Genomic DNA, 144,179 nt, shown 5'->3' on the forward strand with positions numbered 1-144,179 from the left:
AGATTACAGATAATTAAACAAACATTACCAAAAATTAAAAAAAAACACATTAAAAAAAGGAAACTAAATTAAACAATAGGTCATTTTTTGGTGATTGCTTCCCTTTAACCTTGCCATTCCAAGCCATCATCTACATTGGCTAAGTGCACACTGATTTTATGCACTGCACTTTAACATACAGAGAACCATTGCAAAGAAACTCATTTTTAAAAAAAATTATGGGTACTGATCGTGATCATGGATGGAAGCTTAGGCATCCATCCTGAGTGTGACCACTGTCGACTACGTATGTCCTGAGTGTATATGCCTGACAGTAGGCACAAATACAGTGCATACATACCATTATTCTATCCAGAGTAGAGTGGCTTCTCGGTTTCTTCTGGGCCACCAGCTGGGGATTATAGTTCTCCTGACTTCCTCTCCCAAGAGAATACTCTAGGATAAAGCATCTCTCATAGTGAGACAAGAACCAGGGGTAGGTAGTAGGTAGGTAATCTCTCCCTCTCCTCTGGCATTTTCCCCTCCTCCTTCAAACACTCTATCATTACTCCATTACTAAAGAAACCCACCCTCGACCCATCCTGCACAAACAACTACAGACCAGTCTCCAATCTCCCCTTCATCTCTAAACTCTTGGAGCGCCTGATATACTCACGCCTTACCCGTTACCTCTCCACTCACTCCCTCCTAGACCCTTCACAGTCCGGTTTCCGCCCCCTACATTTGACAGAAACTGCACTCATCAAAGTGACCAATGACCTTCTGACAGCAAAACGTAATGGTGACCACTCTCTGCTCATTCTTCTCGACCTTTCTGCAGCTTTCGACACTGTTGACCATCCTCTCCTACTCTCTAGGCTCCAGTCACTAGGCATTAAGGACACTGCTCTTTCCTGGTTCTCCTCCTATCTTTCCGACCGCTCCTTCAGTGTTCTGTTTTCTGGCTCCACTTCATCTCCTCTTCCTCTCACTGTTGGGGTACCTCAGGGCTCAGTCCTTGGCCCCCTTCTCTTCTCTCTCTATACGGCCCCAATTGGACAGACCATCAGCAGATTTGGCTTTCAGTACCATATTTATGCTGATGACACACAACTGTACACATCATCCCCTGACCTTACCTCCGCTGTACTACAGAACGCCACTGACTGTCTGTCTGCAGTCTCCAACATCATGTCTGCTCTCTATCTGAAACTCAACCTCTCCAAAACTGAACTTCTTCTGCTCCCACCATCTACTAACCTCCCTAAATCTGACATTTCCCTCTCTGTGGGTGGCACCATAATAACACCCCGACAGCAGACGCGCTGTCTGGGTGTTATGTTCGACTCCGATCTCTCCTTCACCTCCCATATACAATCTCTTGCCCGCTCATGCCGCTTACACCTAAAGAACATCTCTAGAATCCGCCCTTTTCTCACCATGGAAACAACAAAAACTCTCACTGTCGCCCTGATCCACTCCCACCTGGACTACTGTAATGCTCTATTAATTGGCCTCCCTCTCACTCGACTCTCCCCTCTCCAGTCTATCCTTAATGCAGCAGCCAGGGTTGTCCATCTGGCTAATCGTTACTCAGACGCGTCCGCTCTTCGCCAGTCGTTACACTGGCTGCCAATTCATTACAGGGTACAATTCAAAGTACTTGTTCTCACCCACAAAGCTCTCCACAGTGCAGCACCCCCTTACATCTCCTCCCTCATTTCTGTCTATCGGCCTAACCGACCGCTGCGCTCTGCAAATGACTTTCGACTAACCTCTGCCCTAATCCGTACCTCCCACTCCCGACTCCAAGACTTCTCCCGTGCTGCGCCAATCCTCTGGAATGCTCTACCCCAAGATATTAGGACCATCCACAATTTGCATAGTTTTAGGCGCTCGCTCAAAACACATTTGTTCAGAGCGGCCTATCACATTCAGTAATCAAAGTCATGTTTGTGTGTGTGTAGCCCATTCACTATCTCCATCTAACCCCCACCCCCTGAAGATGGCTGGACCGTCATTGTAAATACATCATTGTAAATACAAACCTGTGCTTTGTATCTCCCCCACCTCATTGTAGATTGTAAGCTCCACGAGCAGGGTCGTCTTATTTCGCTTTAATTATTGTATTGTTAAAGTTGTTACTTATGACTGTTGTGTTTGAAACTGTTCAACTGTAAAGCGCTGCGGAATATGTTGGCGCTATATAAATAAAGATTATTATTATTATTATTACTGGAGGGTCATAGTGGCAGAGAATGGGAGATGTGTGGACAAGGAGGAACTGATCTCTGAGGAGATAGAGAGGTGTAGTCACCAATGGGAGATGACTGACTGCTGCCTAAATAAGGCTAGTTTCACATGTGCGGATGGAGGGCAGCTGTTAAGTGCAAAGACCAGGTGAGGCGTTTGAGACACGGGAACTGTACATGAACGTTGTGTCACTTCAGGGAGGAGGACCTGAGGTGAGAGAGAACGATGCCAAAGGGCTTTGAGTAAGTGAAAAACTGTCTAAACTGTGGACAAAAGCAAGGAGGGTCTGGAGTGGAGCCTGAGGAAGAGAGGGGCCTGTGTAAAGAGAGAGGGAGAGAACATAAAAGAGCTGCTGCTGAAACATTTAAAAGGATCATTCCTCATAAAACAAAGCAAATTTGCTACTTGTGTCCCTGATTCTGTGTCATCCTGAGAGGATAATCCCCAGCCAGGGCTGTCGCCATACTGTAAGTTAGGACTCATTCAGATGTCCAATTTTTGCATACAATTGCTCTCTGTGATTTTCATGGCTAGCACTCATACCTGTGACAATTTAAGGGGGTATACACATGTCTGCGGTCCGTGGAAAATCGCGGAGACATGTCCGATTTTGATCCGAGGGTTGGATCAAAATTAGTAATGCAAGTCAAAAGGGGTGTAAGAAAATATGTTTCTACTTGGATAACATCTGAGTGTGGTCTGATTTTCACAAGGAGAAGGCAGAGACATTTATTATTTTAAATTACTCCACGTATGAGAAAATCGGCTGATACTCGTACCACACTCTGATCAAACTCTCATCAGAGTCTGATCAGAATGATGGGGCCGATTTTCTCGTACATGGAAAAATCCGACATCTCAATGAGCCCTTATACTGAGGTTATGGCCTATAGTTTGACGCACCTCTAAATGTATATTAGAAAGAAATTCTCTGTATAAAGTTTCAGACTTTGGATTTACACAAGTCTGTTCTCAATCACCAGCATAGAGCAGTAATCTCAAAATTAGCAATGATTTGAAACAGAAACTATGTTAGAAAGTATATTAATAGTTCACACATAAAAATTATTACTACCATTTATTACACTATATAAATGCGGAAATCATTACCGATACATATGAGATTGGTAATGGAGTAAACATCCTACTTAAGGGCGTAGCAACTAAGGGATTCGGGGGGTCACTAGTTACAGTGTAAGAAATTTACATCATGTGCAGTATATGTGTTATACTGATCCCATCTATAAATTGGTTACTGCTCAGTGTAAAGTAAAGCAGTGAATAGTACAGGCCATTGGGAAAGGAATAGGGACAACCACAAACCTCACAGGACCGGAGGAGCTAATTATATCTTCAAGTGAAGTGTAACCCATTAAATAGATGGCATCTCTGGACTATTGATTGCAGTTCACAGGGAAATCTCAGCTTGTCGTGTCGAAAGGTTAATGTAATTACATGGTCGGGTGGTGGGACTGGCTTATGCTGGGGAAATGAGGCGGAGGAGCACTTCATTCACAACATATAAAGTTGTCAAGATATAAATAATAAAATAAATAATTCATGGTGGCTATCTGTAGACGATCTCTCCTGGCATTTAATCCTTTCCACTTTGTAGCACCTGTTTCAGCTTAGCACGTGCCCTATTAGTGCAGACAAGCACCAGTCTTATGGCTTCTTGACAAATATTTTAATTATTTTTCTAGTATAACTGCATCAATGACCTTGTTGTATATAGCACAAAATCAAAACCAGAAACATTATCTAAAATCTTAGTCAGTAGCATTAATTTGCCAATGACTCAAATTTTTGAATAACTAATAATGATAAGGTATTAGTTGAAGGTCTGAAATATAAAAATAAAATATAAAAATGACTCTAGGACAATATATATTTTGGTTTGTGATGCATTTGTGACACACATGAGTGAGTAAAATTAAGAATGCTGCTAAGGCTATGTTTTGTGTGTGTTTATATGCATACTGTACATCAATAAAATGTTATTTTGGTATATCCTTTTGGTACTAGTCTTGTACACTTTCTACAGAGAGGAGCACTGTAAAAAAATGCTTATTAGACATATTGTTTTCCAATGGGAGCTATGGATGGCATTTCACACTTAATGACTATACAGTAGTATATCCAACCAAATTACATCGAACGAACGCCTCTAACGTGGGCTCAAACAAGATGGGATCTCAGTCTAAAGATGACATAAAGAATGTATCAGACTACAGAAAGTTTATACGAATATTTTATATGCAACAGAAACAATAATTGGCCTCTCCATTACAATTGGTCAGTTCTTAGTAGAATCAGAGCCCTCTTAGTTTCCATCCATGGCCCTTCATCTATTTATTGACCTCCACATTTGCTGACCATTACAGGGAATTATGCTGGGGAGACCAGGGATATGATTAACGTGTACAAATACATAAGTGGCCCATAGAAAAAATGTGATAAAAAGCTGTTTCATGTACAACCCCCTCAAAAAGCAAGCGGGTACTCCATCCATCTGGAGAAAGAGAGTTTCAGTCTCCAGAAGACATTCAATCTCCAGAGGAGGCAAGGCTTTTTTACCATAAGAACTATTCATCTGTTGAAATGTCTACCTTGCTAATATTATTATTATTATTACACTTACTACATATTGGGATATGAACTTGGAGATGGGAATACACTTTTAAGTCCAAATGGATGTTTTCACTGAGGGCATGTACTTCTCCCTGTATGTTCGACAATGTTCATAGTTTCAGTGTTTGGTCAGGGCCAAGAAATGAAGGTCTTGGACAACAACCCTTTATTAACTCAGAATTCCAGAATCATATGTATGAAAATGGATTTTCATAAGCCATCCAACCTCTTTAACCCCTTACTGGCATTGGATGGAATAGTATGTCTAATGGCAGTACCGGTCTCTCATATAATATTAGAAAGGGTCAAATGTAATCTCATGTATATATATCCCTTAAAAAAGATACTTTATTCATTAAAAACCACAAATGTGGTAAACACCAACGAAGTGACAAAAATAGAAAAAAAGAAAAGTGTTCAAACATGAAACCACTCTAAGGTGACACCTAAGAGTCCCTGATATAACCCTGAGCTGAAGTCTACCTGTCTGCGGAGGTTGGCACCCTAGGGGGGAACGTTGTGGCGCCCCCGCTCAATGATGGCTGTCCCTAGGGGCCCTGGTATACCCTACAGCCGCTAGTGGTCACCTCTACCCATTGATAAAAGGGAACCTCTACTGCTAGACAGAGAGCAATCTGCTCTACAGAGGGCCCTGTGTCCCAAAGAGAAGAAGTTAAAAAATAGAGAACACATATGGCATAAGGTGGTGTGATCAAATACTCAATTGCATAATTATGTCACCAATATTCACAATGGGGCATCATAAATACGCTAATGGGAGTCATAGACGGGACACTTTAGATGCACTCCTTATTGCCACAATCTCACAACTGCACAGTCTCTTCACATAAAGAGAAAAGATATATATGATGCTGGCAATTTGACCAGTGTAGCGCAAAATAAGGATAGTGTCCCTTTATGAAATCACATGACATCCCAATAGAAAAATAAATAAACACAGAGCTGCCATAGCGATACTCATCTGTGTTCATCACCACCAGCCATCAAATGGTTAACGCCTCAACGCGTTTCGCCTGAGTAGGCTCATCAGGAGGCCCGATACTACAATGTCTTGTGTCCCATAACGGTGCAGAAGCCAACCGATACTCATCACAGTTCCTCCTTTTAAACCCGCCGCTAAGACCGCAAATGCTCCGCCCACTCGCGTGACATCACAGCGCTAAGCGCCTATTGCGGTGTCCCTACTTTGTTATCAAACACCACTAGACAGACCTAGATGTTCCGATTGGCTGTTAGGACCCACATGCAGCGTCGCTCAGAGACAACCAATCGGGTTTCTTCATGCATCCCGGCACCATCCAATCGCTGGAGCCGAGACACAATACATGGTCTGACATGCGCAGTGTCACTTCTAGAGGACCAATAGGCAGTCTTGCATCTCTCTCCAACTGCTGCGGACGAAACATCCTGCCTGATATGACGTGCAGCGCACGCACATGTGATTCACAGGGAATGTTAAACTCCCCCATCTTAAACGGATGCGCCACAAATGATACCTCAGTTCACCATTGTGTATATATATAATTTAAATGACCAAATTGCATTCATCACTAGCTTAACCGCTGTGTCTTATATATACACCGTGCATTAGTAGATACAAAATACACATGATGATAAACCGCAACTGATGCTACTAGTGTGAACAAGCGTCAACATGCATCTTTCTTATCAGATACATATAATCTTTTTATTGTACTTATCAACTGGTATTATAGACTGCTCAAAGTCCAATGGGGAGTGAGTTAGCGTAGGGCAATAAAAGGGGGAACATTTATATATATATAATGATCCATGACAATACATGGGAATCCCAAATAAATGGGAAACAACAAACAAAATCTGGAAGGTCAATATCCTCAAAAGAGGAAATCACATTATTCTATTATGGCTTATAAGAAACAGGCAAACGACAATTGGTCATTCAGTCCCCTCGGCTCCAAGGACTCCATCCTGAATATCCATTCACACTCTCTCCTCAGAATATTCTTATCCACATTCCCTCCTCTGGGGTTCACATTCACAACTTCTATAATACAAAATTTGATTTCACCGGGGTCCCCTCTATGATATGTCCACATGTGTTTAGCAAGTGGGGTGTCTCTTTGATTTCTAATATCCCCCATATGTTCTCCTACTCTCCTTCTGAATTCTCTCCTTGTCTTCCCTATATAATTTTTTGGGCAGGAGTACATGGCCATATAGACAACCCCCATGGTCTTGCAGTTCGAAAAATCTCGTTGATAAAAGGTCTTGCCAGTGCTTGCACTACAAAATATATAAGACACAGCGGTTAAGCTAGTGATGAATGCAATTTGGTCATTTAAATTATATATATACACAATGGTGAACTGAGGTATTATTTGTGGCGCATCCGTTTAAGATGGGGGAGTTTAACATTCCCTGTGAATCACATGTGCGTGCACTGCACGTCATATCAGGCAGGATGTTTCGTCCGCAGCGGTTGGAGAGAGATGCGAGACTGCCTATTGGTCCTCTAGAAGTGACACTGCGCATGTCAGACCATGTATTGTGTCTCGGCTCCAGCGATTGGATGGTGCCGGGATGCATGAAGAAACCCGATTGGTTGTCTCTGAGCGACGCTGCATGTGGGTCCTAACAGCCAATCGGAACATCTAGGTCTGTCTAGTGGTGTTTGATAACAAAGTAGGGACACCGCAATAGGCGCTTAGCGCTGTGATGTCACGCGAGTGGGCGGAGCATTTGCGGTCTTAGCGGCGGGTTTAAAAGGAGGAACTGTGATGAGTATCGGTTGGCTTCTGCACCGTTATGGGACACAAGACATTGTAGTATCGGGCCTCCTGATGAGCCTACTCAGGCGAAACGCGTTGAGGCGTTAACCATTTGATGGCTGGTGGTGATGAACACAGATGAGTATCGCTATGGCAGCTCTGTGTTTATTTATTTTTCTATTGGGATGTCATGTGATTTCATAAAGGGACACTATCCTTATTTTGCGCTACACTGGTCAAATTGCCAGCATCATATATATCTTTTCTCTTTATGTGAAGAGACTGTGCAATTGTGAGATTGTGGCAATAAGGAGTGCATCTAAAGTGTCCCGTCTATGACTCCCATTAGCGTATTTATGATGCCCCATTGTGAATATTGGTGACATAATTATGCAATTGAGTATTTGATCACACCACCTTATGCCATATGTGTTCTCTATTTTTTAACTTCTTCTCTTTGGGACACAGGGCCCTCTGTAGAGCAGATTGGTCTCTGTCTAGCAGTAGAGGTTCCCTTTTATCAATGGGTAGAGGTGACCACTAGCGGCTGTAGGGTATACCAGGGCCCCTAGGGACAGCCATCGTTGAGCGGGGGCGCCACAACGTTCCCCCCTAGGGTGCCAACCTCCGCAGACAGGTAGACTTCAGCTCAGGGTTATATCAGGGACTCTTAGGTGTCACCTTAGAGTGGTTTCATGTTTGAACACTTTTCTTTTTTTCTATTTTTGTCACTTCGTTGGTGTTTACCACATTTGTGGTTTTTAATGAATAAAGTATCTTTTTTAAGGGATATACAGTGGGGAAAAAAAGTATTTAGTCAGTCAGCAATAGTGCAAGTTCCACCACTTAAAAATATGAGAGGCGTCTGTAATTTACATCATAGGTAGACCTCAACTATGGGAGACAAACTGAGAAAAAAAAATCCAGAAAATCACATTGTCTGTTTTTTTTTCATTTTATTTGCATATTATGGTGGAAAATAAGTATTTGGTCAGAAACAAAATTTCATCTCAATACTTTGTGATATATCCTTTGTTGGCAATGACAGAGGTCAAACGTTTACTGTAAGTCTTCACAAGGTTGCCACACACTGTTGTTGGTATGTTGGCCCATTCCTCCATGCAGATCTCCTCTAGAGCAGTGATGTTTGGCTTTTCGCTTGGCAACACGGACTTTCAACTCCCTCCAAAGGTTTTCTATAGGGTTGAGATCTGGAGACTGGCTAGGCCACTCCAGGACCTTGAAATGCTTCTTACGAAGCCACTCCTTCGGTGCTCTGGCGGTGTGCTTTGGATCATTGTCATGTTGAAAGACCCAGCCACGTTTCATCTTCAATGCCCTTGCTGATGGAAGGAGGTTTGCACTCAAAATCTCACGATACATGGCCCCATTCATTCTTTCATGTACCCGGATCAGTCGTCCTGGCCCCTTTGCAGAGAAACAGCCCCAAAGCATGATGTTTCCACCACCATGTTTTACAGTAGGTATGGTGTTTGATGGATGCAACTCAGTATTCTTTTTCCTCCAAACACAACAAGTTGTGTTTCTACCAAACAGTTCCAGTTTGGTTTCATCAGACCATAGGACATTCTCCCAAAACTCCTCTGGATCATCCAAATGCTCTCTAGCAAACTTCAGACGGGCCCGGACATGTACAGGCTTAAGCAGTGGGACACGTCTGGCACTGCAGGATCTGAGTCCATGGTGGCGTAGTGTGTTACTTATGGTAGGCCTTGTTACATTGGTCCCAGCTCTCTGCAGTTCATTCACTAGGTCCTCCCGCGTGGTTCTGGGATTTTTGCTCACCGTTCTTGTGATCATTCTGACCCCACGGGGTGGGATTTTGCGTGGAGCACCAGATCGAGGGAGATTATCAGTGGTCTTGTATGTCTTCCATTTTCTAATTATTGCTCCCACAGTTGATTTCTTCACTCCAAGCTGTTTGGCTATTGCAGATTCAGTCTTCCCAGCCTGGTGCAGGGCTACAATTTTGTTTCTGGTGTCCTTTGACAGCTCTTTGGTCTTCACCATAGTGGAGTTTGGAGTCAGACTGTTTGAGGGTGTGCACAGGTGTCTTTTTATACTGATAACAAGTTTAAACAGGTGCCATTACTACAGGTAATGAGTGGAGGAAAGAGGAGACTCTTAAAGAAGAAGTTACAGGTCTGTGAGAGCCAGAAATCTTGATTGCTTGTTTCTGACCAAATACTTATTTTCCACCATAATATGCAAATAAAATGAAAAAAAAGCAGACAATGTGATTTTCTGGATTTTTTTTTCTCAGTTTGTCTCCCATAGTTGAGGTCTACCTATGATGTAAATTACAGACGCCTCTCATCTTTTTAAGTGGTGGAACTTACACTATTGCTGACTGACTAAATACTTTTTTTCCCCACTGTATATACATGAGATTACATTTGACCCTTTCTAATATTATATGAGAGACTGTTGTTATTCGAATCTGGAATGGCTAGTTTCCTCGCAGGCCCCATTAATTCAGATTTATGGCTAGAAGATGCAAATCAGGCATTCAATATAGCAGGGCCATCTGAGAATGGTACTGGCCCTTTGGCTCTTAAGAATTTGTTTAATGAGGTGTATGGGGGATATAAAGAATTTTTGAAATCTTGGTGGGAGATCAGGACATTGGAGAATTATCTCAAAAATCGGATCATCCCAAGGGGTTTGAGGATAAATATTAATCCCTCCCCCAGAATTGCCTCATCAGACTTTATGAGTGTGTGGATTAAGGAATCTATTGAGTCGTCCCTTAGATTCATGCAAATTTTGCTGATAGAGGAAAAGAAGGTATTTGAGAAGGCTACTGGTGAGTTGAATAAACTGATTGAACGAGTCCTGAAATTTAAAGGGGATCCCGACTCCAATAGAAGGGAGGGGTTATTACAAACCTCCGTTGAGAGATATCAGGCTCTGTTGAAAGAACGTAAGCATCTTCAATTTCATAGGGACTTGAGAGACTTTAATGAAAACCAGGTGTTCAATTATCAGAAAGAAAGACAGTCTGAAGTCTCGTCCTCTGATATTGACACTTCTGATACAGAAAGGACGGAGAGAGCACCAGGTGGTCTATATCAGTATAGAGAGACAGTGCCGAAACAGAGATGGCAGAGGGGGAGGGGAAGATCTGGGAGAAAGGGAAGAGGACAATACAGGGGAGGAACGCAAACACCCACCCCGTTTATAAGTTCCAGTTTGGCATCTGGTCCTATTCAATCCTCTGCCTTGGCTCCCTCCTCTTCCTCTTTTTTGGAACAAGGTGCGAGGACGGGCTAACAATTAAGAACCCGGTTCAACCAATAAGGGGGCAGATTGTAAATCTTTCCTCGCACATTCTTACTAGGGACGAGCAGAGTGTCCTCTCGAGAGGCCTCAATTTTGTGCCAACAAACAAGTTCAATTGTTTTGAGTGGGTCAAGGATTTAAACCTGTTCTGCAGGAAATTAAAGTGGAAGAAGTTTTTTAGACACAATAGCCGGGAGGCTTGTAAACAACAAGGCCTCAGTGAGGAAGACATTGAAGGGTATGAGGCGCTCCTTGGACTTTTGAATGAAAATAATAGAATCCCTGTTGCTGGAAAGGGTCCCTTTTCCACTTTAAGAAATAAAACTGAAAAGATGCCACCTCAAGGTGACATGGGGAATATTGATATATTCGCCCGGTTGGTGGAGAGGGACCTTAAGAGATTAACAGCACCAGACTGGGAAAATAATGATAACTTAATGACAAGTGAGCGCTCAGCACTTGAGGCCCTAAAGAGGAATGAGCAAATAGTTGTGAAGCCCTCCGACAAAGGGGGAAATTTGATTATTTTGAATCATAATGAATATCGTAAAATGTCTTATGCTATTTGCAAGATGATTCCACTTATGAGGTGCTAAGGGTCAATCCTATGACCACTTATAAGGAAGAACTGACAATTCTGTTGGATACGGCCCTGGGGGATGGTCTAATCTCGAAAGTAGAGTTTGATTTTATTCTTCCTAAGTTTCCATTAATAGCCACGTTTTATACATTACCAAAGATACATAAAGGCCTGAACCCTCTAAAGGGGAGACCGATTGTATCAGGGGTGGATTCATTGACACAAAACAGTGGTCTCTATATTGATCAGTTATTACGCCCCTTTGTGGTGTCTATTCCATCATATTTAAGGGACACCTCAGATCTACTACTTAAGCTAGAGGGCGTACATTTGGAAGGAAATACTTGGCTGGCTTCCATCGATATAGAAGCCCTCTACAGCAATATACCACACGAAGCGGGTATCCGGGGTGATGGACACTTCCTCAACCAGAGATCAATAGCATGTAGGGGACACAATAATAATTTTTTAACATCTCTCCTACGGTTCATTTTGACCCACAATGCATTTTACTTTGATGGTAGGTTCTACCACCAGCTCAGGGGCACTGCGATGGGGTGCCCCTGTGCCCCGTCGTATGCTAATCTGTTCCTGGGCTGGTGGGAGGAGACTATCGTGTTCAGAGGGGAAGAAAAGTGGTGGCATGGAATGATCTCCATGTGGTATAGGTTTATAGATGATGTCTTTGTAATATGGACAGGGGAAAAGAATCAATTTGAAGAATTCGTAAAAGAATTGAACCAAAATGATGTGAATCTCAGGTTCACCTCAGAAATTCACAAAACCGAAATACCATTTTTGGATATTAGAATCAAAAAAGATCTGATGGGAGGGATCTCCACAAGCATTTTTCGTAAACCGACGAGCACAAATAGTTTATTACATTGGCAGAGCCACCATCCAGTCCCTCTTAAGAGAGGAATTCCGAAGGGACAATTCCTCCGACTCAGGAGGAATTGCTCGAGGAATGATCTCTTCCAGAAACAAGCTGGGGATATGTTTTGCCGCTTCAAGGACAAGGGCTACCCTAAACACATTTTAGATACAGCATATGAATTTGCAAATAAAGCAGACAGACAAAAACTGCTGCAGAAACATGAGATAGGGGACTCTAAGGAACAAATAAGGGTCATTGGGACTTTTGATGTCAAACATCAGGAGGTTAGAAAGGTCCTGTCTAAACATTGGGACGTTCTAAGATTGGATCCGGATCTGAAGGATGTGATCGGTGAGCGCCCCAATATCACGTTCAGAAAGGGTAAATCCATTAGAGATATGCTGGTCCATAGTCAGTACAGGAGACCAGTGGCAAGTGGCACGTGGTTGGATAGGAGACCTTGTGGCTTCTTCAAATGTGGGGATTGTAGTTACTGTAAATATATGAGACCGGGGAAGTCCTTTTGTAGTGCAAGCACTGGCAAGACCTTTTATCAACGAGATTTTTCGAACTGCAAGACCATGGGGGTTGTCTATATGGCCATGTGTTCCTGCCCAAAAAATTATATAGGGAAGACAAGGAGAGAATTCAGAAGGAGAGTAGGAGAACATATGGGGGATATTAGAAATCAAAGAGACACCCCACTTGCTAAACACATGTGGACATATCATAGAGGGGACCCCGGTGAAATCAAATTTTGTATTATAGAAGTTGTGAATGTGAACCCCAGAGGAGGGAATGTGGATAAGAATATTCTGAGGAGAGAGTGTGAATGGATATTCAGGATGGAGTCCTTGGAGCCGAGGGGACTGAATGACCAATTGTCGTTTGCCTGTTTCTTATAAGCCATAATAGAATAATGTGATTTCCTCTTTTGAGGATATTGACCTTCCAGATTTTGTTTGTTGTTTCCCATTTATTTGGGATTCCCATGTATTGTCATGGATCATTATATATATATATATAAATGTTCCCCCTTTTATTGCCCTACGCTAACTCACTCCCCATTGGACTTTGAGCAATCTATAATACCAGTTGATATGTACAATAAAATGATTATATGTATCTGATAAGAAAGATGCATGTTGACGCTTGTTCACACTAGTAGCATCAGTTGCGGTTTATCATCATGTGTATTTTGTATCTACTAATGCACGGTGTATATATAAGACACAGCGGTTAAGCTAGTGATGAATGCAATTTGGTCATTTAAATTATATATATACACAATGGTGAACTGAGGTATTATTTGTGGCGCATCCGTTTAAGATGGGGGAGTTTAACATTCCCTGTGAATCACATGTGCGTGCGCTGCACGTCATATCAGGCAGGATGTTTCGTCCGCAGCGGTTGGAGAGAGATGCGAGACTGCCTATTGGTCCTCTAGAAGTGACACTGCGCATGTCAGACCATGTATTGTGTCTCGGCTCCAGCGATTGGATGGTGCCGGGATGCATGAAGAAACCCGATTGGTTGTCTCTGAGCGACGCTGCATGTGGGTCCTAACAGCCAATCGGAACATCTAGGTCTGTCTAGTGGTGTTTGATAACAAAGTAGGGACACCGCAATAGGCGCTTAGCGCTGTGATGTCACGCGAGTGGGCGGAGCATTTGCGGTCTTAGCGGCGGGTTTAAAAGGAGGAACTGTGATGAGTATCGGTTGGCTTCTGCACCGTTATGGGACACAAGACATTGTAGTATCGGGCCTCCTGATGAGCCTACTCAGGCGAAACGCGTTGAGGCGTTAACCATTTGATGGCTGGTGGTGATGAACACAGATGAGTATCGCTATGGCAGCTCTGTGTTTATTTATTTTTCTATTGGGATGTCATGTGATTTCATAAAGGGACACTATCCTTATTTTGCGCTACACTGGTCAAATTGCCAGCATCATATATATCTTTTCTCTTTATGTGAAGAGACTGTGCAGTTGTGAGATTGTGGCAATAAGGAGTGCATCTAAAGTGTCCCGTCTATGACTCCCATTAGCGTATTTATGATGCCCCATTGTGAATATTGGTGACATAATTATGCAATTGAGTATTTGATCACACCACCTTATGCCATATGTGTTCTCTATTTTTTAACTTCTTCTCTTTGGGACACAGGGCCCTCTGTAGAGCAGATTGCTCTCTGTCTAGCAGTAGAGGTTCCCTTTTATCAATGGGTAGAGGTGACCACTAGCGGCTGTAGGGTATACCAGGGCCCCTAGGGACAGCCATCGTTGAGCGGGGGCGCCACAACGTTCCCCCCTAGGGTGCCAACCTCCGCAGACAGGTAGACTTCAGCTCAGGGTTATATCAGGGACTCTTAGGTGTCACCTTAGAGTGGTTTCATGTTTGAACACTTTTCTTTTTTTCTATTTTTGTCACTTCGTTGGTGTTTACCACATTTGTGGTTTTTAATGAATAAAGTATCTTTTTTAAGGGATATATATACATGAGATTACTAATGGCAGTAACCCCGCTTTGATGAGGGCTCCGGTGGTGAGCCTGCATCAAAGCCGGGACATGTCAGCTGTTTTCAACAGCTGACATGTGCCAGCAATAGGCTCAGGTGGAATCGCGATCCACCCGTGCCTATTAACTAGTTAAATCCCGCTTTCAAAGCTGACAGCAGCATTTAACCAGCGCTTTCGGCCGCCGGGCCGGAAATACGCGCATCGCCGACCCTGTCACGTGATCAGGGGTCAACGATGCGTTGCCATCACAACCAGAGGTCTCCTCGAGACCTCTATGGTTGTTGATGAGGCATTGCTATGAGCACCACCAGGTGGTTGGTGCTCCTAGCAATGCTGCAATTCTGCTACATATAGGCAAACTGCTCATTACCTATATGTAGCAGAGTTGATCAAGTAGTGGATGCTTCTAGCCTCCCATGGAGGCTATTGAAGCATGCCAAAATTTAAAAAAAAATGTTTTAAAAAATATGAAAGAAAAAAAAAAGTTTAAATCACCCCCCTTTTGCCCCAGTCAAAATAAGACAATTAAAAAAACATACATACACATATTAGGCATCGCCACATTCAGAATTGCCCGATCTATCAATAAAAAAAGGATTAACCTGATCGCTAAACGGCACAGCGAGAAAAAATTCATAACGCCAGAATTATGTTTTTTTGGTCGCCGCGACATTGCATTAAACTGCAATAACGGGCGATTAAAAGATTGTATTTGCACATAAATAGTATCCTTGAAAACATCAGCTCGGTGCACAAAAAATAAGCCCTCACTCAACTCCAGATCATGAAAAATGGAGACGCTATGGGTATCGGAAAATGGCACAATTTTTTTTTTTTTTTTTAGCAAATTTTGGAATTTTTTTTCACCACTGAAAAGGAACCTAGACATGTTTGGTGTCTATGAACTCATAATGACCTGGAGAATCATAATGGCAGGTCAGTTTTAGCATTTAGTAAACCTAGCAAAAAAGCCAAACAAAAAGCAAGTGTGGGATTGCACTTTTTTTGCAATTTCACCGCACTTGGAATTTTTTTCCCGTTTTCGAGTACACAACATGCTAAAACCAATGGTGTCGTTCAAAAGTACAACTCATCTAGGAAAAAATAAGCCCTCACATGGCCATATTGATGGAAAAATAAAACAGATATGGCTCTGGGAAGAAAGGGAACGAAAAATGAAAACGCAAAACCGAAAAAAGCTTTGGTCATTAAGGGGTTAATATATTCCATTCATTTATATTCTGACTATATAAAAGATTTGCTGTTCCTTTGATCTACATAGCTAGTGCACAAACATGACAAGGAGGGGAGCAGTCCGCACACGATCTATTACATTCATTTTATTCTTCTAGCTTCTTCATTTATCTGAGTATTTAACCCTTCATACAAATTTCATTGATAGCACAGCAAGCTGCTGGTGGGGGGTCCTCCATGCTGTGCTCAGGCTGAAGCGGAGGATTAGACAAATTGCATGATTATTTCTCTGTGTTATCTTCATTTCAATTTCAGAAATAATTCTCCTCTACAAGAGCATCTTACAATTTCCCTATTTCTGTGAGTGTTGATAGCAATGTTCCATGTGATTGAGTTTCATGTACAGCATGTTTACTGTGTGTGGTGTTTGTATACTGTTAATATTGCAAACTGTGGTGTAACAGATGGTGATCTATGAAATGCATGTTAATTAAATGGTAACCGCTGCCTCATTCTTAAAGAGCTTTTAGTGTAGAATAAACATATACGGATCTTCAGAAATTTGACTTCGCCAACTCAGCCAAATTTTCCTCAAAAATACTGCAAAACCTCTAATTGCCAGGATAATATGTGAATAAGGACTCATTCATACGAGTGGATTGTAAGAACAAATGCTGTATAGAGTAAAAATCAGACAGCACGCTGACCAATGTAATTCATAGGGCTGGTCAGATGACAGATTTTTCACACGAACCGAGAGTCCATGGGAAAAAATCGCAGCATGCATTATTCCCTTCTGTATCTTAGATGAGACTCACCTATACAATTCTGTTGGTGCGCAAAAAAATCAAATCCCAAATATATCATCGGAATGGCATCAAGTTTTTAACTATGCATTTGATCACGTACATTTTTAAATGTTGATGTATAAAAACGAATGTCACATGGACATAAAATAGGTACAAATGGATGACAGACAGATGACAATACTTCTGAGTTTTCAGGATGAAAATCGGATAATTTTTCCTACACTAGTCTGACCTCAGCTTAACACTTGGAAGTCTACAAGAACTGTACTGAGACCCTTTTGAACTGTTTAGCCCCTTCACCGCCTACCTGTTTTCACCTTCCTAACCAGACACCTTCCTAACCAGGGCAAATTTTAAATTCAGACCAGTTTCACTAGTCAGAATTGTAAAATTCTGTGTGGTAATAACTCTAGAATGCTTCAACATATCCTAGTGATTCTGAGTTTGTTTTTTCGTGATACATTGTACTTCATGTTAGCAGTAAATATAGGTCAATATGATTTGCATTTATGAAAATATCAAAAAAAATTTAAAAAAAATTGAAAATGTCTCAGCTTTCAAACTTTGAATTTTTATGCCCTTGACCCCTTTACCCCCAAGGGTGTTTTGCACGTTAATGACCAGGCCAATTTTTACAATTCTGACCACTGTCCCTTTATGAGATAATAACTCTAGAACGCTCCAACGGATCCCGGTGACTAGGACATTGTTTTATGATGACATATTGTACTTCATGATAGTGGTAAAATTTCTTTGATATGACTTGTGTTTATTTGTGAAAAAAAATGGAAATTTGGTGAAAATTTTGAAAATTTCACAATTTTCCAACTTTGAATTTTCACGCCCTTAAATCACAAAGATATGGCACACAAAATACTTAATAAGTAACGTTTCCCACGTTTACTTTACATCAGCACAATTTGGGAACCCAAATTTTTTTTCGTTAGGAAGTTATAAGGGTTAAAAGTTAAACAGCGATTTCTCATTTTTACAACACCATTTTTTTAGGGACCACATCACATTTGAAGTCACTTTGAGGGGTCTATATGTTAGAAAATACCCAAAAGTGGCACCATTCTAAAAATTGCACCCCTCAAGGTGCTCAAAATCACATTCAAGAAGTTTATTAACCCTTCAGGTGCCTCACAGGAACTTTTGGAATGATTTTAAAAAATGAACATTTAACTTTTAACTTTTTTCACAAAAAAATTACTTCAGATCCAATTTTTTATATTTTCCCAAGGGTAATGGGAGAATTTGGACCGCAAACGTAGTTGTACAATTTGTCCTGAGTATGCTGATACCCCATATATGCAGGTAAACCACTGTTTGGGCGCGCATGTCAGTGCTCGGAAGAGAAGGAGCGCCGTTTGACTTTTCAATGCAAAATTGGCAGGAATTGAGGTCGGACGCCATGTCATGTTTGGAGAGCACCTGATGTGCCTAAACAGTGTAAACCCCCCACAAGTGACACCATTTTGGAAAGTAGACCCCCTAAGGAACTTACCTAGATATGTGGTGAGCACTTTGAACCCCCAAGGACTTCACAGAAGTTTATAAGTTTATAAAAACCTACCCGAATCATGTTCACTGGGGTATTGGCTACCCCTGGCAACTGAGACCCCAGAGAAATTCCGATGCTGGGGAGCGCTATAATCTTAAATCTCACCGTCATTAAAAAGCGGCGCTGTGGCTTAAGTACCTGTAACTGCCGCCGTTAAAAGGCGTATCAGAGGTCATTAAGGGGTTAAATGTAACTCTCATCATTCACCCCTGCTTGCGCCGATCGCCGGCAGAGCAGGGGAGAATGATGAGAGCTGTGTTCGCTTACTGTAACAGCGCTTACTGTAAAGCTTCTTCCCTGGCGCCCGTCTGTGTGGTACTGATGGGGCACACACATGCCACATGTGTGCCGCAAGTATTACACACATGGACACTGACATCTCTGGTACCGGAATTATCAGGACGTGTGAAAGAGGCATTATAGCGGGTTTTTATGTTTGGCAGCTGTCACACGCTAAAAGACACTTTTTATTGCAAAAAGTAGTTTTTGCATCACATTTTGAAAGCTATAATTTTTCCTTATTTTGGCCCACAGAGTCATGTGAGGTCTTGTTTTTTGTGGGACAAGCTGACGTTTTTATTGTTATAGTTTTCTGGCACATGCCATTTTTGATCACTTTCTATTCCGTTTTTTGGGAGAAATAATGAGCAAAAACCAGCAATTCATGAATTTCTTTTGGGGATGGGGCGTTTACACCGTTCCGTGTGTGGTAAAATTGATAAAGCAGTTTTATTCTTCGGGTCAGTATGATTACAGCGATACCTCATTTATATTTTTTTATGTTTTGGCGCTTTTATATGATAAAAACTATTTTATTGAAAAATAATTGTTTTTGCATCACTTTACAGCTGATAATGCTGTATGGCAGCTCTTTTTTGCCGGGCAAGATGATGTTTTCAGCGGTACAATGTTTATTTGTTATCCTTCTTTTTGATCACGTGTTATTCCACTTTTTTTTGGCGGTATGATGATAAAGCATTGTTTTTTGCCTTTTTTATGGTGTTTACTAAAGAGGTTAACTAGTGGGACAGTTTTATAGGTTGGGTTGTTAAGGACACGGGGATACCAAATATGTGTACTACTTTTATTGTTTATATTTTTTTCATTCAAATATTTATTTAGTGATATAATAAATATTGAGTTTTTTATTTATTTATTTATTTTTTAAATATTTTTACAATTATTGAAAAATATTTTTTTACTTCAGGCAAATTTTTTCACTTTGTCAGTCTATGTGACAATCATTTTTTGCAGGCTGATCACTTCTATAGCATGAAGATGAAGCAGCATCTGCATGCCATATAAGCTGTCAGCACTGCACTCAGTGCACACTAACCTGAGAGACTTCCTGACATGCACTGTGCATGACAGGAAGTTTCTCAGCTCTGGTAACCCGGATGTCATCATGACGACATCGGGTTACCGTGGCAGCGATCTGGACCCTCATCACGCCACGGGGTCTCCGATCCAAAGGCAGAGGGGCTGTCAGCCCTCTGCCTGCTCCCAGAATGCTGCGATCGTGCTCGATCACAGAATTCCAGGGGTTAAAGTGCATGACACTTAGTGTCGGGTGTCACCTGTGAGAATCAGCTGACACCAGGCCACGATCGGCCACACAACACCCATGTGCGTGACTGATCGCTAAGACGTACTATACCAACTATGGTCATACGGGCCCAGGGCACATGGACGGTATAGTACGTCTAATGTCAGAAAGGGGTTAAATCAGATAGCTATACCACATAAAATAGATAATAAAAATCAAAAGCTTTTTAAAACATAATTTTTTTGTTGCAAAGTTAGAAAGGTTAAAATTTTATTAGCAATTTTTCATTTTTCCAACAAAATTTACAAAGCAGATTTTTTTAGGGACCACAACACATTTGTAAGGACTTTGAGGGGCTTATATAACAGAAAATGCCCAAACGCGACATCATTTGTAAAACTACACCTCTCAAACTGATCAAAACCACATTCAAGAAGTTTTTTAACCCTTTAGGTGCTTCACAGGAATTAAGGCAATGTGGAAGGAAAAAATGAACAATTTAATTTTTCCCACAAAAATGTTTCCTGTTGAGAGCTATAAGTTCCATATTTTTTGCTGACAGAGTCATGTGAGGTCTTGTTTTTTGCGAGATGAATTGATGTTTTTATTGGTACCATCGCTTTCTAGTCCGATTTATGGGAAGCAGAATAAACAAAAACCAGCAATTCAGGAATATTTTTTTAATGCCATTCACTGTGTGGTAAAAGTGATAAGGCAGCTTTATTTATTCTTCGGGTCAGTACAAATACAGCGATAACTCGTTTAAATAATTTTTTATGTCTTGTTGCTTCTACAGAATAAAAACTAATTTATAGAAAAATAATTGTTTTTGCATCACTTCATTCTGAGAGATATACAGTAACTTTTTTATTTCTCCATTGATGGAGCTGCATGGTGACTTGTTTTGTGGGCAACAAAATGACATTTTCAGTTTTACCATTTTTATTTACAATTTACTTTTTGGCCACGCTTTATTCCATATTGGCGATATGATGAAAAAGTATACTTTTTTTACCATGATTTTAATTTTTTTTACGTTGTTTACTAAAGGGGCTAAATAGTTTAACAGTTTTATAGATCTGGTCCTTCAGGGCACAGACATAGTAAATATGTGTACTTTTTTTGCATAAAAATACGTAGTTATTGGTACAATGCTTTTTTCATATTTCATATTTTTTTACTTTTTTTTTTTTTTACTTAGTCTCTCCATGGGACATTTATTACTCTGATCACTTGCATAATGCATTGCAATGTACCAACACTGCAATGCATTATACCCGTCAATGTTACACTGACAGAACGCCTTTTAGACCAGGGTTCCCCAACTCCAGTCCTCAAGGCCCATCAACAGATCATGTTTTCACGATTTCCTTAGTATTGCTCAGGTGATAATTGCTTCACCTGTGCAATACAAAGGAAATCCTGAAAAATGATCTGTTGGTGGGCCTTGAGGACTGGAGTTGGGGAACCCTGTTTTAGACGATGCTACTGGCCACCGTAACTGGCAGACCCGGAGATTGTCATTCGATCTCCGGTTGCTATGACTTCCATTCAGCCCCGTGATCACGATGTGGGGTGGCGGTAGCTACTGATTGCAGCATTTAGGGGACTAAATTGACTGGACAGTGCAAGCATCACCCCTAACTGTGACAGCTGAAGCTCAGCTATCACCTAAGCCTAGCTTTCGTGCGGGCACAGTTACAGTGCCTGCATGATCGCCATGATGTAAGTTTACGGTTTTTTTGCAGGAACCCATTCCTGATCTTAATATAAACTTAAATCAAATGTCATGGAGGAGTTAATGCAAACACAGCCTTAGGTTGAGGTCACTTGGACATTACTATCGGAATAAGGGAAACAGTGGTAACCAGCCTATTTAACAACACACTGCAGTATCACACTTTCTAGACTACTTTAATTTTAGAAACAATCCAAAAATTATCCCAAAAAAGTGAAAAACAAACAATTATACACACAGGTGCTCCTTCTAAGAATGCACCTATTGGAGAAGCTGCAGGTGAAGACAGGCACTGTGCAAGTCCTGTTGCATAAACTGCAAGTAAAAAATCCAAAATAAAATTCACTGCGCTTACTGTCTAAAAATTACCATGAATATGTAGCAAGAAAAACATTGTGCCAAAAAGATGCTCTAGATAGACCTTTCACTCCCACTGCAAGATAGGAATTAGTTAAATAGCAGACAGTAGCTGTGCCGTGAAAGCACTATAGAGATTAGCCTCACACCGCTAGCAGCAGAGTGGTAGGATGTGACCTCCACTGATGAGGCTATGAAATATGGTTGTTAGGTTCTGCTGATTGATCAATAAAGTGTCACAAAGGTGGTGTGTGGATTAACAGCCTGCCACTGTTAGTAGACAGTGGCGGACTGAGGCACTTACTTGTTGAATTGTGTGGCATGATAGCCAAGTGGTCAATCAGAATGCCATATAGCGTGAGGACATAAGCTTCCAATGTGCCGCTGAGGTTTAACGTGCTGCTGGCACGTGAGGAGTGCAGGCGGGGAGCTTGGAAGAAGCAGAGGCTGAAGGCGGACTCCGGCCGAAGTACCGCCGCCAACACACTGCAAAGCACCGAAGGCCGGGGGCGTGACGTCACGTGACCAGCCGCTGTGCTGGACGGATGGTGCTCAGGGTCAATCCGAACGACGCGTTTCGAGGGACACAGTCCCTCTTCATCAAGGTCACAGGTGTTGGTCCCAGTCCATCCTAATAAACCCCCTACCATCTGGAATCAGTAAGATTACTGGAGGACACGATCACTTACCGTAAATTATCAGGTGACCCCACTACTGCCTTTGTTAAACAACTGAATGAACTGGCTCTATCAGGCAGAACCTTAGGAATCCTTACTAAGAAGGAGTATTCATTCATCATCAATAAAACACCCACATTGGCAGTCTTTTTTCATATCCCGAAAATTCATAAAAACCTAACCAATCCTCCTGGTAGACCAATAATATCTGGTATCAATTGTTTAACAGCCAATCTGTCCAAATATGTGGATACACATCTACAAAAATCTATGTGTCTTCTGCCAGCATATCTAAAGGATGCCACCCACATACTCCAATATGCCAATTTTTTCTAATTGCTGCTCGTATCTGACGATCCATGGGACTATATCGAAAACAGAAGGTAAATCTCTTTTCATTTTCGACTCTTATTTTTTAGAGGCACAACTCCTCTAACTTTGTTACTGTACTGAGATTTTACTTTTTCAAGTGTGGTATCTAATAGAGCCTTAGGATATCCCCGTTGTCTGAACCTATTATATAACTCTCTAGATTGTGTTTCAAAGCCCTCCAAGGTATTATTTAGACGGTGGACTCTCAAAAATTGACCATATGGCAATGAATTGATGGTATGTGATGGATGGAAACTATCATAACGCAGTATGGAATTGGTAGCCAAAGGTTTCCTGTAAACTGACGTACAGATTTCATTATCCTTAACTTCCAACAAGACATCAAGAAATTCCAGCCGTGTCCCTCCAAAATTGTGTGTAAACAGCATGTTCATCTGGTTCACCTCATTTAGGTGACTGACAAACTTGCTCGAGCAGCGCAAAACGGCCGTTGTCAGCCTTTCTTGCACTCCTTATGTCACTCCCCCGACTTGACATGTTCATGATATGTCAATAAATCAGTGAAACTTTCATCTCGATGAGTGCGACCTCTTCTCTTTGCATGGATATTCATGGTAATTTTTAGAGAGTAAGCGCAGTGAATTTTATTTTGGATTTTTTACTTACAAAAATTATCCTGTTTTAGGTGCAGATGCCTGTCTTGCTGTTAAGAGTGTACCTAAGAGCAATCTAATCTAATTGTACTATGTGAATCTAATATTAGACTATTACAACAAGGAAAAGTGCAAAAAATATATATTTTTTACATGGACACTTTTTGAGGTAATACAGTTGCGTCTGAATTACTGAAATGTGGAGTTTTTTTCTCTCTTTTAAAAAAATAAAGTATGGCTTGCCTGTGTCATAAGCCAGTAAGCACACTTTGTGACTCAGAAGAGGGGTATTAAATTGCCCTCCTTGTTTGCAGTGTGTGAAGAACACAAAAAATGCCGTCAATAAGGTGCAGAAACTGCAGATTATCACATATCAATTTACAGTCACACTGACTATGCAGGTCAGGAACTTCCCTATCACTTGAATCTTTCACCTACCTCAGCACTGCAGTCGTACACCACAATCAGAGTAGGCCTTTTTCTATCCATATGTGTAATGAGCTGTGCGCTCAGACTTCCTGTCCCTAGGCTATAAAATTCTTAAGTGTCGCTGTTTGTCTGTCCCTCATCTTTTATTGTGGCTATGATAGTCTTCCCTGATTAGCTTTGCTAGACTATGTGATATAATAGCGGCAATTGTGAGAAGCCCACTAGACTGAGCCTACTGTCCCTGGCCCGCTCTCCATGTCTTCAGCAGTGTGCGAATTGGCGGCAGCCTTTTTTTCTGGAATTCGAACAAATCAAATCACAAATTGTTCGAATTTGAGGGGACCTGTGAATTTGAGAATTTTAGACTCAAAGTCAATAGGCAGAGGATTGATCCACTAATCTTTATTATAAAGTAATAAAATGTATCTAGCTGTGACTTGCAGTTTTCACAGAAGGTAACTTGCTTTACCATAGTACTGAACTGTAATTTTCCGAAACATGCAGGGTATGAGACCAGAGACAAGTTATAAGGAAGGTAAAAAGGTCACTTGCCTTGGGTTCTCCTCCACTACATATACAGTGGGTACGGAAAGTATTCAGACCCCTTTAAATTTTTCACTCTTTGTTTCATTGCAGCAATTTGGTAAATTCAAAAAAGTTCATTTTTTTCTCATTAATGCACACTCTGCACCCCATCTTGACTGAAAAAAAGAGAAATGTAGAAATTTTTGCAAATTTATTAAAAAAGAAAAACTGAAATATCACATGGTCATAATAAGTATTCAGACCTTTTGCTCAGTATTGAGTAAAGCACCCTTTTGAGCTAGTACAACCGTGAGTCTTCTTGGGAATGATGCAACAAGTTTTTAACACCTGGATTTGGGGATCCTCTGCCATTCTTCCTTGCAGATCCTCTCCAGTTCTGTCAGGTTGATGGTGAACGTTGGTGGATAGCCATTTTCAGGTCTCTCCAGAGATGCTCAATTGGGTTTAGATCAGGGCTCTGGCTGGGTCAGTCAAGAATGGTCACAGAGTTGTTCTGAAGCCACTCCTTTGTTATTTTAGCTGTGTGCTAAGGGTCATTGTTTTGTTGGAAGGTGAACCTTCGGCCAAGTCTGAGGTCCAGAACACTCTGGAAGAGGTTTTCATCCAGGATATCTCTGTACTTGGCCGCATTCATGTTTCCTTCAATTGCAACTAGTAGTCCTGTCACTGCAGCTGAAAAACACCCCCATAGCATGATGCTGCCACCACGTTTCACTTTTGGGATTATATTGGGCAGGTAATGAGCAGTGCCTGGTTTTCTCCACACATACCGCTTAGAATTATCACCAAAAAGTTCTATGTTCGCCTCATCAGACAAATCTTATTTCTCATAGTCTGGGAGTCCTTTGTGGTTTTTTTAGCAAACTCTATGCAGGCTTTCATATGTCTGGCACTGAGGAGAGGCTTCCGATGGGCCACTCTGCCATAAAGGCCTGACTGGTGGAGGGCTGCAGTGATAGTTGACTTTGTGGAACTTTCTCCCATCTCCCTACTGCATCTGTGGTGCTCAGCCACAGTGATATTGGGGTACTTCTTTACCTCTCTCACCAAGGCTCTTCTCCAACGATTGCTCAGTTTGACTGGCTGGCCGGCCGGGTCTAGGAAGACTTCTGGTGGTCCCAAACTTCTTCCATTTAAGGATTATGGAGGCCACTGTGCTCTTAGGAATCTTGAGTACTGCAGAAATTATTTGTAACCTTAGCTAGATGTGTGCCTTGCCACAATTCTGTCTCTGAGCTCCTTGGCCAGTTCCTTTGACCTCATGATTCTCATTTGGTCTGACATGCACTGTGAGGTCTTATATAGACAGGTGTGTGCCTTTACAAATCAAGTCCTATTAGTGTAATTAAACACAGCTGGACTCCAATGAAGGAGTAGAACCATCTCAAGAAGGATCACAAGGAAATGGACAGCATGTGACTTAAATATGAGTGTCTGAGAAAAGGGTCTGAATACTTATGACCATCTCATATTTCAGTTTTTCTTTTTTAATAAATTTGCAAAAATTTCTACCTTTCTGTTTTTTTCAGTCAAGATGTGGTGCAGAGTGTACAATAATGAGGAAAAAATGAACTTTTTTGAATTTACCAAATGGCTACAATGAAACAAAGAGCGAAAAATTTAAAAGGGTCTGAATAATTTTCACACCCACTGTATGAAAGAAAAGGAGTCGGAAAAGAGTTAAAAAAAACACCTCCAATCTGTTCACTTTGCTTGGGGTTTCAATACCTCATCTATTTAAGAAATCGACTGCAGCACATAGGGAAAGGGCAATACAGATGTCAGGGCCAAGGATTGTGTCACTGTCAAAAGAGCAGTCTAGCTGCAGTAATAAACATTACATAGTTGTAGGGTCTTGTCGACATTGCAATATCTGCTGTTATGAAAGGTTTATGTTCAGCTTTCATTAGCGTGCGCTGTATGACACTGTCACTGGGGAGGGAGTCATCTCTAAATTTTTTCCTCAAAGCCATTTTACCTAAAAGGAACTTCCCCAACATTGCAAGTTATCACCTAAGCACTGGAATCCTAAGTAAGAGAGGATCTCTGAAATGTCCTGTTGGAATTGAAAAGAGGTTGCTAATACATGGCTCAGCTACATTCACTGTCTAGGGGACTGCTGGAAAAAGCCAAGCATTGTCACATAGAAAATAAATGAAGCAGCATGTTTATGGAGCATTGTAGAAGTCTGTTCTTGGTATTGGTGGAGGTTACAGCTGTCGGATCCCCACCTATAGCATGTTATAACATGCTTTGTTGGCAATAACCCTTTAAGCCAATGCTTGTTTGGCCTTCTTACCTCCGCATACACATGTGCGCTCAGTTCATACAAGCATTCTTGTGTACTTAATGGGGAAAGCGGAGTGAGCCTTTACCAGACAAGTCTGACGGCAGCTTATCTACACTGAGGATAAAAGAATAGGGCATTGAAATCCAACTATCTGATCCTCCTGTGCCCCGACATCTTGTAATAACAAAGAATTGGGCAGCTGGGTTGGGTCAACTCAACTCTTAAGGCCCCTTTACATTTAGCGATGCACCAGCGATCCGACAATGATACGACCCGGTCAGGATCGCTGGTGCATCGCTAAGTGGTCGCTAGTGAGCTGCCAAACAGGCAGATCTCACCAGCGATGTAGCGATGCAGCAGCGGTCGTTACTTACCTTTCACACGCAGCGATGCTGACGTCCTCCTCCCGCGTCCACACCCGGCCGATCTCGCGCGATCAGCAACAGACAGCGGGGGAGCCGGTCAGAGGTAAGTATCACACATAGCGATATCGCTAGCAATATCGCTGCTGTGTCACAAAATTGGTGACGCTTTAGCGATACTGCTAGCGATATCGCTATGTGTAACACCTCCTTTAGTTTTGTCCACATCTGCTAAAGTCAAGCAGTGGTACATCATGTGCTTCCACATGGAGCTAGATTAAAGTGGAGCATACACTTAAAAGGGTTGTTCACTATTGGACCGAGGGGAGAAAAATAACACAAAATACCTCCAGGACCATTGACATGCTTCCATACTCAGCTTTTCTTCCTCTTGACGTTAACACCCAAGTAATTCTGTAGTTGCTGATCAGCTGCAACATTAACGCTCTGTCCTAGATGTTTTTTTCACCGCTGCAATTTTTTGATGGAGGCAACTTAGTACACAGAGGAGGGGATGGTTCTGAAAATGGGTATACATAGTTTTCACCTCTCTGGTTCCATTAGGTAGGAGTTGAGCGGTAGTAGAAAGCCCATTTAAGACCAGATTTAATCTAGCTCTGTGTTGAAGTGATATACCAATGTATAATGAAGCTGATTTATTGGCCGTTTGCTTGATGACAAGTTTCAGTGAATTGCATATGAAATTGAGATAAATCCGTGTCCCCTTAAACGTCTCTCCAAATAGTAGAAATGCACTTGTTTCCTATGTGTTACATTTGCAGTTGTAGGTGCAACCTACTTAATCACTGTTTATGATGAAAAGATGAGTTATACACACACACGTATTCAGTAACTACTTTATTTTTTGTTTTATTTTGTCCAGAATGCAAACATTTGCATTAACTTTGCTATTTTACAATTTTACAAACTAGGTATAAAAAGACCATAAATAAAGAAGATAAGTTATGCGTACCTAAGTTCCAGGGAAGAGGAACCAGTTACTCTCCCCTTTGCCAAAACAAAGGCAAAAAAAAAATTACAAATGAAACAAAATTGGAAACATAACAAGTCTAAACAATGTGTGAACCAAGAAAAAATATGCTCTGTTAGAATATTTTTTTTGTATTTTTTTTTTCATTTTTTAGTAGAAGCTAAATTAATTTTCCTCATTTGCAGTGACAAAAAAAATCATAAATGTCCCTTTTTGCTTTTTTTTTTATTTTCAGGTTAATGTTTGTTGGGTTAGGTACAAGTGAAAAATACTGCTAATAATTAACTGGATCTTTCCATAATATTTTCTATCATAACTGGGCCTGAAGCATCATAGGGCTCAATTACAAGCATGGAAGTTACAAAAAAATCCCATTAGAATTTGGGTATTGCTAAACTCTTGAAATTACATATAGTTTTTGGCAGTAACACAAAATACTGATTCTTATGCATATCACTCCTCACTTGCAGCAATGCCACAAAGTGCCATCCAAGGAGCTGCGAGGGGGTTAAAGCACTGAGCATCATTCCGTTGAGATATCGGACTACTGCTAATGCCCTCCGATGATTCTCCAAGCCAGCGATAAATCTCAATGTTTTAGACTTAACCACACGTGTTGCAAGGACTATTTAATGTTGATGTTACAGAATGGAAGAAACCCCTTATGGCTGATGGCACCTTCTTTAGTAGCATCACTGCCGATAATGCTCTTAACGTCATTGGTTTTAGGAGCTCACATATGGAGGAAGAAGGAGATCTCTGTAGGGAATAGAATAGGATTTGGTGATAAAACTCACTAAAGATGTTAGCAGGCCCCTGGACTGCCTGACATTCCTAGTTCTCCATTGTGGCCAGTCTGTACAGCATTTAGGTGAAGGACGAAGACAATGGGTTAAGAACAAAAAAACATAAGTTTATATATATAAAATTGATTTTGGCCTATTATATATATAAACTTAATTGGCAGCTCTGTCTGGTTGTCACTGGTACCAGTATGATGCTGACACAGATAAATTGCATATTTTTTATGTAGAAAGTAAAGTCATATTACATTACAGAGGCTGTTACAGATGAGTAGCAGGCCTTGACCGGAGTACACCATCCTTCATTACCTTATGGGAGAACCCATAATGCAAAATTGGCCCATAGCCCATCCCAAGCTGGGTCCTTTGTTAAGGTTAGTTTGGCTTATAATCTGCTCCAAGTCGACCTGCTGCTTGTCCGGGAAGCTTTATTCCACAAATGATCCTCATATTCTTTGCTTTGCAGTGTAAGAAAATCTCATCTGAAGTGCCTCCATTCCCTTTTACTGAAGAAAATAAAATGGATAATTCTGAGTGGCCTCAGTAATACCATTAGCTAAGGCAAGTACAATGAACACATGGCATCCTTAGGAAACATCAGCTGGCCTCCGTCGTTAAGAGGCTGACCATAGCTGGGCACGGAGAGCACAGGAAGACCTGTCGGACGGTTTGGAAATTTATCTTGCTGGAGAAAAAGCAGCTGATAAGATGGAAAATCCACAGACTCATCTACAGCGTGTAGCCACATTCGGTCTTCACTGGAACGGTGACTCCAGACCTTGCCGTGGACAAATGAAGGACGTTGAGTTCGGTTTTCTAATAAAAAAAACAGCAAATGGTGAGTGTCTTCCATTTACAGCAGTGAATTCTGAATAAATTCCTCCACATAATTCAATTATGCTTACAAATGTTATCTAGGACCATAATCAGACTACTGATGTTTGAGAATTCGATGATTTATATCACCCTCTACCAACTTTCCCAAATGACTGTTGCGATAAGATAAAAGCCTTCCCTGGAAAATAAAAAACATCCGTGATATCTGAGGGAAACATGATACAGCTGGAGAGAGAAATCAGATTCCTTGTGCTCCCTGCAAACTAAATCCTTGGAGCAAGATGGTGCTTTCAGTAGTTCATACATAACAGCCATGGTGCAGATGGTCCAGCAATACTACACCACAGGAATTGAAAACATACCTTTATATGCTTCTCTACATTGCTGCCATTAGGTAGTAGAAACACACTTCCATCCTCAACAGGGAACCCGGCTATATCCTCTGAGTTAGCAGATGACCAAAAAGCCACAGAATCAATAAGATTGTCAATGACACCCAGGCTGTAGCTTCCAAAAGAGGTCTGCATCTCCAGCAAACAATCACGTAGCAATTCCAGTTGTCCACTCAAGACAGAAAATAAAAAAAAAATGTTTGCACCCATTCCGAAAAGATGTCCATGTGACACGCAAAAACAATCCACGGAAATAAGTCTCGTCTAACGTATGTATCAAGTGCCCAGTCCACTTTCAATGGTTGTCTGTAGCTTCCTGATGTATGATCTACTGTAAGTGTGGCACAAATGACTAAATTTTTGTGTTGTTGTTTTTTTTTTTTGTTTTTTTTTAATGGGTTTCACCTCACGCCTTTGATAATTAAAGTCTCTGTCCAACGGGGTGAGGCTAATAAAAAAAAGTGCAGTTCTTTAATTAAAGTGCATGGATGAGGTAAACTAATTTTTTCAAGAGTTCTGAGAGAATCTTTGCCCTGATGCACCAATAATTCAGACAGGAACCATCCTGCCTTGCATCTGTTGCATCTGGGTCCTCATTCCTTGAACACTGCTCAATATCTTGTTCTGGTGTGCGGGAGAAGTGATCCCAATCCGAGTTAGGTCACTAGACAAAAAAAATATATATATATTATATTAATAAAAATAATAATAATAATAGTATTATTCTCATCCATACAATACTGCAAACCCCAACAATACCTAAATACTACTCAACCCACATAGATCACATAAAAATCACTGAAACACTTACTCTTGGTTGACATGGACAACTGAATCCAGGTTGTTGTACCCCGCTGCTGTAAAGTTATCTTTGTATCTGTCCATTTTAATAGCTTGCAGCCAATCCACCACAGAGACCACCTGGGACCATTCAGGCGAGCTGGGGTCCAGAAGAGCTGTGGTTGTTCTGCCAGTAGAAATAAAAAGTATTAATCAAGTGTAGTAAACATATTCTATGCAGATTGTGTAGAAATAATGTCGCCACATCACTGCTACAGACGCAATATCAAACTACCTAAAATCTCCCTCTGCTGATAACCAAGTTTTTGACCCATCTTAGTTTGGATTTCTAGATCTTTTTTTTTTTATTCATCACTTTTATATCGATTCTGTATTTCGCACTGACTTGCACTATCCACAGATTGTTGGCAAGAAATGTATCAAAATATAAAAAAATAATAAAAAACCTAGCGCTGATGACTTGCCGACCATGCGCGCTGTAGCTAATCACTGTCCTCAGAAGTCTTGCGCTAACCATGCTATCGTTAGCACTGACAGTGTGATTGGTAGCAGCGGTCATATGCACATGAGCATCAAGTCATAACTGCAGGACAAGCAGACGAGCGGTGAGGATCACCAGTGCGGTGAGGCTGTAAAGACAGAGAAACCAGCAAGCAAGTATTACATTTTTTTTAAAAAAATTCACATTTCTACTTTCCATTTTTTTTTAGATCCTAGACAACCCTTTTAAGAATCACGTTTTCCCCCTGATGTCAAAACACACAGACAGACTATATCTTTTCATTTCATTGAAAGCCATTATGAGTAGCTACTATATATATATAGCGTATATGTGTGAAATGACGATGTATGGGTGGATGGTGCACACTACAGGTGATCACTATGTGATATATAATGGAAGCCCCAATGGGTGGTTTATGGTCAGTGATTTACTGTCTATGGACCACTGCTGCTGTCATGCGTCTGGCGTCTTCTATAAAATTTCCAATCTGCATTTCCTATATGAATTATGCTCTAATCAGCCATCGTCTACATACATTACTTATATTGAAACTGCCCAATCATCAAGATCCTCAACGAGTTCTCTAAGAGCACACAAAGCCTTAGCTTGCAGGGGAGATAATCCGCTCTTTAATCAAAATGTTCCTGAACAGGCTATATGATGGAATTGGGTAGAATAAGGGGGTCTTTGATGTTGGGTTTGAGGAATGTAATTCTCCCCAGTTCCCTCTGTGCTGGATCTTTGGGGTAATTGCTTTAGCAGATTCCCTGGCCTGATTAGTAACATATCCTGAGGTTGACGGGCTATAAGGTTAGGCAACTGCTGTGGGTTTTTTCCTCATACCAAGAGAGAAAAGAAAGTTTTCATTTTTTTTTTACTTAAGACCAGGAATAACGAAAATTCAGAACTCATCATATTGTGAAAAATCACAAGTCACACAGGCAACTCTCTCAGTTTTCATCAGTAGCATAGTAAGGAACCATCCCTGACTGTCGAGCACAGCGCTGATTGCTCACGTTAAGGTAAGACCTTGCTATGCTCCAATTAGTGGATCGGGTTTCGGAAATGCTTTTACCAAAAACACTGTTTATCCTTTTTTTTTTCCTTCCCCTATAGTTAACAACTGTAAATCTGTACAGAGCTGCAGGCAGATGATAGACGCTAAAAGCAACACGGAATTGCTTTGTTTTAACCGAAAGCTCCAATAAATTTTTTTAGCCTGAGCTTCTTCTTTGCAGCCCAAGGGAATCAGCCGGCTTTCTAAAGTATCCGATCAATATCCATAAACACAGATACTTAAAAATCTGATCATTGCAATTACAAATGTAAACTGATCGGAGACTGATTCAGGGTCGTGAGGAGGGGGATTCACTCCTGTTAACTAATAATCTAACAGATTGCTGGATATTGATTCACCCCATGGGGACATTTAACCAATTAATACTGCATCGGGTCATCAAAGGTTAAGTTATTTTAATTACAGGATCTTTACTAACCTTGAACCTTCCAGTCCGGTCCTTTTTAAACTATTTGGGTTTCGGATGAGTTTGTCAAGCATGCTGACTATCTGTCCAAATTTGGGCCGGTCACTGCGTTCCTTCTGCCAGCAGTCCAGCATGAGCTGATGGAGGGGAATGGGGCAGTCCATGGGAGGAGGGAGGCGATATCCTTCTTCTATGGCTTTGATGACCTTCAAAAAGAAAATTGACAAAAATCGAAAATAAAAATTAATAATTATCTTAGCTATCAGTAAATTTATCTGTAAAATGATTAGATGACGGAAAGCTGATGTCAAAAAGTACATTTGATGATAAAAAAAAAGTATCAGTCTAGGAGAAAGGCTTAAACTATCTGGAGAATATCACTTTCTAGCTTACGTTTCAGGACGGGCTGACCAGATGACCCCCTTATTATATATCCTTGGCTACCTCCCCTGCTGGGAGACGTGAGCGCATCATATTTCCAGATGCACCTGGACAGTGTCTGAAGGGTCTACCAAGAAGACAACGTCATGATATGAGTGAATGGGATATAAATAACTGCAGAATAGAGGGAAATTGTACACAATGCAGATTCCACATATATACACTATGGGATCGCACAATGAATGCAATACTCAAGGAAACATCAGGGGAAAAAAACAACAGTCTTCTTCCTTGTTATTGTGTATGAGAACATACAATGTTGGCTATTTCCATGTCCCTATTCTTAGGTTTCAGTGGGTCATCCAGAGACAGCTGTCTGAATATGATCCGTATGAGGCTTTACAGATGGTACACTTAAAAAAGATATGCATAATTTAAGAAAGGCCATTTAAAGAATTATTTTTTTTAATGTTCCTTAGAGACAGTCATTTAATTGGCTCAAGAGATAATGACATTAAGCTGGTTGTGCTTTACAAGCCGCTTCTCCCAGTGGTGAGTGAGTAATGACACATACACCAGTGCTGTTATGTCTATAGCCCAGGATTTATACATTGATGTCAGATTACTAAATAACCGGGATCCTGCTGTGACACCACCACTGGGAATGGCTAATTATAAGAGAAGGACTCATTCTTATACAAAGTACCAAAGAATCAACATAGAAAATAGTGATAACTGTAGACTATTGTGAGCAATGCTGCTTACATCTTGATTTGACATATCCCAGTAAGGTCTCTCTCCGTAAGACATGACCTCCCACATGACGATTCCATAACTCCACACATCACTAGAAGATGTAAATTTCCTATAGGCAATGGCTTCAGGTGCTGTCCATCGGATTGGGATCTTGCCTCCCTGCAAAATACACAAAATACCAAATTTAGTCCATAGTTCCATCATTTTGACTTTTTGTGCAAAGTCCATCATCACCATATGCATGTTTTATGGCCCAAACTTGCTAGTTTCGTGTTACTACAGTAGGTCTATATAAAACATATTAAATATGAAATACAGATGTACAGTTTAAATATATAATTCGCATGATCACAATACTACAATATCCAGACTTTTTGAAAGCTTACCTACCTTGTAGGGTTTAACTATCTAACTATGCATATACAGTATATGTATATACATATGTATAAACTATACACTCCTCAGCATTAAAATTGCAACACCAAGGAAAATTGGATAAACATGCTGATGATATGCAAATGATGGAAAAATGGAAGCAATATTTTCAAAACATGCAGAATTATACACACATCCAGAATTACATGCACAACACACCGTGGCTGCTATCAGCTGTACATTAGTACAGCCATTTCTCCAAAGTATCCTAGAAGCTGTTTTTCAACATAGAAACTCTAATCCATATGTTGCTTGTGCTACGGAGAACAGCTTGTGTGGCCTCAACGTGCCACCATGGCTTGCAGCATCTCCGGACTTGTCTCCCACGCAGCACATCTGGGACATCATCGTTCGGCAATTGTAAAGGGAGCTGCCAAAAGTGGATCTTGATGATTTGCTGCCTAAGTGCATTCACTGTAGCAGAACATTCCTCAGATAACCATTAATAACCTTAATGATAGCAACCAAGGTGTGTAAATATGGGTATTTCTGTGTGTGGCACTCAAGCTCAATACTGAATACATCTAGATGTTTTGAAAATGTTGTTTCTATTTTTTTTTTAAATTATTTGCACATCATTAACAAAAGTCTATAGATTCTGCGATTTTCATAATTCCACGAAAATCTTTACAGCTTTTTCTTCCTTGTTGTGTAATTATTGCTGTGTTGTGGAGTACAGTATGTATATATACATACGGTACATTTCTTATACATTCGGCCCAGATCATAGTACATTCACTTGACAAACTGTTAATACTTCCAGACCTCTATCACATTTTTCCATCCTCTTAAAATGGACTAATGAAGTTATAAATGTCTTGTAATGTATTTCTTACCTGAACCCATACTGTCAGCAGCAGCCTTAATCAATAGCTGATCCTGTCTGTCTTACAGCAAGGTGACTGCAAGTGACAGATATGGCCTGTGGTCATCGAGCTGTCACCCTGCCATTCATTAACAGAATATATTCAAGCCAGGCAGCAGCGGACTGTGATTTATCTGACGCACCAGCAGTGAAGGTGTTACACATCATCTGCAACAAGAGCCGTGCTGGTATGACTTCAATTAATGGAAAAGCCAACAAGGGCTTGGCTTCCGCAGCTGGCCTCAGTACTTGGATAAATCTGTAAAGAAACTTCTTGATTTTAATCTCTCCTCGATTCACTTGGCTCAGATCCTGCCACTGATACACCTAATTGTTGTGGTAATGCACAAAGCGTGTTCCCATCCCGTATCCCCCTCCTGCTTGGATACTTTCATTGTTAGGCTCCAAGCTGTTTATATAAACTGTAAGACATGGAGACTCAGGAATGCAGCGCAGTAACAAGGCTTTGCACATTGAGATATGTGAGGTTAGATGCCTTGCCAGTAATTATACAGAGATCTGCTCACTCCAGCTTTGGTGGCAAGTGAAAGTAATACATAAGACTCCGCTTCTTCTGTTTCTGCCCACAGCCTCCAACTGTGACCATATGCTAAGTCAGATTGTACAGTGCGACGCAATAAAGGCCTAATCTGCTTCTCGTTTTCTGACTTACCCTGGTGGTATAGGCGGCTTCTGGATCATCCTCCAAAACACGGGACATTCCGAAGTCCGAGACCTTACACACTAGGTTGCTGTTGACAAGGATGTTGCGAGCAGCCAGGTCCCTGTGTACATAGCTCATATCTGAGAGATACTTCATGCCAGAACCAATACCACGGAGCATTCCTACCAGCTGGATCACTGTGAACCTGCCATCATTCTTCTGAAAGAAAAAAAAAATCATTACTGAAAGATCACCCACATAAGAGCACATAGTTTTTATACCATTACTTATACAGGTCTTAAAGGGAACCTGTCACGTGAAAAAAAATGCTATTAACCTGCAGATATGGAGTCAATCTGCAGGTAAATTGCGTTATTAACCTGCCCGGCACTGGCACTTAGACCCCTGCTGCCGTGAGGAAATTAACTCTATTCCTCCTGGCAGGGTTCGATGTTCAGTCACAGGGGCAGCACAGGCCTGGGTTCAGTCATCATTCTGCGTGCCCTGTACTGACTGACAGCCAATTCTAGTGATGATGATGCTGTCAGTCAATGTCAGGGGTGGGGCTACAGCTGCCGCTCTCTACACACAGGGCAATGACTGAACCCCCACCAGTGCCGTTCCAATGACTGAAACCCGAATGCTGCCGGGAGCAATAAAGTTAATTTTCTCCCCACAGCGTGGCTCTAAGTGTCGGCACCACGGAGGTTCCAAACACTATTAACCTGCAGATTAATGTCATATCTGTATTTTAACAAGATTTTTTTTCTTATGTGACCGTTTCCCTTTAAGGCCCCTATACACATTAAAGTGGATCACATACATTAATTTTAAACATTTGATGTGTAAGGGGTCCTTCTCTCTCATGACAAAGGATGTTGGGGAAAAGTAGGATTGGGAAATTTGTACTTAGATGCCTGATCCTTTTATTCTCAGGACGGTGTTGGGAAACAACCGATTGTCCTTAAAGAGAGAAGCTGAATATGAAGTCTGACAAGTAATACTTCATCGGAGAAAAGTATGCAAATTAGCTCTCTCAGCGTAAAAGAAGCTAACTCATAAGTTTGACTTAGGGGAGGTGGCTACCCTACAAGCCTTGTATCATGACCAGGAATGAATGAGAAGCCAGGAACTGATCTACAAGGCAGCCTGTTCCTGGCTTTATGCCTCTCATCAGTGTAGAGTAGAGTCTGGTTCAATGTGACACCTTTGAGGCAACGTGGAGAAGTCAAGTTAATGGATAAGTCAATGTCAATACTTTCTTACATTGACACAAGGATGTCGCACTCAACAAGCCAAAGCTCCTGTCACCCAGTGAGAGTTCTCAGGGAAGAAAAGCCGCCCCACGAATGGTCTTTCAGTGATTATCTCCCCTCTACCTATTAAAATTCATGAACACATGGCTAAGAAAATCCTTCATGTGTATGAAGGAATCGAGAACGATAGCTTTGGGCGTCCGAGCAGCTCAAGTATTGGTACCATAAGAGGCTATCAGCGTACATCTGTATAGGAAGCTATGCACAATATTCAGAGTTATTGTTAATAATGGACTTTTATTACATGTGTATATTACATAGAACTGTAGACACAACAGCGAATATGGACTCAATGCCATTTTCTTGTAAAAGGCCAAGGTATTTAGTGATTGGTTTTCTCATAAATGGCGGGTTAAAACCTCATGGGGTGTAACTATTTGAAGTGGAGACTTTAATGGGAGGTTAATCACATGCTTGTGAGTTTCTTGCCATTAATTCAGTGCTGAGCTGGAGCCAAAGCCTTGCCACTCTCAAGGAGTCTTAGTCGAGGTCAGTCTTGAGCCAAGATTTGGCAAGTAGTAACAAGAAAAAAAAACAGGTCCCTAAAAAACAATGACTTTTACCAGAATGTGTCATAAAAATTGTCTGGTTTGTGAGGAGCTCAATGTAATTAAACACAGGTTATAGTCTTCTTGGACCTTAATTACAGATGCTACTAGATCCTAAAATACAGTAAACTGGTGATGTGGCCTTTGATGTAACGAATATAGGTGATGTGCCAAATGCAGCACTGGTATGTACCAGTATCACCCATGCCAGAAGGTAAAGTCAACCCCCTTTGTAAACTTCTGCAAGCTTCTCCAACTTACCCGAAGGAAGGCATCCAAGGAGCCATTCTCCATGTATTCTGTGATGATCATGACCGGTTTGCCTAAAACACAAATATAACTCTAATTATCATATAAATAATCTATAATGAACGTCCTACATACAAGGACATTCAGGTGAATTATTCCTCCATCAGTAGTAGTCTTATTTCATAGCATTTCTGACCTAGTCCATGAAGCATGAATCTGGTGGCAGGTTCATAGTGGGTGTCTGTTTCTTTGCATAATTACCATCTAAATGTGTATGGAAATGTAAGCACTTTTCAGTCTGAGAACTATTTTTCACGCAGCACACTTATTTTTTTTCTCCCCTCTTGCAGCTATTAGAGCAGCAGCATATTTTAATGCTGCGCATGTGAGGGCTTTATTCAGATTTTATGGTTTCATAAGTCACAGAGATGATAATAAGACACTGCTGGAATCTAAATCAGGAGCTTGGAACGTACGGGAAAAGCTAGGACTGGCATCGCACAACATTCACACCTCGCAATGAATAATACTAAAATTAGACACTCAATTTGTTATTCGGGCACATAACTACAACATGCCGCCATCCCACCGAAGCCAAAGCACTGGTATTAGGGATAAAGCAAGGTGGAAACAACAGATGGGAAGCATAAAAACTCCATACAACCCATTAGCAGCTAGGAAGAATTGGGTTGTACCGTCTGCATTACACAGTTATTGGGCTGGACATTAAAAAGGCATTTCATAGCGGTGCTGAGCACTTTCAAAGGGTTTTGCCACAGCAGAAGACTGTAATGAGATTTAATGAAAGCTGCTTTCCCTTAGATGTGCCGTCCATTGCCACTGATGGGATCAGTGTTACAGTAAGTGGTGCCAAGGAAGGTTAAGCTACAGATAATGTTTTCGTTCTTCTATCCAAAAATGAGAAGAGCTGCAGCCATCTGCCTATACATTGACCAGTCAGAATCTACATGCCCCTCTACCTGCACCACTCTCTGTATCACTTCCAAAGCCTGATTATTCTTCTAGCATTAAGATGGATAGCCAAATCCTTCTTCTTTAGGTAACGCTGTAGCAGTGCCATCTGTCATTTCACAGCAAGATTTTATATCCATGGTGGGATGATCTATTACTCTTATGAATATATGAATATTTATGAAAAATTGAAAAGAAGATCTGCAGGACACATATCCATTAATATTGGAGAAGACAACTGCATGGCAATTTAAAGAATATATCATCCCTGCTGTATTACCTGCAGGAAAAACAGTGATCCCGATCACGTCTCCTGTCTACAATGAATGCTATCTGCTCTCTAAAACTCGGCACTGACCGGAGACTCAATCTCAGAAGCTTGTTGTGTATTCTCACATCAAGCATCCCATCATCTTTTATCTGTGTAATTAACACCTCATTCAGAAGTCCATTTTTTGTGTATGTATCTGCAATTTGGAGATAGTCTGTGGGGTCATTCACAAGTGCAATTTTTGCCTTGGACCAAGTGGTTAGCAGAAAATATCAGAGACATGTCCGATTTTGAACCGGATTGCGTCGGATCAAAATCGTCAATGCAAGTGAATAGTGAATAGGTCAGTGAAAATATTGTGTGGTCCTATTTTCACTAACTGTCAGAATGGAGAAGGTGAAGAAAGTGTATTTTTTTTTACTTTTCCAAGTACGAAAAAAATCAGATGACACTCTTTCCAGACTCTGATCGAACTCTGAGCAAAGTCATCGATCCAATTTTCTCATATGCAAAAAAAGGATGTCTGAATGAGGCTAAAAGGAAATAGTGAGGTTACACAACACTTACATTTGGTGACGACACCTTCGAGATGAATGATGTTTGGATGATCAAACTGGCCCATTATACTGGCCTCACTGAGGAAGTCTCGCCTTTGCTTATCAGTGTAGCCAGCTTTCAATGTCTTGATGGCCACATAGATTTCCCTTTTTCCTGGAACTTTAAGACGACCACTGCAAACTTCCCCAAACTCGCCTGTAGGCAAGAAAAGGGGGGGGTTTACATTTACCATATGGAGATCATAGTTGACAGTCTTGACAACAAAGGGTTTGATGTGTGTACTCACCTACACCAATTACTTTCTCAATCTTGATACAAGAAGCATCAATTTCTTTAGCAAATTCCCGCACTGCCTGGTTGGGGTCTTCATATGTAAATGGGTCTACGTAGGTCTTCACTCCTGGAAAGTAACTCAGAAGGTCAATTCCATATTCTGAATGAAACAAAGCAAAAAAAAATGTAATGAAACAAGAAAACATACTGTAAACAGTCATGCCGTACATTATATGTCATATATGATACTGCAATTTGTTCCATATAACAACCATTACCTTGATTTAAATGCTTCTCCTCATCAGCTTCTTGTTTAGCTTTGCTGTATTTGCTCCGCCTGAGGGTATAAAGAAGGAAACCATCAGGACCATGTACATAATGCTGTTACAACAACATGTATCAATATAGCCTTACTTTTTATAGTTGAAATTATCTGTATTTTACTTGTATCAATATAGCCCGATTAAAAGTGCAGATAGAACTTTATTAAAGTGGATGTCCACCTCCTGGACTACCCCTATATAAAATTAGAACTCCCACCTTGTAAAGTAAGCCCTGCAACCAATCAGCCAAATAGTGTCCACTGATTGGCTGCAGTGCTCACATGGCATAACAAGGTCAGCGATCCCCAGGAGACCTGGTGCTGACATGGCTGGAACAACGCCGATGTGGGAGGCGAGTATATGTTATTTATCATTTTACAAGGAGGTCTAATTAATTTAAAAAGAGGTTGTCTGGGTAGTGGGAACACCCATAACTGTAAGAACACAAATTATTTGTATTTTTCTTTTTTAAAAATTTCCTTTCAGAATCAAAAGTTTTTTGGGGGATCCTGTACTACAAAATACTCTCACAAATATAGGCCACTGATTTGCTATTTTGCACACATACAAATTGCACTTGTTGTACAGGTATAAACACACTGAAAGAAACTGTTGGAGAAAATACATGGATTTATATACTAGACTACTTGTCTAATATTCTGCACTGGCTACATCTGTGAGGATAACATTTAGATAAAAATGTAGGTAGAACAGGGATTATATGAAAACAGGTAATTATGGCAATCACTGGTTAGATTGTATCTATGGAGGCTTTGTCTAAAGAACACAGGATTACTGATAAATACTAATTGGAGGCTTTGAGCATCTAATGATAGCTTTGCCATAAAATCTCTCCCCACGCATATCTGGTCACTTGTGCGACCTTTCATTCCCTATGTACTATCGGGGACACTGATGGATAGCATTGTCCCTTCTTGGCAAAGTCTAATATAGGTCTCCATCAGAAAAAAAATTAAGCAATTCATGGGAAAAGCTAAGGTTACGTGGTCAGTGTTAAATGAAATGAAAAAAACAAAAGTCATGGTGAGAAGGGATGATAGGATTTCAAGTCCACAATGGTGGAGAGATGGTCAGTTCTTCCCCTCCTCCACAAATCACTACAGCTGAGAGGGTCAAACAAGAGGTAACTTTTCCCATAGGATTTCTCCAGAGACTGGACAGCGCCTGCATTGTGGAACTGCAACCTAGTGTGAGATGTCTTCCTCAAATATCAGATATGTGGACAATGAGAATAGGTGTCTGTATCAGCCAGGTCAGCCCAGATCAGACCTTCAGTGACTGATATTGATGGCACAGAGTCAACGGAGATAAAACAAATGCAAATATGATATCCAATTCTGTCCATATCAAGATAGAAGATATCCACACCCTACTGATACATCATACGATGCTGCGGGAAGAATAGTCGTTTTGGAGACTGATTAAACAAGTATTACTTTTCAGCAGATATTTGGTTAAAGGCAGAAAATGTAAGGCATAAAACAGGCTGACTCACTTCCAACTTAATGGAAGCCTGCTCGATGAAAGCCGCTTCCAAAAACACCCTTCAAAAAGCAGCATTGGAAATGAAGAGACTGAAGCCATGTACAGAGGTGCCAAGCTGCTCTGAAACTACAGAGACACCATCTGCCTTCCTCGCTGTCAATTGCTTACATAACCTCATTAAAGTGCACGGAATATCAGAACAGTCCAGCTTGGTAAGGACGCGGCAATAGAAACTTGCTTAGAGACATGCCGAAAGTTCCAGTATCTTCCAGTTTAAGGAATTGGGCCCAGAAATCAGCAATAGCCAAAGATGCTTAGAAAGACAGAAAGACAGGCCCCTTGAATGCATATTTCTCTAACTATGTGACTATGGCAGACCGCGAGCTCAGTGGGACAGAAAGGATCCTATGAATAGTCCGTTCTAGTCCACACTAGGTCGCATTCCCAGCCGTTTCCTCCATTATACCACGAATGTCATTGGTATGCTTCTCGTGCATTCAGATGTACATTCCTGTCATTTCACTATGACATCTGCAATTGAGGATGGGATTCAGGATCTGCCCCTTTGTTTATAGGCTTGCATTTAACAGATCAGATCATATAGCTAAAAAAATGCATCCTTGATAAGCTTGATGACTTCCGACAAAGAAAAGAAGGCATTTGAACATTTTTCAACCCACATAGCCAACACATCTTTCTATTTGTTCAATTGTAAAAGGGAAAAAAGCTGTTTGAATCCCCATTAGGAGCTGTTAGCCTGTCAGCTTCAAGTTTCCTTTGCTGCGTACCCTAAGACAGCTTTATGGCTGACACTACAGAAGAATCAATGAAAGTCCAAAGGTTCGGCGTTTCATTTTTCTAAAAAGTGATCAATTGAGAGCCAATCACCGATGGCCTTGTATCGACCCGAGCCCACCCTCTCCACAGACATTAATAGTGGCTGTACTGACAGCCACGGAGAATGATAAACCGCGGGAGACCTGATGAAGTACAACCTAGGTAGAGGCTCTCCGAATGATTTTCTGATTACACGGCATCAGTAGCTTTTTGTCGCCTTGCAGCCCTCAAACACAGACGTGCCACCTACACATCCCTTTTAAAAAAAAAAAAAACATTTGGATAGAGTGGTGGCATACTGGTAGGTAGATGCTCAAATAACATAAAATCGAGATCTCTGGAATTAGTGGAATTAATTTTCCATTTGAAGCGGGACTCCTGCTGCAGACATCATGTTTAAACTGCAGGGTGCTTTTGCTGATGCTCTCGTGCTGGGGAGATCAAAGATCTTGGTAGGGGTTTGTACCGAGAATGCTATGTTTAGATGCTAATCACAGAATATGTCTTTGTTTCAGGTCTGAACTCCACCCAGAAAAGGAAAGTACTGACAAAAGAGAAAGACAAAAGCAAAAATAGGCATTCTCCGAACCCTAAAAATGCCTAACATACTTTCTGAAAAAAACTTCCTTTCCCTATGAATCAAAAATATGAATACAATAAACAGTTTAAATTAAAAGGTGAGTTCTCGTCCAACCGGTTCGCCTACCAGACTGTAATACTACTATGCTAATATCTGTTGCTTTCCTTAATTATCTAATTTTTCTTCTCTAATTGTTGCTCTGACTCTCTAGCACATCCGGATCCCAATAGAGAGGAGTAATGTTGTTTTCATTGGGAAAAGCAAAAAAAAGTAATGGCGTTTTCATTGGGAAAGCAAACAAGCAAATAGAATAAAAAATGAAGCAGAAGATGGTTTTGTTATAGTTTTGTGACTTACTGTTTTCATCACAATCTCTGAAGATTTTCCCAACACAGCATCCTATGAATAATTTAGCGGTGGTTTACAATGTTTTGATTTTACTATTCATTTTAAAGGCTGAAATTGGCAAATCCGACCCCATACCTTCTGCTGATGACAAAGGCAGCGATGAGAATGACCACAAGGACAATGCTGCCTGCCACGGACACCAGCAGCACAGTAGGACTGGTTCCTTCACCGATCATTGGAGATGGCACTAAAAATAGAGAAGGAAACACAATGCATTAGAATGAATTCAAAGCCGCAGAGGCGAGAGCTGCTAAAATTCATGCCGAGGATAGAGTTTATCCTTTAATTATGGATCCAATATATTTTGTTTGTATGGACACTACGTCTATGTATAGTAAGCTGGCAAAAGAATATAATCTGAATTCATACTGGCCAACACGCGGCATTAAAATATAGCTGACATACCAATCGGCGGCTGTATAATAGCGTCTTTAAACAGTCCGATTTCACATGCATGATCTTCTATGAGCACTAAATGGAGGTAATTACGATTGTGCTGGGTACACAGAATATCACTGATCTCAGCAGTGCATGTCTTGTTTACACAAGATGATGTGCTGTTGAGAACAATGATTATTAAAGCAGTTGTCCGGCCTTAGGGTACAAGTCTGCAGTCACAGTATGTGACTGCAGATTTGCAAATCCTCACAGAGCGAGCACTGTGCACAGTGAGGATTCTCCAGTGCCGCTGCCAGGAGCGGGAGGTCATGTGACCGCAAATATGCGATTTGTGTGCACACAATGTGAGGATTGACAGGTCTGCAATCACGAAGAGTGACTGCAGAGTGGTGGCCTAAGGCCAGACAAACCCATTAAGTAAACTTTACCCAAACTACGAGCAAACTACTCATTAAAATAGGGCAATTATTTGGAGACAAGTATTCCTAGGATTCGGACAGCTCATTTCCAATAATCGGCCAGTGTAAATGCACCCTAATAGATGGCATTTCACTATATCTCAAAGATGATAAAGAAATTTCACCTGTATTTGTGGTGAATTCGAATGGTCCACTGAACTCGCCATAACCTGCCGCAGTTCTGGCTCGGACATGGAATACATATGCAGTGAGTGGGTTAAGGCCTTTAATGTCTGCACTACGGGACCCAGTCTTTACAATGCGATAACTGCGATCATTTTGGTCCTGTGGGTAAACACAAGTTTTAAATAAAGTGAATGGTCCATATACTTAGTCTAAATAAAACAGGCATTGATGACACAAAGACATGCATATATAACCCTCTGACCTACTGTCTCCTTCCCCATTACCCTATAGATTGTCCACCCATGAGGGCAGGGGACTCTGCCCTTCTGAACCAATTGGTCAGTTTGATTACTTTACTTTATGCATGTAATATGTATTAATTTTATTTTATTTTACTCACTTATATAGCGCCATTAATTTCACAGTGAATGACATACATCATCATCACTGTCCCCATCGGGCTCACAATCTAGATTCCCTAGAAGAACCCAGAGGAAACCCATGCAAAAACGGGGAGAACATACAAACTCCTTGCTGATGTCCTTGGTGGGATTTGAACCAAGGACTACAGTGCTAAAAGGCTGAAGTGCTAACCACTGAGCCACCGTGCTGCCTGTGCATGAAATATGTATTTGATATACATGTAACCTTCTTCACATGTACAGCACCATGAAATAAATGGTGTTTTTAAAAAAAATAAGAATAATAATAAATAATTAAATGGTTATATTACCTTCTCATAGTACTTGACTTCATACTCTAATATGACCCCATTGGCCCGATCCGGTTCCGGCCAGGTTAGGGCCACACTGTGTCTGGTTATCTCCCTCGGCTGAATCTGGGTCACAGTCGAAGGAGCTAAAAAAAAAGCAAACATCAGATTTTTTATTAAAACCATTTCTATTAAACGGCTGGTTGCAGGAATCAGATAGTTATAGAAGGGCACTAATTACGTATATCCAATTATGTGCCACCCTGTTACTAAAATACAACCGCAATCCCTGTTTCTGAAAATAACCATCCAGATTTACACTATAGGCAGGATGATATTAATTAAGAAAGCTTATCCTTGCATGCTCACTGGGTTCCTCCCTTGTGAAATTATGGATGCGGTCTACTCTATTTTTTTTTAAATTGGCACGTACAGGAGGCTGGGAACCTATAAGAAGCTAAATTAGTTTTTGTGAATTCACAAGTTTTAATAAAAAGTAAAGATTAAGAATAGGCGTGTGACATCAGGGCTGACTCAATAGTTACAAGGTCTCCTGAATCGGCAGCTAATCCCGACACCCAGGTGACATCAGCAACGTGAGGCCTAATAAATAAGATCCTAACGCAAATTAATGGTCGGTATTAGCAACAGAGCATTTTATTGTTATATGCCTCTTATACTAAGCCTGTAGTATGACAATAGGTCACTGCCCATGACAAATTAGGCTATTATTTGTGATGAGGTGCAGGAAGTTAAAGTGACACCCTCAAGGACACCAAGAAGACTTGGCCAATGAATCCATCAACCAGTTTTATGTTCAATGGAAATTCAAGGCACACAAACACCAACCCTATTCACCTCCTAGGAGGATCCTGTATTTCTGTCACCTACGTCACACAGAAAAGCCATTATTTATGACTGGATGCATTTACCTTTGTATGAAGCTAATCAATTACATCCTATGACAGAATACTTTTATCTTCATTTCTTCTGTGTAGAGCTATCACTCAGCACCTCGTAATGAGATTTTTTTATATCTGTCAAGTCTCAAACACAGAAAATAGCTTGTAGGCAAACTGCAAATAACAAATCTAAAGTGGTCTCCATTCTGGAGTCTTTGAAGAGCTCAGAATAGCAGGTCTGCGCCTTTTATTTGGGTAACTCAGCTGTTGAGCCATTTACCCTGCAGTAAAGGTTTAGGGTCTGCAGTGATAGCACCAAACATATATGATGGAGTTCAAAGCTCCGGTTTGTGTGTTTCACTAGGATTTCACATCCAAGTCTGACATTGACTTCCGTAGACAGGATGATTAAACACTTAATTCCAGTTTTACTGGTAGCACCCATGTGCCGGTTAAAATCCCCACTGGCAGTACAACTACACATGACCCCTACCCTTCTCCCAGGTGTCCTAAAATGTTTCCAAAGGACTGTGTGTTACAACAGGCCCGGGCTCAGCACTGAAGTCACAAATGAGGACAAGAAATACTTAGAAGGAAGCAAACAGCTACAATAAACCTTCTACAGCCTCAAGGCAACTACAAGAGGAACAGCTTTACTGACAGGAACTGGTAACCTGACCTAGAATTACAAGGCAGGCTATCAACGGTGACTTCAAACCAAACAACGTTCCACATGTGACATGTCTGAGCATCAATATTAGCCAGACACTTCAAAGTATATGATCAGGCCAAACACATTAGTGTAGTGTTGGCCAAACCTGAGGATACTTGGCACAACTGGTCCACAATGTAATGTATATAGGGCCCTACAGATGTCAGGGGCAAAGGTGAACTTCGACATGTCCACTTTTTTGTTTTCAGGGGAGATAAATCATTGCCGAAAGATGTCTGGCAGCAGCTTTCTCCTCTCCCCAATCAGAATACCTGCATTCCCAGCAAAACGTGCATCCATTTTAATGGGAGTTTAGTAATAATATCTCACAGGAAAATAACCTTCTGCTGACAGCAGAAAGACTTTAAGGGAATAACCCTATAATGTAAATTTACTGATTGTCACCGTGGCTTTAGTAGAAACTTGGACAACTTAGAGGCATGTTTCTTACGGCCCTGAATTGCTTTTTTTGCTTACTGTACACTTTAACATGCTAAACTCAAAAAAAGTGGTAAAACCGTAAAATCAGAAGATTCTACAAGAGGCCGTCCTAGCTGTTTCTGGCCCAGGAGAAAACATGGTAACTGCTGCCTCCTTCTACTGGAAATTCCTAGTGCTAATGAAGCATGCCTTTCATCCATTCAGGTGTATCTCAGGTTTGTCCAGACTAGGTTTTTCATTATTTCTTAATAAAAAGGACAAATCCATAACCAAACACGTAATCGCACACGCTCTGTGCCACCTATGTTTATGCTGCGGCCTGTGCTACTGTGTCTACATGTCTGTACCACATTATGTAATCCTTTCCTAAGCGCCTTCACTCTCCATTTCACTGGTAGATTTAGTTTGGTTTTTCAGCCACATTCCTGAAAGTAAAGTTTGTGCAGTCACTTCTTTTTTTGCATTGTTATTTTTGACTCCTAATGACCTTTCTACAATACAAATTTCCTTTGAGGTGTCTTTAACCCTTAATATCCTTCTATTTCATTCAAAAAACAAGGTTGTGATCTAATTTCACTGTGAAGTATTATTGTACAATACATTGCTGTGCATGGAACTTGAAGCACCACTACAGAGTTTATTTTTATAGCAGCACCAGAGTGGTGCCACTAATCAACGTTTACTGTCCCTGGTCTTATACCCACCAGCCTCCATCTTCATCAGTTATCAGCGCCGCTCTGATCGGTCTCCAACAGTTTGTGATCTGCCGAATCGCTCCAATGTTTGCTGGGCAAATGAAAGTCCCAACTCAATGTAAGTCTATGTGAGCCAGAACGAGGCCTCATAGCCTTACATTGAGAGTTTGCGACCATTACCTCTGACATCTGGTCGGTCAGAAGTACAACTCAAAAGATGGCAGTGCGGGACAGGGCGCCACCGGGAAGAGTTGATCCTTTGCTAGGTAAAGAGAATGGGGCATCAGACTGCGCTGCTCGCCTGTCAGGATAATATACCAGAGAAGTCCAAGTAGATGTAATAGAGAACAGGCTATATTTCTGTGCGTTTCATGGTGATCACACCACTTCCTCAGGACAGTCTATCAGATAGAGTCTATGATTGTGCAACAGACTCCATACAAAAATGGGGGTCGAGTTTAGCATTTCCAGCCTTCCTTCCCCGATTTCCTTTCCACTTTTCTCTTTTTCACAATCTGATATTCTGTCTTAATGATGGGTTATCATGAATCTTATCTTGCTGACTAACTATATTCTTTTGGACGATATAAGTTTTGACGTCATATTTTAATATCCCCTTTTGAGCTGCTATTACAAAAATGAGAAAAAATATTAAAACTCAAAAAAAAAAAGTTTATTCAAAGTGACCGCTAAGGATATTTCTAAAATTTCTACTGTTAAGAAATATATTTTTATCGTTCCCTGAAAAGTTTGTAGATAACCGCAAGGCATGTATTTTTTAAACACGTGCAGGAGGAAGCAATTAATTAAAGTAAAGGGAATAGTTACACATTGTAGTGTAGCCCTTGAAAAAAAAAGTTATTAAAGTAAAGTAGATGTTGAGGAGCAGGACAGGAAAACACAGAAGTGCAATCCATCATCTTGTTAAAACACAAGCCCAGCCTGTGTGTTTGATTAGTCTTGTGTCCTCCTGATTTCTTAACATTACTCAAACACCAGCTCTGTGCCCCCTCTGTTTCCCCAATCAATCATGTGGCATCGCAAGAACAGATTTGTCTCCAGGGAGGGAAAAGAAAGTTTCTGGAGAGTGAAAAGAGGCAGAGCATATTGGGAAATAGGAGTTAAGTGCTGTGTTAAGCACTGGTACTCGGCAAGTTAAAGGGCTTGGTGACAAACATCTGAAGACATTATGGCTGCTGGTGGGATAGATCTTCAGCAATGATCAGGCACATGGCATGACCCTTCCAAAAAACATTAGTAAACCATTGGTTTCTTAAACTATTACATAAGCTAAAATAATGTCTCCTTTAACAAACTAAACTAAAAAAATAGCCAATTTAATAGGAAAAAGTATAAGTAAGCTATAAAATAATAAAATAGGTAATACTCACCTTACCAATCACTTACCTTACCGTTACTCCCATCCTGACACTACCAGGGTCCCTCTCCTGGTCTTCATAGCTTCTGCTCAGGCCAGATAGACAAGAGCTGGCGGCAGCCAGTCACTGACTACAGAGGTGACCAGCCCCTCACTATTACAGCCAGTGATTGGCTCCAGAGGTCACATGTTTGTCCAGACTGAGCAGGAAGCACAGAGGCCAGCAAGGAACCTAGGAAGTGCAGTTCTGGGATCGGTAAGGGGAGAATTAATTGTTTTAATATTTTACAGCATTTTCAATACTTTTTTCTGTTAAAGTAACTGGACAACCCTTTAAGAATAGTTATGATGATTGTGTTCAATTTCTTTCGAGCCAGAAATATAAAAAATTGCCTCCACTAGATATTTCTGGAATGTGGCCATGCACCATAATAACTGCTGAAAGACTAAATTACCACTTATACGTTAAACTGAAACATAATTCTTTTCTCTAACCTTCCTCCCCTGAAACCCCCAATTCTCCTCTTGTTACCAAGGACAAATGTGGGAGGACAGCTGCAATTTTCTAGCTCCATAGCCCAAAATATTGAGACGCTAACTTCAGGGACACTGCAAACTGCAGGGGTCAGGGCTATTTCTCCTGCCGTACAAAACGTCTCTTTCCCTTCTGAGCCGAGCAGGTGATATCCTTTGCTTTTGACAAGCCGACAATGGTGGTCTGGCTAATACCATCATTAATATTAGAGCCGGAAGTATCCCCACTACTGAATACCTCCTCACGGGGTACGTGAAGTCCGCAGCCATTTGCAGCATATGTCTTCACTACACCAGTTTTCATTTTGAAGAAGCCCCACTGAACAAACCAGTCACAGATAATAGTAAGCCAATGCAATTACTGGGAAGCTCCGGGAATGTTGCTGGTTAACCCCGTGCTTGCCAATACACTGTAAACGCCATCAGCTGCAAGTTATTAGCAACAAAACTAGGACACTAGGAAAAAAAAGTGTAATGTATTGTGAAAGATACGTCTCGCTACTTCAAAAGCAGCCAATAAAGTACAATTATGAAAAGCAAATGTTTCTTGGCGCTGGAGGAAAACTGGTAAGCTTCGTCTATGTCACTAAATAGAGCGGGGCAGATGTCCTATATTCTGGAGCCTTTCTGTATCATGTCTTACTCATTAGCGGTGCAGACTGTTTATAACACGGGCAGCAGCGATCACAGCAGCCACCGATTACATCTTCAGCACATCACCCCCAACATGGCAGTGTTGGTAAACAATAAGCGAGCGGGAGCCACGGTTCAACCATTGGGGCAATATCTCCATCCAGACGACGGGATGCTGGGGTTCATCCTTGTAGGTGTTACTATTAACCAGATAATGGCTTCTACAGAGAAGGGAGCTTACACAGTGATTGTAGACAGTCTGACTATTGCACATTAGGTTCACATGGTATTGTATAGAAGGCTATTTAATAGAGATGAGCAAAAATATTTGCATTAACTTGGTTTGGCAGACATAACGGTGGTCACTTGTAGAATGGTAAGCTATACGGTCAGGTGTAACTTAAGGTTCAGTGATAGGGTCTTGGGTTCAAATCCCACCAAGGACAATGCCTGCAAGGAGTTTGTATGTTCTCCCCGTGTTTGCGTGGGTTTCCTCTACGTTCTCCAGTTTCCTCCTACATTCCAAAGACATACTGATAGGGAATTTAGATTGTGAGCCCTAATGGGGACAGAGATTATTATGTCTGTGTAGTGATGTTGAATTAAAGGGGCTGTTCGGCTTTAGGGTATGTGACTACAGACTTGTCCATTCTCACATCTCGCACACTGTGCACTGTGAGAATTCTCCAGTGCTGGCAGTGGGAGCAGTGGGCTAGTAACTGTACATATATGATTTGCATACATGCGGTAACGTGCGACTAGACTGGGGCAGCTTCGCTCAATGCAAGTTTATTGAGTGAGGCCGGACAGAGACTAGTCAGAATGTGACCAGAAGACAGCAAATTACATACAACATGCTTCCTGCGTGGCCACCAGAGAAGCCATATAGATGTGAGGAATCACAAGTCTGCAGTCACATAGAGTGACTGCAGACTTGTGGCCTAAGGCTGGACAAGCCTTTGATTAAAAGAAAGTAAAATAAAAATAGTAGGAATTGGATCATTGTATGATTTTTGGAGGTGCATTCCACTCTCTTTTTTCAGCATATTGCATGATCTGTCATTTTTTCTTTGGATGTACACTCCTCCTATTTGGCACAGGTGATTTTAATTAGCAGGAGACTGCAAAGTAAGTGGTCTAGCCCATTTCTGCTCTCAATGAAGGGCTTGATGGAGGTGAGTTTCATTGCTCCTCACATTTGGTGTTGGCGCTGTGTGGTGGCCATTGTTGCTGTGGTTTTGTGCGGTGGGGCAGTGCGGTCTGGATTCATGGGGACTCTGTCTTGCAGCATGGGTGCTGTGAGACACCAGGCCATCTGCTCTGCCGCGGCATTGCCGCCGTGGCGGTGGCCGACACGCGGCTCTGCTCCGTGGGGGCGATGTGGACGCCTTCCACTTGGTGCTGATGCCATGTGGCAGCCATTGTTGCTGTGGGTTTGTGCAGGTGGGGCCCTGCCGGTGCATTGCCACTGTGGCGGTGGTTGGTGCGCGGCTCCGCTCCGTTAGGGCAGTAGGGATCCACTACGAGGTTTGCCTTGACCTGGCAGTGGGCTTCATACTGTTAGATCAAAATGTTAAACTAAGAACCTCATGTTCAGTTATGTATATTTTTCCCTAGCGGCATTAGATCATTGTATGATTTTTGGAAGTGCTGTCCACTCTCTTTTTTCAGCAAATAAATAGTAGAGTTAAGCAAAAAGATTTGCATGACCCTGAAACAGCAGCTACATCGGTAGTCTTTGGCCAACGAACAATAGCATTGTGAACCCCTTACCATCTGCAACGTTCCCTTCGCCTCTTCTGATTAGTAGGCCTCTGTGACATCATTACGTTGCAGTGCAATGCATGCATGACATTGTGGCAGATTACTAATCAGAAAGAGGTGCCAGGAATGTTGCAGGGGGTAAGAGGTTCGCAGTGTTCTGGTCTGGCAGCCACAGACTGCTGACATGGCTGCTGGACCAGGGTCCTGCAAATTTTTTCTCTCAGATCTTCAATTTATAAATAGCAAGTATTCCTATTGATATAAGTTATACCTGGCCATGCAACTATAAGTGCAGATTCCCTACGGCACATGCAGACCCCGGCCTACCGGAACGTGCATGCGTTCTTAATAGAAAATGGGAATAAGTCTCTTGTAGTGGCTTATTTCACATGAGAACAAAAGAATCTGTCATATTAAAACCCAACATGCTAATAACATAAGGGGGAGAGTCGGGACACCCTATAAAGGACCTGTCACACTAAACGATATCGCTAGCAATATCGCTGTAACGTCACTGGTAAATACTTGATATCATGAGAAGATCACACAATTAGGAAGTTAGCTTCTGTCAGAGAATATGTCTGTAATTAGGTCTAGTACTGGGCTATTATTCTGCAGCACACTGCGTGATCATGGAAGCCATGGAGATTCTGCATGCCGCCATGCTCCTTGGGCACAAGCATTCAACTACAGTTTCATATAAATAAAGCAAATGACATAACTTGGGAAATACATTTTTGTACATCTGTTATAACATTCATTTCCTATCGGTAGGTCTTGCCGATAGCGGTGATACCGCATCATTACGCACAATGCAGCAGCTGAACCGAGGCCCGGCGCCAGTGAAAGCACACCATTGGGTGCATGTGGGGATGCTAAAATGTGCTCTGGAAAGGCTGGCAATTAGCGCGGTGATTGTCTGTGTCATTATACAGTTTTGTAATTTCACAAGACACCATAGAAACAATGCAAAGATCACTGTGTTTGGCATATTTCTTAAGAAGGTCTCGCATTGAGCAGCCGACAGCTGTTTAAAACTATCTGTCGCCTCTCTAAGGAAAAAGGCTTGTTCAATTTATTTACACACTTTCGGTGCTAATTGGCGTATCCTGTGTCCAGCAAGCTGTGATGTGATGGAGCGAAAGAGCAAGAGGTGACTCGTTTGGGTAACTGATCCCAAACGTGTTTTGTTTATGTCTGTTGGCAAAGCCAAGACTGCGGAGACCTGAAAAAGAAATAGTATTCAGCAGAGAGGCCCCCCTCGTAAACTGAGGGGCGCAACAGAGAGTCTTTCTTTGCCGTCCTCATCTGGTTTACTTTCCTACATTTCATGGGTGATGGATTGTGATCACAATCCACTATTTCACTCCACTATTTGTGCAGGCCGACTCCCCAGCCCTATCTAAACACACAAATCATCTTTATGGAAACGCATAGTTTAACTTTGTAATTGTATTGTCATTAAACCGACGGCGACTTTCACTACTGCATAACCAAAATATCGACTGTCATTGTAATCAGGGGCGGAATAGCAGGGGGTGCAGAAACACCTGGGACTTAATACAAGAGGGGGGTCCTAGAGGATATAGAGCTATAAGTGTCTTGTGAGAGTTGGGGGCACAGATTTGCAATCACTCCCTATAAACAATCAAGGTTAATCCAACTTTAATTGGAAACAATGTTAAATGGAAGCTCTCAGAACCAGCTGCAGTTGAGCTTTGCTAACATGCAGAGTAAGGGCTCGTTCACACATCCGTATTTTTGGCTATCGCAGCATGCACGATTTTTTCCGGAAGGTCGGAGATTCATCCATTTGGGTTCGCTCACACCAGCGTATCACTCGGTATCTGATAAAAAAGGGATTGCACTTGGACTAATGTTATTCAATGAGGCAGTGTGGATCTGCGGGTTTTCTTTTCAGCTGTTTTTGTTGCAGCATGCTAATTCACTCCGAAATCTGATAGGTGTGAAAATAAAAACTGATGCCATACGGACCATCTCTGAATTAATTTTATACTGTCGTGTGAACCTAGCCCGAGAGAACAGGCCTAAGATTAGTCCAACGTTCTAGCTCGGCAACGTTGGGCATCACATAATTGTATATAGTGACAAAATGCCACTGCACATGCACAGCAAAGCAGAATGTACTGTCTTCTGCTTTATCTGCATAATGCGCATGTGCCTGTTGGCCCTGGATGGGGGAGACTTGGACTCATCTCATTGGAATTTATAAGTTCTTTTTGCAACTAGTGCCGAAACGGTTGATTTTGACATAGGCATATTTGGAGAGCAAAACCCCAGCAGCATAATGCCAGGCAAGTGTTTAGTGGCCAAACATCAAGCGACAAGTTCCCTTTTAAAAAATGTATTCAGGGACAGCATTGTGATCTCCCATACTGTTACATGAATGGAATCCCCCCCGCACTGCCCTTCCCTGCGGAGTTACTGTCAGAGAGCAACACCATTCAGGCTTTGAAGCTGTCACAATTTGATCAAGAAAAATAAGATTCCTGATGATTAAATGCACTGTCCATGGAAATAAAAAAAACAATGAATTATGAAATATTTGCATATTCAAATCAGCATGCTTCTTTTGCATATTAAAATTTAAAGCTACTGCAGACTTTCGCATGGTGCAAGCTGGTGACTGCCTAATGTTCCAGCTTCTTCACATGGCATCTATGACAATAGGACAGTGAGAATATCTAAATCGCCTTGTTTAATGATCGGGTGGAGGGGTGAATGTTATACACCAGGCCCATTAGTAGAGCACATACTAAGCTCTGAACCGTTCCATCCTACTGTCAATATATTAATCACTGGTTGATTCACACATACAATTTGTTATTACACTGCTTACTTATCAAATGTATTTACATAGGGCAATCGCTTACCGGCTTGGTTGGTCGTAACGGTAACAGACACCGCCTGGTCCGGGCTAGGGTTTTGTTTGGAGACGCCATTCACAGCCCATATTTCAAATGTATAATTAGTGTGAGCCTGAAGGTCAGTGATGGAGACTTTGGATGTCTTCAAACCATTCTGCTGCGGGCTATAGTGAACTCCACTACCACACGGCCGACATCGAGTAAGGTCAGCACCGCATCTTTTACAGACTACATTGAAGGAGACATCATGCCGTCCACCTGTATTCTGGGGAGCCGTCCACTCCAAATTTACTGAGGTCTCATTGACATTTGAAATGAGGTTTTGAGGAGCGGATGGTGGTCCTAAAATAAGAAAAACAGATGTCAAACATCCCAAAGATTAGGCATGGTGCATATAACAGGAACCACCTACACACACAGAAAGTATAAGCCTAAAACAACACATGCCTCATTCAATGCTCCAAAACAAACTATTATACTGCATAGAGTTAAAATGAAGACACATAATCTCTAACACTACTGCACTACTTTCCTAATTTTTAATTTTTAACACCAAAGGGCACCTTTCCAAAAGGCCATGTCCACTTTCACGTGGGAAAATGTGCCACATTGAATCAAGATCCTCAGAAAGCAAAAAGTCAGTAATTGGTATGTGGGACGAGGCCCAGGCAGCTTCTGAACACAGGGTCAGCCAAGCGGAAAACTAGGCACGCAGATGCTGGCAGGTCTGAAGAGAGAGATGGGTCAGAAAGAGACCCCCACCCTCTCCTTCCAACATGAATGGAGATGGTCTGTGTAGAGGAGGGGTGACAGTTCAGCAGAACATCAAGGAGGAGACAGGCAAATGGAGAATAAAACCTTGACGTTATCCATGAAAATGAGTAAAAACAGAAGTGCCTTTCCTGGCAGGGTGATTTCAGGCAATCTACAAAGATGATATTTTTTTACACTTGTTTTCCAAAAAAAAAAATGTCGGAGGCTCATATTTTCCATCTACATACAACGCAGCAGAGGAGGCTTTATTAATATACATGTTTAGAATATGTTTGGAATCTTATATTAGAAAAACCTATACTAGAAGCCAGGGCTGTGGAGTTGGAGTCACAGGTTTAGCTTACCGACTCCACAGCCCTAGAAGCTTCCAGTTGACTTGTTTTCTACAGCCGTTCTCATTACAGACATATACGCTATGTCCATTCACTTTTTAACAATGATCATTTTTGTTTTTATGTCACACCAAATTAGTCGTAGATTCTTTTCACATTGGAATGAACCTATTAGATGGTTGAGACCATACAAAATGTTGGCCTTGGATAATTAAAACTAATTTCCCTAGATCTATGGTTTCCTAATCCCCTTAGACTTTTATCTTCATACTAATCACGCCAAGACCAGGCTGACCTTTCCATTTTTCAGCAAGTGACCTTGAAGTCTTTCAATGAGACAAGTGGAATCGCTGGTATTAAGTCTACTCCTCCTAAATTTATTTCTATCGTTCAGTTTCTGTTTACAGTCAATTCTAAAGCTGAATTTTGTTTTTGTAGAGCTTGTCAATTTCCTCATAAAGACTCTGACACAGTCCTGTAAATTACAGTTTTTTGTTTCTGTCTGTGCTAGGCGAGTTTGGACTAGAGAGGGTGTGTGTTGTGGGCTCAGATTAGGTGTTAGAAAAGGCAATGACAAAGAGAAGCCAAGCTCAGTTTTTCAGTGTTATTGTTTTCTTTCCCTTGATGGCAACGGACTGTCATTCAGGATCCAAATATGCCCAGAGCGAAATAATTAATTTATTGCTCAAAATAATGTGTAATGATGAACATTGATTAGAAAGAACTGTTTAGGTTGAAGAGATTACAACCATTTAAAATCACTTCCTTAGGGAAGTATCGAAGCAAAATTGTGAAAATTATAGCACCAGCTAATGAGCTTGGAGCAAATGCAAGAAGAGCAATTGCAACTTTGCACTTTTACAGCCAAATACTCTGGATTAAGCGGAGGGCAGAAATCCCTCAAGCCCAGATATAGTCAATAGTAATGTGCATTAATGGAAATTGTTTACGAGTCTCCGGACAACCTGGGGTGTGTATAAAACACTTTAAATTATCCAAGTAAGATTTACAGGCTGGTAAATTAACATTTGGACACGGGCGATTGGAAAGGATTCATCGCTCAGTGCAGAAGGCAATCAGAAGACTTTCAGTATTAGTTTTAAGAAGGCAGGAAAGTGGTTGTGGATTGATAAGTAAAGTAGCAGCATGTGACAGATGTAAAAACAAGATCCCAGCTCTCTTTCTTCAGATAATATAACCTGAGATGCAATGTCCCAAGCCTAGGAAGTGATTAATGACCCCAAATGGAAGACCGTGGAACCAGTCTGGCTATGTTTAAAGAAAGAAAGAACCAAGGTGGAACCTTTAGCTTATGTTATATAATACAATGCAATGCAATGTCAAGCTTAATTACCTGTGAACAAATGTTGATTTTATCCCCATGATCAATCTCTTTACTAGACGCTTCAAATTTTGGACAAATACCAGGAGCTAAATGACCAAAGTGCTTAGAAGTTCACTATTGGCACCAATTTGTGGCTGCTTTCCAGTGATGACAAGCTGATGATTAAATGTGTCTGACTGGCTACCAACACCTAGATAACGTGTACTGTTATGGACTTACTTGTCAGCTTCAATGAGGTCTTTCAACCAAAAAAATACTACTTGGTGGACATCAACAAAAAGAACATTTTGAAAATAGATGCCATTTAATTGATATTTTTTTAGTTTCCTCTACATCTCATGGCCAATGAAACTTTGCTAGTTTACACCATCCTCAGATATCTAGTGGCAGAAACAAAAGAGCGTATTTTGGAATATTTCAAAGACGCTATACAAAGAATCTATGAAGCACTGGTATGTGTTTCAAGACATTTCAACCTGCAATTAATCCAGTGTTCCCTAGAGGCTAGCAGAGCTCTCAAGTAGGGCTGGAGTGGAGCATCTAATACAATTGTGGAGTCTAAACTTTTACAAAAGAGATTCCTATTAAACCAATGACACCATAAACTCCCTTAAGGTCAGCGTCGATCACAATGAAGCAGCTGGTTCTCTCGGACTAAATTGCGCTGTGTTGCTTGTACTTTTGGGAACACGGGAACCTCAGACAGATGTGCCACTAGTAGTCTGCCAAGCTAATTAATTGTGTTCATCCATTCAAGTGTTGTACTCATAGTGATGACAGAAAAGGAACTACTGTGCCGGATTTCCAATAATAATCAAACCGAGAAAGACACAACTGCTGTCCCTCATTAGCCTTGTCAAGGAGTCATCTAGACGTATCCTTCTACCTGTTCCTCAAACGTGGCATTAGGGCAAAGATGACCATACTATTAACAATTCTCTTCCAGATTAGCAAGTCATAAAAAATATGAATGATTTCTTATTCCTGGCAAACATATATAAGAATTCATACTTAGGATTTGATCTTTATAATCTTGCACAAACACAAAGCTTTTCATCTGGTGGCTTGCTGCAGACCATCCAACGATATGAGCAGAACAACCCTCAGTGCTTTGTCAAGGCAAACCATCACTCTTGCTAGAATTTTGCTGCAGCGCTCTCTGAATCCGTTATGCCAGCACCCCTGGAGAAAATACCAGGCACTGCAGATTCCCCAATAATTGCTTTTGTGCTGTTCCGTATGTGCTTTGGAGCCAGCGAAAAGATCAAATTCAGATGAAGGTTAAAAACTAAAAATGGAGATAAGCTTATAGGATAACAGCTTTAACTCTTCTGTTGCTGAGGAATGCTGAAAACGCTGCACTGCAGATACTTACAGCAAGTGGAAAAAAAAATACACTCAGCGTGAATAAACCCCGCTGAGAGATGTTCACCATGCACAACCCAGTGAAGAAATGCTACGCTTTCATCCTTGACCTTGGGAGCGAGCGAAGGTTGGTCGGGCTTCTCATTCTGCCCTTACATTTCAACAAGCCAGCTCCCGGCGGCAGCGGTGGAATTCACAGGCAGGTTCCACCAGTCATTTCATTAGGGTTCATTACGCGGATAACTGTCAAGATGCATTAGAGGAAGCGACCGAGATTAATAGGGCTGCAATGGCCATTTAAAAACAATATAGTTACTTGAGGAAATAACAGCCCAAGCAGCAAATCTGATTATTTAAAGGAAAAAAAAGATATGAATGAAAGACTGCGGAAGCGTGCTGGTGGAAACCTAGAGGGCATGGATTTTATGATGGAGTCATACGCTTCATTTCAGGCAAATAATTGACTGCAAGTGATTGTGTACTGTAGTTTTTTTCAATGTAAATTAAACAGGAACAGTCAAAAATGTATGGGGTTCTCTGAAAATCTGCAAAAGGTGTCTTTATGGTACTGGCTTAGAATATGGTGTGAACAGGTTCACTGTATCTCTCCATATCAACAGCCGAGTATGACTCGACAGGATCATTTTCTTTGTTCATTCTGGTCTGAGCTATCGGGTAGTTGCCAGAAATTGGACAAAATGCAGCTACTTTTAGCAGTCTAATAAAAAAATGGAATTTTTAAGCTTGTGTGGACTGACAGGCTTTATAAATAGTTGTCCTCTGCTTTTCATTTATTTAGAAGGATTTTTCAGAGATTGCTACACTCTAATACAATGCCGACATTCTAGAAAGCGTCCTAGAGTGCACCAATCTAAGCAAAAAATACTCTAACTAAGCACCCTATTTAGCAAAGTTTTTAATTCATATATTAAAGTGAATAACGGAAAAGACCCTAATATTAAAAACACATACAATCATGATAGGGGTAACCTCAGCTATGTGTATACTTTAACTTTTGATAGGTTCATCAATAAATGCTGATTGTAATGGATTTAGTGCAGTATTTATCGCAATTGTATTGCACTACTCTATCCTACTTATCATATTATCCTCTCTTTTTTTCTGGTATATGTTGTTAAAATTATGCAGCTAGTGTGACGCCTCTGGCAATACGTCCAAGAGTGGACCCCCTGGATCGCGGATCCGGAGCCCCTGGGCCGAGCGCACCTGGTGAAGACCGACCCCTGTACAGGGATCGTTAGGGGCAGGACCACAGGGGGCGGAACCGCGACAGCCGGAGCCAGCAGGGACGACTCGGAGGACTGGCAGACAGAGCAGGAGTAGCGGGGAGGAAGGCAGAAGGTGATGGCAGGAAGACTACAGGAAAGGTACAGGGAGGACCACGGAAGGAGACAGGCTGACGGACAAGGACCAGGAACAGGGCAGACAACGGAGCAACAAGGATAGGCAGGGAACACTGAAAAAGGTGAGGCCGATGGGTGCTGCGAGTCACAAACAATCATCAGGCGCCCTCAGAATGGAGCGGGCGCCTGATATATGCGGAGACCGGAAGTGCGCCCTACAGACCCTCCCCTAGCGACGCCCCCTGCCAACAGAGGCCGGAGGAACGCGCGCGCGCGGCCTAAGGCCGGCGCGGTTACCCGCAGCAGAGCGGCAAGCAGCGCGGAAGGACGCGCGAGCAGGGGGAGGCAGGTGAGAGGAAGCTGCGGCGGGCACCGCCGCTAAAGGGGCATCGGCGGGTACGGCCGCCGATGTCACAGTACCCCCTCCCATATGCCCTCTCCTTCTGAGGCTGGTCAGAAATCTTTTCATGATAAGGGGGGCATCGACATTTTCTCGGGGCTCCCAGGACCTCTCCTCTGGGCCAAAACCCTTCCAGTCGATAAGAAAAAGAGTTTTACCCTTGACCCTTTTCATAGCCAGGATGTCCTTTACTTCAAAGACATTGTTAGAACAAATGGGCGAGGGAGAAGACATGGAGGTTGGTTGGAACCGATTCAAGACCACAGGTTTGAGGAGCGAGATATGGAAGGCGTTAGGGACCCGGAGTGACGCCGGCAACCTCAATTTGTAGGCTACCTTGTTAATGCGCCCAAGTATTTCAAAAGGCCCGATGTACCGAGGACTTAATTTGTAAGCAGGGGCCTTCAGGCGGATATGTTTGGTAGAAAGCCAGACTTTGTCCCCGGGCTGGTACGGGGGTAGATCCCTTCGTCTTTTGTCCGCGTGTCTCTTAATTCGGACGTTGGCCAGCTCGAGCGCCTCTCTGGTCTCCTTCCAAATTTGTGAAAACTCCTTGGCGAGAGTGTCTGCTGCAGGAACTCCGGATGATGCGGAAAAGGGCAATGGAACCCCAGGATTTAGCCCAGTTACCACAAAGAACGGTGTCTTGGACGTTGATTCGCTGGAATGATTATTATGAGCGAATTCCGCCCAAGGAAGAAGAGAGACCCAATTATCTTGATGGGCGTTAGAAAAGTGGCGTAGGTAGGTGGTCAGAATTTGGTTAATCCGTTCCACTTGGCCGTTGGTTTGAGGATGATACGCTGAGGAGAAGTCGAGAGACGTGCCCAGGAGCCGACAGAGGGCCCTCCAGAATCGGGAAGTAAACTGGACCCCACGATCGGTCACGATTCGCAGAGGGAGACCATGTAGCCGGAACACGTGGTGGATAAAGATTTCGGCCAACTTTGGAGCAGATGGCAGTCCGACCAGGGGAATAAAATGGGCCATTTTGGAAAAGCGGTCAGCGACGACCAAGATGGTAGTGCATCCTGCAGAGCGGGGCAGATCAGTCACGAAGTCCATGGCGATTTGCTGCCAAGGAGCCTCTGGCACAGGCAACGGATGAAGGAGGCCGGAGGGCAGAGTCCTTGGAATCTTGTTCTGAGCACAAGTCCTGCAGGAGGCTACAAAGTCCTTTGCATCCTGGTGGAGAGAGGACCACCAGTAATACCGGGACAGAAGCAAAAGAGTCTTCTTAATCCCAACGTGCCCAGCAACCTTGGAAGAATGACCCCAGCGCAGTACTTCCAGACGTTTGTTTGGAGGAACGAAGGTCTTGCCAGGCGGAGGGTCAGAGAACCTCACGGGAGCCACGGAGATAACTTTAGCCGGCTCGATGATATAAGATGGGTCCTCCTCCTTCTCTGGTGGCTGCAAAGACCTGGAAAGCGCGTCAGCTTTGATGTTCTTACTGCCGGGCCGGAAATGGAGCTTAAACTCAAAACGGGAAAAATACAGAGCCCACCTGGCTTGTCTGGAGTTGAGTCTCTGGGCAGATTGCAAGTAGGCCAGGTTTTTGTGGTCCGTGAAGATAGTAAAGGGGTGCACTGCCCCCTCGAGCAGATATCGCCATTCCTCCAGCGCCATCTTAATGGCCAATAATTCCCGGTCCCCAATGGAGTAGTTGCACTCCGCGGGAGAAAAGGATTTGGAGAAGAACCCGCAGGGGACAAGACGTCCAGATGGAGCCTGTTGGGAGAGAACTGCCCCAGCTCCAGTGGAGGAGGCGTCAACTTCCAGGATGAAGGGCCTACTAGCCACTGGACGGTGTAAGATCGGAGCAGAGGCAAACGAGCGCTTCAGGGTCAGAAAGGCGTCCTCGGCTTCAGAAGGCCAGACGTTAGGCTTCGTCCCCTTACGGGTCAGGATCGTAATGGGCTTGGTGACTGTAGAGAAGTGGGGTACAAACTGCCGGTAATAATTAGCGAAGCCGAGGAAACGCTGGATGGCCTTTATGCCAACTGGACGAGGCCACTGGAGTACCGCGGACAGCTTCTCCGGATCCATCCTAAGACCGGACTCCGTGATGATATACCCCAAGAAGGGTAAGGCTGTTTGCTCAAAAAGGCACTTCTCGATCTTGGCGTAAAGACGATTTTCTCGAAGGCGCTGCAGGACCATGCGTACACTTCTCCGATGGGAGGAGAGGTCGGTCGAGAAAACGAGGATATCGTCCAAATACACCACCACGCAGGAATAGAGTAGGTCTCGGAACACCTCATTTACGAATTCCTGAAACACCGCTGGAGCATTGCAGAGACCGAACGGCATGACCAAGTATTCATAATGGCCGTCCCGGGTATTGAAGGCCGTCTTCCACTCGTCCCCCGCTCGGATTCGGACTAAGTTGTAAGCTCCCCGCAGATCCAACTTCGTGAAGATTCTGGCCCCCCTCAGCCGGTCGAAGAGTTCAGGAATCAGCGGGAGCGGGTACCGGTTTTTAACCGTGATGTTGTTCAGGCCCCGGTAATCAATACAAGGTCGCAGGGACCCATCTTTCTTCCGGACGAAGAAGAAGCCTGCGCCCGCAGGGGACGAGGACTTCCGGATGAACCCCTTGGCCAGATTTTCCTGTATATATTCCGACATAGCCGAGGTCTCTGCTGGGGACAAAGGATAAGTTCTCCCTCTGGGAGGAGTGGCACCAGGAACTAGGTCGATAGGGCAGTCATAGGAGCGATGAGGGGGTAAGGAATCCGCCTCCTTCTTGCTAAACACGTCGGCAAACGTGTGATAGGGTGCGGGTAGACCCGGGAGGTCGGCAGGCTTCAAGCATGGACGGGGACGCGTGAGAGCCCGTAGGCAGTGCTCCTGGCAGGAGTGCCCCCAACGGAGAACTTCCCCAGAGCGCCAGTCAATCACAGGCTCGTGCCGTCTGAGCCAGGGAAGCCCTAGGAGAACAGCATGGGCTAGTTGTGGCAAGACATAGAAGGCAATCTTCTCGAGGTGGAGAGCTCCGATTTGAAGGTCTACTTCGGCGGTAACCATGGTGATGAGTCCGGGTAAAGGTTTACCGTCAACGGAGGAAATAGCGCGAGGGTTCTTCAATACCAACACCGGAATCTGGAGTTTATCAACCTCCTCCTGGCGGATGAAATTACCGGCAGCACCCGAGTCCACATACGCCTCCACAGATCCACGCCCCCGACCTGTAATTAGCAAAGCAGAAAGGGTAAGGGGAAGAGAGGAATTTTGATCACCTAGGGGGTCCTCTCTTACCTGACCTAGGTGGAGGCATTTCCCGATCTCTCTGGCTTCTCCGGACAAGTACGCACAAAATGGTTGGCACCCCCACAGTACAGGCAGAGACCCTTGGTCATCCTCTCCCTGCGGCGTTGCTCGGACAGCCTGACACGATCGACCTGCATAGGCTCAGGAGCGGTGCTAACGGGAGATACCGGGAAACGGGGGACAGGGGCCTGATACAGCCTAAAGGACCTCCTCTCTCCGACTGCCTCTCGAGCGCGCTCCTGAAAGCGGAGGTCTATGCGAGTGGCTAGCGAAATAAGGTCCTCCAGAGTGGTGGGAGTGTCACGCCCGGCAAGCTCATCCTTGATCTTACTGGAGAGGCCTCTCCAAAAGGCTCCTACCAGAGCCTCATTGTTCCACCCCAACTCAGAAGCGAGGGTCCGGAAGCGGATGGCATATTGCCCCACTGTGAGGGAACCCTGGCGGAGGTTAAAAAGGGCCTCAGTGGAGGACGCTAAGCGACCCGGTTCATCGAATACCTTGCGAAAGGTTTCTAAGAAGGTCTGTATGCTTAACACGACGGGATCATCTCTCTCCCATAAGGGGTTTACCCAGGACAGGGCCTCACCCTCGAGATGGGACACAACGAACGCCACCTTGGCGCGGTCAGTGGGGTACTGAAGGGGGGCAAGCTCAAAATGTAGCCTGCATTGATTTAAAAAGCCCCGGCATAACTTGGGATCTCCACTGTACCTGGGGGGTTTGCCCAGACGGGGAGCCGGGGTAGAGGCTACATCCGGGGAGGAAGTTGCAGCGGCAGCAGAGGATTGCAGGGCCTGTAATCGGTCATCCACGGATGCCATGTAACCCAAGATGTGGGATTGGGCGTCGCGCTGCTGCGCGAGCTCCTGCTGAAGGCTGACTAAGAGGGGAGCGTGTCCGGGGTCAGAGGTCTGCAGGGCGGACAACCGGGTGTCCATAGACTTCATAAAGGACATTATCCGGCTCTGATTTTCACGAAGGAAAAGTAATTCCTTTTGTGAGGTGGCAGCGGCACCGGCGGGATCCATGGCCTGATGATACTGTGACGCCTCTGGCAATACGTCCAAGAGTGGACCCCCTGGATCGCGGATCCGGAGCCCCTGGGCCGAGCGCACCTGGTGAAGACCGACCCCTGTACAGGGATCGTTAGGGGCAGGACCACAGGGGGCGGAACCGCGACAGCCGGAGCCAGCAGGGACGACTCGGAGGACTGGCAGACAGAGCAGGAGTAGCGGGGAGGAAGGCAGAAGGTGATGGCAGGAAGACTACAGGAAAGGTACAGGGAGGACCACGGAAGGAGACAGGCTGACGGACAAGGACCAGGAACAGGGCAGACAACGGAGCAACAAGGATAGGCAGGGAACACTGAAAAAGGTGAGGCCGATGGGTGCTGCGAGTCACAAACAATCATCAGGCGCCCTCAGAATGGAGCGGGCGCCTGATATATGCGGAGACCGGAAGTGCGCCCTACAGACCCTCCCCTAGCGACGCCCCCTGCCAACAGAGGCCGGAGGAACGCGCGCGCGCGGCCTAAGGCCGGCGCGGTTACCCGCAGCAGAGCGGCAAGCAGCGCGGAAGGACGCGCGAGCAGGGGGAGGCAGGTGAGAGGAAGCTGCGGCGGGCACCGCCGCTAAAGGGGCATCGGCGGGTACGGCCGCCGATGTCACAGCTAGTAGCCTCCCCAACATGTTTCACCACTTAGGCATCATCAGGGGAATGAGGCTATAATTTATTATTATAGCCTCGTTCCTCTGATGACGCTTGAGTCGTGAAACATTCAGACATCAGTCATTTTTTCCCATACGCAAAACAAGGTGGGTTTCAGGAATGTGTTTGAATTGATGTTCATCAGTTATTTTGATCTGATTTTCACCGGTGTTTGGTCAATGTGTCAGTTTTTACCATCAGAGTTTCATCTGTTTTATTCATGTAAAAAAAAATGTTGGTTTCTCAAGCTTCTCCCATCAAACAGTCTGTGAAAAATGGACAGCACATGGACGGCGTCCGACTACTGTCAGATTTTTTTCATGGATCCATAGACTTGCATTGATGAGATTGATCCAAGACTCGGATCAAAATCGGACTTGTCTCTTGGATTTTGTGTAGACCACTAAGTCTACAAAAATACACAGATGTACGAACAGCCACATAGACTGCAAAGGTACAAGTTTTATCTCTGAAGGGCATGGATAGAACTCGTACATGTAAAACTGGCATCTGAATGAGCCCAAATGTGAACTTGACCTTAGACCTCAGAGTAAATTGTATCTACGGTACTGTAAATTTGGTTCCGTAGTACCACTGGGGATTTGTTACATCCAGAAGTTGAACAGTTAAATATGGTATAATACATGTGTCTGACAAAGGTCATAGACTACTTGGCCTTCTTACAGACTATTGGTAAAATTCAGCTGGAATAACTAGTAATTTTTAAAAAAAATACAACACAATAAGATTTTTAAAAATGAGATACGGTATATTGGTTCGCATTTGCTAGCATCAGATACGTGATCACAAGTGATCCTAGATGACAATGAATCACTTCACAGTGAGCCTAGGCTGGAAGGTCAGCAAGGCTGTGGGAACCACAGATCTGAGCTTCTTTTAGTGCAACATAAACCCAGGCAGCACAATGGGTGGCACCTTCACAAATGCCCCTGTACTTGTGACAGCTGCTGTCAAGTAAATGCTATCCTGTATGGATTGTACAGTACAAAAGATTTAGGAAGCATATATCAAGATGACAAACAGCGGGGTTTAGAGAGTGACAGCAAGCAGAGACACAGACAAGAAGGGGATTTAGATTTCACTGAAAGACTGTGGCATCATGTAACTTACGAGTGCAAGGCATGGAGGCAGGATCACTGTCGGCTCGAAAATAGCCTCGATCACAGGTGCAGGAGGTAGAGCCTTCTCGAAGTGCAAAGCTGTGCGGAGGACACTTTGAGCATGCTTTATCCGACAGGAGGGCCTTGTAGTAGCCAACTTTACAAGCTGTGGGGGAAAAAACAACCATGACTGTGAAAAAACATTGTATAGGATAATTTTCAATCTCTTATGTATTGTATTATAAAAGTGAAGTGATTTTAAGCTTATTCAAAAAATACATGCATCTAAAAAAAATAGTTGGTCCTGCCGAAGAAAAGTGACCACCATCTTGTAAGCTGGCAATGGTAAATATATAGTGGCATTTCTTAGTTAACTCTTAGGCTATGTTCACGCTGAGTTTTTTGTGTCGCTAAAAGTGACAAATTTTAAGCCGAAACCAATACACGAAACATTCCTTTTTTAGGAGTCTGTCAAGTCCTAAAAGGGTTTCCTGAACTGGTTTTAAAAAGGTTTTTTGCATTTTTTTGATTTTACAGCACCTAATTTTAAGTACCATATATTCAGCCACTTGGAAGCTGGTTTTGAAACCCTGTTCCGGAAAAAAAAAGGTCAGAAACCTTCTCATCAGAACAGTAACGTGCGGTTCCCATGTAATTAAATCAGAAGGGTTTTACAAGAGCTTCTGAAGAGGTTTTATGAGAAGGATTTTGAAGTAGATGATATCCGTTCCAAACTAGGCACTATCAAAATCAAAAAGCTGGAAAAAAAAAGTGTAGAAAGAAAAAAAAACTTCAAAGCTGCTTTAGGAAAGAAAAACTCAGCCAAAAAAGTGTTTCCTGAAGCGGTTTCTAGTTTATCGTTTTTGATAGCCTGCCCTGAATAATCTCGGCCTGAACATTGCCAAAGGATACTCCATTTGGGCATTAACTGATTACATAAGGCCATGATCCTACATGCAAAAACATTGCTTTTATCTGCTGAATTTTTTCTGCAGGTGTCTGAACCAATCTATTCTGATTGTTGAGTTTCTTTTGTTGCATTTTTTCCTTTTTTATGCTTTTAAGTGCAGATTTGAAGCAATGTTTTTTATGCATTGTTAGAGAATAGACTGGGATTCTGCCCTCAAAAAATCTACAGAGTTTTTACATGGGTTTTTCCAGGCGTCACGTAGAAGCTTACAAGGATAGAATACACCCAAAAAGTTCAGCAGTGCCTTTAACCAAGCAGTAAAGACGGGTTTTCATGAAATCTAGTCAGCCATGTTTGGACTGTTTTAGGCCACGTGCACACATCAAGTATTTGGTGATATTTTTACCTCAGTATTTGTAAGCCATAATCACAAGTGGATCAATCAAAGGAAAGTATAATAGAAACAAGTCACCACTTCTGTATTTATCACCCACTCCTGGTTTTGGCTTACAAATACTGAGGTAAAGTACTGACCAAATACTGAATATGTGCACATGGCCCTAAACTCAGTAGATTTTCTGCAAAAAAACCCCCCAACTTTTACATTATGTGAAAACACAGCCTTTTATCTCTAGTTTTCACCACTAGCCCTGGAGCTGTTCTAACCACTGGACCAACTGTCTCCTTCACCATTAAGGCGTAGTCAGACGGCCGTATTACTTACGCAAGGATCACATCGCAATCCATGGACTGGCCATAGGTTCACCTGACCTGAGTGATGTATTTCTATGGCGTTGTCACGCTCAGGTCATAAGAGCCACCGGCCAGTCCGAGGATTGCGATGTGATCCTCGTGCAAGTAATATGACCGTCTGTCTGCACCTGCCCTGCATACTGTAAACCCGTGAGGGCAGAGATCTCTCCCTTCTGTACCAGTCTGTCACTGTTACTGTACTTAAAACACATATATAATGTTATTTCACCCTTTGCACATGTACAGCATCTTGGCATTAATGGTGCTTTAATACATACTGTAATAATTAAATATTACAAAAGAAAATCATCACTGAGTAAGGATACCATACAGATGTATACCATGAGCTCAGCTACATCTATGTAACCATAGTCTGTGGCTACTGTGCTAGTTGCAGCCATTTTTCCTGCCATAGCTGTGTAATATGGCTATTATCGAATGTTTACTTTCTTGGTCACAGATCTCTTTCCCAGGACATGGAGTAAACTTTGCTTACTGTGTTACATGGGCCTGATGACTTTCTAGGTGTTTGATTAGTTTCACTTGAGAATAGAGCCCTGGGAGAGATTGATACCAATCACAAACCACAGCTTGGCAGACAGATAGGCTCAGGTCAGGGCCCGATCCCCACATCAAACATGGCCTCATCCCTTGCACACAGAATCCAAACCCAGTGGAAACTGCCTGTCACTCAGCTGTCACAGATAAACAAAGACAGCTTGTGTACGGCCAGCCACTGTGTGCGAGGAGGCCTCACTTTTCTCCTTTGGACTTGACAACATTTTACATACGGCTGAATGAACACAGTCAGTCTCTGTGTATTTACAGCTGAATTGCATGTTCAGAAGAAACAAAATGCTCCCAGTGAAATGAATATGCTTCATTCTATAACATTGCCGGCACTATAAAATCCAGCCTTTGTGTCAGTAATAAAACGTAAGGGGTGCACTCTTCAGAAATGTGTTTGAAACCATGCCATCAGTGCTAAACTACGACATCCGTACCAAACCATGCCATCAATGCTAAACTATGACATCCGTACCAAACCATGCCACCAGTGCTAAACTATGACATCCGTACCAAACCATGTCATCAGTGCTAAACTATGACATCCGTACCAAACCATGTCATCAGTGCTAAACTACGACATCTGTACCAAACCATGCCATCAGTGCTAAACTATGACATCCGTACCAAATCATGCCATCAGTGCTAAACTACGACATCTGTGCCAAACCATGCCATCAGTGCTAAACTATGACATCCTACCAAACCATGCCTTCAGTGCTAAACTACGACATCCGGACCAAACCATGTGATCAGTGCTAAACTATGACATCCGTACCAAACCATGCCACCAATGCTAAACTATGACATCCGTACCAAACCATGCCATCAGTGCTAAACTACGACATCTGTACTAAACCATGCCATCAGTGCTAAACTACGACATCCGCACCAAACCATGTCATCAGTGCTAAACTATGACATCCGTACCAAAAATGCCACCAGTGCTAAACTATGACATCCGTAGCAAACCATGCCATCAGTGCTAAACTACGACATCCATTCCAAACCATGCCACCAGTGCTTAGCTATGACATCCGTGTCAAACCATGCCATCAGTGCTAATCTACGACATCCTACCAAACCATGCCATCAGTGCTAAACTACGACATCCGTACCAAACCATGCCACCAGTGCTAAACCATGCCATCAGCACTAAACAATGACATCTGTACCAAACCATGCCATCAGTGCTAAACTACGACATCCTACCAAACCATGCCATCAGTGCTAAACTACGACATCCTACCAAACCATGCCATCAGTGCTAAACTATGACATCCTACCAAACCATGCCATCAGTGCTAAACTACGACATCCGTACCAAACCATGCCACCAGTGCTAAACTAGGACATCCGTACCAAACCATGCCATCAGTGCTAAGCTACGACATCCTACCAAACCATGCCATCAGTGCTAAACTACGACTTCCGTACCAAACGGTGTCATCAGAGCTAAACTATGACTTCCAAACCAAACCATGCCCCCAGTGCTAAACTATGACATCCGTACCAAACCATGCCATCAATGCTAAACTATGACATCCGTACCAAACCATGCCTTCAGTGCTAAACTACGACATCCTTCCAAACCATGCCATCAGTGCTAAACTATGACATCCTACCAAACCATGCCACCAGTGCTAAGCTATGACATCCATACCAAACCATGCCATCAGTGCTAAACTACGACATCCTACCAAACCATGCCATCAGTGCTAAACTACGACATCCTACCAAACCATGCCATCAGTGCTAAACTATGACATCCTACCAAACCATGCCACCAGTGCTAAACCATGCCACCAGTGCTAAACTATGACATCCGTACCAAACCATGCCATCAGTGCTAAACTACGACATCCTACCAAACCATGCCATCAGTGCTAAACTACGACATCCTACCAAACCATGCCATCAGTGCTAATCTATGACACCCTACCAAACCATGCCATCAGTGCTAAACTATGACATCCGTACCAAACTATGCCATCAGTGCTAAACTACGACATCCGTACTAAACCATGCCACCAGTGCTAAACTATGACATCCGTACCAAACCATGCCATCAGTGCTAAACTACAACATCCTACCAAACCATGCCATCAGTGCTAAACTACGACATCCGTACCAAACCATGTCATCAGTGCTAAACTATAACATCCATACCAAACCATGCCACCAGTGGTAAACTATGACATCCCTACCAAACCATGCCATCAGTGCTAAATTACGACCTCCGTACCAAACCATGTCATCAGTGCTAAACTATGACATCCATACCAAACCATGCCACCAGTGCTAAACTATGACATCCGTACCAAACCATGCCATCAGTGCTAAACTACGACATCCTACCAAACCATGCCATCAGTGCTAAACTACGACATCCTACCAAACCATGCCATCAGTGCTAAACTATGACATCCGTACCCAACCATGCCATCAGTGCTAAACTACGACATCCTACCAAACCATGCCATCAGTGCTAAACTGCGACATCCTACCAAACCATGCCATCAGTGCTAAACTATGACATCCTACCAAACCATGCCATCAGTGCTAAACTATGACATCCTACCAAACCATGCCATCAGTGCTAAACTATGACATCCGTACCAAACCATGTCATCAGTGCTAAACTACGACATCCGTACCAAACCATGCCACCAATGCTAAACTATGACATCCGTACCAAACCATGCCATCAGTGCTAAACTACGACATCCGTACCAAACCATGCCATCAGTGCTAAACTACAACATCCGTACCAAACCATATCATCAGTGCTAAACTATGACATCCGTACCAAAAAATGCCACCAGTGCTAAACTATGACATCCTACCAAACCATGCCATCAGTGCTAAACTACGACATCCTACCAAACCATGCCGTCAGTGCTAAACTATGACATCCGTACCAAACCATGCCATCAGTGCTAAACTATGACATCCATACCAAACCATGCCATCAGTGCTAAACTACGACTTCCTACCGAACCATGCCATCAGTGCTAAACTACGACATCCTATCAAATCATGCCACCAGTGCTAAACTATGACATCAGTACCAAACCATGCCATCATTACTAAACCATGCCATCAGGGCTAAACTATGACATCCTTACCAAACCATGCCATCATTATTAAACCATGCCATCAGTGCTAAACTATGACATCCATACCAAACCATGCCATCAGTGCTAATCTAAGACATTTTTACCAAACCAAGCCTTCATTACTAAATCATGCCATCAGTGCTGAACTATGACATCCTTACCAAACCATGCCATCATTACTAAACCAAGCCAACAGTACTAAACTATGCCACCCGAACCAAACCATGTCATCATTACTAAACCATGCTATCTGTACTAAACTATGACATCATCATTAAACCATGACATCATTACTAAAATATCACATCATTAGTAAAACATGCCATCAGTACTAATATATGGCATTCAAATCATGACATCATTACTGAAGCATGTCATCAGTACAAAACTATGACATCATTACTAAATCTTGACATCATTACTAAATTATACAATTAGTACTAAACTATGACATCATTACTAAACCATACCATGAGTAATAATAATAATAATAATCTTTATTTATATAGCGCCAACATATTCCGCAGTGCTTTACAGTTGAACAGTTTCAAACACAACAGTCATAAGTAACCTTCTTCTTCTTCTTTTTTATTTTTATATAGCGCTAACATATTCCGCAGCGCTTTACAGTTTGCACACATTTTCATCACTGTCCCCGGTGGGGCTCACAATCTATATTCCCTATCAGTTTGTCTTTGGAGTGTGGGAGGAAACCGGAGTACCCGGAGGAAACCCACGCAAACACGGGGAGAACATACAAACTCCTTGCAGATGTTGTCCTTGGTGGGATTTGAACCCAGGACTCCAGCGCTGCAAGGCTGCAGCGCTAACCACTGAGCCACCGTGCTGTTAACAATACAATAATTAAAGCGAAATAAGACGACCCTGCTCGTGGGAGCTTACAATCTACAATGAGGTGGGGGTGATACAAAGCACAGGTTTGTATTTACAATGATGTATTTACAATGATGGTCCAGCCATCTTCAGGGGGTGGGGGTTAGATGGAGATAGTGAATGGGCTACACACACACAAACATAAAATGACTTTGATTACTGAATGTGATAGGCCGCTCTGAACAAATGTGTTTTGAGCGAGCGCCTAAAACTATGCAAATTGTGGATGGTCCTAATATCTTGGGGTAGAGCATTCCAGAGGATTGGCGCAGCACGGGAGAAGTCTTGGAGTCGGGAGTGGGAGGTACGGATTAGGGCAGAGGTTAGTCGAAAGTCATTTGCAGAGCGCAGCGGTCAGTTAGGCCGATAGACAGAAATGAGGGAGGAAATGTAAGGGGGTGCCGCACTGTGGAGAGCTTTGTGGGTGAGAACAAGTACTTTGAATTGTACCCTGTAATGAATTGGCAGCCAGTGTAACGACTGGCGAAGAGCGGACGCATCTGAGTAACGATTAGCCAGATGGACAACCCTGGCTGCTGCATTAAGGATAGACTGGAGAGGGGAGAGTCGAGTGAGGGGGAGGCCAATTAATAGAGCATTACAGTAGTCCAGGCGGGAGTGGATCAGGGTGACAGTGAGGGTTTTTGTTGTTTCCATGGTGAGAAAAGGGCGGATTCTAGAGATGTTCTTTAGGTGTAAGCGGCACGAGCGGGCAAGAGATTGTATATGGGAGGTGAAGGAGAGATCGTAGTCAAACATAACACCCAGACAGCGCACCTGCTGTCGGGGTGTTATTATGGTGCCACCCACGGAGAGGGAAATGTCAGATTTAGGGAGGTTAGTAGATGGCGGGAGCAGAAGAAGTTCAGTTTTGGAGAGGTTGAGTTTCAGATAGAGAGCAGACATGATGTTGGAGACTGCAGACAGACAGTCAGTGGCGTTCTGTAGTACAGCGGAGGTAATGTCAGGGGATGATGTGTACAGTTGTGTGTCATCAGCATAAAGATGGTACTGAAAGCCAAATCTGCTGATGGTCTGTCCAATTGGGGCCGTGTAGAGAGAGAAGAGAAGGGGGCCAAGGACTGAGCCCTGAGGTACCCCAACAGTGAGAGGAAGAGGAGATGAAGTGGAGCCAGAAAACAGAACACTGAAGGAGTGGTCGGAAAGATAGGAGGAGAACCAGGAAAGAGCAGTGTCCTTAATGCCTAGTGACTGGAGCCTAGAGCGTAGGAGAGGATGGTCAACAGTGTCGAAAGCTGCAGAAAGGTCGAGAAGAATGAGCAGAGAGTGGTCACCATTATGTTTTGCTGTCAGAAGGTCATTGGTCACTTTGATGAGTGCAGTTTCTGTCGAATGTAGGGGGCGGAAACTGGACAGTGAAGGGTCTAGGAGGGAGAGAGTGGAGAGGTAACGGGTAAGGTGGGAGTATATCAGGCGCTCCAAGAGTTAGAGATGAAGGGGAGATTGGAGACTGGTCTGTAGTTGTTTGTGCAGGATGGGTCGAGGGTGGGTGTCTTTAGTAATGGAGTAATGATAGAGTGTTTGAAGGAGGAGGGCAAAATGCCAGAGGAGAGGGAGAGATTAAAGATTGTAGTTAGGTGAGTTGTGACGACTGGAGAGAGACTGGAGGAGATGAGAGGGAATGGGGTCGGTTGTGCATGTAGTCGGACGAGAAGAGGAGAGGAGCCTGGAGACTTCTTCTTCTGTGATGGGATCGAATGTGGAGAGTGAGCCAGGGGAAATGCAGGGAGGGATGGGAGTCACTGAGCTTGGTGCTTGGGAGCGGATTTCCTGACGGATATTGTCTATTTTCTCTATAAAGTGAGAGGCCAGGTCATCAGCGCAAATGTCTGTGATAGGGGCTTGTGCTTTTGGCCTGAGGAGGGAGTGAAAGGTGTCAAAAAGTTTCTTGGGGTTGTTGGATAGTGAGGAGATCAGGGTTTTGAAGTAGGTCTGTTTGGCAAGGTGAAGGGCAGAGTTATATGTCCTTAACATAAATTTGAAGTGTATGAAGTCTTCTGGTATGCGTGTTTTCCTCCATAAGCGTTCAGCACACCTAGAGCATCGCTGGAGAAATCGGGTTTGCAATGTGAGCCAGGGCTGTTTCACTCTGTGTTTGGAGGTTCTGAGGATGAGGGGAGCTACTTGGTCAAGGGTGCTTTTAAGAGTGTCATTGAAGTGATGTACAGCCAGATCAGGACAGGACAAAGAAGAGATTGGGGACAATGATGAGTGTAGGGAGTCTGAAAGTGTATGAGGGTAATAAACAATGACATCAGTACTAAACTATGACATCATAACTAAATCATGCAATCCAGGGGACAATGTGGCCACACAAGGGCCAAGAGGTGAAAAGGTCCACTTTCATCTCCAAAAGGAGTTGGAACTGTGCATTATGAAGAGCTACTGGACTGCATAGGGTCCCATATTTTGTTCTGGCACAGGGATCCTCTTCTGTCTGTCTCTGCTACTGATGCCATTGGTACTAAACTATGACATCATTGTTAAACCATGATATAATTACTAAAGCATGCCATCAGTACTAAACTATGATATCATTACTAAACCATGACATCATTGCTAATATTAATATTACTAATTAATATTATTGTATTTCTTTAACAATATTTTTCATACGCTACATTAAAAGCTACATGGACTTGTTTAGAAATCTCCTTATCGAATGCCATTTGGAATTTTTAAGAAATTCTGAGTTCATGGAGCCGTTCTCTATTGAACATTATTAGTCAGAGGGAAGAGAGTCTCTAATTCAGACTGTCATTGTTCTTTGCAGCACACGTCCTGTTCACAAAGGACGATGTGCTGCTGAGAACAAATATTTTTAAGAAAGGTTAACAATTATTTCATCAAACTAAGAAACTCATTTGTCGGGTAATTGTCAGCCTGTTTTCACTGCCTAAATAAAGGGAAACAATTTTTAATCAGTTTAACTTGGCCAATTACACACACCAATTTAGATCGATATTGACCCAATTGGTCAGAAATTTTCATAGAAAGTGCTCAAAAGCTGACCATACACATTAGATAGCTGTGTGAAGAATCATCGTTCAGCTGACAACTATCTCTTCCGACTCTCTCGCTTACAGGAGCGATCAGCTCTGCTGAGCATTCCCCTGTTCTCTATGACAGATAGCTAATCCTCCCCCCACCTAGAACAGACCTGGGCAAAGTACGGCCCGCGGGTCACATCTGGCCCCTTGGCCCGTTGACCGAGACAGCTGAGGGACTTGAAAACAGTGTTCCACGGGCCACACCATGCCCGCCCGCTGTCTCAATTGTCTCTATAGGCGCCGCTGGCTTCAGTGCACCGGAGGCAAGGAGACAAGCAGAGCGCCAGGGAACGGGACCAAGGTGAGTATGTGGTGTTCTATGTGTATAGGATGTTTGCGTGGGCATCGGGAGGCTATGGGGGTGTTGAACTTTACAAGGGGAGGCTATGAGGGTGTTGTGCTGGACAAGCAGAATCTACGGGGGTGTTGTGTTGCACAAGGGGAGGCTATGGGGGTGATGTGCTTTACAAGTGGAGGCTATGGGGGTGTTGTGCTGCACATGGGGAGGCTATGGGGTTGACATGGTGCACATGGGGAGGCTATGGAGACATTGTGCTGCACATGAAGAGGCTATGGGGGTGTCGTGCTGCACAAGGGGAGGTTATGGGGGCCTCGTGCAGCACATTGGGAGGCTGTGTGGGGCATGTGCAGTATATGGGCAGACTGTGTGGGGCTCGTGCAGTATATAGAGAAGCTGTGTGGGGCTCATGCGGCATGTATAGAGAAGCTGTGTGGGACTCATGCAGCATATATAGAGAGGTTGTTTGGGGCTCATGTAGCGTATACAGGGAGGCTGCGTGGGGCTCATGAGGCGTATATAGGGAGGCTCTGTGGGGCTCATGCAGCGTATATAGGGAGACTGTTTGGGGCTTATGCAGTGTATATAGGGAGACTGTTTGGGGCTTATGCAGTGTATATAGGGAGGCTGTGTGGGGCTCATGCAGTATATATAGGGAGGCTGTGTGGGGCTCATGCAGTATATGGGGAGGCTGTTTGGGGCTCATGCTCTATATAGAGAAGCTGTGTGGCACTCATGCAGTATATATATAGGGAGGTTGTGTGGGGCTCATGCAGTATATATAAGGAGGCTGTGTGGGACTCATGCAGTATATATATAGGGAGGCTGTGTGGGGCTCATGCAGTATATATAAGGAGGCTGTGTGGGGCTCATGCAGTATTTATAGGGAGGCAGTGTGGGGCTCATGCAGTATATATAGGGAGGTTGTGTGGGGCTCATACTGTATATAGGGAGGCTGAATGGGGGCTCTTACAGTATATAAGGGGAGATCATACTATATACAGAAGGGGCTGTACTTGGGTTCAAACGATATTTAGGAGGATGTCAGCATACTTAATTCTGCTCAACATTAAGTGATACAATTAATATAATTATCAATAATATAATTATAATATATGGATATTAATACTGAGCAGAATTAATTTTGGCCTATTGGTTCAGCCCTCTCATGTGGCCCCTCAGGAAAATTAATTGCCCACCCCTGAACTAGAAGGATAAGGTGACTGAAGTCTAACTGCCCCATCCTTATGTCTCCTGACATGCTCTGGGGACAATAGGGAAGCCTCCATACAAATTAGATGGTTGGCTGATCCCGCTGATATCAGCAGGTTCGGACCGCCTTCAGATGATATGCCTGAAGGCATTCTTGGTTGCATTACTGGGACACCCTTCAATCAGCTTATTGTTGAGGGACTCTTTGAAAAAGAGAGAAATTTCATTGTACAAAACCAACTACCACCTTTAAAAATATCCCTACTATGATAATAAAAAATCTAGACAAAAGTCTGTAGGATCAGTCCACATTCTGTATTCTCCGTCAGACTCTTTCATATTTTCCAATATTTTTTTCTGCTACTTTTCCATCAGATCCATACTGAAATCAGTCAAACTCAGGTCAGTTAGATCTATTGGGGGCTGTTTTCATCAGTCATGTGAAGAACCTGTTTTTAGGGCAGATGGATCACAAGCAGTACCCTGGTAGGTTTATCATCCTCAAATAGTCTGTATATTCTGATTCAAATCATAGAATCCTGAATGTTTAAGGTCAATAATTAACAATATACACAATCTATGTATATTTAATAAAACCAATGACGGACACAACTTGCTGGCCAGAGACACTCATTAAGTGTGTATGTGACGCTATTGTGAACCTCCTTGTGTCTTGTTAATACATTCTCACACCAAATCCCTATTCTCAGTGCCACAAATTAAAGTCTTTGGTGCGTGATTAATTCTCTGTCCTCTGTTTTGTCCTTATGCTTTTCTGCTAAGGCTTTGGAGGGTAAGATTGTGAGGGGAACGAGGAGGAGGAAAAGGGTTATTGCCAGAGCTTTAGGTCCATCCTCTTTGTCCCCAGCTTAGTTCACATGTTCAATACAAGCCACAAATTCAATATCTTTGGCATGGCTTTGATGAGTTTTCTTCCCTTCTTTTTCATTAGTCCACAAAAGCAGAGCCACAACCCAGATAACACAGAAGCACTAGCCGGTTAAGGTTTAGGATCAAGAATGGTGAGAAAAACATTCCTCAACACAACAGAAGGATTCTCGGATACACAACCCTGTCCGAATAGATCAGCCTAATCAGGACGCACATGCACATCTCCACCTCAGAGAGTGACCCTTCAATCCCCTGGACTGATGAACCCCAAAACATCCGTCCATCTATTTATCTTATATAACCAGAGATATCTCAATAATGCTAAGGTCAGTTTCCAACAAGGGTGTCAATAGTGACCGGACCTGAAAAAAGAAAAAGATCCACCTGTCAAATATATTTTGGTGCATTGTGAAAATCTGTAGCCTTAAACACGGTAAGAAATGTGTACTTGCCAACTCTCCCGGAACATCTGTGAGACTCCCAGATAAAAGGAAAGACCTCCAGATTCCAGGAAAAGGTGGAACATCTCCTGGGTGCTGCCGAAATCGCTCAGTAAAAAAGTGATTCTGGGAGATTTCTTGCATTTGATTGTGGGGCACAGCTCCCCGCTTCATGATGCACATTTAGCCAAAGCGAAAAAGATTTAGTGGTGCCTTAAAGGGGGTTATGAGAACAATTTTTTTAGGGCCACAATCAATGTCCTTCCATCCAGAAGGCAAAGCAAACCACAATGTCCAGCAAGTCATACAACACATGACCATGATGAATTCTCAGAAGACTTCAAGTGTTGCTTTCTTTAAAATCCATTTACTTCTATTCCATAAGAAGAATGGAAATAATGGGCTGCAGACCGGAATAAAGTTTCCATCATTTTAATGTAGCATATGATATATTAGGATACAGGAAATATGGTGACTCCTGAGGTTGCTGTCAAGCACGAGCCGCAGCACAGGATCCATGCATTATGCACACATTGATATATACAAATTATATACATGTATTCACAAGTTAAAATGCATATTTTTCTGAGCTGGAAAAACAGTCAAGTCACTGACTTGTGACTATATTTTACCAAATCCAACGCGATAATGGAATATTCCAGACACAAACAGGCTGTCACCAAGATCAAGAAAATGAAAATGACAAACCGAATAACTCCTTCAAGAATGCAATCTGATTTCTTTTTTTTTTTTTATGTAAGCAGCATGAAAAGCTCAGTAAGAGGGTGCCCCTTCTGCCGAAAGCAAAAGAGTGCCAGTCGCCCGGTTGTCCATGCTCCGAGCTAATTAATTGGTTAACTGCTGAGTGACAACTGTTAATCCTGTTATTTAAAGCCCTTTCTTCTGTACTCTCACCCCTGGAGAGAAGAGCAGCTTTTTACCCCGTCTTCTCTGTAAATAGTACGCATTTATCCTTTAAATTTCCCATAACCCAAGATCTGACAGGTGTATTATATGATGTAGAAGAAGCATACCAAAGCAATGAATGTAAATCATGTCACACGGTGAGCTTGTTAGGGCAGGGCTCTCATTCCTAGTCATGCTAGCGTTATAATTATTTTACCATTGTGTTATCTAGTATGGAATTCTAATTGAATGAGTTCCATATCAATAATACATGTAATAGCACATAACCCAGCAAATATACATCCTTTCAATTGTTCTGTGCTTGTGAGATTTTAGTATTCCAATCCGATAGAAAAGTTGGGTTACACCCAATATGGCCGTCATTAACGCTCTCACCTTGTGTTGCAGTAAACTTTCATAGATTCAGAAACAGAGAATCTACCAAAATATCTAGCAAACCCACGTCTCCCATACAATACATATTGTTACTATTATGCTTGCTTGTATAGCCCCATAGCACTTTACACTAAACATCATCACTGCCCACATTGGGTCTCACAATCTAAACTCCCTATCAGTATATCTTTGGATTGTGGGAGGAAACCGGAGAACCCAGAGAAACCCACACAAACACGGGGAGAACATACAAACTCCTTGCAGATGTTGTCCTTGTTGGAATTTGAACCCAGGACCCCAGTGCTGTAAAGCAACAGTGTTGCCCCTATTAGCCTTATTACTATTTAGAAGTAGCTCTCAATTTCAAAAGTCATCATGTATCCCATAATTTGCTGATTGATGGGGTCCAACTGCAGGGACCCAAGCCCATTTCTAGAGCAGGGCTCTGAACTATCCAGCCAGAATGGAGCGGTAGTCAGGCTTGGACTGGACCACAGAAGACTAGAACCCTCTGGTGGGCTGCTGTGTAAGAGTGGGCCACCACCCACTTATATGAGCAGCGCTTGATTCATGTAACAATCTACCCAGTTCACTGTTATACAAATTTGTGATTGAGGATAATGTCACATTTGCTTGTAGCTGAAAAGTGGAGCCCTGGAGTTGGTTACTGGTGGGCACTTGACACTCCAGTCCGAGACTGGTGGTAGCCATGCATGGGCGGCAACGCTGTGTTCATTGTCTATAAGACTTCACAGAAAATGGAGAATTGTAGCTCCAAACCGATGGGGGATGGGGTATTTCAGAGCCCTGTTCTCAGTATATTGGATGCCCCAGCGGTCATATCACTACTGACATAAATTACCATTTATCCTGTGTACAGAAAATGGCTTGCGGTATTTGGAATTATTAGATAGAGGAAAAAAAACATCGAAAATGACATTTTGGCCATTATTGTCTCCTGAAAGCATGTTCACTTATATTTCAAGCACCGCAGCAGCTTACAGTATAGCTAAGCACAGAAACACATCCTAACAAACTGAACAGCCATCACTTAGCAATCTGTTCAAGAGATACCATCGTCAAAGTCGGAGGAGTCAGCTGTTGTTAGCAAACTGTTGGCAGAACAAAGTTTTCCAGTTCTGTTAAAAAAAAAAAAAAAAAATATCTCTCCAGGTTTAGCGCCACTGAATTTTCTATCAGTAAATCATCATTAGAGGAGCTCGAGCCTCCTCCAGAAGCGATTCAGCTGTACTCACACCAATATTGTCTATCTAGAGCAATAGCCATAGATCGAAGATCGGCAGCTGCACAAAACTTGTGCAAAAGTTTTCTTCTCCCCCTTTTACTTGCACTGCGTGTGGGATGCACAACCCTAATTTGATATATTTCCCCTGCCCTTTCCCAACACATCTATGAAAGAAATTAAATGAGGGGAGGACACTTTTGTTATAAGCATTGTGCATATTATTTAGGGGAGGCAGTAAACGTTCCGTGTGGCCCACCTTGGTGTGTTGTGAACATATTATTAGTGCTGACCTCTTTTTTTTTTGCGTTCTCTGCTATTTTTGTATTTGCATTAGACTATACATGGAGAGTCACGGTAGCCATGATGGATTATAACATTTCCTGCCCACCAAATGCAGCAACTGGCCCAAATGGGTGGTCTCCCACGAAAAGAAAAGACAAAGAAATGCAGGACATCTTCAAGGGGCTGTGACTACTGCTGACATTTTTATGGAGGCTATGAAATACCTCCACTATTTCTTCCACCAAACCTCGAACTCTTGGAATCGTAACCTCATCACAAGTCTCTTGTGTCCTTTAAGTAATGGACAAGGAGAAATGCCTGAAAATGTGTTAATAACCCGAGGAGGCCTGAAAAGTAAGTCCACCAATAGGTTCATCCACAAGAATTGGATTTGGAGTGAAATCCATGCTGAAAATCCACAGAAAGCAATCGATTTTTGGCAAATTTTGCCACAGGTCATTTTCTGTGCTGATTTGTTCAGTAACTTGTGCAGGAGATTTCTTAAAGGGGGTCTGTCACTCCCAAAATGCCAGATAAACTACTTAAACAGAAATTATGGCTACTTTGTAAAAAGCATACCAGCAGTTGTTCACTTTCTTTATTGCACTAGTGGCTGAAAAATCAATTTTTAATTGCTATGCAAATTATGGAGATTTGTTTCACCCATGGCATTACGTCCGCCAATTTTCCAGTTCTAGAACTCCTGCCCGACAGTCCCTAATTGCATAGAGCAAGCACCCACACTGACACTGTGTGTGCCCTGCAGTGTCAGAGTGTATGTGCAGGGATGCAGACTGAATCCAAGCAGTGTAGCTTCAGAGAGAAGGACAGGGTAGAGGACATCTCTTTCATGCGGCTCCTGACATCATAACATAAAAAATGCAGGGATGCAGACTTAAACTCAGACGGTGCTTTCTCTGGGCAAGCGAATGCTATAGATTAGGATCAAGGGATCATATGGATTAAAAGTCAATTTTTCAGCCATTATTGCACTAAAATATATACTGCTAGAACACTTTTTATAGGGGCTAAGTCCCTGAGGAAGTGTTTGCGAAACGCGCGTCGGAGGGCTTTTTTTGACATGGAAACCTCAAGTCAATATTTATTTTTTTGTTCATCATCATGGCTTGTGTTCTAAACTATGGAATTTATTGATCCTGCTATCAAAACTGCACAAATTTTGCATTTTTGCACACCACTATTGGCACTTTATATGTGCATTATATACGGTAAATAACACATAAGCACTGGTTTTACTTTGCCATGTACGGTATTGCAGTTTTTTTGGTCATTATTCCTTTCCCATGATGTGTTCACTTACGATTCAAACATTCTTTAAATTATTCAGTATCATACTTTCCATGTCATTTATTCATGTATTTTGTATTTTTCGTCTTACATGTGCCGTGTCCCTTCACCTCCCATGGTTTTAAAGGTCTTTTGTCATTATGTTTTTTGTATTTTACTTTTGTCTGTGTCCAGCCTTATTTATTACTTAAAAAAATATTATATTTTGATATTTCATTTACCATTGGTCTCCACTAGCAGTTTTATAGGTTATAGTATTGGCAAGCATATAAATCAGGGGGAGTGCACCGAAATCAGTTCATTTGCATATGGATTAAAAAAAAAAAATCGATTTTTCAGCCAATGATAAACTAAAATGTATACTGGTGGAATTATTTTTATAGTGGCCAAGCCCCCTATATAACTACTTTACTGGATCTCATCCACTACTGTGCTACTTTAATAGCCGCGTACCTGTCACGCTTGAACTTAGCCTTTGACTCTGTATATTCAGAATATGGATCCAAGACAAAGATATGACATACTTAGTATAATTTCATAACTAATAACAACGAAAAATGAAATGCCCCTTGATATTACAATTGCAGACAGACTATAAGTTTGCAAACACGAGCTGAAGCAATTAGTATGGAAAATAAGCCTTCGCCGGATCTCGACGATTATGGAATTGACCCTACGCATTGCTGAGACCGATGTGTAAAGCATAAAACCTTATGTAATTATTTTTTCCAATCAAAGTGAATGGCTTTAAAGGAAAGCAAATTAATATCTACCACTAGTAACCCCATCCTAATAAGAAATATGTCCATCAGGACCTGTAGGGCTTGGAACGAAAATATCTCATTTCACGTGCACAGATGAGAAATATGCAGATGACCTTTGGAAATAATTGAGGCTTTTCTCATAAAAAAAAATCATTGCTCTGATTGACTTCCGTTACGTGGTCATGTTTATGCATTAGGGCCACAATCACTTCCAGACCCACCAGATGACCAAACCATCCAGTAGACAATATATCCTGCTTACTTTTCGCCAGATACATTGGCCGGGAGCAGCTGTTTATAGAACATTTACTTTTTTTTCCATTTGTTATCAAATCGATCAGGCATGAAATTCCGAATTCATTATATTTCTAAGAAATGTAGCTGCGCTGAAGATATGAAGAAGCTGTAATTTTACTCTCCTCTGTATTGATTACATCTCAACATATTAAGCTATCAGGAGCTCCCTCATCAGGGTGAATCGGCTCTTTTCCTCAGCTTCGCTTTAGAAATGACTTGTTAGGGATTTCCTTCTTCGTGAAATTGGGAAAAATGCCAAGACAACACACAGGTGAATTCCAGAAACCTTGGAATCTCATCTCTATGCAGAGAGGGCTGGTAGGAGATGTTATCCCTCGATTCCCTGAGTTATTAATGAGCGCAGGGTCCTCTTAGTGCTGGATGCTTTATAAATCAACCTTTGCACAGCCAGGCAGATAATGAAGAAGCATTTTCTCAGCCATGTTACAAGGGGGCAGGGAACCCTGGGAGGATTTAATGTTGCAATCTCTCCAAGGACATGAGAGAACCAATACCAATCAAAGGGGACAGAAGCCGTATCACACAGCCATGAGGCTAGAAAGTATGGCTGTGTGTAGTTACACATCAGACTGTACTAGGGGTATCTGCTACAACTGCACTGTGTGCTGGTCAACTGCATCATGTACTGATCAGCTGTGTAGTGTACTGGTTAGCTATGTAGTGTACTGATCAGCTGTGTAGTGGACTAATCAGCTGTGTAGTGTACTGGTCAACTGTGTAGTGTACTGATCAGCTATGTAGTGTACTGGTCAACTGTGTAGTGTACTGATCAGCTGTGTAGTGTACTGGTCAACTGTGTAGTGTACTGATCAGCTGTGTAGTGTACTGGTCAACTGTGTAGTGTACTGATCAGCTGTGTAGTGTACTGGTTAGCTATGTAGTGTACTGATCAGCTATGTAGTGTACTGATCAGCTGTGTAGTGTACTGGTCAACTGTGTAGTGTACTGATCAGCTGTGTAGTGTACTGGTTAGCTATGTAGTGTACTGATCAGCTATGTAGTGTACTGATCAGCTGTGTAGTGTACTGGTCAACTGTGTAGTGTACTGATCAGCTGTGTAGTGTACTGGTTAGCAGTGTAGTGTACTGGTTAGCTATGTAGTGTACTGATCAGCTGTGTAGTGTACTGATCAGCTGTGTAGTGTACTGATCAGCTGTGTAGTGTACTGATCAGCTGTGTAGTGTACTGGTTAGCTATGTAGTGTACTGATAAGCTGTGTAGTGTACTGATCAGCTGTGTAGTGTACTGGTTAGCTATGTAGTGTACTGATAAGCTGTGTAGTGTACTGATCAGCTGTGTAGTGTACTGGTTAGCTATGTAGTGTACTAATCAGCTGTGTAGTGTACTGGTCAACTGTGTAGTGTACTGATCAGCTGTGTAGTGTACTGGTTAGCTATGTAGTGTACTGATCAGCTGTGTAGTGTACTGACCAGCTGTGTAGTGTACTGGTTAGCTATGTAGTGTACTGATCAGCTGTGTAGTGTACTGATCAGCTGTGTAGTGTACTGATCAGCTGTGTAGTGTACTGATCAGCTGTGTAGTGTACTGGTCAACTGTGTAGTGTACTGATCAGCTGTGTAGTGTACTGGTTAGCTGTGTAGTGTACTGGTTAGCTATGTAGTGTACTGATCAGCTGTGTAGTGTACTGATCAGCTGTGTAGTGTACTGATCAGCTGTGTAGTGTACTGGTTAGCTATGTAGTGTACTGATAAGCTGTGTAGTGTACTGATCAGCTGTGTAGTGTACTGATCAGCTGTGTAGTGTACTGGTTAGCTATGTAGTGTACTGATCAGCTATGTAGTGTACTGATCAGCTGTGTAGTGTACTGGTCAACTGTGTAGTGTACTGATCAGCTGTGTAGTGTACTGGTTAGCTATGTAGTGTACTGATCAGCTATGTAGTGTACTGATCAGCTGTGTAGTGTACTGGTCAACTGTGTAGTGTACTGATCAGCTGTGTAGTGTACTGGTTAGCAGTGTAGTGTACTGGTTAGCTATGTAGTGTACTGATCAGCTGTGTAGTGTACTGATCAGCTGTGTAGTGTACTGATCAGCTGTGTAGTGTACTGATCAGCTGTGTAGTGTACTGGTTAGCTATGTAGTGTACTGATAAGCTGTGTAGTGTACTGATCAGCTGTGTAGTGTACTGGTTAGCTATGTAGTGTACTGATAAGCTGTGTAGTGTACTGATCAGCTGTGTAGTGTACTGGTTAGCTATGTAGTGTACTAATCAGCTGTGTAGTGTACTGGTCAACTGTGTAGTGTACTGATCAGCTGTGTAGTGTACTGGTTAGCTATGTAGTGTACTGATCAGCTGTGTAGTGTACTGACCAGCTGTGTAGTGTACTGGTTAGCTATGTAGTGTACTGATCAGCTGTGTAGTGTACTGATCAGCTGTGTAGTGTACTGATCAGCTGTGTAGTGTACTGATCAGCTGTGTAGTGTACTGATCAGCTGTGTAGTGTACTGATCAGCTGTGTAGTGTACTGGTTAGCTGTGTAGTGTACTGGTTAGCTATGTAGTGTACTGATCAGCTGTGTAGTGTACTGATCAGCTGTGTAGTGTACTGATCAGCTGTGTAGTGTACTGGTTAGCTATGTAGTGTACTGATAAGCTGTGTAGTGTACTGATCAGCTGTGTAGTGTACTGATCAGCTGTGTAGTGTACTGGTTAGCTATGTAGTGTACTGATAAGCTGTGCAGTGTACTGGTCAACTGTGTAGTGTAGTGGTTAGCTATGTAGTGTACTGATCAACTGATCAGCTGTGTAGTGTACTGGTCAACTGTGTAGTGTACTGATCAGCTGTGTAGTGTACTTGTTAGCTATGTAGTATACTGATGAGCTGTGTAGTGTACTGATGAGCTGTGTAGTGTACTGATCAGCTGTGTAGTGTACTGGTCAACTGTGTAGTGTACTGATCAGCTGTGTAGTGTACTGGTTAGCTATGTAGTGTACTGATCAGCTATGTAGTGTACTGATCAGCTGTGTAGTGTACTGATCAGCTGTGTAGTGTACTGATCAGCTGTGTAGTGTACTGATCAGCTGTGTAGTGTACTGGTTAGCTATGTAGTGTACTGATAAGCTGTGTAGTGTACTGATCAGCTGTGTAGTGTACTGGTTAGCTATGTAGTGTACTGATAAGCTGTGTAGTGTACTGATCAGCTGTGTAGTGTACTGGTTAGCTATGTAGTGTACTAATCAGCTGTGTAGTGTACTGGTCAACTGTGTAGTGTACTGATCAGCTGTGTAGTGTACTGGTTAGCTATGTAGTGTACTGATCAGCTGTGTAGTGTACTGACCAGCTGTGTAGTGTACTGGTTAGCTATGTAGTGTACTGATCAGCTGTGTAGTGTACTGATCAGCTGTGTAGTGTACTGATCAGCTGTGTAGTGTACTGATCAGCTGTGTAGTGTACTGATCAGCTGTGTAGTGTACTGGTTAGCTGTGTAGTGTACTGGTTAGCTATGTAGTGTACTGATCAGCTGTGTAGTGTACTGATCAGCTGTGTAGTGTACTGATCAGCTGTGTAGTGTACTGGTTAGCTATGTAGTGTACTGATAAGCTGTGTAGTGTACTGATCAGCTGTGTAGTGTACTGATCAGCTGTGTAGTGTACTGGTTAGCTATGTAGTGTACTGATAAGCTGTGCAGTGTACTGGTCAACTGTGTAGTGTAGTGGTTAGCTATGTAGTGTACTGATCAACTGATCAGCTGTGTAGTGTACTGGTCAACTGTGTAGTGTACTGATCAGCTGTGTAGTGTACTTGTTAGCTATGTAGTATACTGATGAGCTGTGTAGTGTACTGATGAGCTGTGTAGTGTACTGATCAGCTGTGTAGTGTACTGGTCAACTGTGTAGTGTACTGATCAGCTGTGCAGTGTACTGATCAACTGTGTAGTGTACTGGTCAACTGCATCATGTACGGATCAGCTGTGTAGTGTACTGGTCAACTGTGTAGTGTACTGATCAGCTGTGTAGTGTACTGATCAGCTGTGTAGTGTACTGGTCAACTGTGTAGTGTACTGGTCAACTGTGCAGTGTACTGATCAGCTGTGCAGTGTACCGGTCAACTGTGTAGTGTACTGATCAGCTGTGTAGTGTACTGATCAGCTGTGTAGTGTACTGGTCAACTGCATCATGTACTGATCAGCTGTGTAGTGTACAGGTCAACTGTGTAGTGTACTCGTCAACGGCACCGTGTACTGCTCGACTGCATTATGTACTGGTCAACTACTTAGTGTAGTGGTCAGCTGTGTGTAGTGTACAGATCAGCTGTGTAGTGTACTGATCAGCTGTGTAGTGTACTGGTCAACTGTGTAGTGTACTGATCAGCTGTGTAGTGTACTGGTCAACTGTGTAGTGTACTGATCAGCTGTGTAGTGTACTGATCAGCTGTGTAGTGTACTGGTCAACTGCATCATGTACTGATCAGCTGTGTAGTGTACTGGTTAGCTATGTAGTGTACTGATCAGCTGTGTACTGTACTGGTTAGCTATGTAGTGTACTGATCAGCTGTGTAGTGTACTGATCAGCTGTGTAGTGTACTGGTCAACTGTGTAGTGTACTGATCAGCTGTGTAGTGTACTGGTCAACTGTGTAGTGTACTGATCAGCTGTGTAGTGTACTGGTTAGCTATGTAGTGTACTGATCAGCTGTGTAGTGTACTGATCAAATGTGTAGGGTACTGATCAGCTGTGTAGTGTACTGATCAGCTGTGTAGTGTACTGGTCAACTGCATCATGTACTGATCAGCTGTGTAGTGTACTGGTCAACTGTGTAGTGTACTGATCAGCTGTGTAGTGTACTGATCAGCTGTGTAGTGTACTGATCAGCTGTGTAGTGTACTGGTCAGCTGTGTAGTGTACTGATCAGCTGTGTAGTGTACTGGTCAATTGTGTAGTGTACTGATCAGCTGTGTAGTGTACTGGTCAACTGTGTAGTGTACTGGTCAACTGTGTAGTGTACTGGTCAACTGTGTAGTGTACTGATCAGCTGTGTAGTGTACTGGTTAGCTGTGTAGTGGACTGATCAGCTGTGTAGTGTACTGATCAGCTGTGTAGTGTACTGGTCAACTGTGTAGTGTACTGATCAGCTGTGCAGTGTACTGATCAACTGTGTAGTGTACTGGTCAACTGCATCATGTACGGATCAGCTGTGTAGTGTACTGGTCAACTGTGTAGTGTACTGATCAGCTGTGTAGTGTACTGGTTAGCTGTGTAGTGTACTGGTTAGCTATGTAGTGTACTGATCAGCTGTGTAGTGTACTGATCAGCTGTGTAGTGTACTGATCAGCTGTGTAGTGTACTGGTTAGCTATGTAGTGTACTGATAAGCTGTGTAGTGTACTGATCAGCTGTGCAGTGTACAGGTCAACTGTGTAGTGTACTCGTCAACGGCACCGTGTACTGCTCGACTGCATTATGTACTGGTCAACTACTTAGTGTAGTGGTCAGCTGTGTGTAGTGTACAGATCAGCTGTGTAGTGTACTGATCAGCTGTGTAGTGTACTGGTCAACTGTGTAGTGTACTGATCAGCTGTGTAGTGTACTGGTCAGCTGTGTAGTGTACTGGTCAACTGTGTAGTGTACTGATCAGCTGTGTAGTGTACTGATCAGCTGTGTAGTGTACTGGTCAACTGCATCATGTACTGATCAGCTGTGTAGTGTACTGGTTAGCTATGTAGTGTACTGATCAGCTGTGTACTGTACTGGTTAGCTATGTAGTGTACTGATCAGCTGTGTAGTGTACTGATCAGCTGTGTAGTGTACTGGTCAACTGTGTAGTGTACTGATCAGCTGTGTAGTGTACTGGTCAACTGTGTAGTGTACTTATCAGCTGTGTAGTGTACTGGTTAGCTATGTAGTGTACTGATCAGCTGTGTAGTGTACTGATCAAATGTGTAGGGTACTGATCAGCTGTGTAGTGTACTGATCAGCTGTGTAGTGTACTGGTCAACTGCATCATGTACTGATCAGCTGTGTAGTGTACTGGTCAACTGTGTAGTGTACTGATCAGCTGTGTAGTGTACTGATCAGCTGTGTAGTGTACTGATCAGCTGTGTAGTGTACTGGTCAGCTGTGTAGTGTACTGATCAGCTGTGTAGTGTACTGGTCAATTGTGTAGTGTACTGATCAGCTGTGTAGTGTACTGGTCAACTGTGTAGTGTACTGGTCAACTGTGTAGTGTACTGATCAGCTGTGTAGTGTACTGGTTAGCTGTGTAGTGGACTGATCAGCTGTGTAGTGTACTGATCAGCTGTGTAGTGTACTGGTCAACTGTGTAGTGTACTGATCAGCTGTGCAGTGTACTGATCAACTGTGTAGTGTACTGGTCAACTGCATCATGTACGGATCAGCTGTGTAGTGTACTGGTCAACTGTGTAGTGTACTGATCAGCTGTGTAGTGTACTGATCAGCTGTGTAGTGTACTGGTCAACTGTGTAGTGTACAGGTCAACTGTGCAGTGTACCGGTCAACTGTGTAGTGTACTGATCAGCTGTGTAGTGTACTGATCAGCTGTGTAGTGTACCGATCAGCTGTGTAGTGTACTGGTCAACTGCATCATGTACTGATCAGCTATGTAGTGTACAGGTCAACTGTGTAGTGTACTGATCAGCTGTGTAGTGTACTCGTCAACGGCACCGTGTACTGCTCGACTGCATTATGTACTGGTCAACTACTTAGTGTAGTGGTCAGCTGTGTGTAGTGTACAGATCAGCTGTGTAGTGTACTGATCAGCTGTGTAGTGTACTGGTCAACTGTGTAGTGTACTGATCAGCTGTGTATTGTACTGGTCAACTGTGTAGTGTACTGATCAGCTGTGTAGTGTACTGATCAGCTGTGTAGTGTACTGGTCAACTGCATCATGTACTAATCAGCTGTGTAGTGTACTGGTTAGCTATGTAGTGTACTGATCAGCTGTGTAGTGTACTGGTTAGCTATGTAGTGTACTGATCAGCTGTGTAGTGTACTGATCAGCTGTGTAGTGTACTGGTCAACTGTGTAGTGTACTGATCAGCTGTGTAGTATACTGGTTAGCTATGTAGTGTACTGATCAGCTGTGTAGTGTACTGATCAAATGTGTAGGGTACTGATCAGCTGTGTAGTGTACTGATCAGCTGTGTAGTGTACTGGTCAACTGCATCATGTATGGATCAGCTGTGTAGTGTACTGGTCAACTGTGTAGAGTACTGATCAGCTGTGTAGTGTACTGATCAGCTGTGTAGTGTACTGGTCAGCTGTGTAGTGTACTGATCAGCTGTGTAGTGTACTGGTCAATTGTGTAGTGTACTGATCAGCTGTGTAGTGTACTGATCAACTGCATCATGTACTGATCAGCTGTGTAGTGTACAGGTCAACTGTGTAGTGTACTGATCAGCTGTGTAGTGTACTCGTCAACGGCACCGTGTACTGCTCGACTGCATTATGTACTGGTCAACTACTTAGTGTAGTGGTCAGCTGTGTGTAGTGTACAGATCAGCTGTGTAGTGTACTGATCAGCTGTGTAGTGTACTGGTCAACTGTGTAGTGTACTGATCAGCTGTGTATTGTACTGGTCAACTGTGTAGTGTACTGATCAGCTGTGTAGTGTACTGATCAGCTGTGTAGTGTACTGGTCAACTGCATCATGTACTAATCAGCTGTGTAGTGTACTGGTTAGCTATGTAGTGTACTGATCAGCTGTGTAGTGTACTGGTTAGCTATGTAGTGTACTGATCAGCTGTGTAGTGTACTGATCAGCTGTGTAGTGTACTGGTCAACTGTGTAGTGTACTGATCAGCTGTGTAGTATACTGGTTAGCTATGTAGTGTACTGATCAGCTGTGTAGTGTACTGATCAAATGTGTAGGGTACTGATCAGCTGTGTAGTGTACTGATCAGCTGTGTAGTGTACTGGTCAACTGCATCATGTACGGATCAGCTGTGTAGTGTACTGGTCAACTGTGTAGAGTACTGATCAGCTGTGTAGTGTACTGATCAGCTGTGTAGTGTACTGGTCAGCTGTGTAGTGTACTGATCAGCTGTGTAGTGTACTGGTCAATTGTGTAGTGTACTGATCAGCTGTGTAGTGTACTGATCAGCTGTGTAGTGTACTGATCAACTGCATCATGTACTGATCAGCTGTGTAGTGTACAGGTCAACTGTGTAGTGTACTGATCAGCTGTGTAGTGTACTCGTCAACGGCACCGTGTACTGCTCGACTGCATTATGTACTGGTCAACTACTTAGTGTAGTGGTCAGCTGTGTGTAGTGTACTGATCAGCTGTGTAGTGTACTGATCAGCTGTGTAGTGTACTGGTCAACTGTGTAGTGTACTGGTCAACTGTGTAGTGTACTGATCAGCTGTGTAGTGTACTGATCAGCTGTGTAGTGTACTGGTCAACTGCATCATGTACTGATCAGCTGTGTAGTGTATTGGTTAGCTATGTAGTGTACTGATCAGCTGTGTAGTGTATTGGTTAGCTATGTAGTGTACTAATCAGCTGTGTAGTGTACTGATCAGCTGTGTAGTGTACTGGTCAACTGTGTAGTGTACTGATCAGCTGTGTAGTGTACTGGTTAGCTATGTAGTATACTGATCAGCTGTGTAGTGTACTGATCAAATGTGTAGGGTACTGATCAGCTGTGTAGTGTACTGGTCAACTGCATCATGTACTGATCAGCTGTGTAGTGTACTGATCAGCTGTGCAGTGTACTGATCAGCTGTGTAGTGTACTGATCAGCTGTGTATTGCACTGGTCAACTGTGTAGTGTACTGATCGGCTGTGTAGTGTACTGGTCAGCTGTGTAGGGTGCTCATCAATGGCACCATGTACTGCTCCACTGCATTATGTACTGGTCAACTGCTTAGTGTAGTGCTGAGCTGTGTAGTGAACTGGTCAACTGCATTGTGTACTAGTCAACTGCATTGTGTAATAGTCAATTGCATCATGTACTGGTCAGCTGTGTAGTGTACTTGTCAGATGTGTAGTGTACTGGTCAACTGCATTGTGTACTGGTCAGCTTTGTAGTGTTCTGGTCAACTGCATTGTTTACTGTCAACTTCAGTGAACCAGTCAACCCTGTGTTGTACTGGTTAAATGCTTAATGTACCAGTCAGTTGTGTAATGTACTGGTGAACTGCATAATGGTTTGTTTAACTGTTTGGTCTACTGCTCAACTGCATAGTGTACCGGTGAACTATTTGGTCTTTTAGTCAACTGCATAGTGTAGAGGTCAACTGCACGGTGTAGCAGTCAACTGTGTGGTCTACTAGTCAACTGCATAATATACCAGTCAATTGCACGGTGTACCAGTCAACTGCATAGTGAACCGGAGAACTGTTTGGTCTACAGGTCAAAGGTACGGATTCTGGCTGTGGAGACTGAGCTAGAAGTAAATCAAGGCAATGTTCTCTTTAGGGGGCTGGACATTGATCTGCAGGACAGCCACCTATAGGTGGCACAAAAGAGGAGAAATTGAACTATGTTAATACTCCTGAAGGTATTTTTCTGTTATCTGAATCTTCAGGACAGGCCATCAGTAATAGATTGGCGGGTATGGGTATCTGACTCTTTGCAGCCCCACCAATCAGCTATTTGACGGGAATGTACACAAAGTAGAAGTTGTGGATGGATAAACAGAGAAAAAAGCTGCAATACCCAGCAGAGTGCTGCTATATGTGTGTGTATGGCGCAGTGTAAGCAATGGAGAAGCCGCAGCGCCATATTTCCATTATACTGCTCATTAGGAGGTTATTACAAACGTAGAGAAACAAGAAGCAGTGGTTCACCAGCAACAAACCGTCCTCTTGTTCCAACAGCTGAGGGAGTTCTGGGAGGGTGCGTGGATAACTTATGGATATTCCAGGCAGGAGTGGATCCAAGGGATGTACATCCGGCACCAGGAGGGAGGTTAAAATCCAAGAACTTTATTCAATAAATATTTTACAATCCTGCTCTCAGAAGTGGCAACGACAACGCATTTTGAGCCATGCAGCTCTCAGTTATGACTCATGACTAGGAGGATTATTGCTCGAAATGCGTCAGCGTTGCCACTTCTGACAGCAGGATTGTAAAATATATATTGCAATAACTTTTTTGGATTTTAACCTCACTCCTGGTGCTGGACGCACATCCTTTGGATCAGCCGTTTAGCTGGGGTGTCAAAAGTCAGACCCCCACTGTTTCAATAATAAGAGGTTATTGGCTCTAGAAAACCCTTTGACCCTTTAACAAGCAGTCAGGTGCAGAATCCAGAGTGCCCTATGAGCGGACATATCTAAGGTGTCTTCATGGCTATATCCTTTCCTACCAACATGAGGATGCTGGAAATAATCATTAGGACCGATGGATCTGGCGTCAGATTTCTTACACTGGTTGCACAACATATTAATAATAATAGTAACATAATCGGTTACTTTGTAGCAATATATATTTTTCTGGTATTGTAACTTCTCTCATTTCACAGTGATGGCTATTATGTTCCCCAATCTACAGATCTGATCTATGTGTCAGGGCCCAAATATTCAAACACTCGTCATTTTCACACAAACAAGACAGTCATGTCCGCTCTGAACGTCAGTCCGACTTCCTTCCTGGGCAAACAAATATACATGGCGGTCATCCAAGGTGACAAGTAGATGTATACACGCGGTCCTTGATTTGGGCTTGTGCCCATATTGTAACTGCTTAAATATCACACTACAGGACTTCCCATTTAGGATAATGTGTGTCTAGGATATCCCAACAATTTCAGGTGTGAACAACATACCACTGACCTGACATCCCTTCTAACGGCCCCCAACTGCGCAGAGGGCCTGGAGGGAACGAAAGCTTTGTGATCCCATTTACACAACCTACACATTGCAAATGCAAATTGTCGCTTTGTTTACTGCACATAAACATTAACACATTCAAGAAGATGGTAGAAAACAAGGCATAATCAATTCTACAGTACAGGTCTGATCTGCATCCTATGCCCTGATTAAAAGTGTTGACACCGACTAAAAGGGCTGTGAAGCCTTGTGAACACTTTTTTAAAATTTGCCTGTATTTGAGGCTAACAAACCATTTATGGATTTCATAAAAAATGTTGCACCATTTGCCTTCTACAGGCACATTGACGGCTGCAGAATGAGTTAACTGAAAATCCATCAGTGAGCTCTAAGTTTGTAACTCCTTTACCTGTCTTTTTCCTAGCTCTTTTCCGTTGATTTAAGATGGCAGAATTCAACAAAACTGAAAGTGCAGAGAAACTATGTACCGTAGACATAGCACATGTCATCCGCACCCCCCCCAAAAAAGGCTGAAAACGCTGAAAAAAGGGGTGTTTTGTAAACAACATTTTTCTTGCCAAGAGAGCAGGTTTGGGCTGCAGAAAAAAAATATTGCAGCAACAATGCTGCATGTGAACATGGCCTTATTGAGTGTAATAGATACCTAGAAAGACAGACTGGTAACTGGAAATTTACGTAGCGTAATGTGAATAGCTGAACAGCTAAGATAGCGTGTCATTATGTAATAATAATAAATAATAATAATAATAGAAAAATATATGTCTGATAAATAAATATGAAGATCACTGAAATATACACTGTTTAATACGTAAATAAATTGTGTTTTCTTCTGCTTCTAACAGCGACAATGGTTACACAGGACGCCTAGCAGCGCACGTTACAGTTCCCATGGTCCTCCATAAAGAGCCGGCAGATATTAATGAATTGCTTGGACTCCCTTAGGGAGTTGAGAGGTGAAAATAGCAATGAATTCTTATCAGCGAGTAGCAGTAATAGGAAGAGTCGGACAAATACCGAGGAAGGAAGTCGTTTTTTGTTTTACTACAGCACAAACATGTACTTAGCATGCAGGAGGGGAAGATTAGGAGAACATGCAGGTCCTAAAAAACATAAAGAGCTCAGGCCAGCGTCACCGGTGGCGCAGCCCTGACCCACCCTCCTGAGAGCGTTACACCCTCCACCCAGGATTCAGGGCTCTGAATCACCGGACACTTTATGTATTGTGTGAGGATCAGCAGAATGACTCCTGACCACAGCCTGGGTATTACCTATGGGACAGGGATAACAAAGAAGAAATGCCCAGGATTATATGGGGGGGCGGGGGGCACGGCCTGGATGTGTTTTACTGTTTCACCTTCTGGAAAAATAAGTCCTTAAAGGGAATCTGTCACCCCTTTTTTGAGATATCATATAATAATATCATTCAATTGTGTGTCACATAAGGATTCTCTTAGTACTTTTGCTTCCCCCTGACCCCGCACCTTTCATGCATAAATACCTTTTATATATCGGTTCAGATGGATGTAAACTGCTGCTGTCCGGTCCGCTGGGCGGGGCTTATTCACCTGCTCCCCCCCTCCCTGTCTTGTTCTACACAAGAAGAAATGCGTAGAGCAAGACAGGGAGGGGGGGGAGCAGGTGAATAAGCCCCGCCCAGCGGACCGGACAGCGGCAGTTTACATACATCTGAACCGATATAACAAAGGTATTTATGCATGAAAGGTGCGGGGTCAGGGGGAAGCAAAAGAATCCTTATGTGACACACAATTGAATGATATTATTATATGATATCTCAAAAAAGGGGTGACAGATTCCCTTTAAGCAGAAGTTTTGCTATTAAGGCTATGTTCACATGTTGCTTTTTTGCTGCATTTTTTTTTTTCAGCAGGCGATTCCTGCTCTCTTGGCAGTAAAAAAATGTAGGTTTTGCTGAACTTTTGGTGCATTTTTGTTGTCTTTTGCGCATGCTGATAAAGTTTAGTGTCACCCCCCCCCCCCCAAAAAAAAACAATCCTGGTTTAACCTTCTTAGGTTTTTGCACCTAAAATGGATAACTGCTCTTTTTGCTGCATTTTTGCACTTACCCATTGTTTCCTGTGGGTGAAGAAAACGTGGAAAGAAGTGATATGCTGCAGTTTGCAAAAACGCAGCAGTTTTCCAAATCGGTCAAGAAAAAAAAAATAAAAAAACAATGTGCGCGTGAGATGTCTGAAATCTCATAGGCTTTGCTGGTGCTGTAATGCGCAACTTAAAATTTGCATTAAAAAAAAGTTGCAAAAAAAAACGCTGCAAAAAAAACGCTGCAAAAACGCAACGTGTGAACACAGCCTAAAGCTGGTATTAAAAAAAAAAACTCCCAAAGGCGACTTCCTGTGCCGCGGTTTCTAGATAAAATGTAATCGTTGTCTAGAAGGGTTAATGAGGCTTATTCAGCACCGTCCCCCCCCCCATTATTACCGCAGTCTCGGCTTCTGCTCCGTGCAGCTATAATAAAATGACATCCTCATTTCCGAGCACAGACGGATCATCTGGGCTATTTCTTCCTATAACCAGTGCCAGAAATCTGCACCGAGGGTGAAGGTGGCACGGTACAGAAAGGAGAGTGCCAAAAACAGAAAGCAGATGGGGGTGATTAAAAAAAAAAAGAGGGGGCACAGGAAAACAGAAAGAGTATTGATTCAAGGCAGGCATTGACATGCTAATTTATTTGCAATGGTCCCGCTCCCGTTTTGGTCCATCGCTGGCACACTCCGAAAAGGAGACGCATTTTCAATAGTAGATGAATTCTGTTTTCTTTTTACTCCTGCGCTGTTCAGACACAGAGCAAAGCTGAACTGGAAACAAACTATTCAAGGAGGGGAGGATTGGGCTCCGAGGCACCTATGGGACACATTTGAAAATCCCTCATAATACAGCCACAAAGCCAAAACTGCTGAAAGCTAGTAATATAACTCACCCCAGTTTTTTTTTTCCCCTCTACAGGAAAATACATTGGAAAATTCATTATGTTCGCAGCACCACCCGCTAATACAATTGCGGAAGATAATTTGTTTTCTTTTGGCACAAGCCTGAATGGCTTCTTTAGGGACTTACAGATGAGGGTCACTGCCGAGGCAAAGTAGACCGCTGAAAAATCACGACTCGGACTATTCATACGTCTGTTACAACCTATTAACTATTTTCTTTGTATACGTGATGACAATGTTTTCCAGCGGTGGTAGCTATCCTAAGAGTAGGCCAAGCCAAGTCAAGGCATTGCCACCATTCATAATATTCTCCATAGTGTTGCCTTCTACTAAATGACTTGATGAAATAATTTCGCTCCTCTACGTTTAGACGTTCAGGTTCACCGAGCCAGGAGAAGGAACTATACACAGCAAGGGTTAGCTCTCGTTCCCCGGGTATGGTTTATAGTTCCTTAGACCTTAGATCCAGCTATGGCACCGTTGAAGAAAACCTCTTTCTACCCAATTTTCCACCAGCAAACCGCTTAGACTTCATGCTGATAGGAATAAAACACTCAGCGAGCCTGTTTGGTGTCCTAATTACTGTTTATCCTGCGGTTCGCCCCTTATTAAAAAGCGAATAAATGCAAACCCCTACAAACCTCCCTCCTTCCCAACAAAAAAAAATCTCCCATACCAATGGCTTGCTGCTCTATAAAACTAAACATAAAGACACCAGGGAAAAGCCTATTGTGAACCCCCCTAACATTCTCTCAGGGGGTGGAAGCGACAGATTTAAAAAGAGCAGAGACAAACTTTTGCTTCCATACATTCCCCCCCTTTCTGAACTTGTGGCATCTATTTGCATTTGATGATAATCAGGCGGGTCCTCAATACCTAGGGAGGGTTTAGGCCTCAAGCCTAGAAAAACTATGTTTTTCCCCTTTGAGGAATATAGACAAAGAATCATATACAATATGTAAATGGAAAACCATTGCCATGCCACAGAAGAATGGGAGAATCTCTGCGGACAGCTGACTGTCTCCATTCAGTAGGACAGAAGGTACAAAAGAGAAAAAAAAGATAACGCATAGAAATGGTTTCCTAGACAGTATATTTGGTATGGGTGATGAGACTCGTGAATATTCATGATATCAACGTGTAGATAGACCAATTATTGTTTCTAAAGATGAATATTATTCACCTGCTGCTCCATTGAAAGGAGTCCTTACTACACATTGATGTCCTTTCACTGGATTTTTTTTTATTTAAACAGTCTTTACCCCAATTGGTGCCGCTAGTCTGATTCTGGAACAGTTTTACTCTTTCTTTTGTGCTCATCCGTTCCAAAGTTATGATCCCCGATAAAAATAACAAAGCCCCAAAAACACCAAAATGAACATATACCCTAGTAAATAGTAATAGTACATGTAAACAAAATGGTGCGGCCAGTCAACACTATTTGGCTCAAAAAAGCCCAAAAGTCATCCCACCGCGACAAGGGGTAACCAATCGGGGCAGTCCTATCCTGTCTCTAGTATTAAAACCGCACTCAGCTGATTTCAATGCAGATAAGGGCATAGCAGGACAGGAACCCCGACTGTGCATGGGAAGCTATACAGATGAAATGCCTAGCTCAGAAAGGGGGCTTTTATGCTTTTTTGATCAAAATAGTGTAGAGTAGGTGCACTAATAATAATAATTGTATTTCTATAGCGCCAACATATTCCACAGCATTTTACAATATAGAGGGGACATGTACAGACGATAGACATTACAGCATAACAATAAACACATAGATCAAGATAGATACCAAGAGGAATGAGGGCCCTGCTCGCAAGCTTACAATCTATGATGTTTATATGTACTATTAGTATTTACTTACTACAGGGTATATGCTCATTTTGTTTTTTCTTGGGTTTGTCTTTGAAATGGCCAGAGTGTGGACAAGCTCTTACACATATGCTAGCTTATGCTCCGACTCATTTCTTTGGTTTTGCCCCAGTAATAATGGTGAAAATTTTTCTTTCAATCAACTGGATGTATACCGCAAAACCCTGATACCGGCCAATCAATACACAGCCACACCCACGAGGGACTTCTGTGATATACGCCCATTGGTTGTGGGGAAAATTAGCATCTTTACTACTGGGGGAATAATTTTGGAATGGAGAACAGAAGGAATAAAAAAAACTGTTCCAGAATTGGAATTTAAATTAAAAAATCCAGTGTAAATTCTTGTCTAGCAATAACAATAATGAACCCTGTAGAATGGATTTTGTCTCATATAAGAACATGAAAAGGGGCTAATTTCATACTATGCGCAGCTTCCTATGTGAGACGGAAGCAAAGTAGCATCCATTTGTAAAGCTGGCCATACACATGAGATTTGATTCTGCAAATCGTTGTCAGATAATGTTAAATTTGGTGAGTTCTGCTAACGATCTGGTGCCTGTGGTGGTCACACCCATACATTTACAGCAGATGCAACTATAAAAAGATAATTTATAGAAAAATATGTCGTATGGCCAGAATAATGTACGCAAGGGGCAAACAGACATAAAAAAATTAGAAATGTCTCAGGTGACAGGCCAAGTGCTTTCGTCGTGTCGCTACTTATCTTTGATGATAGTATCACAACGTGTCATTGCTTTCACTCAACATCACGGATAAGATCAGGGATCACTAAATATGAGGACAGATTTTACAAGGACGGTAGAAGAACATAAATATATATGAATAGCTTCAGGCCTACAACAAACATTATATCTTATACCTAATCAGGTAGCTGTAGCCAAGGGAGCATGTATTTGACTACTTGACCCAGGATCAATGTGTTTCTGATGCCCCTAAACCAATGAAGTAGTGTTCAAAGGCCTTCAGGTCTGTGATTCTCTGCCCCTGACCCCATGTCCACGGAGAGCCAGCGGCCTTTGTCAAACTGAAGATTTCAATCAATCTTTGGCTGTGACTCGGGGAATGACAGGAGAAAGATAGATGAGGGATTGAATGACCCCTGGACCTCCTTCTTGTCTTCAGTCTGCTTGTGTCCAACCCTCCTATGGACAGTGAAGGAACAACCTGCTAGCAGGGGTCACAACCTCCAGGCTGGTGTATCTATCTTATCCTCTCACTGGGGCAATTAATTTTCTAAAACATTACGCCCATAGCTTTCATCTGTATAAGATCTATGACCAAACTGGACACAGAAGATGGAAATCCCCGAGAGATGGAATGAATGCAGATAATTTAATAACAGGCACAGTGCCCTGACATCATGGAGCGAGTAGAGGGCATGATACAAAGCCAGCCAAATGGTGTCCGGCATGCCAGATGCTGCAACCATCAAACACAATATTACCAACAAAGCTCAGGCCATACACCAAATTAATCTATCCATATCAACTATGCACATCTGTGGATAGGTCCACGTGCACTTCCGAGTTTTCTATTTGGCCTGCTAATGATCTTCTCCTAATCAGAAGTTTCCACACAACATCATCAGACACAGGGTTTGAAGCCTGAATCAATTTAAGACTGGTGCCATAAAAGCTTTACAAGAGAACTGAACCCGAAGTAATTTGCTTAAGGACCTGTGCTGGGATTATGGCACTCTGGGCTACAAAAGGGTGGCAAAAGTTAAAAGCAGTTCACAGTTCCCCCAATTAAATGAATCACGGGCAACCTGTGGCTTCTTAGAAAACTCTATTTAATTAGCAAACCAATGTATTCTTTAATTGAAGAAAAAAAAAATCTTTTGTCAAGTATATATTTTCTTTATATCATCAGATAAACTAACACCCCACGGTACACATTGGGCAACACCAACTAATGTGGTACACACAATGGATCCAACAGAAGAGAATCAGTAGAAAGACAATCGATTGTTCTCTTGAACAACTCAAATGTGAAAAAAATAATCTAGACCTTGATCCCAATATTTTAAACCAAGACAAAGATATGCTGAACATAAGATCATGGATTCTTAAGATGAATCCTGTACAAGCGGATAATTGGGTGGAGTTCTCAGTTATTTAGGCCTAAGTAAGTCCTTTAAATATATCCACTGTGTTCATTGAATTACTCTTAAGACATAATGGTGCATTACAATGCGGTTATAGTTAGAATTTAACTCATGCAGTCAACTAATATACTTTTTGGATAGGACAATGGTTAATTCATAGTCATATGCACTCAGCCAGTACTTGTCTGTATCTCCCTTCCTTCTGCCATGCCATGTGTTCATTCTACCTTCCATGCCAGCCCTTGCCACCTGGACCTCTTGGCCTTGTGCGTACAACCCTTCTGTCAACAGCCCTCCCAGGGGATCTGCTAATTAATGGCTTGTTTCTATCCATCTTATGTCAGATTCAATTACACCATTTAATACCAGATGGAAACCTACAGTTGAGTTTCTTACCTTGACACCCTCCGTTGCGCTCCTCATACCCAGCATTACATAGGCAGTTCCCAATAGGGACCAGCCACTCTCCGTCAGCTCCACAATACATCTTAGGCACTTCTTTCTCTTCTGAGTTATTGACACAGGAACCCCGTACTTCCACAAGTGAAGAGGTGTCAGCCCCTGTGATGGTGTCAGGGAACTGGGCCAAGTTTCGCACAGTCAATGGACATTTCTTGTAGAAAACACGAACTGACACAAGAGCAATGCATGCTCCCACATCCTGGAAAGCCAGGTAGAAGCCCTCCATACTTAGTGGACCCACGTCTCTGACCTCCGTGTTGAGTTTCATAATTCTGTCTCCAATGTCCACCTGGGTGAAGCTCTCATCGGCTGCAATTGTGTCAATTTTCATATACTGGGTCTCGCGAATATAGCGTTCCTTATCATTGTTGGATTCATAATAGTACAAATTAAAGGTCTCTTTGCATGTGCCCATCACTCCGGGCAAGCTATTACAGTCTCTTAAAGTGAACTTAATCTCAACATAGACCCTCTGTGCCCCACTTCTCGGGATCCAGTCAGTCCTTAACCAGTTATTCTGGCTTGATTCCATTACATTGCAAACTTGATAGGTTCGGATAGGAGTGTTCTTCTCATCCATAATGCTTACCTCTTCCCACTACAATAAAATGAATCGTTAGAAACCCTGTTTTATATGTTATATAATTAACAAAACACCTAATAAGAATCCGTAGCTGAACCACACAATTCTTTTGTAGCGCCCCCTGTTGGACACAGAAAATAAAGAGCAGGTTGATTTAAAAAGAAAAATCTAATACTAATAATATATATATATATATATATATATATATATATATATATATATAAATATATATATATATATATAAAACTTCATCACAGATCTCAAACTTAACATTAAGAAATTAACCCTTGGATCTGAACTTGGACCTTTCTATTGTCTCAGTCTTCCTTATGGAAAACAGGTCCTGTGAAAAATCATCATGTTCACCAAAAAAAGAAAACTATAATATTTAAGGAAACTTTGGTATAAAATTTTATTCATTCTCTCACTGGAGAATCTGAGCGAAGACTGGGAAAGAACAAATGCTACCTAAAAAGGGTTTCTGACTGTCCGTGTACTATTAAATTTTTCACTAGCGGTATATAAATAGCCAGAGTACGTATGCGGGGTTTGGAGGAAATTGTCATATCCGCAGGGAGACAGGAGAGTGGCAAGTGAAATCAGCATCACTTAACTATTACAGTATCCCTGACAGTCTGGATATTACCAATAACGCAAGACATTCATATTATGTCAAGTTATAGGTTACTGTCAAGATTAGACGTCTATTTATAATGCGGGGCTAGAATATCTGGCAAAAAGACGAAACAAAATCCCTAACTGGTGCAGAGATGTAAAATGGATGTAAAAGAGTCAACAATATACCGGTTGACAGTGTATTCTAGGCACAGAACAATCCTGAAGGAGGCTCTTCTATCAATGATGTGGAGGCAAAGGACCAAGACTGGACAATCTACCAATATGGGGCATGACGAGTGATCCATCCCTTGAAGGGATTTGCCATCATTAGGCCATGGAATAATGTTAGGGTTTAGAAGATTCAGGAGATAAATGATGACGATGTTCCACAAGGTCATAATGAACAACCATCAGATGGAAGAGAAGCGTGAAATGTATGTGATTCAGTCTCCCCGATCTCCTGCATGACTCGTGTGGGAAAAGGGCAGCAGGCTGCTTCTGAACAAAAGCCCCATGGGCTACCGAAATGTAAAGCCTGCAACAATCGGCAAGCAAATATAAGCTGGATCCGATGCCAGCTGCCTGTCAGCAACGTTGGGTCCTGAAATCTGCTCCCACCATTGCATCAACCAGAGACGTGAGGCAGTAGGCCAGCTTTAGGGGCTGTTCATGCATTGGGCCCATCTCCCCTATGGATGACTTATGGAAAGGCATCCATGCACATTCACTCCTTGTATATGTCATTTATGCACACCAGTGCACTAATAGGTCACGTTCAAGATCCAAGGAGGGTTAATATTATACAAAATGTAAGAGTTATAGTATTGACCAATCTGGAACATTAACCTCCATTCCTGTAATTTTGGAACGTAGATAACATGAAAGACATTCCTAGCATGGATAACTATACACTGCTTCCTATTTTGGCAGGTGATCCAATACCATCTTAGTATTCACAAATTTAAAAAATATGCTTCATTTGTCGGTGATAGTTATCCCACTAAAATATAGAGTTTCAGGCCCAGAAAAAAAAAGGTATTTGATATGGAGAACTGCAGAGGTAATAGGCCACTCTGTCTAATCAGCCCGAAATGAGCCCGTGTGAATCACGTAAAGGGTCAATCATCCCATTACCTTCCCTTAACTGTACAAAATCAAAGACTTACCCCTCCTTCTAAAGGACTAGCTATCCAGCCAAGTTCTCCCTGTACAGACCTGGAGTCCAGGAGGGTAACTGCAAAGAGAAGAGCGTGGATACCTGTGAGCGACACGTACAAGAAGGAAGCATGCACAACAGTCTAGGAACTCCATGCTGGGAGATTGCAGAGAAATGGTTAAACCTGGGAGCTCCATCTTGGAATATTAGGGCTAACGATAGTCTACGTGCTCCATCTTGGAATATGACATGGTACTGCACCTCTGCTTCTGGCCGCGCTGCAATCATTCTTATTTCTACATCAACTTACAAGTTCAAATCCATAAATCTATCTATATATCTATATACATATGTTTAAGACGTACTAATATAAGTGTTCAAACAGTCACACAACTCATCTCTATAATAAAAAGGTATGTCTGTTAAAAAATATAGAAAAACTGATTTATTACTGACAAAATGGAGAAATGTATAGAATATGGATCCGCAAGATATTAATGAGAGTTCTGTATCTCAGCTGTAATACAGTAACTGCTGACAACTCTGGCATTTATCTACTATTGGAATGAATGGATAGATAATAGATAGATCTATAGATGGATCTATAGATAGATGGATAGATGTGACCCATAGATATTCATTTTCTATTATTCTTCAGAATTCCAGTCCTCTATTTCCAGGATTCCCAGGAACCTTTCCTTGGATCCCGCTCTCGCTCCGCCGCCCTGAACCCTCCATCCATCTAGATTCTTATAAGGTAAATGGGACATTACAAAGAGAACAATGAGCCTCATTTTATACAAAAAAGACGGAATAAGGGGAAAGAGAAAGGCAGACGTGAGCGGCATTCACAGCGCCTCTGGTGCAACTTTATGGCTGCCAAGTTCACCGTGGGCATAAAGCTCCACATATCACAGAAAGCAGACGCCACATAATACCTGCACGATGTGGGGACACAGAACCCTGTACTCATCACCAAACATTGCAGAATAGAATGGAGAGAGAGAATTAGACACAGAGATCCACAGATGCAGCTTTGGAGTTTCTATATACAAGGTCATTTACACCTTTCACAGAGCCGTCGTAAGCATTCTCAGACCCTGTACAGACACGACAGTAATGGCAGCAGGCTCCCGGCATGGAGGAGAGCGCCACCGACACATCTGTGTGTGTAACATGTGTGCAAAGGTGCAACGCACTGCTCCATGTGCTGACACTGAGCGTGGACAACATGTCCTGGGGTATAAACCATCACAGAGATGGACCCTGATCCAAATACACCCCAGTACAAAGCTATGTGCCCCAGATACACCCTAATATAAGGCTATATGCCCCAGATACACCCTAATATAAGGCTATATGCCCGAGATACACCCTAATATAAGGCTATATGCCCCAGATACACCCTAATATAAGGCTATATGCCCCAGATACACCCCATTACAACGCTATATGCCCCAGATACACCCCAGTACAACGCTATATGCCCCCAGATACACCCTAATATAAGGCTATATGCCCCAAATACACCCTAATATAAAGCTATATGTCCCCAGATAGACCCCAGTACAAAGCTATGTGTTTTCAATGCAAAGCTAGTTGCCCCAAGAAACACAATATAAAGCTATAATCCCTAGATATGCCCCAGTACAAAGCTATACGCCCCAGACATACCCCAGTATAAAGTTATATACCCCAAATACATCCTAATGTAAAGGTATATTCCCCAGATACACCTCAGTATAAAGCTATACGCCCCAGATACACCCCAATATAAAGCTACATATCCCCCAGATAAACTCCAATGTAAAGCCATATAACCCCAGATACACCATAATATACAGCTAAATACCTCAATATATATCCAAATATAAAGCTATATGCCCCCAGACACACCCTAATATAAAGCTATATACCCCCAGATACACTTCAATATAAAGCTATATGCCCCCAGATACACCCCAAATTAAAGCCATATAACCTCAGATACATTCTAATGTAAAGTTATATTCCCCAGATACACCTCAGTATAAAGATATAAGCCCCAGATATACCCCAATATAAAGCTACATACCCCCCAAATAAACTCCAATATAAAGCTATATGCCCCCTGATCCACCCCAAAATAAAGATATATACCCCCAGATATATCCTAATATGAAGTTATATTCCCCCAGATATACCCCAAAATAACGCTATATACCCTCAGTCTACTAACAGAGCTCACTACCAGTATGATTTCATGCATCCAGATTAACTAAGTAACCTAGCTCTGCAGAAAGCGCACCGCTCGGGGAGAATACAGGGAGCTGGCACTCCACTGACCGCACTCACACTGGATTCCCCTAGGCACAAGGTGGGCAGTGCCCGGGTATTGCTGCCTGCACACAGTACACTGCCCTGGTTATATTCAATAACCACATCCATCTCATGTCCTGCAGACAGACCCCATACTCCACAGACATGGAGTACCACAAGGAGCAGCAAATCCAGTTATCCAAATAGGCATAATTCAGCCTAATAATCCACATGCACAGCCTTCATCCCAATTATCTAGCACTCCAAATAAACATAATACAGTATCCTAATAATCTAGTAATCCACATGCACACCATTCATCCTAATCTGGTAATCCAGTGACAAATCACAGCACCCCAATATATAGATATTTCCCGACATACAAACATTCCAGTATCACAATTTATTACAAGTATTCTGGATTTCCGAGTCCCAATAATACACATATCCATCTATTATTCCACCATCCATGTCCCAGTGTGCACACCTTCTAGGGTCACACAGTCATCTACTGAGCCATCTACACTTTATAATCCATAGGAAGTGATAAAGGACAAGGCATCGTAATCTACTTATGTATCCAACACCACACACAGATATCAGGGTCCCACACAGTCAGCGTGGTGGAAACACATCAGACTCCCTAGTGATCCAGATTTCCACATTAGATCTATTCATCCACAAGGACATGTCGAATTCTGAGAATAGATCCACCAGTAATCTATAGTCTGACAAAGTGCATCTTTAGATTCCCACGTGACTGAACATCCTTGGGATCTAGCAATCCACATACTCGGGTGGTAATCTACATTGACACTGTGCAGCCTGGTAATCTGCATATATACATAGTAATCTGTGTATATACATGGTGTAGTATGGTAATCTGCATACATACATAGTAATCCACATCTAATCTGTGCAGCCTATACCTCTAGTAATCTGATATACATAATAATCCCCTAAATATATACATAGTGCAGTGTAATAATCTGAGTATACACATATAATCTGTGCAGTGCAATAATCTGCATATATACATAATAATCCACATATAGACCTGGTGCAGTGTGATAATCTGCATCCACATAGCCATCCACATGTAATCTGTGCAGCCTATCCCTCCAGTAATCCGCATACACATAGTAATCCATATCTACACATCTAGTTCGCCCTTGTACACGGCGCAGAGCTGTCGGGGTCGCAGCAGCGAGTTCTCGGGACCCCGGGAGTGCAGACGATGATCCAGATCAGGACGACATCCAACTTCTCTTCCATCCACAGGAGCCATCACGGGGAAACTTTGTCCTTGTGCCGAGCTCCTCGTCCGGGGGAAACTTCTGCCGTAGTAGATCCCTGCGATCTCCATAAATCCACTGTATCAGGGTCCCCAGGATTCCTGACCCAAAAGCTCCGTGCACAGAGGCTCCGCGGATCAGTAGTGATCGGCAGAGATCCCGGGCTTACCTTCACTGGCTGGATAGATCCTAGAGCCTGTAACTGCACAAGTGAAGCCAAAGAGCAGAGAAGACAAGATGCAGTGTGCAATAATCCCAGCCATGGCGGCTGCTGGAGCTGTGGACGGAGGAGGAGGATGAGGATGATGATGAGGATGATGGGACTGCACTCTGCGCCCGCTCCGCTCCCGGATCCCTGCAGTATCCCAGTGGAATAAAGGCTTCAAGTTTTAGTGCGGCTGCAAGACATTGCCAGGGGGGCGGGGCCTCAGGGCTTTTCCTTCACTCAACCCTCCTGCAGCCAATCACAGTGAAAGGGGCGGGGTAAAAAGAGACGGAACACCAAACCCCGCCCCCTTTACCTGGACTGGCCCTCAGTCATTACCACCAGACGGAGGGAGCGCTGTGCAGAGAGCGCTGTGTAACCTACTATGTGTCCATGTGCAGTATATATATATATATATATACACATATAGAGTACTCTGTGTGTATATACATATAGAGTACTGAACTGTGTGTACGTGTATATACATATATTACTGTACTATGTGTACATGTACAGTATATACATATATATAGAGTACTCTGTATGTATATACATATAATACTGTATGTGTACATGTATATACATATAGAGTACTGTACTGTGTGTACATTTATATACATACTAGCTGAAGAGCCCGGCGCTGCCCGGGCATAGTAACTAACTGTGGTTAGTTATAGCAAATTATAATTATCCTCCATCCCATAGGCCCGTGCCCATATACCCGTCATACATATCCTCCATCCCATAGTCCCGTGCCCATATACCCATCACACATCCACCATCCCATAGTCCCATGCCCATATACCCATCACACATATCCACGATCCCATAGTCCCATGCCCATATACCCATCACACATCCACCATCCCATAGTCCCATGCCCATATACCCATCACACATATCCACGATCCCATAGTCCCGTGCCCATATACCCATCACACATCCACCATTCCATAGTCCCATGCCCATATACCCATCATACATATCCACGATCCCATAGTCCCATGCCCATATACCCATCACACATCCACCATCCCATAGTCCCATGCCCATATACCCATCACACATATCCACGATCCCATAGTCCCGTGCCCATATACCCATCATACATATCCTCCATCCCATAGTCGAGTGCCCATATACCCATCACACATCCTCCATCCCATAGTCCCATGCCCATATACCCATCATACATATCCTCCAACCCATAGTCCAGTGCCCATATACCCATCACATCCTCCATCCCATAGTCCCATGCCCATATACCCATTATGACATCATCATCACCATGGCAACCGTTATGACATAACCGTCACCTTTGCAACCTATTAAGACATCATCGTCACCATGACAGCCATTGTGACAGCATCTTCGCCATTGCAACCTATTATGAGTCTTATGACATTAACGTCACCATGGCAACCATTATGACATCATAATGAGGGGCGGGGCTTGATACACACACACTTTTTCCCCATTATGCAGATAGGGGCAATATTGTTTGGTGAATTGGAACGCGCAAGGTTAAAATTTTGCCTCACCACATAGTCTATGACGCTCTCGGGGTCCAGACGTGTGACTGTGCCAAACTTTGTGGCTGTAGCTGCGACGGTGCGGATGCCAATCCCGGACATACATACATACATACATACATACATACACACCCACATTGAGCTTTATATATTAGATAGAGTACTCTGTACACAAACTGTATATACATATAGTATTCTGCGTGTACATGTACAGTATATACATATATATAGAACTCTGTGTGTACATGTATATACATATATAGTACTGTACTATGTGTACATATATATATAGTACTGTGCTGTATGTACATGTACATGTACAGTATATACATATGTAGTACTCTGTGTACATACACGTATATACATATATAGTACTGTACTGTGTGTACATGTATATCTAGTACTATGTCTCTAAATGTATATATATAAACACACTATATATATAGTACTGTGTGTACATGTATATATATATATATATAGAGAGAGAGAGAGAGCACAGTATGTACATGTATATACATATATATATATAGCACTGTGGCTTCATGTACTGTATATATAAGTATATATATAGCACTGTGTGAACATGTATACATACAGTATATATAACGCAATGTGTGTGCATGTTTATATATAGCACTGTGTACATCTATATATATATAGCACTGTGTGTGCATATATAGTGTGTATAGGTATATAGCAATGTGTGTGTACATATATAGTACTGTACTGTGTGTACATGTATATCTAGTACTATGTCTCTAAATGTATATATATATATACACACACACACTATATATATAGTACTGTGTGTCCATATATATATAGCACAGGGTGTACATGTATATACATATATATATATATATATATATATAGCACTGTGGCTTCATGTACTGTATATATAAATATATAGCACTGTGTGTACATGTATATACATACAGTATATATATAACGTGATGTGTGTACATGTTTATATATAGCACTGTGTACATGTATATATATATATATAGCACTGTGTGTGCATATATAGTGTGTATAGGTATATAGCAATGTGTGTGTACATATATAGTACTGTGCAGTGATGGTGAACCTTTCTGAGACCGAGTGCCCAACTGCAACCTAAAACCCAATTATTTATGACAAAGTTCCAACACATGCCAAATGCCCGATCATGATCCCCTTCATGCAGAAATATGCCCCATCATGATCCCCTTCATGCAGAAATATGCCCCATCATGATCCCCTTCATGTAGAAATGTAGAATTTGCCCATTCCACCACCTCCATCATTTCCTCCTCCCCACCACTCCTATAATTGCCCTCTCCCCATCACTCCCATCAATAGCCCTCTCCCCATCACTCCCATCATTGGCTTCTCCATCACCCCCATCATTCCCCTCTCCCCATTACTCCCATCATTAGCCCTCTCCCCATCACTCCCATCATTCCCCTCTCCCCATCACTCCCATCATTGGCCCTCTCCCCATCACACACACCAGCGGCCACACACACACACACACACCAGAGGCCACACTCACCTCTCCACGCGCCGACAGCTTCCTTCGTCTTACACATTGAGATGACATCATCATTCAACTCCGCGGCCGCGCCGCTCAATAAGTGAGAGGAAGGAAGCTGCACATCTGGAGCTGTGAGGCGAGGCCGCATGCCAGCTGAGAGGGCTCTGCGTGCCATAGCCTCACCATCACTGGTAGTGTGTATAATAGTAGCGTGAGGAAATATAATATGTAGTACTGTGTGTAGAGAGAATATATAGTAATGTTTCTTTGTGTATCCATATACAGTTCAGGCAAAAATTAAAATCCCTGTCATGGACAGCCCAATCTCTACACCTGAACCCCATTGAAAACCTCTGGAATGTAATTAAGAGGAAGATGGATAGTCACAAGCCATCAAACAAAGAAGAACTGCTTACATTTTGTACCAGGAGTGGCATAAGGTCACCCAAAAGCAGTGTGAAAGACTGGTGGAAAGCATGCCAAGACGCATGAAAGCTGTGATTAACAATCATGGTTATTTCACAAAATATTGATTTCTGAACTCTTCCTGAGTTAAAACATTAGTATTGTTGTTTCTAAATGATTATGAACTTGTTTTCTTAGCATTATTTGAGGTCTGCAAGAACTGCATTTTTTGACCATTTTCATTTTCTGAAAATAAATACAAAATTTATTGCTGTGAAATTTGAAGACATGTTGTCAGTAGTTTATAGAATAAAAGAGCAATTTACATTTTACTCAAAAATATACCTATAAAGAGAAAAAAATCAGACAAACTGAAAATTTTGCAGTGGTCTCTTAATTGCCGAAGCAAAAATCTATCTATTCATCTATCTATCTATTATCTATCTATCTATCTATCTATCTATCTATCTATCTATCTATCTATCCAAGGCCTCCCAAGCAAATGATCCATTATTTGCCAAATTATAGAACCAAAAAAGCGAAAAAAGAGAAAGGTTCATTGCAACAGAAACGTCACCACCACATGGGCTAAATAAAGTCCACCTTATCTTCTGGTACACATTGGAGTGCCGCCCGCTTTTTATTTCTATCTGAACCTCCATCATTTTCCACAACTGAAATATCAACATGGATTTTTGTTTGTCCGCTGTGGAAATATCGAGAATTCTACTTATTTCTCTTCAGCCCAAGCTCAGGCTGAGCCCAGGATTACGGCCACTGAACAGCTATGTGGTTGGGAATCTCATGCAGATTCGTGGCAGAAACCTCAGATTTTTCTGTGGAAATATCCGACAGATCTGCATTGGGCGAGTGACGTGCCCCTGGGCTGGGATCACACTTCGCGTTCTTGTGGCCATATTTATTGCAGTTTTTGGAGCCAAACACAAAACCTTTTCTGTGTATGGGGTCTTTGTAGAGGACCCCCACCCCAGGTGTCTAGACTCCGCAGCGCTAGAGGAAGTGTAGAATAAACCAGCAATGTGCCATGCCGTTCACACCTGTACTTCCCCAGGTTGTAGCATGTCAAACGAGTGCAGCCATTTCCTCTCTGTCCTCATTCATTCACCTTGCTCTTCACACATCCTCGCTCCCGGCTCATGTGAAGTATTAAGGCATGTACACAGCACCCCAGTGCTTCCTGCCTCACTCCTTGCCTTTGCTGCCAGCAATCATTTTGCTATTAAAACATAATCCCCCTTGGATCTGAATCTGCAGCATCTCACTTATTTCAGCCTCGGATGCAGAACTGCATTGCACCATAGGAAATGTAAACCCGCCACTTTCCATGATCCCCACCTTCCACATCTTGTCCTTTATTCCAAACCTCAGCTTCAATAAAGATACAGTTATAAAGGTACATTTTTTTTTAAAAAAAAGCCTAATATCTTCCTGCTCAGAATTGAAACCACAGCAGCAGCAAAGATCTGTCAGCAGGACTAAAGTTGGAGATTGCAGGTATCTATGTAAATCCCGCCCAGGCCACAACAAATAAGTTTGATAGAGGGTGGAAGTGGACACTAAAACTGCCATAGAACTGCATAAATAATAGTCCTATATATTGTCTTAAGTAATACCATCACACAATGCCAAATAACCCAGATAATGCTGCCATAGAGTACATACATAGTACCGCCATAAGACTACAAAATGTTGTCTCAGTAATACCTTCATGCAGAGTCAAATAACGCAAATAATGCTACCATAGAGTGCCTACATTATGCTGCCACAAGACTGCAAAAATCATAGTGCTATATATTATGTAAGTAATATCATCAGATCTTATACTGCCACAAGACTGCAAAAATAATAGTGCTATGTATTGTTGAAAATATCATCACACAGTGTCAAATATCCCCAATAATAATGCCATGGAGTACCAACATTACATTACAACAAGACTGCAGATATAATAGTGCTATATATTATGTAAGTAATACCATCAGACTTTACAAATATCCCCTACAATGGTGCCATAGAGTGCCTACATTATACTGCCACAAGACTGCAAAAATACTTGTACTATATATTATGTCAGTGATGCCATCATACAGTGACAGCGCACATAATGATGCCCCAGAGTGCCAGCATTCTACAGCTGTCCAGTGACGTAGCAGATTTAAAGCCCAGATAATACCACTATCTGGTGCCTAAATAATACCGCATCTCACTGACAATTTTACAATTCTTCACTTGTTATGATCTAGCCCCACTTCCTGCAGCCATTTTTCCAGTGAGCGATGGTATCTTGTTTGCATTAGGCAGGTTGCACACGTTTGCGTTTCATGGCCGAGGACGAACAGCGATGCCCAGACAGGCTGTGAGACTCCTGACCGGAACCCTACCGCCTCATGTATGCCTATAAGGCTGTTGAGTTGGGGTCTTGAGTCCTGCAGCCAGTCCTAACGTGGCGGACCGTACTTAGACCGTGAAACGTGGATGGTCTAGAAGTGCTGGAAGGGCCATTGACACCGGATGGCGCTATAATAATGAATTGATATAAATATTATATATAAATAACAGTTCAGAGTAGAAATCAGTGCTGTCAGGATAGTAATATGGATTCTTCGTTACGCCTCTCCCCTCCCCCGCACGGTACTGAGGTTTCCATTCTCTAATACTATTGTATATAACTACAATTATGATATATTATCGTGTTTAGAGATGTGCATCTTGTAATAATGGGTTCATATACGTCGTGTACACTTATAATTATCCCATTGTTATAAAAGTATGGGAAAGTTTTCAGGTAATTATTAAACACATGTTCAGTATGTCATTATGGTGCGCAGGATGCTCATTATAGATGCCTGCCTGCCACACAGGCAGCTAGGATGCCACACACCGTGAGGCAGTGGTTTTGGGGAGAGAACACGCAGTAACTATTTAGGGTTATATCTGTCATTGGAACATGTCTTCAGGTCCCATAAATGTGGACATGGCAACCATTCTTGTAGGGGGTCTCCCCTTTACCCACCACTTCTCCTATTAGGGCTTGAGGACTTATTGTCAAGCAGTACCCCAAATGGAAAGTCCCATCCAGTGATTAAGGGGGTTGCAGGTATCTATTTCTTATTCTTGAAGCTCATGAGAAATGCTCACACTTTGGGCTGAAACATTGAGTACCTTTGGCATGGAATAAACATTTTTTTCACATTTCTTGCCGTGTCTGGAGTGCGACCTCTCTTATTCCTATATATTCCTTGTGTGATACAGAAAAACAAAAATTTACATTGAAACTTTTCTGCAGATCTCAGATGATCACAGTAGCGATCGCCCTCATGAACAATGGGCCGGCATTGGCATTGGCTTAGCATGGATTGCCAGCGCCGAGGGCAAAGCAAATATTGAGCCCCCTAAGCCAGTGATATTATCCCCTTAAAACCATGTCTCATTAAAGTCATGCCCCCCAGAGTGATTATTGAAGTTCCTTCTAAAAGTAATAAGGCTACTTTTGGCCCACCACTGGCAAAAACATTATGATTATACCAGGGCCGGACTGGCCATCTGGCAATTCTAGCAAATGCCAGAAAGGCCTGTCTGGTCATGGGCTGACTTGTCTGCTAAGTTGCTAACAGAACTGGAGTTCTCAAGACACCCATACTGTTAAGAGTTGTGGCGGAGCACAAAGTCGCTGACTCTGTCACCACTCCAGCCCCAGTCCGTACATGGATTATACTCATGTAATCCAAAGCACTGAGTTCTCTTTTTCTTCAGCACACAGACTTGGACCGCGCAGGCGGCGCAATACAGTGATGTCATCGATGTGACACTGACGTCTTGTAAGCAAGGGTGGCTCAATGAGCATCATGACGTCACCGGTACAGTTCAAAGTGGTGCTCTGTCAGAGATTTGGAGCTCACGGCTAAAAGTCCGGGGCATGTGCACTGCCACAGATAGCGCTAATGGCGCCACTCCTTATTGGCACTACTTTTTTCTTTTTTTTTTTTAAGAATTTTGCATCAAACGCAACCACCCATGTGACCTCCAAATTTATGCATCCGGACAACCCCTATATATAGTATTTCTATACAATATATGTAGATATAGAGTCCACATTAATTGAACAGACCGCAACGTGACGGTAGAATGCGCAGTTTCGTCCTAGAAATGAAGCCACCCTGTACAAGAACTGGGAGATGGCCTATATAATCTGCAGAACATCATTTCCAGATATTAAAACTATGACAGATTTCTATGTAATGTATTCAGCACATTTACATTCCCGGTTATTTCTAGTAGGCCATTATGTAGCGCTCGTGTTTAACTCTTGTGATGCTGGTAGTGGAAGCCTCGCACTGTGATGTAGATGACGCAGTGCATGTAGCTCAATCACTCCATGACAATACATTGTGACACATAGGAAGCCCTGTACAGTGTGAGGAGCCCAAATCATGTCTGTACAAGCAGCAGTGTGCAGGACTCCAGGCAACTGGGCGAGTGCAGTGCAATTGTCAGTGAAAAATGGATGGCTCTGTTAATGAATTTGGTTGTTAACTGTGTTTGCGGTGCAGAAAGTGGCAATTTAAAGCCTTTTCTGCTTTCATGTGGCGAGCTGCAAGCTGAACAATGATTTAAACAGTGCCATGGGACTTTCTGTAAATGCTGAGTTCTCACAACATGGTGCAATAGCGCCACCTAGTGAGCAATATAAGAAATAAGGAAAAATTGTAAAAAAAAAAAACAAAAAACAAACTCAAAAGCACCAAACTAGGAATAGTCATACCAAATTCTCAAGACGATAAAATTAATGTTATAGACCCAGCGGTAGAGAGATGTTGACTGACACAAGTCCAAAAGAAATAATTTTAATCCTAAACATATCGGCAGACATTCATCCCTTGATCATTGCAATCAAATTTTAAATTGAATTTATTCCAAAAATGGCCCAAATGTAGAGAGAATAATCCTCCTTGTCCTACAATATTTCATTATACCATCCACATTAGTGAGCTGTGTTTGAGCTGTTTTATTTATGGAGTGAAATTACTAGAATTTCCGGTTGTTGAAGATTGTGGGGCAAGTATATTATCTATTAAAAGTTCCAGGTCCTGCCCATCTATGACGGTCTATACCCTATCCTGAAATGGCGTATTCTTCTAAGTGTAAAGAAACAGAAGGGAAACTCGATGCATGTTTTACAAATGAAGTATCTTTATTTATAAATAAATAAGGTTAAGAATATTAATAATAATAATTTTCAAGATTTATTGCAAAATGTTTTCCATATCTCCTATATTTACCTTTAAAAATGGAACCCAGTGTGAAGCGAGCCTAATAGATAATACGTTCTGGAAACCATGATGCAAAATAATAATTTATGCGCTATTACAGAGATTCCCACCAGAGACGATCATAATCAGCGGTGGATTATCCCTCTCATATAGCATGGGGCCAGCATAGAAAAGTCATAGCCCTAGTCTGTCCAACAAGGCAATTGCTGGCATAACTAATGGGAAGATCCCTTTAGGTACCATCTGTCATCGTAATTTATTGCTATAATTAAAAGGAAAAAAATATAGAAATATTTACCTTATGTTTTACACTATTTAATTGCAAGCACTTGTATTATTTAATGTTTCATTCTATAATTAATTATTAATATTTCTGTTGGTAGTAATACTATAACGTAGCAGCACATCATCTCTCCACTCAAGATTCTTCACATGATAACAGATTACATAGAATTTCTCAGAAACATATTTCAATTAATGAGTGAAAAGTTGAGAACTCTTATCAATATCAATGCATGGAATCAGGACATTCTTTTTTTTTTTATCCAGAAAATCTCTTCTTCCAGATCCGGTCCTATTGATCAGTGAGTGACTTTCTGGCCCGGCTCACACAACACTGTTAAATATAATTTGGGCTGTAAAACATTAAGGGTGCTTCAGAACGTAGGTGTCATGGGTGAGCGTGTTCTCATTAAAAGAGTGATTCACAGCAAAAGTAGGCTGTTAAAAATTACATACATTATTACCTTATATATTAAAGAGGTTACGCGCGTGGTTTGCGCAAAACAAATATGTCATGGTTTGTCAGTGACCAAACAGTGGTATCGTCACACATGGAAGAAGTCAGGGTCGGGTGCCCTTAAAATCTGACAGCAGGAATTTAATGGTTAAGGTAATAAAGGGGTTATCTACTAGTCAGATGACCCCTCCTTAACTGCTATGTCCCTCTGTGTCAAATAAATACAGGCAATATTCACCTGCGGTGGCTGCGCCGTTCTAGCGATGTTGGTGCCCGTGACGCATGGGACTTTTCACCGAATCCGAGGCCGCTTCGCTCTCACTTCCTTCTGACGAAACTGACATCCGGAAGAGGTGAAAGTGGCTGCTGCTCTCTGACTTCAGTTACGTCTTATGGAAGCAAGAGTAAAGCGTTAACGTGGAATAAGAAGGTCACGCAAGCCCCAGGAGACCTGACACCATCATCGTTGGAACACGGTCGGCACAGGAGATGTGAACAGGCTGTTTTTACATAGGGGAACGCAGCAATTAAGAAACGGTTGGCCAAGTAGTGGACAACCCCTTTAATGACTTTGGCCAACCTATACCCATAAGACCACACTGTATATCACCATGTTAATCCGATCTCACACAGAGACATATAAAGTGCTTTCTGTCAGACGATGCAAGAATCCATCACCGTGTCTTCTCCTCTAGATCCATTGAGTGTAAAGGGGGTTTTACACATAGCGATATCGCTATAACGTCACCGATTTTGTGACGTTATAGCGATATCGCTAGCGATATCGCTATGTGTGATACTTACCTCCGACCGGCTCCCCCGCTGTCCATCGCTGATCGCGCAAGAATGTCCGGCTCCATTTCTTGTCGGGCGCTTCCTGCTGTGACGACGAGCGACGCGTGGAGGCGGGCAGGAGGATGTCAGGATCGCTGTGTGTGAAAGGTGAGTATCGTGCGCTGCGTCGCTGCTGCATCGCTGTGAGGTCTGCCTGTGTGACAGCTCACTAGCGATCATTTAGCGATGCACCAGCGATCCTGACCGGGTCGGATCGCTGGTCGGATCGCTGGTGCATCGCTAAATGTAAAGGGGCCTTAAGAGAACATACAAAATTGTGTGAATGGTTTGGAGAAGTATGGACCACCTATGTTACCATACACATCTTTGATCTGTAGAAATGTTTCTTTAAGGCCTGTTTCACACTTCAGTTGTTTGACGTCAGTTGAAATCCGCCAAAGTGTAAAAAAACGGATACGTTTCCGTTTGACAACAAACGGATGCATCGGATCTGTTTTTTTTGACGGATCCGCTTCAGCCACCAATGTCTGAAATTTAAAGCAATAGGACTCTGGAAAAGAGAGAGAGAGATTTTTGCTGCCAAAATTAACGGTTTGCAACGGATCTGTTGCCCGTAGGCGTCCATTATAACGCATGGCAGACAGCAACGTATCCATTGCTATCCGCTGTTTTAACGCAGACAAAAAATGTTTTATAGTCTGTCCACTCCAGACAGCGGACGCCAAAATTATGACGGATCCGTCAAAAAACGGATGCAACGGATGACCATCCGTCAAAATCCGCCGCTAATGCAAGTCTAAGGGAAAAAAGGCGGATCCGACAAAAAAAATGGCAGATCCGTTTTTTTCTAAAAACGGCGGATTTCAACAGACGTCAAACAACCGAAGTCTGAAACAGGCCTAAGGCATCATTTAGATGTGTGAATCATTTACGTGTTGCATAAGCGTTTTTCATGGATAGAGCAAATAACCATGATAATATATGGAACTGTTCACATGTCCCTGCTTTTTTTTATGAGTCTGTAGAAAAATCATAGAGACGTCCATTTTTGATTGAAGCCACAGGTGAAAATTACTCAACCAAGTCTGTGGGAATCATGGACATCAGACGGATGGCATTGGTACAATCCATGTGATGTCCGTGATTAATATTGTAATGAATATACATTTTTTATTTATTTTACTTGCTTATACAGCACTATCATATTCCACAGCACGTTACAGATATTGTCATCACTGTCCCCAATGGGGCTCACAATCTAGATTCCCTATCAGTATGTCTCTGGAGTGTGGGAGGTAACGGAGAAGTCAGAGGAAACCCACCAAACGTGGGGAGAACATACAAACTCCTTGCAGAAGTTGACCTTGGTGGGATTAGAACCTAGGACGCCAGCGCTGCATTGTTAACCACTGAGCCACCGTGCTGCACGGTGTGTAATAGGAGGAGCTTTATCATTTATTTATTTTTCGATATGTGAAAATCACAAATAAAACACAAGTAGCATAGGACAAGCTCCATAAGATGCTTAGAAATAACCTGCAATTTGTGTCACCTTCTTCCTAACATGGGCTGTAAAACAATGAGCACTGAACAATGCGGGTCAATAAAATACAGGTCTGGACAGTTTCCTTAAGTATTTTTTTTCACTGCTGTGCGATTTTAATGGGTATGAGGGTAGAATATCAATGAAACGTTTAATGGATGTAAGTGGAGGTATTTAGTGTTGCCTTGTAGGATGTAAGCAGGAAGCGATGCCCCAAGGTAACATTTTATTGCAGAAGTCACTTGTAACAATTAGGACTGAAGCTCCCACTACCCCAACTACCTGCAATCCTTAGAGAGAATCTAGGAGAATTGGTATTGAGGAATAAGCTATCTGTATCTGCAAATCTGCCCCAAATGTGCATAGTGTAAGTATAAGCCACGCACAATGCCCATGTCATTGTGTTATATATATATATATATATATATATATATATATATATATATAGTACAATAAGTCCTCTTATTGACTCATGAGACCCCCTCCTACATGTACAGATAGGACGGCAGCCATCAGTGGGAGACCCAGAGTTAATGCACTCTTCTGTCTTTGTCATGCCCACCTACTCATGTCCATCCATCTCCCTGCCAGATCACTGCTGTCAGTCAGGCCCTGGGCCCAGTGGGACACCATAGAGAAGTGCACATAGCTGCAGAGCCTTCTCACACACTGTGATGATGGAAGAACAGACAAGGTGCTGAATTGTATCCTTTAGTATGCAAGTCAGCAATCTGAAGGAGGGCAAGCACAATGAGAACCAGCTGATCTTCTGGCTAATCAGGAGGAAGGCAGTCTGCCCACACTCCTGCCTCCCACACCTCTCCTTCCACATCTGGTCCCTGCATGTCCCTGCTGCAGACATTCCAGGCACAATGGTCAGTAAATGGAGAAGACCTATGACGCTTCTGCCGACATGTTGTTATAATGGGGGTCCATAGCTGTGCTGGCAGCTTGTGAAGGAAGGTTGGACGCCAGAAGTATTATAAAATTACAGTTTCTTTTATTTTTCTATGCATTTCAATGTGTTACCCACTTCTTCAGGAAATAAAAAAACATATATATTTTTATTTATTTTATAATACTTCTGGTGTCGATGTTTCTTCAAAAGCTGGCAGCGTGGATATGGACCACAAACCCTCCATTTTTTAAAAAAGACCAGTGCACTGACTATGTCAATAAGGATATGTTCACACGATCAGTATTTGGTGAGTATTTTACCTCAGTATGTGTAAGCCAAAACCAGGAGTGGGTGGCAAATCCAGGAGTGGTGACGTGTTTCTATTATACTTTTCCTCTGATTGTTCCTCCTGGTTTTATCTTACAAATCCTGAGGTAAAATACTGACCAAATACTGAACGTGTGAACATGGTCTAATGATTAGTATGACCATATTAATAGAAACATGCCATGATGACAGTGGGTACAATGTGAGTCCTACGGAGTGCCAGTCAGCAATAAAGTGCTAAGTATGCTACATAGAGATAAGCAAAAAGAGTCACCGGACCCTGGCTCAACACCTACCATGTTACTCCGCTGTAGCCGGACCAGGGTCCAGCGAACTCCCTCAAATGCCGGCATCATCAGCACCTTTGGCATTTACAGGACCACTGTGATGTCATGATGTTCTGGCCCGACACACTCCATGACATTTTGTGAGACCTTGTCACTAGGGGCCTGACAAACGCCAGAGGACGCCGACTGTTTAATGCCTAGAAGTTCACCGGACCTTGGCCCAGCTGTCACAAAGTATAAGAGTGGCCAATGGACCAGAGTCCTGTAAATCTTTTTGCTCATCATTTAAAGTGGTTGTCACCTTTCTGAATATCTCATCCAGCGCTGAGTGTCCGCTGCTGTTCCCACTGTCCCCTGTTCTGTCTACACAGGCAGAGCTCCTGAGCTCGGTGTTTGGCTGCCATGCTGTTATTGCAGTTTTATTTTAAAACACACTTTACTCGGACTCTCGGAGGCCAGGATATTCTGAATGGGGACAACCCTTTTAATGCTAATTATATGAGGTGGCTGCCCTTCCTTTGTTAGCCATTTTGGCTTGTCACTAGTGCAACAGTGAGTTGTGTACCTCCCCTGGACCTTTTTTAAAGAAGAGTGTTTAAATTAGAATATTTTCCGTAAATCTTTGCTGCACTACTTACTTGTCAAGTGAGTTTTGTAGAGCGGAAAGAGTCCCCCATCTTGTCACTAGTCTAGCATATGGGGTGCGTGCTTTCTTTTTTCTGTCCATCTTTTGCTCTTTTATTCCCGTCCCACACAGGCACAACTCTCACACTATTTACTCCTATTGGAGCCTGAAATACAGCCAAGTAATGGTGATCTTTATAATTCAGAACACACATAGAAGTTAAAGAAAAGGAGCAGGGTCCCCTGTACGTACCCAGCAGTGCAAAATGGGGCTTCATTCTCCAGTAGGTGCAGATCCCATAGGTGGCATCTATCAGATATTTAGGGTATCGCCTTTCCAAAGGGTTATCCAGGTTTTTGTTTCTATGGGGCTAAGCACTTATCGGCAGGTAGCTGTAAACTACTTGCCTGTTCTACCATGTGACAATATCTTCTGGTCCAGATTGTCATGGACCAATGCTGACAGTGATCGTTCTACTACCTGTGAAGTGAGGGCAGCACGGTAGCTCAGTGGATAGCACCGCAGCGCTGGAGTCCTGGGTTCGAATCCCACCAAGGACAACATCTGCAAGGAGTTTGTATGCTCTCCCCGTGTTTGCGTGGGTTTTCTCCGGGCACTCCGATTTCCTCCCACACTCCAAAGACATACTAATAGGGAATTTAGATTGTGAGCCCCATTGGGGACAGTGATGATAATGTGTGCAAACTGTAAAGCGCTGCAGAATATGTTAGCGCTATATAAATATTATTATTATTATTAAGTCATGTTAACACAGGAGTTCCTTCTCTTCCGCTCTTCTTCTATCTGTGGGGTGTCACTGGCGATGTCATGCTGATTGACAGCTGGCTCAGCCTAATACAGTAGGGAGCCAACTATCAATCAACATGATGTTGCCAGTAGTGCCTCATGGATAGAGCAGAAAGGAAGAGAAGGAATTGCTCTGCTGATGTGATATCACAGGAAGTAGTAATTGCCACCAAAGGCTGTCCATGACCTCTTTGAGCCAGTAGGGTTTGTCACACGGCGGAAGAGGCAGGTAATTAGCAACTACTTGTTGATAATTGCTTAACCCCTTAGAGGAAAAAATCCATGAAAACCCCTTTAGGCCTTATAGAACATATCTATGGCATAACCTCTAACCATTAATTATTTTTACTAATTAGATTCTTCTTTCTTCTTTTCTCACGTTCCGCATTATTTATGTTATGCCTTCTGAGGTTCTGCAGCAGCAGGACCTCTTTTTCTATATGGCCTGGGACTTCCAGGATACACAGCAGTGAGTCGATGGCTAAGGCCACGTTCATACGTTCAGTATTTGGTGAGATTTTTACCTCAGTATGTGTAAGCCAAAACCAGGAGTGGGTGATAAATCCTGAAGTGGTGACGTGTTATTATTATATTTTTCTCTGATCGTTCCACTCCTGGTTTTGGCTTATCAGATACTAATGTAAAATCCTGACCAAATACTGAACGTGTGAACGTGGCCTAATACAGAGTTTATTTCCATACCTGCACCATCAATGGATGGTGAAGTCAGAACATGCTAATGCCTTTGGTTTTCTTCTATGCTTTCCAATGTAAATTCTGCCTTGATGTGGCTTATAGAGACATAAGACATATGAATATAATAACCCTAGCTTCACATATGCATTTCATGTCCATAGCAGACAATCTGGTATATTTTCTCATTCTGTTTAGTCAAAAGAACACAATGCATGGCTTTTTGATCCAATTTTTTTATTTAAAAAAGTGGGCTGTAAAATATAATAAATATTTGTGGTTTTGATCCCATAAAATATGCTTTACATATTGAGCGTTTCTAGTATGTCTTGGACCTCATACATAGGTAGGCAGTAGAAAGGCCATATGCTAATGTTAAGAGGAAAGCTAGAGTTCATTTGGCTTTGAAACTGCTTGTATTTTTATGGAGAGATTGTCCTTATATGAAATGAGTCCTTGCCAGTAACGAGTAGATTAAGATCTTGTGTGGGCTTTAGCCAAAAATATATATAAATCATGGCCTAATAATAAATAGCCATTTTGTTCATATACAGGGGTCGAATATAAAAAGTAATTCTATAAAAAGTCTTTTGTGAAGCAATGATATAAAACAAGTTACATACATTACTTGCCGTAAGAAAACAGGATGAATTCATTAAATAGTATTATCGATTATAGTAAGAAATAACATTCCTAAGGCAGGAGTTACATTCTGTAAAAGGGTTTCAGATGTAAATGACTAAATCCAGATTTTCCCTTCCCTGCTACAAATATAATAATGATGATAATAATGATAATGATAAACTGATTTTAAAATTTATTTTTAGTTATTTGCTGAAAATTTCTCATGGGGCTTTATATCATCGAGTTGTAAAAAAAACGTATTTCTTCATGGCTGTGCCTAATTGAAATGAATGGAAGTCCTATGAGGACAATATTCCCTTTTCACTTCTCCGATTGCCTGCCAGCAGGGTAGACTTTATGTTGGATGGTACTTTCTGTTGATGTCCCTCACAGTGTAGAGGGATCATCCTTATTCCATGAGAAGTGGTGAGTTCTCCTTCAATGGAAATCTTCCAACAGAGGCTGGACAGACATCTGTCCTAGATGGTTTAGTGAATCTTGTATTGAGCAAGGGGTTGGACACGATGACCCTGGAGGTCCCTTCCAACTTTCTGGAGAGTAAATGCCGATGTTAAACAGAGCCAAAGGGTCCTTATGCATGGTGCAACAATCAGGAAGCCTACACAAAAACTTTCATTTTGATCATCCGTATGAACCCAGTACATTGTTATTGGCAGCACATTTCCCCAATGTGTTGCCAATAAGCTGTTTTTCGGGCCACTTAAAATTTGCTATCCATGGCAAACAAGGCTGTATGGTAGAGTCTGTTCTTTTGGGCAATCATTGCCCATTGTAAAAGGCCCTTAAAGGGGTAGTCCTCTACTGTAAAACCTCTTGTTAGTAGGCCAAAGGAGATAATAATTGACAACCATCTCCCAGACTGGTGAGACTCCTCTGACCTCAGCGCTACATCCCCCACTGGTTTACTGGGATCGTTACCTGGAGTGAGTGTCATATGTGAACTCTGGAGCCACTGTTTCTTCCGCTCAGACAAAATATGAACTCTGCAGCCGATCAGCGACCACAGATTGATCGCTTGGTCGTGTGATATTACTGCTGCATGTTGAACCCTGCAGACTGGTGTGGGATGCAGGGTTGTGTGACTGCTGCAGGCAATCAGCAGTCTTTGATAGATTGCAGCAGTCGCGTGACAGCGCTTAAAATAGAAGTCTGGGTAGTAAGAATGCTTTTATTATTTTACTGTGCACATTAAGGAGTAAGAAAGGATTTTCAGTAGCAGATAAACCCATTAGCCACTATATAGTGAAAAATGATGTAATGTTTCATGTGTGCTTTAATTACTCATCATATTATGATTTTTTTATGGTCAATACAGTCCCTTTTATGAATATATTTAAGACATCACTGAACCATTTTACCCTCTTCTATCACTGCATTGTGACACTAAGAAAATGATGCACAGATACTGAAAAGCCAAAATTATAGAGCAGCATTTAGGCCCTTTAAAAGCCATGTCATTATTGGGTGGAAATCAGCCCCATGATTCTGCTCTTGGGTTTCAGATGATGGATGAGGCATTGATTTCCAGAATGACATGAGGACTCTTTCTTCTTCACTCAGCCTTTGTGTGGTGGCATGAATAAAGGCTGACCATTGCAAAAGTAAACACCTCTCATGTGTCACACCTTACCCCTGGAGAATTTCACTTTTCCAAACAAAATACAGTATATTCCTAGTTCGCCATTAGATAAACCCAGGACTGATAATTTTGTAATGGGTATTTGATAAAGTTAATGGATATTCCAGTGTTTTCCCCAATATTAGCCTTCATGCACAATAGTGACCATGGAGACTGTGCCATGGCACATGGAGTCCTCGTGGTTCTGTTTTATGAAACTATAGACATGCTCTGTCTAATCATATTACTCAGGATATGCTTTTACATTTACATGCCACAATAATTTCGCATTTTATTCTACATTTCTCAAAGCTTACCTTGAAGCTACAACATGGGTTTCTACATGGAGACCTCCAACATGTCGGATCAGTGAGCTCTCTGTATTTTTACACATGCTATGTCAGAAAACACAATTCTGTCTTCCTTTTCTTACATTAGGCTATCTGAAAAGCAGGCTAACTTTTTTATTTCCGCTTTTATAAATCAAAGTGTATCAGAAGATGTCGATTGTAGATCAGAAAAGAATATTGCCTCTTCTGTTGCCTTTGTCACATACATAATAGGATTGTAAATCCTGGGTCCTATATACAGAAATTCTACAATAAACCCTGTTGTTCTACTGACATATTAAAGTACATTTTTCTGACATGAATCAAAAAAATTAAAGGCTTGTTCCCACCTAGTCAAGTATGGCATATTCCATTTCTCTTGCAAAACAAGTAACTTTCCAAATCAGGTTTTATTAATGGTTCACTACCTAATTCTGCTTTTTTTTAAATTGTTTACTGCCTTGGTACTACTCTGTCTAGCAATGGTGGCTGAACATGTGTGGGTCGCCCTCCCAGGGCCGTGGGGTACTCGGTACCGGGCCGGTGCCAGGGGGGATGTGTCACAGCAGCGGTGACCCGGTCCGTAGCCCTGGGCGCCCAAAAATCAATGGGAGTTTGTAATGTAGTTTAAGTGGAATAGTTTGTGACGCCACCTGTGGTGCTCGGCAAGGGAGGTGTTAGGCCGGCGCTGCATGCGGATCCTGTGGGGCTGGTGGTGTGTTGCAGCATAGATTGTGTAACTCCCCACAGGTGAAGCTGTAGCCCCAGGGCTGTGTAGTTGCAATAATGGTTGAGGAGAGGCGCAGGCAGTTTAAAGGATGGTACCCAGATGTAGCGGTGCTGAGCGGGTTGGCACAAGAATGAATGGAGGACACCGGGGCTTGTAGTTCCAAAGCTTTACTCACAGTCTGCGGTACACAAGGGTGCCTGCCTCTGGGCCGTGTCCTCCGGGTCAGAGACTCAGTCAACCTCCAGGCAAGATGGAACGCTCCCCTCCAACACTCCGCCAACATGTACCTTTCTGAATGACTCCTCTATAGTGCCTTAAAGTGTGAAGATCTCCAGTACCATGGCACTCTGGAGTTCCTCCTGTCAGATGCTCCCAAGAACTCTACTTGTACGGCAGACAGCTGTAGCCTGCTTCGGGGACTCCCTTCTCCTGAGTCCCGGCTCTCTATCCATATTGCTGTTGTGCCCCAAGTCTTAGATGGGAGTAATGCATTTAAAGCCAACTACTCCACCGGTGTCTGCTGCAGAACCATAAGTGTTCATACAACGTCGGGGACCGGGCCCCGGCCTTGCATTGAGAACCTATAGGCAGGGTTCCTCTTCTAACCCACGTCCTCTCTGTTCTCTCTACTCCTTCATTCCATACTTATCTTTCTCTCTTATGGAAGCTTAGGTTTCAGTTCTACGTCTTTCTCCTTCTGTTCCTTTCCTTTCCCGTGCCAGCTGGCTCAGATCACTGAGGCAGCTGCAGCACTCCTTCCTCCATCCCTTCTTCCAGGGATCCTCACTCCTGTCTGAGTGACTTCCTACCCAACTGACCTTCTGCCAGACTGAACCCGTAATCCTACACTTTCATGTATCTTAACTCCACCCACCTCCCAGCACATCCAGTGTTCCAAGCAGGGAACCACCAAAGGTGCTCTGCTACTCTCTAAGCACTGAGCCACTATGTGGTTGTGCAGAACTACCCTGTTATGTGGGGTGCGAGTGTTGAAGCGTGGAAAGGAGTTCCCACCTTACCTGGACGGTGGGGCACTACACCTTAGGAGAAGGTGCAGTACCTCTGTGGCGACTGAGCCTCAGGGGCGCCACCTGTGCAGGGTATGTCCACGCTTTTCTATAAAGTACTGTGTTGTTAGCTCACTGATAGCTCCTGGTCCAGGCCAGCTTTAGTTCCTCCACACTACTTCCACCATGCGTTGATTTGAGCAGGGGGTTGGACACGATGACCCTTGAGGTCCCTTCCAACTCTAACATTCTATGATTCTATGATTTTATGATGCTACAGAGACGAAGCTGCCTCATATCGGGGTATCGGACTGCACACAGTTCACGCCAGGAGCATTATTGTGTCAATCAAGCAGGAGCACCTGCCCCCGAGGAATCGTCAGGTTGCTAGGGAGCAGTGCGCTCCTGAACAGTCAACCTAGTATCAATCCTTTAATACAAAAACCATAGAAAAAAAAACTTTTTCAAGTACTCTGTTGCCTAAATGTAGTTGACATTTTCCCAAAGAAATCAAAGCCACATGCACGGTAGACCCCATATAGAGGCCCACTCTATGTTCCCTATATGCAATCTGGTGTGTTGGGCATAGCTACTGATATTAAACTAAATACATTATAATGGTGAAACCAGATGGACATATAATTCAGTAATCCAGCATTGGCAAACAGAAATATTCTACCCCAAATCTATTAAACACACTCTACCCACACGATTCAGCCATCCCCCACTGACCCTCTGAGCCCTTGCACCCACACTACAGAAGACACCCACATATCACCCATTGTGCGGATGTGTCACACTGTCAACATTGGAGGGAATGATTAAAACTAATAAAGCCACCTCCTTTGTTGGTTCTTGTACCCATATCAGTCCTTGACTACTTACATTTCTGGACTCAGGAGAAGTATCTAATTAAATTAGCGAAATAAATCTGAGATCTACATAGGGGAATATTCACACATGACAGTGTTGTTCCAAAGGCTGAGCTTTCTACTGAATGGTGGTTACTGAGAATTGTGTATATTCTTGGGATACAACCTCATTTGCACCAGGGGAGTGAACTTTTCACTAGCATATTTTCTTAGGATATGTTTACATGGATTTTTTTTTAATGTGGATTTTGAAGTGGATTCACTCCAAAATCTGCATCAAGGTGTAGTGAAAGACTATGTGATGCCACAGTATGTGCAAAGCGATCTTCCAGTCGTTTGGGCCGATGTCTTTTACTCTATATTGTGAAGGAAATGGCATTTTTCATAGACTGAGTGGTCTGCAAAATATCATGGAGACATGTCCATTTTTAGTCCGAGTCACAGGCCAAAATTACCCATACCAGTCACTGTGTCAGCGAACATCCGTGATTAACATTGTAAAGAATCGGAGAAGCTTACTTATTTATTTCTTCATTTGTGAAAATCACTGATGAAGTAGTCATAATAAAAACTGACACTGATGAAAATAGCATGAAAAACACTAATGACATTCTAGCCATTTTGGAGGAAAATTAATGATGTCTGAACGAGGCCTAACTTCTAGGACAGTGGCTGCTTGGCAGGTACACCTCGGAATTAACAGCCACGTGGCAAACGCTACATTGAGCTCTATTTCCCTGCTAAGGATGTAGCTTATTGCTGACTGCCAAGTTAGAGATCAGGTCTACATTTCTGTGTCCAGGGTTTGTTTGTCAAGCAGTGTTAGGGCGGTTTCACACATCCAGATAATTCCGGTACCAGAAAAACTGGTACCGGAGCTATCCATGTCCGTGTGACTACGTAGGCCATCCGTGTGCTATCCGTATGTCCGTGTGTGATCCGTGTGCTGTCCGTGTATTGAAAAACTTGGTTTCAATGTTAACTCTATTACTTCTAAAAACGCACACGGATGGCACACGGACGCCATCCGTGTGCGGTACGTGTCTACACGGACCCATTGACTTGTATGGGAATGTGTGATCCGTGCTGTTGCACAAAAATGGACATGTCAGCACATTTTGCACAAGGACACACGGTCCGTGAAAACACGCTGACATCTGTATAGACACGCTGACATGTCCGTTTTTGTGCAACAGCACGGATCACACGTACCCATACAAGTCAATGGGTCCGTGTAAACATGTACCGCACACGGATGTCGTCCGTGTGCCATCCGTATGCGTTTTTAGAAGTCATAGAGTTAACATTGAAACCAATTTTTTCAATACATGGACACAGACAGCACACGGATGGTACACACGGACATACGGATAGTACACGGATCACACACGGATGGCCTACGTATCCACACAGACATGGACTTATCTGGACGTGTGAAACTGGCCTTAGATGGAGTTCTACTCAGAAGAAGTAAGCTCCTCTTTATTAGCTGAATGTATCTTCCTTTAGGCTAGGTGCCGCCGACCATATATTCTCTCCTCCGAGGGAATTGGACCGATTATTCAAATCACACTCTGATCAAATTCTGCTCAAAGATTGATCAAAGTGTTGGTTCCATCTCCCCCATGCTATCAGTCCATGGAAAGCATACTGCACTCACATGTCATCCAAGTGCAGTCTGCTGATTTCCATGCACTTATTGACTAACATGGCCAAGTGTGATCCGAGTATCAGATCAAACTCAGGCACAGGCCACATGCAAATATCCAGTATTTGGTGAGTTTTTTACCCCAGTATTTGTAAGCCAAATCCAGGAGTGGGTGATAAATACAGAAGTGGTGACGTCTTTCTATTATACTTTTCCTCTGACCGTTCCACTCCTGGTTTTGGCTTACAAATACTGAGGTAAAATACTGACCAAATACTCAATGTGTGCTCTAGGCCATACAGCGATTTTTTTTTCCTGGGACCGAAACTGTGCAAGGATAAAATCTGATGTGTGCACAGCCCCATAGAATAACATTAGTCCCAGTGTGATCTGATGTTTTATTGGATTGCACTCAGATGGAGAATATGGCCATGTGCATGAGCCCTTTGAAATGATTGCTAAAAACAAAACTACCCCTTAAAAATTGTTTACCTTCTGTCACCAAGTTTTCACAGACTCCGGAAAGTCATCCATTTGATTAAGGCCTCTTTCACATTTCAGTCTTTGGTGTCAGTCAAAATCCGTGAAAGTGTGAAAAAACGGATCCAGTGAAGATTGGCAATAAACTGATGCACCGGATACGTTTTTTTGACGGAACCATTGAAGCTGCATTTTAAAGGAATAGGATTCTGGAGAGTGAGAGAGAGGGCGGGAGATAGAGAGATTACATTAACCAGAAAATGCTCACATTATTTCAAGAGTGACCACGCAGGCATCCTCACAATTCCTTGCAGCTATCACATCACATGGAATAGTGTAGTCAATGATGAGCAACTAACAGAGCCTATATAAAAGCCTAGGCAGGGAATGCAGCACCCATTTTAGGATAATTTAGGCGTGTGTAAGGACTTTAGAAATAGATAAAGTCTTAAAACTTTGCACATACATTCCAGTATTTAGTAGTGTGTTGTATTACTGCAGCAGGGAAGAAGATGAGTCATAGTCTGGGAATAATTTAGAGATTCAAATGGTAGGGAGAGAGAAAGGCGCGGTGCCAGCAGCAGCGCCAGACTCAGTGTGATTGATCAGTGACATGCTGGATGGCATCTGTCCTGCTGCATTTCAACTAAACACATTACACATTTTTTTTCTTCATTTATTTTGCACTAGAAATCAGAAACAGCACAATATATTTTACAGAAAAAGAAAATTTGTAATCAGTGTCAGTCAGAGATGGTGTGCTTGCTTGTCGCAAGCCGTTGTGCGGAGTTTTTGCATTTCTTGTGCAGTCATTCTTGTGAAGGGAAAAATAGGGCTATGTTAACACCTTGTCTTTTTGATGCTTTTTTGTAATGCAAATTTTAAGCTGCGTTTTACAGTACCAGCAAAGGCTATAAGATTTCAGAAATCTCATGCACACACATTATTTTTTTTCTGATTGATTAGGAAATCTGCTGTGTTTTTTAAAACTGCAGCATGTCACTTCCTTCAGCATTTTTGTACCGTTTTTTCACCCCCAAAAAACAATGGGTAAGTGCAAAAACGCACCAAAAACGCAAGTGTCAGGATTTGCTGCATTTTTGGTGCAAAAACTTTAAAGAAGTTGCATCATGATTTTTTGGGGCAGCTGAACTTCATCAGCAGGCACAAGGGAGAACAAAACCGCAGCAAAACCTACTTTTTGTAAGCAGCTTCTTTACTGCCATGAGAGCAGTGTTTGCCCAAAGAAAAAAAAGTTAGCAAAAATGCAACATGTGAACATAGCCTATTTGTTTTGTTTTTTTCAATATTAAAGAAAATCCCCACAAAATCCAGACACATAATTGCGACTGTCTACCTCACAAAGTGTGTATGTCGCAAACAATTTATTTTTACACATCTATTTTCTAGTTAAACACTTCTTATTGTATCATTTTTGGGAGCAAGGTTGAATTTTGTTAAAAAAAAATGTTCTTAAAAAATGTATGTAGACATTAAACTGAATATCTGCTTTTGCACATGTTTCATTAGTCAAATTTAACAACGGTATATGCCACACCCATACTGTGGCCTGCTCCACATTTTGCTGTCTTTCCATGTACCTTCCTACCTAACACTTCTTGTTGGGTCCTTTTTGTCCAAAGCTGAATAATTGGAGTTTTAAAGATTGTGAAATGTAAATTAGAGGGTTGTATAAAATGCATGGTAAAAGAAAAAGTGGCAATGGCAATGAATAGGATAGACAAAAAAAAAAAAAACTACAGCTAAAAATGTGGCAGCCACTTGCAGTAGTAGGCCGGGGTCACACTTGCATGTTTAATACGAGAAACTCGCGCGAGTCTCTCACATCAATACCAGGCACTGCGGCCGGCACTCGATACCGGAGTGTGTGGCTGCATGTATTTCTATGCATGTATTCCTATGCAGCCACACACTCAGGTCCTGGGTGCCGGAGGCAGTGCCAGGTATTGATGCGAGAGACTTGGACGAGTTTCTCACATTACCCACACAAGTGTGACCCCGGCCGTAGAAGCACCATCACCATAACTGCTAACGGTTATCTGGGCAGTTGTTCTACCAAGTGCAGGCCACAATTGGCCTGTTTTGCCTGCACCAAAGATATTGTCAGGGAGGATGCAGCGGGCACTATAGAACATAAGGCACATGACTTGTCTAAGTCACAGTAAAATGATGTTACTTCTGACAGTGACACCCTCAGTTTGAGTCAGCGTTCTGCAAACAAAAGTCTGTCTTCAGTCTAATTATACATGACTAATAGGTATTAATGTTGTACCTTTTTTAATTAAAAAAAAACATGAAATGTCTGTCAGTGCAATATGTTAATAAATAGGCTTTTGGTTATAACTGGTTATCATCCTTTCTATGTTGAAGTCAGTTTTTACTGTATATAAAAAAGCTAGATACAATCCAGGGAGAATTCAGGGTAATTTTCAGTATTGCGATTCAAACTGATTTTCTGCAAATCAACTTTTTTGGTAAAATTCAACAAACTTTTTTTTAATTTTCAAAAGATTCGATGACCTCTAATAATGACTCATGTAGATGTTAGGTTTTATCTATATTGTTTGTCACTCAGCTATTCCTAAGAAATTAGTTTAATTAAGAACTTGACAGAAGATGATAACTGAAGGATCAGGAAGAACTCTAAATAAAATTTGGTCAGAATGCAGGAACATTTCTTCTTTTGATTGATCATCTCCATATTCATACATGGCCCAGAGATTCCTCATGTAACTCCTCATATGTCTGGAGATGAAGTGCAGACTGCCTTATACATTGTGAAGGAGTAGACCATTGTGCTGTGGCTTTTGTTCAAGGAATGTCAGGAAAAATATGAAGCAAGTGATGTAATATTTTGTAGCAGATGTGAGGCATTGTCCTCGTATGACTGACTTCTATCTGCTCTGATAAACGGACCCTACCTCACCACTTCTTTATGTGGCGGTGTACAGAAGGGATCTATTACCGCTGCAGACTGCTGGGTTATGTGATAATGAGAAGGTTATCTTTCTTCTCTGCAAATTTCTTTTGACACTAATGTTAAAAAAATGAACTTGACTGAAAAATGTGCTAACATATGCTTTACACAGAGGTAACTAAGAGAAGGAGAAGGCTTGTGCACAATATTCTTCAGTGACTGTTGAGAAATGACAGATGTTATTTTAAAGTGAGTCAGTAAATCAGAATAATTATTAACTAACGCTCATATCTGAGGACACTGATAGGAGGACCTGAGAGGGCAACAGGGAGCAAAATTCTTGGGATGGACCGATTGGGCAATATTGCAGTGCCATAGACCGCCAACAGCTTCGAGACACAACTCTTCATAAAGTTGAAAGCAGCACTATCACCTAAATTTAAGGCCCTATGTATGGGCAGCAAGTAACAGGGACGGGTCCACACTACTTTTAGCCCAAATTATGCCACAAGTCGTGAGTCCATTGTAGTCTTTGCTAGCTCATTGTGGAGCACCCCCAGGGCTAGTGGGATTACTTGGTACCAGGCTGGTGTCTTAAAAGGGAAGGGTCGCGGTGACCCGGTACGTGACCCTGGGTGTCCATGTAGAATAGTTGGAATGAAGCAGAATAAAGTTTATAGGTAGATAGTTCGTGACGCCACCTGTGGTATCTGGTCAGAAAGGAGACCAGCGCTGCAGTGCAGATCCTCTGGGACAGATGGTGTGGTGCAGCAAAGATGTAACAGCTCTCCACAGGCAGAGCTGTAGTCTCAGGGCAGCGGTAGTAGATCTTGAGGTAGATTATGTAGTGTTAGGCACAGAGATGTAGCAGTGCTGAGTAGGTTGGCGCAGGAAGAAGGCAATGACACAGCTGAATGCAGTTACGATACTTTTCTCACATTTCTGGCATAGACAGATGCCCGCTTCAGTGCCGTGTCCTCCAGGTCATGGGCTCAGCCAACTCCCAGGCAGATGGAATACACCCTTCCAGCACTCCCTTCCAAATGTGCCTTTTCTGAACGTCTCCTTACTAGCGCTAATCTGAAGTACTTGTAGTTATGAAATACACTCAAGTTCCTCTTTCTTGCTGTTACTGTTAACTCCACTCGCATGACAGGCAGCTGTAGCCTGCTCCAGGGACTCCATACAATCATGTCCCGGCTCACGCACGTTGCTGCTGTGTCTTCGAGTCTTAGGTGGGAATAAAGTGGTCACAATTTCTATTCTTCCAGTTTCTGTTGTAGGATCATTAGTATCACACACAGCCTCGGTTACCGGCACCCGGCCTTGGCGCATTAAACTTAGAGAAGTGCTCCGCTCTAGCCCTAGTCCCCAGTCTCTCTCCTCCTCTCCTTCCGTTCTTATCTATCTTCCTTCTGAACAACTGATCTTTCTTTCTTCCTCTTTCCTTGCCAGCAGCTGCAGCCCACAGGAGGCTGCTGCATCTATGTCCTTTCCCTCCTTCCCCCAGTGGGGGAACTGTCTTTCTCCCCCTCTATGGGGATTCTGACTGTAGAGAGGTCATCTCTCTGCTTTCCCCTGTGGGGAACTGACCTAACTTCCTGTCAGCTTTCCCCTCTAGTGTTTCTAAGCTCCATCCACCACCCAGTACCCTTCATGAACCAAAGCAGCTGCCATAAAGGGTGCTCTGCTGTTCTAAAGTGTCTGTGCTGGATGTAGGTGCTGGAGTCTGGTCAAGTGTTACCGTCTTACCTGGGGAGTGAGATACTACACCTCAGAAGGAGGTGCAGTACCTTTGCACCTCCTCCTGTATCCCAACATGACAATTTTTGGTGGAAATTGAGCCAAAATAAGTACCATGGAACCTTATTGATTATGAAGGGGAGCAGCGGGAACAGTATAAAAGCAAAAACTGGTCACTTTTGCGCTGGTGACAGGTCCTCTTCAATGACATCATGCGATTGCCTTTTGTGATCTACACACTTGCAGATGCATTTTTTTAATACATAACACCATATGATGTCTTGATGTGACTGATGTGACTGCAGTTTTTGCTATAGAACTGGACCTCCGCATTTTGTGGTTTTCTAAAATGATGGAGCATGTGGCACAAAAATGCAAAGGGGGCATCTTATGCAAAAACAACACACATGTAATTTTTCAATTCCTTTCTATTTTAACCCGTGCCTCAAAACATTTTTATGGCAAGTTAATTATTATTAAGCTAAATCGAGAATGGATATGGTAACTACCGTAATTGATTTGTACACTTTGGGGATCAGTAATCACAAGAAAAACGAGAAAAACTATAAAATATTTTTCTGTGTTTTCTACACAGATTTCTGGACCACGTTACACCTTATTTTTGGTACAAATACATTTAGATTAATTTATTATTGATTGTGTTTAAAGGAAGAGCTACATAACATAGCATCTTGGGCTCTGTACCAATTCCCTTGGGGTTCACACCGATACTCACAAACAAATTTTAAGCTTTGTTTGAATTACTGGAATTATTAGTTTTTAATATTTATATTCGACTAAAGTGTTTACATTTTTTGATAATTAGGTGTAATTTACTTCATCCTGGCACCCATTTTTCTTTTCCGGCTATCTTCTTTGCATTGGTGCCTTCTGGGGACCCTAATACTTATTACCTTCCAGGTTAACAATTTTCAGTTTCTCCTATTATATTTGGCGCATCTTTCAGCTGCGGGATTCCCAGTAAGTAATGTATCTCCGTAAGGGACTGGAGTACATTTATGCTGTAATTGACACCACTTTTGGGCCGTACATTATGATGAATTCGTGGGCTGCACATTGCAATTTTTTTCCCCTTGCCCACCACTAAGCTTCATCTGCTTTTCAAAAAGTTGGTGGAGCTGGCCAGATTTGGCTAAAAATGCCAAGAGTTGCAAAATTTTAGGCAACTGCAGATAAAAAGTGCCACATTTTTGTGCAAGATGAGCATTGTTTACACAGAACAATAAGACAAATATCTTATGTGTAAGTCAACGAATTATTTCACAAAAAAAAGTGTATTCATCAGATGATTGTTAGCCTGTTTAGTATGCTCTTTAACGATAAATGTGCAGTGCAAAGAGACATTTTAAGTAAGTGGAAAAATAATATCTGGCAAGATGTATCAAATCCATCGAATCGCTTGTGCCGCTTTAATAGAGTTAAAGAATTTTGCGACTTGCAAGCCTAATCGCCGCCATACACAATAAATGGTTGTTGACCAAATGATGGTTCGGACGATCATTAATCATTAAGCAGGCAGCCATCTTAGCCATCTCTCTCATACACAGGAGCACAGGTTCAGCCAAGCTCTCCTGTCTTCTCTATGAGACAGCTGTTGCCAGACATAGTGAATGATGACCTATCGGCAGTATGAAATTGCATTGAATCAATATTTCGCCCCAGAATCAATTGTCCAGTGCTCTGGTAAATTCTAGACTGCCGGCTGAACTGGTCGAAATTAGACTTGTGTGACTAGACTAGTAGACTTCATTAGTAAAGGTGGGCTAAATTTTCAGCATTTGTAACGGGTAAATAAGTGTTGTGAGGGCGTTGTGTTGGTGTGTATAGTGCTGTGTACTTTATGTGAGTATTTGTGTTTTTTATATACAATATGTGTTTTGTATGTGTTATATGTAGAGATGAGAGCATGAATTGGAGGAGGATAGAGTTTGAGTTGAATTTCGTGAAATTTGCGTTTTCAAACAAATTCATACTCCTAAAGATTTGCAAAAAATAAATACATTCTGGACACCAGTGTCCACATTACTGAAGCATCAGAGACTGCGCTAATCTCTTTTTGTGTGGCTACAATTGCTTGTATGGGAGAGTTATTTTCCATCTCCAGTAAGTATGTAATCCCTTTTGCTCAGTGGAATTCTCTATATCCTGTAACATGCGAGCTCTTGTGATCAGCGGGGCCATCTCTCTTCTATAGTATGTAAGCTCTTATCCTCAGCAGGGACATCTCTCTCTTCTATAGACTGTAAGCTGTCAGTGTCGTCCTCTTGCCCTGTACTGTAGTGTTTGAGCCCTTATAGTAAGCAGGGTCTTCTCTATCTCTCTCTCTCTCCCCCACATGTAGTATTTCCTGGGCAATTACAAGCTTTCCAATACTGAGATTTGAGTAAATTTATTCAACGTAAATTTTTACAAATAATTTGGCAAAATTGGCAAATTCGAATTTCAAAAGATCCGCTCATCTCTAATTTTTTTCACTTGTACATGCGATTTGTGTTGATGCATACTGTGTACCTGATGTCTGTATCTATATATTGTATGTATATATGTATGTATGTATATGGGAGTGTTCGATGCGTTTAGATACTGTGCATGCATGCTGTGACACTTTGCACTTACAGTATGTGTTTTGTGTGCATAGGTGTGATTTGTTGCATTTGTTTGAGGTATGTTGCTCACATGTGCTGTGTGTATGTGTGTTGTATATATGTACAGTGTTTTGTACCAAAATTCAGCACCCTAGAGAGTCAATAGATATCACTAGGTCAATATGTTTGTATGGCTTCTTTTACATTTACCGTGTTTTTGCTAGCCGTTTTTGCGTCCCCAATAGATTTCTATGGGGCCGCAAAATCGTCCCGCCAAAATATCACGGTGCGCCGTATGGCCGTATTCGCGGCCGTGGAAAAAGATCAAGCCTGCTCAATCTTTTTCACGGCTTACGGACACGGCCCCCATTGAAAATGTGGCCACAAAAACAAACAGAAGTTGTTTTTGCAGTGCACCTTCACTTCCAGTTTTCCAGAATGCCGTTCTTTTTCCCAAACTTCTTCCATAGTATTGGAAACCTTGAAAAACGGTGATTCGTAAGTTTTTTGCGGTCCGTTATTGCTGCACAAACAAGAAGTATTCAGCTCACCCCTCTTCACTCCTGAAACTCCATGATTAAGCCCTTTCAGGGTGAAACGCGTAGGAAATTGCTCCCCTCCATACACCTCTTTATGTCGTTTTTACCTGATGCTATGAAGATTTTATATTCTCAATAAAGCAATCATTTTATCTCCTGGAGACGCTGGAAAAATCCTTCTTTACGTTATTGCTGCAGACCGTGAAAATTGCGGCGATATGGCCCCCAAAAAATGGGCCGCAATAAAGGGTCGCAAAAAAACAGGTAAATGTAAAAGAAGCCTAAGGTGCCATATGCCTGTGCATTCTAACACTGTAGAGAACACCTGATGTCATCGGGCCGACAGCTATCTCCCCCGACTCTCCATACACAAGAATATTCAGCTTGATTGAGAGCTCTTGTGTTCTCTATGAGAAATCCACAGACAGACTCCTCTGGCAGCGACTTATCTCACGGAGAACAAAAGGATTGGTCGTGTATTTCCAACGTGTAAATCCCTACTCTTCTGCAACATCATTTGTTGGATGCCTTATACACTGTAAACCTGTCTTACCAATTAAAAATGGGTGTATCACTTTTTGCAACTCTGGTCCACTGTCCAGATCAGTGTTCTCTGGCTGTGAACAAGAGCTGCCAGAATTTTCTTTACCCTTCTGAATACCATTTTCAGTTTATGGTTAGCAGTGCTGTTGAGACATCACTTGTCAACCCCACAAGTTGTGGCAGGCTGGTGAATCAAACATCAAGCTCAGATGCTCAGGAAATGCCTGCAACTCCTGCCCACGGTTAGAGAACACTAACCTAGACCATGGAAGCCGTTTGCTTATCTCTACTACTGACTATAATCTTATGAGTATGGGGCATTAAGGTAAGGAAGTTCTAACACCGTATTTTGCAAGAATCCTCGGTTCATCTGCAGTTCGAACAATTCTAGACAGTACGTTCCTACGAGCACCACGCTGACTACGAATAACCCATTCTTATGGCACTTTACCATACAATTTATTTCTGCCTTGCTAATAAAACGTCATCGGATAAAATGATAAGAAGGAAATACATGAATAATTACTTTCCACTTCAGCACATTTCCTGAGGACATCTCCGTAATCCTAAATGAAAGTTATTAGTGCTCACAGTGGACATTTCCTTAAGACCGGCGTAATTATTAGTTACTGTAGAATAAATTATTTGGAGAAAAGATTTGACTTTGTGCTAAGACTTCAGTGAGCCTGTCATTGGTGGCACAGCATGGGGCACCCCCTATAAGTGGGATGACTAGTGTTGACTTTATCCTCTGAAGGACATTGTACATATTTGCTCAACCCTCCAGCAACAAAAGGATTTAAGTTTTCCCAAAGAGATTAAAAGGGTGGAGAGGCCTCCAAATAAAAAGATGCATCCCGTGGGGTCCTTTGAGGACTTTAGTAATTCTCTTGAAAATACGTCCACATTTTATAAACCACTCCAGCTCTGATCAGTGAAGAAGGAAAGGCCATTATTTACTATGTGCTAATTAACCCAGTTGGCAACATGTAGTAATAACCTCCTTTATTGCCTAGTTTTAAAATTCATTCAAACAATTTCTGGACAGCCAAACAGTGAGCAGTGAGTTTCGTAGGATTTCTACATCAGTTATTCATATATTAAAACAGGAGCACAATGATGTAGTGATTTCACAGCTCACAACACCCAGTGGGTGGCGGGGGAAAGACTTTGTCGCTGTGGTGTTACCTTGCATTGCACTGAGACTTGGATCTTTTGTTTATTGATTACACTAAACACCTAGGAAAAATGGCTGCAAGGGAAACTTTCTTTTGCTCCAGTTTTCTTTGTTTGTTCCTTCTGTTTATTTTGGAATTTAATGTTACACTGTCAAGACCCTCACAAACATGAGCGATAATGATAGTAAATTTTATTTAGATCGCGGCATTAACATCTGCAGCACTTTACAATTCAGAGGGATCATGTACAAGCAATATCAGTCATTACTGGGTGACACATGAGGAGTGAGGGCCCTACGCGAAGAGCTTACTATCTTTAAGGCCTCTTTCACACATCAGGTTTTCGCCGTCAGGCGCGATCCGGCGCTTTTGACAGAAACCGGATCCGGCGAAATGCAATGCCGGATCCGGTTTCCCCCCCATTGACTTGCATTTGCGCCGGATCGCGCCGGATGGCCATGCGTTTCATCCGGTTTTCGCCGGATCCGGCAATGTGTCGCAATGTGTCGCGATCCGGCGTCTGGAAAAAACGTCTACTGTAACGTTTTTTGTCTCCGGCGAAAAAGCCGTACCCGCCGGATCCGGCGCGTCCGGCTTTTTCACACAATGAAAGCCTATGAGCGCCGCAATGCGCCGGATCCGTTTTTTTTGGTCTGAGCATGCTCAGTAGCTCTGCCCACAGGAGATATATAAAAGCAAGACAAAGGGACCCTCAGCCACACCCAACATGCCACCCAAGCCAAGAACCAGGAGCAGGAGAAGGCAGCAGACATCTGCAGCAGCAGCACCATCAGCACCACCCCAAATGGAGCAGCATGCTGAACGGGAGGGGAGTCCAGTAGCAGATGAGAGACGGTAATTATCAAATCCCCCATTCCTCCAAACTAGGGCCATGGAATATCAAGATATTCATTGGCCCTTTGTTTCTCTTTATTCAACAGCCGCCAAAGAGATGCAGCAGCAGCAGCAGCAGCAGCAGAAATGGCATCACTGGCAGCAGCAATACCCACAGCCATGGAGTCTGGCCATCAACAGGACAGCACATCTTCTTCTGGGAGCCCTCCCTCGCATCGTCAGCGTTTGACGGTAAGTTTTTATTTCCAAAATCCATCATCTCTGTAATATATGTCTATTCATTGCCTTTTATTTCAAAACAGGAATCACAAGATGAAGAGGAGCTCCCAGAAGAAGAAGGAAGGGGTGGACAGACGCTTGGAGTGGGCTCACAATTCGTAAGTTTTTTGCATCAAACGCAGAAACACAACATCACACTACACACAACACATAGAAAACAATGTTCTGCAGACCACACACAGCAAACAAATGCCTACATCCAAACACATAACATTTTTTGTTTTCTTCTCTAGTCTTCCCAATCTGGTGCTCGGCCAAGAGGTCCTCGCAGTGCCTCCCAGGGTCGTCGGCGACAGCAACGCGGCGGTCACCAGCGTGTAAGTATAAATATTTTTGCTTTGTTTTTTTGCACTTTTTATTTCATTTCTTTTGTGGAGGCTAATTATGTTATTTTTGTCTTTTTCTTTAACAGCCTTCACAGCGTGCTCCCGACTCTGACGGTGAGGATGGAGGGATTGATGTGGACCGCCTCATCGATCTCGTCAGAGAAAGGGAGCCGCTCTGGAATATGGCTGACCGCCGCCACGCTGACCTGATCATTACCCGACGACTCTGGGAGGAAATCTGTTCTCTCCTTGTGGGCCGCTGGGAGGACCTCGAAGCTCGGGCCCAGATTAAAGAGCGTAAGTATATACAGGTTGCTTGATGTAAACCAGTGTTTCCCGAACTCCAGTCCTCGTGGTCCCCACGGATCATGTGTTCAGGATTTCTATTTACTATTGAAATCCTGAAAACATGACCCCTGGGGACCATGAGGACTGGAGTTTGTGAAACACTGATGTTGTATACTAACCACTCCTTTCTCGTTTCAGGGAACAGAATTGTGAATCGGTGGCGGTCTGTGAGGGATCGTTTCAAGAAGGAGTTCAATAAAGAGATGCGGGCCCCGAGTGGATCTGGAGGACGCAGGAGCAAGTACGCACAAGCCCTGTCGTTCCTCCGGGAAACAATGCTCACCAGAAGGTAAATATTACACACCACATGTGAAAAAAATGTTAGATGTAACTTTTTTTTTTTCAGCCAGGGCCATACCATGTCAGTATTTTAATTGTTTTTTTTTCTCTTTATTCCACAGCACGGTGAGCAGCACTCGGGAGCCTGCACGATTGGACCCTTCTGAGGCGATCCCTGAGGAGACCGGCACCGAGGGACACTTCGACCGCCCCGGTACATCTGCACCTTCCCTGCCTTCCCACACATTCGACCCATCTGTCCCATCCACCAGCACAGGAGCATCGTGGCCGCCTACATTACATGAAGCTGCTGGTGAGGAGATCGCTTTCCCTTTACCCCACCCTTCTGCCCCTGCCGCCTCTAGTACACCTGCGGGTACTGGGCGGCAGCGGCAGAGGGGTCAGGAAAAGAGTTATGCGCAAGAGTTATTGCATCTGAATGCATCTTTCCAGAACTGTCTCAAAGTCTTGTCAGAGCAAATCTCCGCAGGCTTTCAGCAGATCAACTCCAGCATTCTGGAGGTGAAGACACTTCTG

General features: G+C 42.5%; 1 protein-coding gene across 2 annotated transcripts; it reads right to left on the reverse strand.

The window, feature by feature from the left end:
• Positions 1 to 28,255: 28,255 nt before the first annotated feature.
• Positions 28,256 to 109,395, reverse strand: EPHA4 (EPH receptor A4). 2 transcript variants are annotated; one of them, XM_073581118.1, is made up of 18 exons: positions 109,186 to 109,395; positions 105,434 to 105,501; positions 103,001 to 103,664; positions 67,498 to 67,653; positions 55,813 to 56,148; positions 45,881 to 46,005; positions 45,147 to 45,306; positions 44,240 to 44,351; positions 40,789 to 40,847; positions 40,524 to 40,637; positions 40,247 to 40,432; positions 38,449 to 38,510; positions 36,333 to 36,542; positions 34,369 to 34,518; positions 33,235 to 33,428; positions 31,247 to 31,402; positions 30,406 to 31,099; positions 28,256 to 30,022 (listed from the first exon to the last, which is right to left on the reverse strand). In XM_073581118.1, the coding sequence occupies exons 1-17, from the start codon at positions 109,277 to 109,279 to the stop codon at positions 30,985 to 30,987; spliced, it is 2,961 nt and encodes a 986-aa protein (XP_073437219.1). In that variant the 5' UTR covers positions 109,280 to 109,395; the 3' UTR covers positions 28,256 to 30,022; positions 30,406 to 30,984. The 2 variants fall into 2 exon arrangements, with proteins under 2 accessions (XP_073437219.1, XP_073437218.1); XM_073581117.1 differs by having other exon boundaries at positions 40,524 to 40,670.
• Between the last annotated feature and the right edge of the window lie 34,784 nt (positions 109,396 to 144,179).

Source organism: Dendrobates tinctorius, unplaced genomic scaffold, assembly GCF_039654945.1.
Source record: "Dendrobates tinctorius isolate UK_male_01 unplaced genomic scaffold, ASM3965494v1 ptg000069l, whole genome shotgun sequence".
In the NCBI taxonomy this organism is placed as follows: domain Eukaryota; kingdom Metazoa; phylum Chordata; class Amphibia; order Anura; family Dendrobatidae; genus Dendrobates; species Dendrobates tinctorius.

Bases quoted from the DNA above. Each gene is read 5' to 3' on its own strand.
- EPHA4 (XM_073581117.1), bottom strand. From the start codon at position 109,279: ATGGCTGGGATTATTGCACACTGCATCTTGTCTTCTCTGCTCTTTGGC. The intron at 67,654-103,000 runs GTAAGAAACTCA...TTTCCCCCACAG, and splicing joins GCGCAACGGAGGGTGTCAAG to CTTGTAAAGTTGGCTACTAC. The intron at 56,149-67,497 runs GTAAGTTACATG...TTCTTATTTTAG, and splicing joins TGCCTCCATGCCTTGCACTC to GACCACCATCCGCTCCTCAA.